The sequence below is a fragment of the Dipodomys spectabilis genome, unplaced genomic scaffold (genome assembly GCF_019054845.1).
Source record: "Dipodomys spectabilis isolate Male_0828 unplaced genomic scaffold, ASM1905484v1 ptg000233l, whole genome shotgun sequence".
Taxonomy (NCBI): domain Eukaryota; kingdom Metazoa; phylum Chordata; class Mammalia; order Rodentia; family Heteromyidae; genus Dipodomys; species Dipodomys spectabilis.
In genome coordinates, this window is record NW_024870910.1 from 72,464 (window position 1) to 213,927 (window position 141,464).

The 141,464-nt window shown below is 46.1% G+C and overlaps 4 protein-coding genes across 8 annotated transcripts; 2 read left to right on the forward strand and 2 right to left on the reverse strand.

Moving 5' to 3' along the window:
• Positions 1 to 3,465: 3,465 nt before the first annotated feature.
• Positions 3,466 to 46,786, forward strand: Mtmr10 (myotubularin related protein 10). Of its 2 annotated transcripts, XM_042698588.1 has the most exons (17): positions 3,466 to 3,599; positions 3,723 to 3,730; positions 4,288 to 4,352; positions 15,071 to 15,207; positions 17,440 to 17,512; positions 18,136 to 18,278; positions 25,142 to 25,232; positions 31,213 to 31,399; positions 32,338 to 32,425; positions 32,518 to 32,606; positions 34,926 to 35,056; positions 36,176 to 36,245; positions 37,099 to 37,169; positions 38,834 to 39,003; positions 40,556 to 40,726; positions 43,164 to 43,346; positions 44,001 to 46,786. In XM_042698588.1, exons 1-17 carry the CDS (start codon positions 3,540 to 3,542, stop codon positions 44,595 to 44,597), a joined length of 2,334 nt encoding a protein of 777 aa, XP_042554522.1. In that variant the 5' UTR covers positions 3,466 to 3,539; the 3' UTR covers positions 44,598 to 46,786. The 2 variants fall into 2 exon arrangements, with proteins under 2 accessions (XP_042554522.1, XP_042554523.1); XM_042698589.1 differs by lacking the exon at positions 3,723 to 3,730 and having other exon boundaries at positions 4,292 to 4,352.
• Positions 46,787 to 48,703: 1,917 nt separating this feature from the next.
• Positions 48,704 to 68,417, reverse strand: Fan1 (FANCD2 and FANCI associated nuclease 1). 2 transcript variants are annotated; one of them, XM_042698586.1, is made up of 14 exons: positions 68,398 to 68,417; positions 66,342 to 67,643; positions 65,129 to 65,269; positions 63,495 to 63,696; positions 62,860 to 63,093; positions 62,402 to 62,533; positions 60,078 to 60,186; positions 58,747 to 58,866; positions 54,927 to 55,091; positions 53,805 to 53,955; positions 52,122 to 52,225; positions 50,935 to 51,129; positions 49,936 to 50,064; positions 48,704 to 48,962 (listed from the first exon to the last, which is right to left on the reverse strand). In XM_042698586.1, the coding sequence occupies exons 2-14, from the start codon at positions 67,510 to 67,512 to the stop codon at positions 48,825 to 48,827; spliced, it is 2,991 nt and encodes a 996-aa protein (XP_042554520.1). In that variant the 5' UTR covers positions 67,513 to 67,643; positions 68,398 to 68,417; the 3' UTR covers positions 48,704 to 48,824. The 2 variants fall into 2 exon arrangements, with proteins under 2 accessions (XP_042554520.1, XP_042554521.1); XM_042698587.1 differs by lacking the exon at positions 68,398 to 68,417 and adding an exon at positions 67,789 to 67,809.
• A 3,119-nt stretch (positions 68,418 to 71,536) lies between these two features.
• Mphosph10 (M-phase phosphoprotein 10) lies at positions 71,537 to 84,765 on the reverse strand. Its single transcript, XM_042698566.1, has 11 exons — positions 84,651 to 84,765; positions 81,399 to 82,089; positions 80,377 to 80,540; positions 78,853 to 79,021; positions 78,040 to 78,181; positions 77,462 to 77,529; positions 76,135 to 76,272; positions 75,912 to 76,022; positions 73,842 to 73,949; positions 72,346 to 72,576; positions 71,537 to 71,727 (listed from the first exon to the last, which is right to left on the reverse strand). Exons 1-11 carry the CDS (start codon positions 84,737 to 84,739, stop codon positions 71,578 to 71,580), a joined length of 2,061 nt encoding a protein of 686 aa, XP_042554500.1. The 5' UTR covers positions 84,740 to 84,765; the 3' UTR covers positions 71,537 to 71,577.
• Positions 84,766 to 85,353: 588 nt separating this feature from the next.
• On the forward strand, positions 85,354 to 101,146 carry Mcee (methylmalonyl-CoA epimerase). Of its 3 annotated transcripts, none has more exons than XM_042698504.1 (3): positions 85,354 to 85,459; positions 91,298 to 91,635; positions 100,859 to 101,146. In XM_042698504.1, the coding sequence occupies exons 1-3, from the start codon at positions 85,411 to 85,413 to the stop codon at positions 101,009 to 101,011; spliced, it is 540 nt and encodes a 179-aa protein (XP_042554438.1). In that variant the 5' UTR covers positions 85,354 to 85,410; the 3' UTR covers positions 101,012 to 101,146. The 3 variants fall into 3 exon arrangements, with proteins under 3 accessions (XP_042554438.1, XP_042554440.1, XP_042554439.1); XM_042698506.1 differs by having other exon boundaries at positions 85,367 to 85,436; positions 91,287 to 91,635; XM_042698505.1 differs by having other exon boundaries at positions 85,385 to 85,445; positions 91,293 to 91,635.
• Positions 101,147 to 141,464: the final 40,318 nt, after the last annotated feature.

Genomic DNA, 141,464 nt, shown 5'->3' on the forward strand with positions numbered 1-141,464 from the left:
CTGGGTATGAGCACTAGCCTTGAACAAAAGAGCTCAGGGACAGTGTCCCAGCCCTGAGTTAAAGCCCAGGACAAAAAAAAAAAAGACATTTGAAACTTGGACTTGAATTTTAATGCATTACACTTAAAGTAATATGTTGTTAGTATACATTAATAAACCAAATTGTTTTTAATCTTTCTTTCTTTCCTTTCTTTTATGCCAGTACTGGGACTTGAAGTCAGGGCCTCATAATTCCCTTGGCTTTTTCACTTGGTGCTGGTACTCTCTCACTTGGGCTACTGTTCTACTTCGACTTTGTGGTTAATTGTAAACAAGAGTCTCAAGGACTATTCTGCTTAGACTGGCAATCCTCAGATCTCAGCCTTCTGAGTAGCTAGGGTTATAGGTATGAGCCACCAGTGTTGGCTTTCTGAGTTGGTCTTAGCTGGAGCAGGAATGAAAGTGAAAATATGCCAAAGGAGGTAAATTGGTTAATTACTATACAGCCTCCGAGTTCCTAATTCATGAGGGCCACCAAATAGCCTACGAAACGTTTTTAGCTCATCATCAAGTGGCTTAAGGATTGAAAGTAACCATGTACGAAAGAGAACTTAAAGACAAAGTAAACGTGAAAGAAAAAGAAAAGGGAAGATGAAGATAAAATTAGGAGGGGCACAAAGTAAGAAATGGAAAGGAGCCATCCATGTAGGTTCTCACGTGGATTTTCTGTTTCTACTTTAAAATTTCACAATGGAGGAAAAGTATGCAATGAAAGCCAAATTACTTTAATAATATAGGTGATGAAGATTTTTCATTAGGTGTAAAAATAAAGTACCAATATGCATTTTCTTTTTGTCCTCTGGCAAATGCACACTGTACCTCTGTCTAGGTGATTGTGCAAAATTATAGCTAAAAACAGAGACTGCCCAAGGGTAAGGATATAAGCTGTGAGGATTCAACTTGAAGTCAAAGCCAAGCAAAAAATATACAGGTAGATCTCCAATATAGAAACTTTTACTGGGGAATAAAGATTGTAATCTGGAACACACAGGCCAGTGTGGCCTCTGTGAACAAAGAAATGAGTCTTATTTGGATAGAGAAGTCTATGTAAGATACTATAAAACACAGTTCCTTGGACACTTGTCAGACTTGCAGGAGCTGGACAGCAAAGATGGCTGAATATAGTCTTAAGCTCAGAACTGGTAGTTTTATCAGTTGTGGAGTAAAATTATTCTTAAAAAATTTTTTTTTGTCAGTCGTGGGGCTTGAACAGGGCCTGGGTGCCATTCTTGAACCTCTTTGTGCTCAAGGTTAGTGCTCTACCTACCACTTGAACCACAGTTCTACCTCTGGGTTTTGAGTAGTTCATTGGAGATAAGAGTCTCATGGGGACTTTTCTGCCTGGGCTGGCTTTGAACCTCAGTTCTCAGATCTCAGCCTTTTGAGTAGCTAGGATTTCAGGTATGAGCCACTGATGCCCAGCTTAAAATTATTCTTAAAACTAGGAGAGTTGATTCCTTGGTTTGGTTCTATATGTCAGCTCTGGGAACCAAGAACTGAGAATCTCACTTGTTTTCTCATGGACAGTTGGTTAATTTTAGTGCTGGTGAGTCCTTTTTTTTTTTTTTAAAGCTGGATGCTGGTAGCTCACACCTATAATTCTAGCTACTTGGGAGACTGAGATCTGAGGATTGAGGTCTGAAGCCAACTCAGGCAGAAAAGTCTGTGAGACTCTCATCTCTAATTAGCCAGCAAAGAGCAGTGCAGAGCAGAGGCTGTCACTCAAGTGGCAGAGCACTTGAGTTAAAAAAAGGCAAGCAAGAGCACAAGGCCCTGAATTCAAGTCCTAGTAACTGATACCCACAAAAAGTGACTCCATTTTATCTAACAAATATTCACAACACAAGCTCCTGTCCTATCACTAGATCTCCTATAGGAATTTGGGGTGGGGCCACTGTCTAGGAAGTCTTGTGGACACCCTACCAACTTTCACCATTGACTATATAATTAGGAGTGGAAAGGAGACTTCTCTGGCTAGAATGGAAGTTAGAGTTAGACCCTGAGCTGGAATATCACTCAAGAGTTGTTTTTTTTTTTTTGGGGGGGGGGGGGTGGCCATGGGGCTTGAACTCAGGGCCGGGTGCTGTCCCTAAGCTTTTTTGCTCAAGACCAGTCCTTTACCACTTTGAACCACAGCACCACTTCCGGTTTTCTGGTGGTTAATTGAAGAGTCTCACGGACTTTCCTGCCTGGGCTGGCCTTGAACCATGATCCTCAGATCTTAGCCTCCTGAGTAGCTAGGATGACAAATGTGAGCCACTGAGTGAGTGGTGATCACAAATGGAAAATGTTCAGAAAGATGATCAATGCTCCTCATCTGAGGCCCAGGAGCTTACACCACCACTGGACTGGCAAGGGAGGAAATAGAGAGAGGGAGACTGGATGGTCCATTAATGCAGGCAGAGATGAAACACGGTAATCCATAAATGTGATTGACTCTCACATCCTAAAATAAGACAGATTTTGATGGTCAGATTGGAATCCCTGAACTGGGCTGAATTTATTTGTTTGTAAAAGGCTGATCTATCATTGCTTGGGGGGGGGGGTCGTCTTTGAAATTAAATAAATTCTAACACTCATTTAGGGGGGAAAGAAAGGCGTATCACTTTTTGTGTCTTGCTTCTTTGAAACGAATCCGTCCTGCTTCCTATCTGATCCAGTATTTGGATCTCATTCCTAAAACCTTCCTTTTGGTAATAAAACAACCACCACCAAACCCTTCCGGCCTCGTGCAGACTTCTCGGGACAGGGGGCCGGGTCGGGTGACCGGTCAACAGGTTTGGAGAAGGCTGAAGCTCCTCTTTGGAATTCTCCCCCTCGGTTCATCACCTTGGAGACCTCAGCTCAAGCTTGGGGCCCCGCATGCCAGACGACAGATGGGGTGGTGAGGGAACACCTTCCCCAGGTGCGGGATCTCGGAAAAGGGTCGATGGCACCAGAGTCCCCTCTCCTCCGACCCCACGCTCCTCCCCAGCGACTTGGACAACAACGCCCGCCCGGGCTGGGTGACCAGCGAGACGGCGGCCCGCGGCCTCCTGACCCCTACGAGCTTCCGTAGCGCCGCGCGCAGGCCGCCGTGAGCCTCGCAGGCCGCCGTAGACGCGTCGGCCCAAGGCCGCGTTTCCAAAATGGCTGTCAGACTCCGCCATCCGCGGTACCCTCGCTGAAGGCCCGGCGGCGGCGTTCCGTGCCCCGAGGCCCTTCGGTTCCGGGCTCTAAAACCCGGCTGAAGAGGAGGGCGGCGCCGTGCGTGCGGTCTCCCGAGGCGGGGCGCGCCGAGCCCCTTCCGGGGATGGGCCCGGCGCCCCCCGGCTCCTCCCCGCCCGGGCGGGCGCTCGGCGGAGTCTCCGCCCGTCAGGCCGCCCGACGGCGCGGGCCGCAGAGCGGGCCCGGGCCGCGGCGCGGGGAGCTCTGAACCCCGCCGGGCATCAGCGCGGCCGCCGGCCCCGCGGCTGGAGGCGGCGGGCGGGGGCCGCTCCGGGCGGGAAGGCGGCGGCGCCATGTTCTCCCTCAAGCCGCCCCGACCCAGCTTCAGGTCCTACCTGCTGCCGCCGCCGCAGGTAAGCGGCTCGCCGCGGGCGCCGCTCGGCTCCGGGGACGCTCGGCGGGTGTGTGCGGGGAGGGGGAGCCCCGGGAGCAGAGACCCCCCTCCGCATGCACACCCCCGGGGCGGCCCGGCGTAGCCGCCGCCGGTCCCTCGGCCCGCGGGCCCAGCTCGGCCCCGTGACCCAGCGATCGGAGCTGGAGGCGCCGGGGCGGCCGCGGGACGACGGTCGGACGTCGCCACGGCGGGAGTTCCGGCTCCCGGACGGTGGCAGCGCCCGCGGCAGCCTGGCCGACGCGGGGTCCGCCGTCTGTCACACCCGGCCGCACGCCGGGAGCTGCCCCCCCTCTCCCCCGGGGGAGGTTGGTTGGGGTGTTTGGACCGTCGATCCGGGCCCCCAAGTTCGGTCATGGGCCGATCTTTAAAAAAAAAAAAAAAAGGTTTTTTGTTTTTTGTTTTTTTTTGTAATTTTAATTTTCTTCTTGTTATCGTCGAGGTGATGCACACAGGGGTCAGGTAACGAGTACCTTCATTATGTTTTTGGACACTGTCACCTCCTTTGCCCTCCCCCAGATGAGCAGATGAAAACCTGCAAGATGCATGTGGGTGGTGATCGGTCGCCCGTGTCATCCTCTTAGAAAACTTTTGCCGCTGTGTCTTAATGGAAAAGGAGTTTGGATTTTGTTTTAATGTGTTCCTGTGTTTCAGACCGATGACAAGATTAGCTCCGAACCAAAGATTAAGAAACTGGAGCCGGTCCTTTTGCCAGGTAACTCACCCCCCCCCCCTCCCCCCCAAGAAGAATTTTTTAAGTCGTTCTGGTAAATAATGTGTTAGGTCTAAGATTGTTCTACTCCGTGGTTTAGCGTGTGGTTTAACTTTTATTTATTTCAATCTGTTCTCCCACTTAAAATAAATCTAATGACTTAAGAGAAGCAGGAAGTTGGTGAGAGATAAATGGTGTTTCTCCTTGAAAGTTTAAAAGCATCATAGAAGACTGTCAAGCTTTAAACATCTTCATTGCCTTCCTGAAATTGTCTTTTGGAAAGGAAGTATTTAATCACTTGTGTAATTTAATTTAATTGCTTGAGTAGTGAAAGTTCTTTTTGTCTTACACATCTGTCTGCAACTTAATGTATTCATGATGAATAGTCTAATCACAATTTTAATGTGTTTGGATGGTCTGGAAATCAACTTTTATTAATCAACAAAGCTTAGTGAACTTTGAGTGACTTAGTTGGCCATTGTTTTTCGAAGCTGTCAGCTGTATTTGCAAGTCTCTGTGTTTCAGTTTAGAATGGGGTTTCTCTGTGGAGGCACTGTGGACAGTTAGTGCTGGATAGTTCTTTGCTGTGGATGACTTGACAATCTCCCTGGCCTGGACCTACTAGATGTCTCTAGTACTCGGGTCCCCTCCTACTAGTTGTGACCTAATTGCCCAACCAAAATGTCTCCAGGCATGCTACATCTGTTTATGTGCATGTTGTACCTATACACAAGCAAGCACCTCCAGGAGACAAAATCTTCAGGTTCAGAGTTGTGTTTAGAAGAACTTAACCTTTAGAAAGACCTTAGAAAGGGGCTGGGAAGGTGGCTTAGTGGTAGAGTGCTTGCCTTGAATGAGACCCTGGGTTCGATTCCTCAGCACCACATAAGCAGAAAAAGCCAGAAGTGGTGCTGCGGCTTAAGTGGTAGTGTGCTAGCCTTGAGCTTAAGAGCTGAGGGACAGCACCCAGGCCCAGAGTTCAGCCTCATGAGGACCAAAAAAAGAAAGACCGTTGAAACAAAGGTGTGTGGAGGGCGAGGTGGGGAGGGAAGATTATTGGTAGTCAAGAGTTTAGTTTTAGAGTGTGCAGAAAACAGAACCCTTAATGGTTGGTATTTTTGAATTATGTAACAATTGTATAATTATTAGGAAATGCCAGTTGTTTAATGAGATTCTTGGGGGAAGTAGCCAGATACTTAGGAAAGCCTATTTGAAACCTGAAATGTCATCAAATACCAGATTGTATGACTACCATCAACACTGAAAAATGTCAGCATTGTTACTTAATACCAACTTTGGTGAAATAATGAGAGGTTTATAGGTAGCAACAGAACACATATGGGACTTTGAGAACTTTAAGTTTTAAGTGGAAAAAAAATTATTGAAAAACATCAACTTCTGGTTCCATATGGTAAATGCCAACTCATAATTTTTTTCAACTTTATTACAGGATTTACTTATAAGTATTTTCCATTGATTTTCTCAGTGCCTTTCACCCAGTGTTTATTAATTAATCCTTGGTACTTTTCCTTGGGAGTGAACAACAGAATTACTTAGTAACTCTTGCTCCCTGTGTGTTAGAATTAGTCACTGGAATTTAGAAGCAATGGGAAATAGTACTCATCTTAAGTGAATGAGTGAGTGCCTGTGAACTGTTGAGCTTGTTTCCTGGGCTGAGTGAACAGACCTGATTTAGGCTCTAATTTCCCTCCTGGTGCTAGGTTTTGACATTGAAAAACAGCATAGTCTTCGTTACAAATGTTACTGCATGATTTTTAAAAAATTAACTTTTAAAGTTAAGATATGCTTATGGAAAAGTATTATTATCAATAAGCTTAAAGAGTTTTTTCCTTGAAGGGTCATTTTTTGTTGTTTTCTTTTTTTTAAATGCCAGTCCTGGGGCTTGAACTTGAGGCCTGGTGCTGTCTTTGAGCTTTTTGGCGCAAGGGTAGTACTTGAGCCACAGTTCTACTTCTGTCTTTTTTCAAAGCTTGGACTGGCTTCAAACCACTTTGCTCAGATCTCAGCCTCCTGAGTAGGTAGGATTACAGGTGTGAGCCACTGGTACCCAACAAGGGTTTTTTGTTCTTTAAAATTACTAAAAGCTTACTCTTTACTGAGAAATCAGTTTTCTGGGGAAGATTTTAAACCCAGTTCCTGACTGGATGTCATTTATTTGTCCTAGAAGTAATAGCAACTTCTTTTTCTTTGTTTGGCCATTCTTTCTTTTTTCTTTTCCTTTTCTTTTCTTTTTTTTTTTTTTTTTGAGGCTAGGTCCTGGTAAATAGCCAGACTGGCCTTGAACTCACAGTCCTCCTGAGTGAATGTTTGGATCAGGGGCAAATGCCATCATACTCTGCTAAACAGTATCTTCCTTCAGTAACTGGCTAAGGAACTCTGTCCTGTGCTAATTTTTCTTGCTTTGACTCTCCAGTCACATCTGTACATGCATACATAGTAGTTCTGTCCCTCATCCTTCTAGGTCATTGAACTAAGCCTGAATTATAGTGTCTTCCTGACTCTTGTTGTTACTTATCTGTCTTCTTCCTTTCCCACACTCTTCCTAGGTGTGTTCTATTTGGCCATCCTTTTGTGTTGTATTCTCTTTCTTTGCTTTACTTCCCATGTCACTTCTTTCCTACTCCCAGAACCTCTGTTGCCCCTTTTACCCTAGACTTGTAGTCTGGAAGACTGGTTGTAGAAAGCAACAGACTTTCTGGCTCTCCAGCCACCTACACTAGTGTGGCTAGAGATGTAACTCGGAGGTGCATCTTGATTGGTAGAGGGCATGTACCTAGCATGTATAGGCTATGCACTTGATCCCCAGCATTGCAAACATAAACTCATAGGCCTAGCCTAAGAGGGATTGATTAATGCAGTTTTGACCTTTACTGTCAGAAATCAAGGGAAAACTTGGCCAAGTCACCTGTGGCTTTACCCAGACACACAGAACAAGAAGTGATTGTTCCAAGATATAGTGTTGCATGCTGTGCTCTGGCAAAATGCCTTGAGGCCAAGGATATCCTACTCTAGTTGCCCCAAGTTTGAACTTTTGATTCAATAAGCAGATGAAAATTAGAACACAAAAATCACTTGTTTATTTGTGTGTAGTCATCATGTGTTCTGATGGGACTTAACAAGATTAAGTTTAAATTAATGATCCTCCTCAAGAAAAATGGAAGAAAATGACCAGTAGTTTAATGTGAATTGTGGTTTGTGTTAATAATTTTCAACAGTTCATGAAATTTAGGGAGATGAAGATTGTACTCAATTCGGCTCTGTGATTCTGACGTCTAGCATAGTGCCTGAATGTGGGCAATATAGAGATACTTATTGAGTGAATGTCTGAACCCTAGATTGCCTGCCTAAACTGTGGTCGTAGCCATGTGCCCACACAGACAGACCAGCTCCAGGGTTTAGACTTACTTCATGCTAAATATCTCAAAAGAATCACTTTTGAGCCTGTATGTAATGTGTCTTCTTCATTGGACAAATAGTTCAGACCCACCTGCACCCATCAGATGTGGTTAGAGGGTTGATAACCTGCCTGCCTACAAGCATGGGTGCAGCTCTGCTTCTGGATATTTTCAGGTTAATACTAAGGAAAGAAACCTTGTTTTGGGCAATGCTTCAGTGGCTACAATTCCCGAAAAACCTGTCCCAGAGTAAAAAATCCCCTGAGGGAGTGGACTCATGGCGTTCAGCTCTGGGAGTTTTATTGTCTGTGAGGTCTAGCAAACACAAAGCCACAGAATTCTCCTTTTCGCTATAACTAGTTCCAGGCAAGTTTCTGACACTCAGACTAAGGTCCTTAACTAATGTAGCTTACACAGATCTTCATAACAGCTGTTTCATGTAAGGTACCAATTTACCTTCATGTAATGGGAGAGCAGGCTGTGATTTGAAAAGGTTAAGTAACCCGCCCAGTGTCACACAACTAGCAAGGGCAGAACCAGACTTGTGCGCCCAGCTCCCAGGCTGGGCCTTTTGCCACTAAGCAACACTGCCTACCTTGCTGCTCTGGTGACAGTGGGTACAGACCTATGCTTCAGAGCAGTGGATTGGATATCACCCTAGAGGAAATTTTCCAGTAAGGTAAAAAGAGCCCTGACCTGACCTTTGCCCTTTTCACAGCAGCGACAGGTTTTGACCCAGCTTGAGGAGGAACTTTCAATTTCAGCTGCCCGCAGATGGAATGCTTTGAGAGGCAGGGGACTTCCTTCTGCTAAAGCAAGAATGCCAGCTGCTTTGTGAGGAGGACATAAGATTCCCAGGGAATGGGGTCTGATGGTTTTTGCTGACTTCTAGCCCTGAAGCATGATCTTTTTACTGACCCACGAGGTGGGAGGGAGGAGAGTTTGAAATGCTGTGACTAATACTGATGAACTGCTTTGTTGTCCAGTGGTTGCTCAGTGTTACTCAGCCAAGTGGTAGAAAGGTAGGGATTCTGCCCTTAGATAATTTTAGCCCAGAAAGAGAATGCTTCCATAAAGGAGAGCAAGGGTTGTAAGGGCTCAGAGGGAGTCATCTAAGTCAAATTTGGGGGCCTCATGGGGCATCTCATTCTCACATTCTCAGGGAATGTGTGCTGAGTCAGAGGGCCTGCTCAGCTGAGCCCCTGTCCTAGAGTCCTGTGTCAGGACAGGTTTTTCTTCTTCCCCTCTGCAATGCCAGTCGCACTTTCCTATGGAGATCAACTGTGAGATGGGTAATGAATGCCCTGATTGTCAAGTCTTTTGTCATCAGAGCAGAGGAGAATGCAACCACGGGCCATCTGGAAAATGAAAACAGCCCTTGTTGAATTGAGGCTTGGTTTATTTTTTACATATTCACTGTTTGGACCATTGATGTACCGTTCTGCCCAACTATAAGTCCTCGTTTCGCTTGTGAATCCCTTACAGGCCACCCCAACAACAAAACAAAAACCCCAACTGCCTTTTGGATGTTGTACTGCCCTTTGAAGATGGCCACACAGATGATTGTAGACTGATTGTGGTTTTACTTCTTAGATAACACTTATCAGACCACTGGACTGGTAACATGCCCTTGGGGCTTTGAACACTATTTCCAACTTTAGTATCTTTAAAAAAAAACAAGTACCTAAGCCCTGTGCTAAAATTTTAGTGATAAAGCCAGGAGCAGCTGTTTGGCAAAACTAGAATGGTTTTCAGTTTTGAGCTCTGTGAATTCAGTTATGGCTGGCACTTTGTATAAACCAGGACTAATACTTTGTCTTTGTCTCTGATTTAACAAAAAACAAATGTGAACTTATCTTCATACATATAAATACCTAAAACAGAGAGGTTTTTGTTTCATTCAGTGTGTATGTGTGTGTTCGTGTCTGTGTCCCTGTGTGTGTCTGTGTCCCAGTCCTACTGCTGGGGCTTGAATTCAGGGTTTGGTGGTTAATTGGAGATAAGAGTCTCACATACTTCACTGCCCAAGCAGGCTTTGAACTTCAGTCATCAGATCGGAGTCCCCTGAGTAGCTAGGATTACAGATGTGTGAGTCACCAGCCCCTGGCTTCTTTAATCTTTAAATAGTTGTACAAAGAGTTTACATCTACACACTAGTTTATGAGTACAGTACATTTTGATCAGTGTCACCCCTTTCATTGGTCACTTCTATCTCAACCCCATCCATATCCTCAAGTCATGTGGTTTCATTTTTCACATATGTACATTGAATATAATGACTGAACCTGCCTACCCTTCCTCTATTTATTTGCCCTCCTCTCAAAAAACCGCCATGTTCCAACTTCTGGCATTCATTGTGTTAAACTGTTGGTTGTTCAGAAGAGTTAGACCAATGTCTTAGCATTAGGTTTATAGTTCATCCATAGAACTGAAAAATGTTTAGAACTGTCCATTCCTTAGGCCACTGGTACAGGACCTCAGGCTCGAATTTTATTCCTAAGTTCTTCATTCTCTGTGTAACTTTCCACTCGTGCTTGGAAACTCTTCCCTAAGCCTCCATAAACAAGTCTTTCTTAAGCTGGATAAACCCCCAAATTGTTTAACTACTATAATTTGCCAACACTGCCTCGCTGGCTTGGTGTCTTACTGTTCCCCAATGCTGTATTTGCTTCAGACAGGCTGTCTCCTACACTTGATTCTTTATATAGACTTTTGTCACTGTTGTCAGGCATTTTCTGATATCTTCACCTTCTCCCTTCAGGACTGCAGCTAAGTCTCCTGTCCAGACTTGTGCTGTGACCCTCATACCATCCCTGTTGCGAAGAACACTTGCTACCTCTGCTGCTTAGTTGTATTGTTTGTAACCTGCAGAATCAGACCCTGCCAGTACCAGTGACAGTGGCTGGCATTTTGTTTACATAGTTTTGACCTTCCTATAATAACTTTTAGGCCACTTTAATTCCTGAATGTGTCTAAAACCAGGGTGACCAACTTGTCACCCTAGCTTGCCCTGGACTGCCGTGACTTTCTGTCAGTCCCATATCCAAACGTGTCACCCAGTTTGCCCTCAACTGCCTTGACTTTCTTTCTGTCAGTCCCACATCCAAGGAACCCCTTCTGTCCCAGGCAAACTAGGACAGTTGGTCACCCTGTTTAAAGCCATGGGTTGAATTTGCTTTTGGCTGAAACATGTGTTAGGTTAATTAGCCAATGTACACGGCAAGACTTTGTCCTAAGCCATTTTCCAAACTAAAATTTATGGGAAAATTTATTTCTATTCCTCAAACATATATTGACCTTTTAACTGCTTAAGGTGTTAAGAAGGATGAATAGAATATGACTTTTTTTTTTTTTTTTGGTCCTGGTTCACTAAAACCCTTCCGTAGCTCTATCATTTGGAGGTTATTTTTGTATTTCCTTTACCGATAGAAGGATCTTGAGAAACAAACATTGACTGTTTCTTGCTTCTTTCCCAGGTCTTGGTAGAAACTCTTGGCCAACATTTTCTAATTTAGAAAGTTTTTCTAGGCTGCTTAATGCTCACTCCATGCTAAAGCTGTTTCCTGTTTGCTTTTTTTTCTCCACAAGGCTCCACAAAAGGCAGGTGTTAGGTCTGAGTGATGTGCAGGGAGCTACAAGGTGAATGGTGTGGGAATAGGAGCCAGTTGTGAACCATGGTTGTGTCCAGCCTTCCACCAGAAGAGGCTCAGGAGTTCAGTGTCCATGCACTAGTGTTTGAAGACTTTTATTAGGAGTTTCCTCCTCAAGGTCACTCGTTTGCTTGTGAACAAGAACAGCTCAGTGCTCTTCATCCAGCCTATCCAGGAGGAGGCGCTTTGTGTCTTATTCTTCTTCCCCGTCTGAAGCTAGTTCGCTAGTCCATTGTATTTATAGGGGTTGGCAATGGCTTGAGACAGCTTTTATCCTTTGTTTTCTTCTTCTGTTTTGTAGTGAAGAGCGGATAACTATTATGTGAAGAAACAGCACTGTGTGCTGGGTGCAGCAGCAGTGAAAATAGTCTTTTCACTGTCTTCTGATGGTCATATTTATGGAGAAAGATTTTCTATCCCCACCCCAGCTCTCAGGAGATTACTACAGCATTGAAGATGCATTGTATTTAAACATTAATACATTGAATTGAAACCCCTTTGTACAACTAAAGTAAAAAAGTTATTTTGTTTTTAAAGTTGGCTGCAGTAGTGTGGATGGGGAGACCACCTGTCCTCCAGTGAGAAGTGTCTGGAAACATCTTCTGAGCCTTGCTTACCATACTTTTAAGAATCGCTAAGTAACCATATCTAACCAAGGAGTTAGAAAACTTTTTTGTTAAAGTGCCAGATAATAAGTATTTCAGGTGTTGTGGGGCAGAAGGCCTGTGTTTTCCTGTGAGGCACCCAAAGGCAGTGCACAAATGAATATGTCTGTGTTTCAGTATAATTTATTTACACAAAACAGGCTCTGTGTTTGGCCTACAGACTGTGGTTTACCACCCCCTGGACCATTAAATGCATTCTTTGGTCTCACCTCATTGCATTCCCAGGCCTGGCATTTTCCTCTTGCATGGCTAAGAAAATCCAGTCTCCAGAACAGGGCTTATCAGCAGTGTGTGCCGTATAAGTAAAATTGGTAGATGGTGCCAGCCAGGCCCCACAAGCCCTCCATCTTTATTTTCCCCCCATTACCTCTGCTCCCCTTCTGGAGAACCTGAAATCCTGTTGTGTATGGTAATTGGTATGTTTTTACATGTATTTTTTATTTGACTATAATATATATAAGACATATGTATGTATCCGAAGTGCTGCACCTAGATGAGTTCACAGCACTGTTTGGTGAGTTGAGGGCAGCACCGTATGAAGGAATGTTGGTGGCTCTTTGTGAGCCCATATGCTAGGAACATGTCCTCTCTCCAAAGTGACAGTGAGGAGTTCTGTTGTATGTTAAAGGTATCTTATAATTGGCAACCTAGATGGGGGAGAGAATTTAGTAGGTATGTTCAGTAGCTGAGATTCAGATAAAGAAAGAGTACAAAAGAGAAACTATAGAAGATATTTAAATTTTATGTAGTTGAATTATTTGATGAGTTTTTATGTATACTTCTGTCATTTTAAATGTTTTTCTTACTACTATTTGGCTAAGACCAATATTTTGAGTCATTGTAAGCTTTTTGTTTGTTTTTTTGGGATGGCATTAGGATTTGAACTGAGGGCTTTGTGCTCACTAGGCAAACACTCCACCAGGTGTTTTGAATCTTTAATTCAGTGTTGGTGCTGGCTCTTTCACTCACTACAGTACACTTACTTGTATGCAAGTATATGGAAACAAGTCCAGATGGCCTCCATGCCTGTAGGTTCTACTTTCGAGAAACAAAATTGTATCTATGCTGAACAAGAACATACTTTTTTCGTGTCATTATTTCCTAAACATACAGTAGAACAACTGTTTACATTGTATTGCATGTTCTGAGCAATCTAAAGATGATTTCAGGAATGTGTATGTTATATGCAGATACCGTTCCATCTTATAGAAGGGACAGATTTCAGTGTCTTTGGGGTCCTGGAGCCAGTCCCCCACAGATACTAGAGGACAGCTGTATCAGATTTGAAGTCAACAGTTTGAAACTAGGTTATAAGTGCCACATTTGCTTCTTACTATTTTTAAGACCTTTGGAAAGTAATTTAACCTCTTTGGGTCCAAGCCCTTGTGTTTGCATTAAAGGAAACATCTGACGTGCTGTTGCCTGAATTAGTTCATGAGAAACCCTCATTGCTAGAAACATTGAGAAACCTCCCATTGCTAGCAGTGGCAGCTCTGTGATTCTCTCCCCTCACCTCCCCATTTCGTACAGATTTACCCAAACAGGCCCTCATGTTCTTATCTGCTTGGCTATGTGGCCATACTGAATTGCTGGGTTTTGCTCTGTTTTGGAACAGTTTCTGTTCCAAACAACTGCTTGGAGTAGGAGTAGTGTTCCAAACAACTGACAGAGTGGGAGCAGTGAGGTAATTTCATTCATTTACTCAGGGACAGTGAGGGGGTCTCATTTATTCAGCACTTAGGAGGTACCTACTATGTGCTTGATACTATTCGAAGCCCCAAGTTTTCTGTATTAAATAAAAACGTCTTTTTTTAAAAGACTTATTTTACTGTTACTGTTAAACTTTTGTTCAGAGGGGCTGTTGTTTCATAAGTCAGGTACTTTTTTTTCTGGACAATGTCACCCCTTCCTTCTCTTTCCCCCAGTTTTCCTCTATAATCTACTTTTTGCCCCCATGGAACATATAATCTTGAGCATAAGATAAGTACTAATTTAGAAATATATATATATGTGAAATTATGAGTGCTCAAATTGCAAGTTTATAATGCTCATGAGGGGATTTAATCTAGCAAGACTTTTTGGCAGTACTGGGATTTGAACTCAGAGCCCTGCATAGCACTCTGCCACTTAAAGCATTTGCTTTTGTGATATTCATCATTTTTTAAAATAGAAGATAACTTTTGTTTCGTTTTGGTTTTGATTGGGGCTGGCCTGCCTACACAGAAATGGGCAGAGCTTCAGGTCAAGAGCGGGAGGCTTGTATTCAGAATGGAAATTCATCCAATGTTTGAACAAGAAATTTGACCTGAGCGTATTTGAATTAAATCTGCAAGTAGATGTTGGGGATCTGTTCTTTAACCAGTGAATCTTGAAAAATTCTGAGTAAAAGTTATTCTTGCAAGAGATAAATTAAAACTTTTTGTTAGAGAGAGGATTATTTTGAGACTGTTTTCATGCTTCATGAATTTATCGGTGTCTGAGGAGTATCAGTGAACAGGTGCTGGGTTCACTATTACTGGGTTTTATAATGATGAAATACAACTTTCCTACCATTGCCGTGTGAAGACGGATGGCTTAAAAATATTCCAGGGTCTAATTGAGTTTTCAGTCTTGAAATTAAGGTTTCATGGTGACTAAGCTTGAGATAAATTATAGTTACTCTTTTCAAAAATAGGTTATAACTTCTTTTTTTCTTACATCTGTTTCTCTAATGTTTCCTTTTAACTCAAATTTTATTGTAGTTTTATGACTTACTAACTTATAATTTGAACACAGAGGCATACTTGATTTGGCTTTCTGGAATATATTCTGGTTTTCCTCTTACAAATAGAGAACTGTTATGTTGTAACAATAAAAAGCACTTAGAGCATTTTAAGCAGTGACTCCTCTTTCTTCCTGTCACTATTATCGCTTTATAGGTCACACAGTGACAGTTGACATTTTATGGCTGAGTTGTAGCTCTGCCAGTGATGTTGGTTTTTTGTTTTTAGGAGAAATTGTTGTGAATGAAGTCAACTTTGTAAGAAAATGCATTGCAACAGACACAAGCCAGTACGATCTGTGGGGGAAACTGATCTGCAGCAATTTCAAAATTTCCTTTATCACAGATGACCCAATGCCATTACAGGTGCGTTATTTGTACACTGTTTAATTGAGGCAAAGCTTTGACTCCAAGCAGTGCATTTTGTTATATAAATCACAGGTATGGAAAAATTATAAAATTTGTCAATCAATGATTAATATATTGGTAGTGTATTTGATTAAACTGAAATTTAATAGAATCTTGAGACTTCCTGAGGAATAGAATTAGTGGGATGCTGTTTTTAATCCTTTGTAGTCATTGGTTATACTATCTTTTTGTCTTTTTCTTGTTTTGCCTATACCAGTTTTGAACTAGGGGCCTCATGGCTTGGCTTTCTTGCTCTGCTGGCACTGTACCACTTAAACCCTACCTCCAGCCCAGCTTTTTACTGGTTGCATTGGAGCTGGAGTCTCAAAGATTTTTCTGCCCAGGCTGGCTTCAAACCATAATCCTCCAGATTATTTACTGAGCATGAGGCACTGGTGCCCAGCTGGTTAGATATTGTTTTCAATAAGGGAACTATCTTTTTTTCTCTAAATCTTACTTATAAAAGCAAGTATTTTCTTTTTCACTAAAAATAAAGAGAAAAATTCAATTATTTAGGAAATTATCTTACAAATGTTGAATTTGTTACTCATTTCATAGATTTTTTTTTTTGAAAAACTAATTCTTTCCCCAGAAGCTTAGTTTCTAGAATTGTTCAACAGTGATGAAATTTTTGTCTGATAACCCTGTTGCTATCTTAAATATTTACTGGAAAGTGGTTCTACTTCCTTTTGGTTAAATTAAAAATTCTAGATTTTTTTTTCACAATTATTTTGTTTATATTTGGAAAATAAAACACTTTTGCTCCTTAGATCTATATTTATAATAGTAACTGTTTTCTAATGAAATTCTTGTATAATTACTATATACTTTTGACTGATCTTTGTGTAAATATATTTATTGTAATAATTCACTAATTTACTGCAATATATTAATCTTTTACACATACACACAAATGCGCTCACATACACACACACACACACACATGCACATGCACACACGCACACACACCATACTCAGGCTTGAACTAAGGTACCTCCAGCTTACTTGGGATAGCTTGAGTCCAGTACCAGTGGTAGAAAAAATAAGCCAGTGCCATAAAAAAACAGGTCAGTAGTGCCAGCTGTGACCTTAGTTTGACAATGTGTATAGAGTGTTCATTAATGTGAAAACATTGAGCTCTAGTTTACTAAAAACTTTTCCTAAAGACTTTTATTTCTATCCCAGTATTTGAGAGGTTGAGGCAGGAAAATCAGAAGTTTGAAACCAGACTAGGCTCATAGCAAGGCTTTCATAATTTTAGTAGACTTTATGCTTTAGAGAGTTATTTCAGCTATAAAATCTCCATTGGTGGCTCATGTCTATAATTTCAGGTACTCAGGAGACTGAGATTTGAGAATCCAGGGTTTAGAGACAACCTGGCCTAACAAATCTAAGCAACTCTAGTCTCCAAAAAATAGCAAAACCTTAGAAGTAGAGGTGTGGCTCAAGTGGTAGCGTGCTAGCCCTGATTAAAAAAGCTAAGTGAGCCAGGTACCAGTGGCTCACGCCTGTAATCCTAGCTACCCAGGAGGCTGAGATATGAGAATTGCCATTCAAAGCCAGCTGGGGCAGGAAAGTCCATGAGACTCTAATTAAACTACCAGAAAACTGGAAGTGGTGCTGTGGCTTAAGTGGCAGAGCACTTGCCTTGAGCTGAAGAGCTGAGGGACAGTGCCCAGGCCCAGAGTTCAAGCCTCATGACCAAAAAAAAAAAGCTAAGTGAGAGTGGAAGGCCTTGAGTTCAAGCTCCTGTACCAGTCCCCTGCAAACAAAACTCCATTGCAAAACAGAATATGATTTTACCGTACGAGCCTAGGATTGATCCTTTTTCTCCTATTTTATGACCATTTTACCCTGAATTGGATTTGCAAGTGTTTGCCAATGAAGTAATTGATTACATTCCATGAAGTGTAATATGAAGTGTATATTATAGTGGTGTTGTAGTATACATTTTTACTTAGTTTCATTCTGTTAGAACAGAAGTAGTCAGGAGCATGCATTTCTTGGTCTCTACCATTGCATTACTACTGAGGTATGTCCTAAGATATGTCCTTCTACTGATCCTCGCAGCTTTTTTTTACTTGTTAGAGACAATAGTCACAGTTTCTTACCACATCTAAAAATAAGGCTAGTATTCCCATCATAAGGCTGTTGAGCAAAGAATTAATGCGAACGTATTTTTTATTTCAGAAATTCCATTATAGAAACCTTCTTCTTGGAGAACATGATGTTCCCTTAACGTGTATTGAACAAATTGTAACAGGTATGTAGTAGTCTAATGTCTTGTCTCTAAAAGTTCAAACTGGGCAGAGTGGATGGTATCCTGTGCCAGTTGCCTCAGCTGAAAAGAGCAAAGATATCTCTTGAGTGTAGAAGTTGACAGTTGGTCTCAAACAGCAACAAAAAAAAAGGAGTAGATCTCTAAAAGTTGATTTCATTCTGGAAATGTTCTTTGACAAGTTATACTTCCCAAATATTTGAGTTGGAAATTTATTTCTGTAGGTTAGTTTTAACTAGACCCAGACTCCTTCCTTTTTTTTATTTGTATTCCAGGAACATTAACCCTAGACAAGTCAAGAAATTACATTTTTTTAAGTGGGAATGTAGAATGTGTATATGGTTTTTTTTAGTTTCTAAATTTTGTGTTCTTTTAAATTACAATATAGTCATTAAGAAGATCTACAAAGTGATGATTTTATTCAAAGAGTAAAACACCTTTAAGAGCAAAGTTTAAACCAACCCCTGAAGTTTTAGGAGTTACAGATCAAGAGAGAATTACAGATACAGAGAAGGGCAACTTTACCGCAACTTTCACTGATAATATAAATTAACTAATTAGTAACAAGAAAATATTTTCACACTTCTTATTTTTTCTTTCTCTTTTAGTGAATGACCATAAGAGGAAGCAGAAAGTCCTAGGTCCCAACCAGAAACTGAAATTTAACCCAACAGAGTTAATCATTTATTGTAAAGATTTCAGAATTGTCAGATTTCGCTTTGATGAATCAGGTCCTGAAAGTGCCAAAAAGGTAATACTATTAACTTTTATCGAGTTCTGGGTTCTTTATTTAATTACCAATTTCACTTCTACATGAAAATTTCATTTCTCAGTTGTGCAGATTCTTTTTAGAGGAAGTTATATAGTATCTCCTTATGTCAAGAAGTCAAACCTGAGAATAGTAATAGAACTATTTATTTCCTTATGTAAGTTTATGGCTACTTGGAAATATTTACATACAAATTTTTATCAGCTCCTAAAATATTAAGAGACTTTTTTTTTTTTTTTTGCAGTACTGGTTTTAACTCAGGACCTCTTTTGAGTATTGGTTTGAAATAAGCAGGTGCTCTACTGCTTGAACCCCTGTCTCCTTTTTTTATGCCTCATAAACAGGACATGGAAAGCTAATGTGCCATTGGTGGTGCAGAGATTTCTTTTTTTTTTTTTTTTGGTTGGTCATGGGGCTTGAACTCTGGGCCTGAGTGCTGTCCCTCTGCTCTACACCTCAAGGCTACTGCTCTACCACTTGAACTACAGCGCCACTTCCGGTTTTCTGGTGGTTTATTGGAGATAAGAGTTTCACGGACTTTCCTGCCCGGGCTGGCTTTGAACTGCAATCCTCAGATGGATTACAGGTGTGAGCCACCAGCGCCTGGCCAGAGACTTCTTTAGTCCTGAAAGAAAGTAGATTTCTAGTGCATAAAGGCACTTTTGCTCTATTCCCCATACACAAGGGCAGGTTTTTTCTGGGAATTTCATTGCTCTTTCCTTTATTTGTCACAATAGACTGGAACAGAGGATATTGAATCTATCAACTATACTCCTCTGACAAGTGAAATCATGCAAAGAGGTGGAGCTTTCTTCCCTTGAATTTAACTCTCATCAGCAGGCATTAAATATTTCCTAGAAGGCAAAGGAGTAACTTCGATTCATCCATAAGTTTGATGTGCACATCTGTCATCCATCATAGTCATGGTGGGAAGCATGAAATAGGATCACAATCCAGTCCAGGATGGCCTGGGAAAAAATGAGGCTGTTTCTCAAAAATAATCAGAAAAAAGGGCTGGAAGCATGGCTCAAGCAATAGACCCACCTACAAGTACAAAGCCCTCAGTTCAAAACCCAGTACTGTCTCCCACTCAAAAAGCTGTGTAAAATTTCAAGAATAGAAGCACCACAGAACTAAAAAGTTAATACAGTTGACCTTTCTTTCAGAAAGTTTAAATCTCTTTCTCCATTTTTCAGATGACACTATTTTAGTAAATGGTAGAAATTCTAATTATTTTAGTTTCTGAGCCATCCAGAATACTTAACTTTTGATGTGTGTTCTGGTTTCATTTCTCAATTTCTCAGATTTTTAGGGGGAATTTTAATTAGATATCTGCCTAGCAATTTTAATTAGATATCTGCCTAGCAGTGGGTTCTGCCAGCTAGAAAGAAGAGGATGATACAGCTTGTTGTGTCTTGTTGAGAAGATGAGGCCGCAACAGATGAACATAAAGTAATAGTACAGCGCAGCAGCATAAAAGATGTCCCCATGCAGATGATTAGTGTTCAGTGATCAGCACGTAATACATGCTCTGGAAATGCAAAGCTTCCCTTGTTTGTGTCTGTCTGCTGGTGAATGAAGGCTTCATTGAACTGTTCACAGAAACAAGCTCACTCTGCTAAGACCACGTGCCTGCCAAAAATCCTTTCCCCAGTGTCTTAAAATATAAAAAGCATACTAGCTCAGAAAGAAATTCTTTATCTTTTGTATGGTCATGGGGGAAAATGTGGGAGAAAGCAGAGGCAGTGGGAATATAACTAGAAAATTTGTTTCTCTGATTTGCATGTTTTTAAACAGAGGGCTAAGTCATGTGTGGCTACCAAAGCTTTGTGACTTTATGAGTTAAAAACAAAACAAAACCACAAACCAAAGCTTTCTGGAATATGCTGTTGTTACAAGTGAACGTTTTCATGTAAAATTAGATAGGAGCTGGGTGTGTGGCAGATGTCATACCCTAGCTATTCAAGAAACTGAGGCAGGAAGATCTTAAGTACTAGGCCAGCTTGGACAACATAACATCCTGTCTCAGAAAAACTAAAATGCGGGCTGGGAAGGTGGCTCAGTGGTAGAGCGCTTGCCTTGCATGCCTGAGGCCCTGGGTTCGATTCCTCAGCACCACATAAGCAAAAAGAAAAAAAAGCCAGAAGTGGCGCTGTGGCTCAAGTGGTAGAGCGCTAGCCTTGAGCTGAAGAGCTGAGGGACAGCGCCCAGGCCCAGAGTTCAGGGCCCACGGCCGGACCCAAAAAAAAAAAAAAAAAGAAAAAATGCCAGGCATTGGTGGCTTACACCTGTAATCTTAGCTACTCATGAGGCTGAGATCTGAGGATCACCGTTTGAAAACAAGCCTGGGCAGAAAAGAATCTGTAAGATCTTTTAGTCAGTTAGTGAAAAGCTGGAAGTGTAGATGTGCCTCAGGTGATAGAGCACTAGCCTTGAGCAGAAAAGTCAGTTGAGAACATGAGGCCCTGAGTTCAATTACTGGCATACACACACACACAAAAAAAACCAAACCCCAAACCACAGAGATTCCTTTTGGCAGGGTGAGGTGGTCCCCACACCTGGAGTTACAGCTACTTGGAAGGCTGAGGCAGGAAGATCACTTGAACCCAGTACAGGAGCTCAAGGTTGACCTGAGCAACATAGTGAGACACTACCTCTAAAATAAGATAAAATTAGCAATTGGGAAATTACAGCTTATTTTTAAAAACCCCATAGAAGCTTTGAATGCTAAGTTTTCTTTGGAAAACATTTTGACTTTATAAATTTTTTTTTAAATGATCAACCACATATTTGGAGTTCTGTAAACCACTATTTGTGAAGTACTGTAGGTTTTTTTGTTTGAAATATAAATTCTCAGACTACCAGATCAATAAACATTTAGGTAAATGTTGCTCTAAAACCATTTAGTGGCGTAATTGGTTTTCTCTCAGTTGTATTATGACTGAGTTGGGTGACTTTGTGCAGCTATACTCTTTTTCTGTTTATCCTCCTCCTACTTGGGCCGTCACAGGAAAATAATAATGTTTGGTAAAGAGCCATACAAAGAAAAGTTTCAGAATACAGAATTGGATACCTTACCTCAGAGCAACTTGGAGCAATTTCCTTGTGAACCTTTGTTCACAACTGAAGTGCAAAAAGGTTTTGTGTGTGTGTGTGTGTGTGTGTGTGTGTGTGTGTTTTAATAAAAATAAAATTTAAGCCAGCTATTGGTGACTTGCCTGTAATCCTAGTCATTCATCAGTCTGAGATCTAAGGATCACAGTTTAAAGCCAGCACAGATAGGAAAGTCTGTGAGATTCTTATCTCCAAACAACAAAAAGCCAGAAGTTGAGCTGTGGCTGAGGTCGCAGAGTGCCAGCCTTGATTGAAAAAGCTAAGGGACAGTACCTAGGCCTTGAGTTGAATCCTCAGTCCAGGCACAAAAAGCAAACAAAAAAAATCTTTTTAAAGGTATTTTTAATGATGTATTTATTTTTTAAATTTATAGACAGGTAAATGGACATAGTAAACTAAATATATGACTCCAAGTTTGTTTTATTAACTTGTTGAGACATGCTTTCTAGAAACGAAATCAGTTCTAACTTAAAGAACAGGTTGGCCTTCACTTGGACTGTCATTTTTGTCTAGAACCTAATAGTTATTGGTGGCTTTTAGACCACAGCACGTAGGAAACTTGGTTTTGTTTGTAAATGTGGCAGAGCTAGAGGTTTGCATGTTTTCTGAGTGTGAGCTTTGCCGTAGTCAGTCTTGGAGGAGAAACATTAACCATGGGTACAAGAGTTTGTTCAATTTTTTTGTTGCCTGAAGAATACTTGGAAAGTAAGAGTGACTCTACATGAAAGTGAGACCCAGAAGTTTAAGTCTTTCAAAACCTAGGAATGGAAGCTAGGAATTTGGACAAAGAGTTTTTAAACAGTTTGTAAGAGAAAGTAAAGATGGGGACCCTGGCTTGCTCTCTCCTCTCACAGTATTATTTCCACCGCAGCAGTGTGCCATTTACATATGCAGTTGTGCATATACCTCTGTCTGTGCCCATACCTTACAGGTTGCATGAAAATAAGTTGGGCCCACCTATTACTTATCTGACTCCCTCTCTCATTGAACTGAGTTTCAGTGTCACAATATTTTTCTAGTCTGCTTTAAATGTAGATGTGATTAGCCATACTTGTGCTTTGTTGGGTTTTGCTGTGCAGATAGGCTTAGATTCTTTTTTGTTTTGTAAAGTCCTATTCCATCATGTTTCCATTTCTTTTGTATAAACAGGGTCTGTGACTCCTTTTAATCATCTTAGAAAAGGGAGAGACTAATATTATTGACTAGGAGTATATTCATGAATTTTTAGTAATGTTCTCTAATAGTGTTAGTGATGCAGTCACTACCTGACACAGTAGCCAACAGAAAGCTTTCAAATGACACTGGCAGAAGTAGACATGTGGGAGTCTTCAGATCTGACCTAGTCCGTGCAGAGGGCTTTTCCTGGTCTCATTCTCTGCTTTTAACCTGCCTCCCTCATTCACTGTAACATCTCACAGTTCCCTTCCTTGCTCTATTTTTTTTTTCTGTTTTCCCACTTATAATTAACTTACTATATCTTCTTGTTTATCGTCTTCAATGTAAAGTATTCTTAATGAAGGCACGGATTTGTGTCTGTTTTATTCACTGCATCATCAGGACTTAAAACATAGTAGGTGTTTAGGGGCTGGGAAGGTAGCTCAGTGGTAGAGTCCTTGCCTTGCATGCATGAGGCCCTGGGTTTGATTCCTCAGCAGAAAAAGCTGTTGCTCAAGTGGTAGAGTGCTAGACTTACGCTGAAAAGCTGAGGGACAGCACCCAGGCCCAGAGTTCAGGTCCCATGACCAACAAAACAACAACAACATAGTAGGTGTTCAGTGAAAATTGGCTCACTGGATGAAAAACATGGCTTGTGCTCTGAATTTAATGATAGACGCAGAAGTCCTGTGTGCTACTTCTCATCTAAGCAGCCGTTCTGTGAATTATTAGCATAATAGCTGTCTGAAGTACAGTTGCTGAAGAGATACTGTAATGGGGCAATCAGATTCTAGAATGAATGACCTGCATTGGCTCCATCTGGGAAGACTTGGGAAGAGAGTAGTATTGAAAGAAAGCTTAGAGAGGTAGAAATATTTCCAGGCAGTGAGAATGGTAGAGGCCATGGCCCTGGGGCCAGGCACTCAAACAGTATGCGAGCATGTTTTCCTCTGGTGACCACAGATGGCTGAGGGAATGGTAGAAAGGTAAGAGACGTCTGGTGATGACAGCCAGTCTTGTAGAAAATCAGCAAGTAGGAGATTTAATTTATTGCAGGTACGCAAGTGCCCGGGAACCACAGCTAAATGCCAAGATAGCAAAATTATTAGCCAAAATTACCTTTAGAAGGTAATGCTTAAGTGCCGTGGATTTCTAGAATGCAGGGAAGCTCATAGAAGTGTCATAGGCGAGAGTGGCTTAAAGATGTAGCTATGGTAATTTAGCCAGGTGGGACAGACATGCATGGAAGTTTCCAGAGAAAAATGCAGCAAAGCTTATAAAGTAAATATGGTGCCCAAAAGACTAGGAAGTGATGGATGGAGACCTAGATACCAAGCATCTCCTAAATTTTCTAAGTGGAATCCTCATAGAAATCTCTGGCAAGCCTTGAGAAATCAAGGTATATAAAATTTAGGAAGCTTTGTTCTCTCCTTTGGTCAAAACCAGTAATAAATTCTGTCTCCTCAATTGTGCATTTTTGATTTAGTGAGATAAGAAATGCTGTTTTGTAGAAGACTTAAAAATATAGTTTAAGCAGCAAGCTGACTTGTACTTACTGATGAATGGAACTCACCGACACAAGCCAGACACCACTAATTTTGATGGGAACTAACAATTAACTTTTCTTGCTTGCTCACTGTCAACAGCGTATCATTCTGTCTTAGTGCTTTACCTTCTACCTGACATATAATCTTTTAAAATAAGGTCATCTGCTATTCTTGACCTGTGTGTCTTAAGTTTCTTCTTTCCCTTTGCTCATTTCAGGACATTCTCGTCCAGTGTAGTCCAAGGTTTTAGGCACAGACAGAGCACCATCATTCATTCTTCGTAGTAGCAGCTGAGAATAATCACAGACATATTTCCATGTATGGGACTTCTCTGAAGGCTAAGATTGTTAATACTTACAGCAGCCTAGTTATGACCTCATTTTATGTTCAAAGAGATGGAAGCTGGAAATGAGGCAGTGGATGTAGGAAGACTCAATAGAGCCTGGTTCAGAATCCTGATCCCTTTGATGTACAGCCAGTTCTTTTCCACAGTCTCAAACCATTTTACTTCAAATGTTTTTTGATGAACTTCTCTGGGTTATCCATGTATTTTGGGGTTTCTTGCTAATTTTAATTTTTTGTGATTGTGACCTCTCCGTTAAATTTAAACTTTTTTAATCCATAATGTGTAAACATTCAATTTTTTATGCCTTACCCTATTTATAGTTAACTAAAATGGAAACTTTTTGCTTTTGGCATGGATATGTGGTCACTGCCTTTTTGGAGAATGCTTCATTAGTTTTCAGGTTTCATTGATTGTAATGAAATTATTTTCCAGTTGAAATTCAGCTCAGCAAATACATACTGAGTACTTCTGGTGTACTCATTAAAAATTAAACTGGATCTGGGACACAACAGTGAATGAGGCCTGTCATCTTGAAGGGCGCAACACATTTCAGGTCACCCAGGAAAACATGAAGGGTATCTGTGACCCCTGCCCCAGAGCACCCCCACTGACCAAGGCCTTAATGTACATTTCATTTAATTAAGTGTGTTAAATTCCAATTCTAAATGTAGAATTTTTCCTAGGTATGCCTTGCAATAGCTCATTATTCCCAGCCAACAGACCTCCAGCTACTCTTTGCATTTGAATATGTTGGGAAAAAATACCACAATTCAGGTAAATATGAAAATATTAAATATTGTGACTAATTTTACATGTGTCAGTTTTATTCTTATGTTTCTCAGAAAGTCTCCAAGTCACGAGCTATATGATTATAGAGTCATTCTCTTCATAACTGTTAAGGAAGTAAACACTATTTTTTTTCTAAAGCCACCTGTCAGATTATCTCTTGGAAAAAAATGACTAGGAAGAACCTATAAGCAGGTATAAATTTTGACTCATAAAAGTTGTCAAGTGGTTTACCTCTAATCACTGGCTTGTTTTTGTGATCAATGTGTCCCCTAACCCTTTTCAATAGGTAATTTGAGTTAATTTCTTTAAGAAAATGAAAAGATAGTTGGAAAGCTTCAACTTCATTGGCAAGGCACAATTTCATGCAGACATTGTTGAAACTTTAGTAGACTTCATTAAGATTGCCAAAATACTCTTTCTGAATAAGACTGACGAGTAGAATTGAGTGTTTACCCAGCGAACAGGTATGTTTTAGGCTCTTTTGTGACAGTCACACATATCTGTGTCAACACCAAGAAAAATTCTAGAGTTGATATAAAATTACGTTTTATATATTTTGTTTATATATATTTAATAAGGCACTTTAAAATTGATAAATAGAGAACAAGAGACTCTCCTGTTAACTCCCTGGTAGGTTAGTGAGTACATATCTGTGACTACCTGCGCCCACAGGTCCTCTCCCAGTCAAGAAAAATAAGTCTGTCAGTAATTATAATGGAACATCTATTCACTGCCGTGTGGCCCAGGGATTATAGATTATTAATTGTATTACAGATTTGTATTTGTTACCTTTAATCAAATGGTATAACTTAAGAATATTCCAGTATTGCTTTATTGTAAATATATTAAAATGCAGTGTCAGTGCTCAGTCTCCACAGAGGCATGAGACATGAATACATTTTCAGTACTTTAGAAGGTCCTTGTCAACACTGTAGAGCTGGTAGATGAAGATAATACTGCAGAACAACTTGTATCTTGTCCTCTACAGAATTTGGGTGGTAGAAAGGATGTAACTCAGTTTTTCTTTCCAAAGTATACATCATCATGGGCTTGAGCAACATAGTTATTCTTTCAAATTGATTCTTTACTATAAAGTAAATTCACTTACTATCTGAAGATAAAGCATTGTAGAAATTCCACTCTGTCCATTAGGTGAATAGCCCTTAGGATTATCATTAGGCATACAACAGATCACAAGTCTGTCTTCAATAAGGTGCATACTCAGAGTCCCAAAACTATTTGAAGAGGTACAGTGTTTGTTTTAGAGTCAGTCTTCCATCCTGCTTCAGTTTGCTTATGCTGCAGACCCAGTCTTCATGCTGCCTTTTGCTGGTAGAGTGATGTGGTCCCATATATAGGTCTGTGGCTTCTGCAAAATCGTAATGGCCTAGGCATAGCAAATATAGTCAGCTTCATTGTCCAGGCAATAACCTGATGCCTGCTTGTGTTACTTTCCTTCTTTTTTTCCATCCATTCCTTGTGGGTGTCTAGTTTGTCGACCCTAAATTTTTCTGCTACTAGGCTTTTCTATCCATTCCTCGTAATCCTTTATATAACTTGGTGATAGAATTTGATGATTAGTACTTAAAGTCATCAGGAACCTTTTTGTACTGTCCATCCTTCCAACTCTCCTTCAGCAAGTATTCCATGAACATATCTCTGGCCAATTTTGTTCAGTTTCTTCAGAGGGTAACATCCTTCAATATCCTTCCATGCTGTTACAGAAGCATAAACTGCATCTTTAAGATCAAAAGAAGCCTGAAATTTCCACACACTGCAGTCAGAATTCATTAATTTGTGAGTGACAGATGCCCAATAATCCACTCTTGAACTTCTGGATGGCACCTTGACTCATTGGCTGGATTAAAGAACTCCTTTTTGCAGGCAGGTAGGTGAACAAAGCCATTTCCACAAATAAGATACAAGGTTGGAGAATGTCCCCTCTACTAGGAAAGACTCTCCTATCTGGCCTTAAGCATCCTGTGTTCCATGAGTAGAGACCATCTCTGACAGGCTCCACAGTTACCCCGGCCTCTGTGAGCATCCTGAGGCGCAGCAGGGAGTGTGGCTCCCACAGGCTATGGAGCACCGTGCACACACACACCACGTCAGGCACCTGCTACAATGGGAACAGTGGTTGTGTTCTCTTTTGACCACAAAGAAACCCTCAGACTTCTGTGTTCATCAGTGAGATTATGGGCAAAGGAAGGAAAAAGTACAGGTACACCTTTGTTAGAAAATTGGTAAGATGTCAGATTATACTTCTGGACTAAGAAACTGAAATTGATGAAGTCATGTGCAGGCTCAATGTCAGCAGCTCCACGTCATGACAGACCATGCTTGCCAATGCTACAGTGCGCTCTGAAGCCATTGTGTTGCTTCCCATTAGAAAATGCGTATTTTTCAGTGAGCATCCTCAGTTTTATCCTTTCTAGTAACATAGGTTTTAGTGTAGGACTTTATTTTAATACTTACTTGAAAAGCCAGGGAGTGTAAGAATTTTTAAAGTTCGTCACCTGTCAGTTCTTAAGATTCTCCTGTAGCTAAACAAGATGGTGATTGATCCTCTCATGTCTTGAATATTGATGGTTTCTAATCCACCACAAGCATCAGAATTACTGGAGGAACCTTTCAAAAGCCGGCCATCTTGGCTGTACGTCCAGACCTCAAAGTCAGAATCTCTCAATAAAGAACTACTTCGTTGACTCACTTGTTAAAATTGCTATTATCACCATTCTTTGTGACTTCTCATTTCTGCCCTTTCATCCCAGCCATGGGTGTTCTCTTCATATACTGACTGCTTTTACTACGTAACTGTTGCTTGAGGCCATCCAGGACACCCGAAAAGATCAGCAAGTGGAAACCAGAATAGCCTTGTAAAGTACACAAAACATGGCCAGGGTAAAAAGCACATGGTGATAGTGTCTGGTTGCACTTAGTCTGAAGCTGAGTTAGTCTGAAAACCTCAGTCCTGTAGATGGCAAGGGGCTAGGTCTCCTGAGATGACTCACTTTTCCAGTTGGTTGCTGAGACTGTGTAGTGGCTCACTTGTAAAGCATGCTACTTCAGACCTCTAGGACGTTCTGGAAATCATTACAATTTCCTACTATAAAGTCACATTGAATATCTGTTTCTTATTCTATAATGAATGTATTGAGAAAGATGTAAGGCATGTGAAAGAATTCGTTCCAGTTGTTAAGACACGTATATGTTTTAAACAAGAGAAACCTCTAAACAAACAACACAGGACTGACCCTAAAGATGCTCTCACTTGATGTTTAGAAAATGTCGTCCTTAGATAAATCTTGAATGTAATTTTGGCCAGAGAAAATATCTCATTCTTAGTAGCACACGTTCAGCCTCCATTATTAAAGTCTACAACTCAAAATACTGAAAAGCATTTCATTTTAGATGTTGAGCTAGGAATCTGCTGCCACATGCCTCTCTTCAAAGTTACAAGTGTGTTCTTTAGGCTTCTGTGTCTGTTGCTTGTCTTTTGCGGTCCAGCCTGCGGCACAGGGCTGCGGTACAGTCCTGGACAACAGCAGTGCTCACAGACATTTGTTTTGTCCTTGGTTTTAATAATGATGCTGTTTGCTGGGTGTTTGTGATAAGCACTCTTCATCACTTTTAAATTCCCTTCTATCCCAAATTTGCTGAAAGCTTTTTGTTTTGTTTCTAATCACAAACAGGTGTTAGGCTCTAGCAAATGTTTTTCTATACTGTCTGAGCTGGTCAGATGGGGCTTTTCCCTTTTTATATAGTCACGTGATGAATGACTTAGATTGTCTAAAATTGAACAGTTTTCTGCATTTAGGTGCAGGTTTTGCACCTCAATGAAGAAGTCACAGCTTCTGAATCACTCTTTCTAGCTGTGTTCTCTAGAGGAAGGTGGGATGTGAAGAGACAGGCCTGGGAGCATGCATATTTTTAACAAATTCTGTTCAATTCATACTCCCTGGGTAATTCAATGGCACATAAATGATACATTTCAGAGTTCCTAATATATACAGAAGACTTTCAGGATCTAGAATAGCACTGTCCAAGAGAGGCGTCCATTTGTGCTCTTAAAGTGTGGTTACTGCAGCTGAGGCATAGAACTTTTATTTTCATGTTCATTTAAGGGGGTACTGTGGCTAGCTAGGACCTCACTCTTGTGCAGCACAGATCTGGAATCACAGGCTCATGGAAATCCTCTTCTACTCTCCCTTCCACCACTTCTTACATCCTGATGCTCCAGCTGTATTCATTTAATTCCTCAATATTTTCCTTTGTCTTCTGCTTTTTTAATGTTCTTTGCTCAAAATACCTTCCTTCTCCTCACCAACCAGCTGAAAACTTTTGACAACTTCCTTAGAGCTCTGTTCAGATGAGGTAAAATCATGGCCTCTCTTCTCTCCCAGCCTCCCTCAGCAAGACCATGGGCTTCTGCTTTTGCGTCTCTGCTACACCCAGTCATGCAGGGGACCTTTCCTCCTGACTGCCTTGTTAGCACTTTCAAAACTAGAAGTAAGAGCTTACTCATCTTTCTACTTTCAGCCTTTAACACACAGAGGTGTTCAGCAAATGTCTGTCCTGTACCAGGAGGTAACTCATACTGCCAATGGGTAATTGAACATTCTGTGTGGCTACAGGGAAGGATGGAAACGTGTTTTGTTTTTGTTTTTGTTTTTTTAAAAAGCCACAGTTAATCTGAGGGTCTTTTAGGCCAAGGGAAACCACGTAGGTTTGTTTGATTCCATTGGAAAGTGCTTATGATTGGAAGTTGGGGTAAAAGCTAGTGTCATGACATCACCTTGGCAAGTAGCATGGCTTTGGAGAGCTGCTAACCGGGTTGAGCATTGCTTAGCATCTCACTGGGGATGTCCATCTGGATTGCCCCACTGGGCCTGGAGGGGCTGTGCCATCTGTCACCCAGGGCAAGTCTGGCTAACAGGACACTGCTTTCTGTCTGGGCATATTACACATCCTCCTGGGCTGCAGGAGGTGAACCTGCATCAGAGCTGGTATGTGATAGGAGGGTGGAAAGAGCAGAGCATGCTCCACAGACAGTACTCAACTGCAGTGCTTCTCTCTTAGAGAAGGCCCCATGCTAGAGATTCAGGCCTGGGCCCATCCTGCAGAAATTCCCATGAGGAGTCAGGATGTTAGCCTCTCCCAGAGCAAAAACAACCGTGTGAACGTCTCAAAGGCAAATGGAATAAATACAGGAAACAAAGAATTTTCTAATCAGCAGATAGATGAGAAGTTGTTGGAAAAATGAGATTTGGAGGGCTTCAGAATTGAGATAATTGTGGATAAACTCATTTTCCTATCAAAATGTGGAGAAAGTAAATAAATGACTTGGATTTATGCCTACAGTTTGGACAGAGAGATGAGCAAGAGCTGGGAATTTCTTCTGTTAATAGTAGGGATAGGAGATAACTTTTCAAATAAGATAATAAATGGAGAGGAATTATGGGTAGCAAACATTTTCATACTATAAAGAAATGGTTAGTAAAAAGAAAAATGTGTAGCACAGTAATCAGAAGGGACTAGAATGACAATCTTTTCAAAATCAAGCTAGACATGGAGGCACATGCTTATAAACCCAGCACTTGGGAGGCTGAGGCAGAAGGATTATACGTTCCAGGGTGGCCTGGACTAACCACGTAGTGAGACCCTGTCTCCAAACAAATGTGGAAACCTACAAAAACAACAACAACAAAATCAAATTGACCTGTATATGTTTGAAGGCAGAGGAGCAACAGCCATAGAAGGTAGGTGGGAGACAGCCGGCTAGGAAGGAGGCTAAATGAGTTAATTTGAGATAGAGAGGGCAAGGCGGCTCCTGGAGGGACGTGACAGGTGAAGCAGGAAGGCGATCCCGTCCCACATAAGAGCTTGTGTGCTTGTGACACAAGCATGGGAAGAGCAGGAAAAGACTGCCCCAAAGCTTCAGTGAAATCATTTGCTTTTCCTGCAGCCAACAAAATTAATGGATTGCCCTCGGGAGGAGGTGGAGGAGGAGGAAGGAGCATTGCTGGCAGTGGCAGCAGCCAGAAAACTCCACTGTTTGAAACATATTCAGACTGGGACAGAGAAATCAAGAGGACTGGCGCTTCAGGGTGGCGTGTATGTTCCATTAACGAGGGTTACATGATATCCACTTGGTAAGTCTCATCTTAGCAGTGATGTACCCACAGGTGACTTGTCTGTGAAGAATAATCACATCTCCTGTCATGGATAGCTTTCAGGTTATGGTTGACAGAATATTTGTTCTCGATGTTATAGTGGATTTTTTTTTTAAATTTCAAAGCTAAGAGATTTAAACATAACAGTTGGCAGTGATTTTTGCTACGATTGTCAATCTAGCTGGTGTTTCTTTGCAGTCTGTGTTGTAATTTTGGCGAGGGGCTGGTACTTGAACTCGGATCTGGCTCTCACTCAGCTTGTTTGCTGGCTCACTTCAGTCCTCAGATCTCAGCCTCCTAAATAGCTAGGATTACAGTCACTGGCAGGCAGCCTAGCCAGAGTTACCCTTTTCTATTATGGTGTAAGCTTCCAAAACTTGTTTTCACTGGTAATAAGGATAATTGTGTTCTTAAGCCAACACAGTCAGAAAAGCCCAAGAGGCTCCTCCAGTTGACCATCACAGTGCCAGATTCGCCCAAGTGGTAGAGCACCAGCCATGAGCCAGAAAGCCAACCAAGAGCAAGGCCCTGAGTTCAAGCCTTCTTACCACCCCCTCCCACAGAAGATGAGGAGATGGGAACTAAAGCTTTTTGGAAATTTGCCTTACTTCTCCTTCTCCTTAGCCCGTCAAGAGAACAGAGGCGAAGGTGTTGTCCAGATAGAGTATCCATGTTGGATTAGTAGTCATTCTGGAAAATAATATAAATATATTTTGTATTTTTCTCACGCTAAATATTTAATTGTATGACGACGGACCCATCACCCATGTAGACAGATACCTAGAATCATCAGTGCTCCTGGGAGCCTTGGGTGTAGCCACTAAATGAAGTGGGGATAAGTGTGTTTAGATGGGTGTATAGAGCACGCTGCTTCTGCCTTGAGCACAGGGCTCACGTGGGATCATTCTTCCTTTCAGCCTTCCAGAATACTTTGTAGTGCCAAGTTCCTTAGCAGACCAAGATCTGAAGATCTTTTCGCATTCTTTTGTTGGAAGGAGGATGCCAGTAAGTGATTTTTTTTCTGTTAGATAATGGTTAGAGCTAGACTTCACTGTGTGTACCCAGTTCAGTAAGCAGAAGTTCTGCCTATCTCCTAGCTCTGGTGCTGGAGTCACCCGAATGGCAGTGCTCTTGTGCGCATGGCCCTGATCAAAGATATGCTCCAGCAGAGGAAAATCGACCAGAGGTAAGCGAGAAATGGTGTTTTTCAGTTGCATTTGCTGTCATAAATAAGTTCAGTACCAATTGGAAATAGCACCTCAGGTTCTATATAAGAATGGCCATTTGATCCTGTTGCAACAATGAGAAGTACAAAATGTCATGTCAAAACCAGCTTTCAATGTCGGAGGGGGGGGGGGAGGGGGGGTATGATTGGGTGGGGGGGAGGGGGGAGGCTGGGAAGGGAGGTGAAGGGTAAACAAAGGAGGAGGCTGCAATGCTTGGTAAGAAATGTATGCATTATCCTGACCATGTAATTGTAACCCCTCTGTACAGTATGTTCTCAAATAAAATAAAATAAAATTTAAAAAAAAAAAAAAAAAGGCCATTTGAAAAGAACACTAATACTCTACTAAAACAATCTTTTTTCTACCCTTGTGGGCCTTCCAGGGCTGATGCCTAACAGTAACGTTGCTTTTCATAGGCTTTCGAAGTGCGCTGGCTTCCAGTGGAGACAGTTCAGGATCAATTAAACTCTCCTTGTAGTTCCACATGGAACTGATTAGGTGTAGAAGTCACAGTTGCTAGGACAGTGGTTTTAATGGACCACGGCAAGGAAGCTTGGCAGCCTTTGCTACCGCCACCAGTCACCGCTGCCACTGAAGGGGGAGGCCTTTCTCAGTTGTCCACATTGCAGCAAGCTCACTGCTGGTTCCTGTCACTGAGTGTCCTTTGTGTCTGCAGCTGCTGCTGCTCCTCTGGCTCTGTACCCTCCACATGCGTATCCGCTCTTCTCTCTGAACATGAAAACTCCAGCGCCTCTTCATCTGCCATACTCCCTTCCTAAAGTTTACTCAGATCTGTGGCTTTAGTGACCAACACATTGATATCGGTGATGTAATCTGACATGCTCCATGTGGCAGTCTCCAAGACCATTAAACTCTAGCTTTTCAAAGTCCCACTAGCCCTTGTTTGTGGTTGGTTGACATGTGGGCTGCATTGGTTCACAGCCTCTCTTCCTCACTTATCTGTCAGCTCCATGAAGTGACAATGACTGTTTTGTGCCCTGCTACATACTTAGCCCCAGGAAGTACTGATCGTTACAAAATATTTCTTGAATAAACGAGGAAAAATGAACCAGTTTTAGAGACTCAGCCCTGTATTACAACAGCTAGATTTTAGGGTTTTCCCCCAATACCATAACTAAGAAAATCCCATTTCCTGAAGCAAGTCACTGCCTAGGGCCCTCCACTTGACCCTTCAGTTCTCTGTGAGAGAGAGCGATTACAATTCCCACAAGGCTGTGTTTTAATTTTCTCATAATCACAGTAGATTGGTTTTAATTTCATCCTAATCATACTAGAATTCACTGTCCTGCATACTGCCAGCTTTGTTTTCATGAACGCTTACCAATTAAGTGCTCAAGAATTTTGCCATTAAAGGGAAGAGTACACTGTGCCTTGTGTTTGGTGGATGTATGCATGCTTGATGTATGTTTGGTTTTTGAGGTGCTGGCTATTAAGCCCATTTAACTCATACATGCTAGGTAAAAGCTCTGTACCTGCCGGGCACCAGTGGCTCACGCTTGTAATCCTAGCTACACAGGAGGCTGAGATCTGAGGGTTACAGTTCAAAGCCAGCCCAGGCAGGAAATGAGATTCTTTATCTCCAATAAACCACCAGAAAACCAGAAGTGGCCCTGTGGCTCAAGTGGTAGAGCACTCACCTTGAGCTGAAGAGTTGAGGGACAGCGCCCTGGGGCCTCATGACCGACAAAAACAAAAATAAAACACCCAAAAAACTAAAAACAAAAAAACAAAAGAGCTCTGCATCTGTGTTCATCCATAGACCTTTGCCCTGGGTGTTTTAGTTGTCCTGTTCTTCAAGATTGCTTTTGTTGTTCAATCTCCTCTTCGCCCCTTTTTCCCTAGGGTGTGTCATCTGACACACAGGATCATGAGGTATCTGCATTGGCCATGCTTGTTTTCACTGTGGTCTTTGTGCTAGCTGTCTCTGCCAGAGCCCTTTTCCCTCTGATCTTTGTGTCAGTCTTGACTGTTAGCTTTATTATTGTCTTTACAGGGGGCTCCTTTCTGACCATGAAACCTAAAGTAGCCTTCTGTACTTTAATGAATCCTCTAGAACATTCCTTACACCCCCTTTCCATTTTCATTATTTATCTCACCCCACTACCCATAAGGTACCCTCCTCGAAGAGTACAATATATCTTGTTCATCTTTCTCTCCCCAGTTTTCAAAATAGTGCTATGATTTTATAGTAAGTGTTCAGTAAATGTATGCTGAAAAAAATGAGTAAATAGTAACTCAAGGATTTTTGTCGTTATCAGGATTTGTAATGCAATCACTAAAAGTCATCCACAGAGAAGTGATGTTTACAAATCAGATTTGGACAAGACTTTGCCCAATATTCAAGAAATACAGGCGGCGTTTGTAAAACTTAAGCAGCTCTGTGTTAATGGTAATCACATCTTTATTTTGCACATAGATACAATGAATGGGTGGTAAGGAACTTGAATGAGAACTATCAGGAAAAGTAATAGTAGATATATTTACAGAGAGACTTACTAAAATACTTGTTCAGTTTACACGTTATTTTATAAGAATGTCAACTGTAGAAAGTTTAAACTGGTTTTTTTTGTTGTTGTTTTGAAGAGGAAAAATAAACTTTCTAAATCTCCAGTTTGTGAAAGGTATTTTAGAGTAATTTTATTAAAGTATTTGGTAACAAGACAAACTTGGTGATGTTAGCACATTCAGTTATGAGATCAGTGACCTCAGGGATCTCAAACAGAGCCATGTGGTATGCGCACCATCACACTTCTAAGCTCTGAGCAAACTCAGATGGCTACCCTCCCCTGGGGAGGATGTCACATGACAATGTGTTTGGCATAAAATGAGCCTGGTCTTGTGACAGTTCTTGAGCACTGGCCCGGAAAGAGCTGTCTAGGGGTGGAGCAGGGTGTTTACAGAACACAGTGCTTGGGTGAGGCAGTGAAGGTGTTTGGCCACTCTTGTTCCTACTGTGGTCAGCCCCCAGGGCTACCTCCACCAGGAGGTGGTGCTGGCAGCAGAGGAAGAGAAGAGGAGCAGGGAGAAGGGTGTAAGAAAGCACTGGGGGCGGGCCTCAGCCCCTGTTGGCACAGATGGGTGGGGTTAGATGGCTAGGCATGGGTTGAGTGAGAAGCCAGGAACTAGGAGCTTTCAGGACTAAGCAGAAGATAGAGAACCAAGGGGATGGTTGGTTTTGCTCTCTTGAGACTTGTAGCCTAGTGCGGTGGTAAATACTTACAATCCTAGCACTTGGGAGGCTGAAACAAGATCACTCAGGGATTTGAACCAGCGTGGGTATAATGGCCAGATTCTGTCTCAAAAGAAAAAAAAAAGAATTATAACATACTTTTTAGTTGTTTGCTATAGTTACAGAAGTAAAGATGTACATCACTTCCTCAAAGCCAACTTTTAAATTAGACAGTATCTTAACTCTGATATTAATCCATATAAAATAAACTTCAAAAGCCTGAAAATGTGTTCATGTGTATGTATACACACATATATTCAATTACCCTATGTATTACAGAGCCTTTTGAAGAAACTGAAGAGAAATGGTTATCTTCACTGGAAAGTACTCGGTGGTTAGAATATGTCAGGTTTGTCATCTTTCCCCCTTTTTTTTCTTTAACTTTTATGTTGAAATAATTATAGGCTCACAGGAAATGCAAAAAATAGTACAGAGAGTCATGGTATCTTCACCCACTGTCCCCCAAGAGAACCAGAGTAGAGCATCACACCTATACACCAACACAGTACAATTGTAGATCTCACTGACTTATATATGCCCTCCTGTGTGTACACATGCACACGTGGCTGATGGTGAGTAGATCTACAGGACTACTACTATAGTACAGATGTATCACTGCGCCACTTCCACCAGGCTGGCTGCCAGCACACCCCACCTCATCCCGTTCTTCTGGCAGCCCTTACTCTGCCACCTCTATAGTTTTATCATTTCATAGGTGTTACATAAGTCCATCACTTCATTTTTGTAAAAGCTGAAGGAATTCCTTGATTCAGAAACTGGGCTATAGGCATGGCTCAAATGGTAGAGCCATACTCCAAGTTCAGATTCCCACACCACAAAAAAACAGTCACAGAATATACTGTGTTTTTTTTTTTGTTTGTTTTGTTTTGTTTGTCGTTCATGGGGCCTGGACTCTGGAACTGGGCGCTGTCCCTCAGCTCTTCAGCTCAAGGCTAGCACTCTACCACTTCAGCCACAACGCCACTTCTGGCTTTTTCTGTTTATATGGTGCTGAGGAATCAAACCCAGGGCCCTCATGCATGTAAGGCAAGCACTCTACCGCTGAGCCACCTTCCCAGCCCCAAAGTATACTGTTTTGAAGAATCATGTAAATAGCAAGGTTGAGAATATAAATGTGTACAGTGAACAATAAGTTTCTCTTAAGGGCAATTTTTAACAGGATTTTCCCCCTCTCTTTCCAGAGCCTTCCTTAAACATTCAGCAGAACTTGTGTACATGCTAGAAAGCAAACATCTCTCCGTAGTCCTACAAGGTAATTAGAATAATTCCTAAAACATGACCACATGCCAGTCAATCTTGGTGACTCTGCATCCTTCTTAGCTATCTTTTACCTACAGTTCTGTCAGATACACTAGCAGTTTTCACATCATCAGAGTAAAACAACCATGCAAGCCAGGCACTGTTGGCTCATGCCTCTAATCCAAGCTACTCAGGAGGCTGAAATTTGAGGATTGAGTTTAGAAGCCAGCCCAGGCTGGCTTCTGAGAGTCTGTTGTTTTCAGTTAACCAGCAAAAAGCTGGAAGTAGAGGTTTGGGTCAAGGGTAGAATGCCAGCTATAACTGGAAAAGCTGAGTGAGAGCAGCATGAAGCTTTGAATTCAAGCCCCAGTACTGTCGTAAAACAAAACAGTGGTGTAAAGACTGTAGGTAGAAGAATAGAAAGGAGTCCCATTTCTACCCTTAATAAATCCTTCCTCTTTCATGGCACAGGGAAGTCCCATCCTTTATTGGATTCATACCTAATACTAATTTTTGCAGGCATCCTCCGTAATCATGCTGTCTTCCTAATTCCTACAGATGTGTTTTAGCTTTAATGCTTTCTGACTGTTGCTGTAGTATACACTTAAAGGAAACAGTATGAGGTCAAGAATTCACCAAACTGAATAGACAATGATATTAATTTGGGCTAATATTTGAAAAGGACAAACTGCAATGTAAAACTCAGTTAAGCAAGGGATAATGATATATTAAATAATTTTAGTGCTGATACAGTTTCTCAGTTTACAGATAAAGTTCAATAGACATCATGCTACCATTTTCCCAGTGCATAGTGTATAAATGCAGAATGAAAATATTTTCACCATCGAACTTTACACACTTTATGAAGCACAAATACTTAAAACACAGGTGAGGGGAAAATAGTAGTATATACACTTAGCTGTTTGCAGTTGGAGTTGTTTAACTCACAATTTCATGTAAAGACTGACAGGCACTTTCTCTTCTTCTCATTAGAAAGTCCTCCTAGCCCCAACTTCTCCATGTATTTGTAATATAAAACATTTCAGAAGAGCTGAGCCAGTTTTGTTGACACATTTCAAGTGTTTTTTTAGTGTGTGCATGTGTGTGTGTGTGTGTGTGTGTGTGTGTGTGCACATGCACGTGCACACTTGTGTTGACAATTTAAGACCTTAAGCTTGCTAGGCAGATGCTCTCCACACAGATTGCACCTCCCACCCTCCCATACCCCCCACCCCCTTTTTGTAGAGGTTATTTTCAAGGTTGGTCTCTCGTCACCAGGCTAGCCTGGCTGCCATTCTCCTACTCACGTTTCCCTGTATCGCTGGGGATGGCAGGCTTATACCACTGCACCCAGCCATCAGTTGAGATAGAGTCTTGAGAACTTTTATGCCTCAGTTGGTTTTGAACCTCAGTTCTCTAAATCTCTCCCTCTCAAGAAGGCTAGTATTCAGTCCTGATCTGCCACAGTTTATTAAGGTATAATTTACATACTATTAAATTCACCCATTTTAAATGTACAGTTTAGTTATTAGTAAATTCATAGCCTAGTAGTAAATATATAACTTAGTTTTAGAAAAAATTTAAGACAGCTTTAGAATAGTGAATTACCTAGTTTACTTCTCCTTTCCTTCACTATTTCCCTTTGTCGTGATTATTTTCTTTCCATTTTATTGACAGAGGAAGAGGGAAGAGACTTGAGCTGTCTGGTAGCTTCTCTGGTTCAAGTGATGATGGATCCATATTTCAGGACAATTACTGGATTTCAGAGTCTGGTACAGAAGGAGTGGGTCATGGCAGGGTACCAGTTCCTAGACAGATGCAACCACTTAAAGAGATCAGAGAAAGAGGTATCCAGTCTTCTTTCCTTATTAGTAGTGCTCAAAATAAAACTTTGTGTTATTATAAAAGTAGCTAACAGGGTTTAAAAAATGCAGCATTTCGTATATATCTTAGCTTCCTTACTCAAACTAGTAGATTAGAATCCACATTGAAGTACTTACAAAGGGTTGTCATAGATGAGCCTAAATACCTGCTCACTGCTAGCATTTCAGGAAGAGCCAGGACAGCTGGCAAGTAGCTACCTTCATGTTGGTTTGCTTTCAGGTTACTGTTGCTAGTTACTGCAGTTAGTTTCCCTCACTCTGAGTGGTGCTGGTGACCAGGCCTGGTACCTTGAGTACATTGAGTGGTGACTTAGCTGCACTGCAGCCCGTTGGTGACTTACTTAGCTACACTGCAGCCCATTGGTGACTTACTTAGCTACACTGCAGCCCGTTGGTGACTTACTTAGCTACACTGCAGCCCATTGGTGACTTACTTAGCTGCACTGCAGCCCATTGGTGACTTACTTAGCTGCACTGCAGCCATTGGTGAAAACCTTTGCCTCAATCCTGCCACCACACCATCCTGTGTGAACCTTGATGGATACTTCAGCTGAGACTAAAAACCTCCAAGCCATAACTTGACTCCTGATTTACCAGCTCAATGCAGAATCAAGAGATGGATGAAAGCACAAGGCAACCTGACCACACCAAAGGTTTACAGTTCTATAGCAGCTGATCTAATGTTAGATAAGTGAATGAAATTCTGGACAAAGATTTGTAAGAATATGGGGCTGGGAAGATGGCTCAGTGGTAGAGTGCTTGCCTTGCATGCATGAGGCTCTGGGTTCGATTCCTCAGCACCACATAAACAGAAAAAGCTGGAAATGGTGCTGTGGCTCAAATGGTAGGGTGCTAGCCTTGAGCTGAAGAGCTGAGGGACAGCACCCCTGCCCAGAGTTCAGGCCCCACGACTGGCAAAAAACAAACAAAAAAAGATTTGTAAGAATAAAGCTAGATGCAGTGCTTCACCTCTGTAATCCTAGCTACGAGATAGAGTTGCCATAACTGTGAATGGAACCTCACATTTTCCTAAAATGGGACATGTGGGGTGAGTGGAGAGGACCACCTTTGTCACAGCTTTAGAGACAGAGGCTGCTGGATCTATCCAGAAGATGCTGGTGTCTTCTAGGACCTTGTGGTAGAGCATGGCAAGAGTTGTCGGCAGCTCCCGCCCCTGGGCTTCCGTCATGTTGGCTGCTTTCTGGGATCACAGGATCTTTGGGGATGCCGAGCCTACGGGATCAGCCAGAAATTACAATTTGGTTGAGCACTGTGTTGTATGTGCTGAGAAACTGTTTTCAGGATATGCTTCAGTACATCTTTGCTCTTCCCTATTTGTATAAGGCAATGTGCTAATCACCTATTTGCTTGACCACTTCTTTTCACTCCTGTTAGGCAAATAAAAGTTGGGTGGGTAGTTCTGATTGCACATGCCTCTTAGCATCAGCAATATATTTGAAACTAAAATGTACACCTGGGACAGCATTAAATAACCCCTGCCTGTCTGTGTTACCAGTCTCCCTTGTTTCTGCTCTTCTTGGATGCCACGTGGCAGCTCTTAGAGCAGCATCCAGCTGCCTTCGAGTTCTCCGAGACCTACTTGGCGGTGCTGTATGACAGCACCTGGATCCCACTGTTCGGCACCTTCCTGTTCAACTGTCCTCACCAGCGGGTGAAGCAGAGCACAGTAAGTGACAGCCTGGAGCTATCATTAATGCATAGTTAATTGCATATAGAAAAGGGCTATCCAAATTATTCAATACTCAGGAGGGCTGAGATCTAAGGATTGTGGTTCAAAGCCAGCCCAGTCATAAAAGCCCATGAGGCTCTCTCTTATCTCCAATAAGCTACTCAAAAAGCCAGAAGTAGTCCTGTGGTTCAAATGGTATAGCCTTGAGCACAGAGACTCGAGGACAGTACCCAGGCCCTGAGTTCAAGCCCCAAGTCCTGCAAAAAATGTTTTTAAAAATGAATATTACTCTAACTACCTTAAGCATTGTGCTTTTGGATTTATATTCATATATTTGAGTTGTTGGTTAATTTTGAAAAATTGAAGATACTTATTTTAGTGGAGTATTACAGTGGATCAGTGGAATAAAGTTGTTCGAAGCAAGTTTATTTTTGTTCAGGAGTTGTGGAGCAGAAGTTTATAGACAAAGACTTAGTATGACACTGAAATTCTCTGCAGATACTCACTGCGTATTCTCAGAGTCGCTTGTGTCACATGGTTTGGATTGTTTCTGATGACAATTCATGGGCCTATAGGTAGAGTCAGGAAGGCGTGGGGAGACTATCAGGCCAGTCTTGGGAGCAGCCTCTCCATGTGTGCCAAGTTTCTACACACCACAAGTTCTGTCTCATTTGAGTGAACTAACTGTGAGAAAGAATGCAGAAGTGTTGCTGAGACTCCAGAGAGAGCCAGAGGCAGCCATGCCAGCCTGATGGAGACTGTCGTAGAAGGCATTATTGCCTTAGCATTGAGACCTAAGCATGGACCCTGAGTTTTAAAAACTGCTAGGCCTTAGTCCTCCCGGGCTAAGCCTGAAGCCCAGGTTCTTCCTCTGTGTGGTGGCCCCACCCATCTCCAGTCTCCCTTTTGGTTTCATTGTGCAAGATGCAGTTGTAGACTATGTGGCAATAAGCATCTTATTCCAGATGTGTTCGGCTACGGCAGCAGGGAGGGGATCCCAAAGAAGGGGCCTGGGTATGGTTACGAGGGCAGAAAACAAGTCACGAGGCAGGCGGGGCAGCCCTTGTCTCAGCGTGGGGGCCAGCCGCAGAAGGCAGAGGGCTGCTTCCCCTGCGTGAGCAGGGGCTCAGAGCACTGCACCTGTCTCTGAGAGCGCTTTAGATTGGATAGCTTGGGAAGGACATCTTTGTACACTTTATTCTAGGCTTCTCTTGCTAAATGCAGAACCGAGTCCCAGAGGTTCCAGAGGCCTTGCTCCTAAAATACTCACTTCCATTCTCACGTACAGTCATTGTTTTTCTGCCCTGCTTCTTTTCCAGCTTACCCTCTCTGGCTCTGCCTCTCCCGGCTCTCTCCACCCTGCCCCTTCAGTGCCCCCGGTCCATGCTGGTCCACCCCTGCACACACACAGTGCGGGGGCCAGGAGGCCAGGCCTGCTACCTCATTAGAACATGTCCCATGAGGGGCCGCAGCCTTGAGTCCTGGTGATGGGGAGAGACAACCCCTGTGTAAGCTTAGCTGTATTCTCCATAGGCCAGGATATGTTAACAAATAGATTTCTACTCAGAAATGGAAAGGCAAAACGTTTAACAAGCGTTTCAGTTGCCTTCCCTGTTTCATGTTCTCGTGTATCTTTTCATATTCAGCTGTTTCAAAAGTTTTTCTGACAAACACTAACATGGGTCCCTCCCGTCCTCCCTCCCTGTGGACCTCCATCCTTAGATCTCAGCCTCCTGAGTAGCCACAGTTACAGGCATGAATCCCTGGCACTGGCAAGTTTTTACTTACTTGGAATAGAAAAATTTGTTAAACCTTTAACGACAGTGCTATTACCTAGTGTACTCATTTCTCAGCGATTCTAAATCATTATGGTTGGAAAGACACGTGGCTGTCACTCAGCCATGATGGCTACTTTACATTTTTTCCTAGAACACATTATTTCTCCAATTTCCAAACAAACTGACTGTTTTAAAATTAGAAAATTTGGAAAAGGTTGAAAAGCACAGAACAGAAAATAAGCCAGTTCCCACCATCTCCAGATTCGGTATTTGGGGATATTTTGTGCAAGGATTTGCACTGTAAACTCGCTGTAGCCTACGTCTGTCACCCAGCTGCGGTGACGCTAGGATCTGTGTCACTAGGGTGACTGCTTAGTTTCGGATGGTCTGGGAGCTGCTCACAGAGGATCGCGTTGTCTGTCCTCTGCCCCAGGGAGGGTGGGCGGTTCGCATGCTGTGATGGGGAGTCAGCTCACCAGGCTGCATCAGCACACAATGGGCGCATTGCTGGTGCCCAGGCACTGGACTACCACCGTGGTGCATTTTCCCTCTCCCCCCCACTGTCGCGCCCTGAGATGGGATGCGGTGTGCTGCATGGTGTCGCGCATGCAGCTTTTGACACCTGTTCAAATGGTTTTTATGTTGTCTTTTTGCAGGAATTTGCTATAAGCAAAAATATCCAACTGGGTGATGAAAAAGGCTTAAAATTCCCCTCAGTGTGGGACTGGTCTCTGCAGTTTTCAGCAAGGGACCGCACCCTTTTCCACAACCCCTTCTACATCGGCAAGAGTGCGCCCTGCGTGCACAACGGCTCGGGGAAAGCTTTCAAGCGGACAAAGGTAAACGGCACGGGAGAGCAGCCGGTGAGGCCTCCTGCCTGCCTGTGTGTCCCGAGATCGTGAAGCTGGGCAGTACCTAAGAGGTGGCAGATTGTGGCTCTGAGCCTGAAAGCCACCTGATCTGCTCATTTCTCTTTCTAGAATGAAGAATCTTGAAAGATGTCTCAATTTTATCTTTCCTAACCCATAAGTCTTTAAAATGTCTATGTGCTGTGCTCCCCTCCTCCTCCATGGGTGTGTGAAGCATCAGCATCAACCCCTGACCAGTGAGCTGAGGGAGGGAGCCCCGCAGGACTCCAGCAGCGCTCACGCCAGTCTTTCCATTGCATTGTTAGCAATTGGGGTTTTGTTGTGGTAACAATGTTTTTAATGTGCTAGTACAGGGCTTGAACCATCCTGGGCACCGTCCCTTAGCCTTTTCACTCAAGGCTGGCGCTCTACCACTTGAGCCACAGCACCATATCCAGTTTTCTTTTTTTTTTTTTTTTTGATGGTTCATTGGCAATGAATCTCAAGACTTCCCTGCCTAAGTTGGCATTAAACTGTGATTCTCAGATCTCAGCCTCGTGAGTAGCTAAGATTGCCGGGTGTGAGCTACTAGCAGCCTAGCTTCCATTTATGTTTTTTAAAAAGGGCTGCTTTCTTCCTGTGCAGAAAAGCTACAGCTCTACGCTGAGAGGAATGCCATCGTCCTTAAAGAACGGCGTCATCAGTGACCAGGAATTACTTCCCAGGAGAAACTCGCTCATACTAAAACTCAAGCCAGACCTGCTCCAGCACACCGACAGCCAGCACAGTGAGATGGAGCAGTATTTCCAAGAGTGGTTTTCCAAACCAGTCGACCTGCATGGCGTTATTCTGCCACGTGTCTCTGGAACCCACATAAAGCTGTGGAAACTGTGCTACTTCCGCTGGGTGCCCGAGGCGCAGATCTCCCTCGGGGGCTCTATCATGGCCTTCCACAAACTCTCCCTCCTAGCCGACGAGGTGGACATGCTCAGCAGGATGCTGCGGCAGCAGCGCAGTGGCCCCCTGGAAGCCTGCTATGCCGAGCTGGACCAGAGCAGGATGTACTTCCGGGCCCGAGGCCCGCACGATGCCTCGGCCACACCCGACTTCCTCTCTTCGTCCTTCCCGTTTTCTCCCGTGGGGAACCTGTGCAGGCGGAGCATCTTAGGAACACCGTTAAGCAAATTTTTAAGTGGGGCCAAAATATGGTTATCTACTGAGACGCTAGCAAACGAAGACTGAATTGTCGAGTTCCTCCTGAACATCGTGAGGGAAGCCTGTCAGTTCTTCCCTCCCGATCAGAATTGCTAACATAGGCATTTAAAACAGGTTATTTTATACCTAAGAATATAGTTGAAATTTGCACTAACCCTGAAAACCATGTTGAGTCATGTTCCCCACAGTTCTTTCCAGAAAAGTAAGTTTTGTTTTTATGTCTTTCTCCTGTCATTACCAGTCTGGCTTATTTTTGGGTGATCTACAAACATTCCCCCTTTCTTGTAACTGTGATCAGATGGATCAGGTGAGTTGTACATGTTTTTCCTACCATCTACTAATCGTTAACCAATACTCAGCCTCATGACCAACTCAAGACAGGAGATGCATTCCTTGCATCTCCAGGGATGTGAGTAGATGCTAGATCATCCTGTGTCCTGCTCACGCTCCGTGATCCCTGCATGAACTCACCTGACCAGGGTCCAGTGTTGGGGAATTTGTTATTTTAGATCTCCCTTTGGGGCCTTACAGCACTGTGATTTGGAGTCAGGAGTTTGCTTCTAGCGCCATAGGACTGCCTTTACAGTGATACGCACTGCAGCGTTAAAACATTCGCTGTAGGTGGTGTGATTGGATTTAAAAGTGCCTTTGATATTAAGCTATGAATCACAGAAAAAGTTTATTTGTTAACATTCATGCATTATTATAATCCCACCACATCTGCAAATAGATTGTTCATACTAAGCTTCCTACCAGTAGCCCTGGGAATCCCCAGAGCCACGTTTCTAAAAGGTGCCAAGGGCCCAGCAGCCTTTGGGGTCCTGCTCCCAAGTTGAGGCAGCTGAGGGAACCCCCTCTCCACGGCAGGACCCCAGGGCAGTAGGGGCTTTCTGGGCCTCCCCCAACAATTCCATTTATTAATACTGCCGTTATCGTAAACCGCAGAAGTGCCACCCCCTTCCTAATTGACAATAGTGCCGAGAGATGTTTGCTCCTTTCTGAGATCCCTTTGGTTTCCCACTATGATAGAAGCCTGGCCAACACTGCAGGGTGAGCGCTTAAGACTAGCCCCATAGTAACAGCACTGCGCACACCCAATCCCCCACTCTCCGCCCCCCCACCAAGTTTAAAGCACAGCCATCTCACATTTGACTGTTTTCCTTTCTTAAATTGCCATCCTTCAATATTTTTTTTAAAAAAAATTTATAGTCAAGTGTCTGCTTAACCTATTCCCTTTTTAAAACAAGATGGTTGCTTTTTCAGACAGTCTGTTTACCTGCCTGTGTACGGACTAGCTGATTCTCCTTTCATCACCTGCCTTTAAAAAACAAGTTGATGTCTCTAACAGAGGTTGCTATACAATGTCTTAGGAGATTCATCTTAGGGATAAACCCAGCGTTTTTGCCAAGTTGTTTCCTAGAAACTAAGGGCTACTTCCAGCTAATACAAATAGCACTTTTGCATGATATATTTTATACCCCGATTAGAGGCCAGCCCTCTCAAGACACCATTCTGGCTGTGCTACTAATTCTTCCTTTCATTAAGCTGCTTTTTTTAAAAAGAAATTACAACTGGTTCTAAATTTATTGTTTGAGCATTTCTTCCCTTACATTTATTTCAACTCTAGCAATTTTTCCTTCTTGTTGGTGTTCGCTTACCAGTTTAAAAAAAGATTAGGTACTATTAATGCTATTTTAAAATAGAAAATGGGTGTATTTTTGTATGGTAAATTCAGTTAAGATTTTTTTTTAATTTTTGCTGGATAATTGTTCTATCATGATTATTGTGCCACACCTCAGCGTGCATAATATGAAAAACAATAACAGCCTTAAGCCTGGGCGGTGGTGATGGTGGTCGGGAGGCGTGGCTGTGTACAGCAAAGAGCTCCGTGCTGGCAGCCGCAGACTCTAGTGCTGAACGGAAAATCATGTGTGTTATTCTTCTATGATGAGAACCAATCTTAAAACCAAAAATGTCTAACTTCTATTTAAGTAAAAGATTTGAGTTTGTACTAACAGAGTGTGAAACCTTTTCAACGCTACCCTTCAACAAAGCCTTGTGGTAGCAGTATCCTTTGTTGTTAATACTTGATTGTATGACAAAACCGTTGTGCCTAGAACTCGTGAGCTGAAGTAGCACGCACAGGAAGGTGAGAGGTCGTGTTCAACAGAGTGGATGTGAAGGGCACTGACTGCTAAATAAAATTTCTAGCGGAACAGTGTGTTGTCATCAGTACGGGTCCATGCACAAGGGTGCAGTGATTAAAGACGGGAAGGCATCTCTTAGCTCACACGCTCATGCTAACCCTGCAGCCTTTTTGCTGGCCCTCCAAAAGGGGTGTAACTCAGTCACATTGGGCACAGTTCAGAATTCGTTGTAGTGGTGCCACATGGGTGTCGGTGGGCCACGTACTGTCTGCATTTCCTCCACTAGACAAAAACTGGGGAGCAAATAGTTTCTCCAGGAGGACCCTTGAATCCCTGAGAGCCTGGAACCCCAGGGGCTGTTGGTAAATGTTTTAAGAATCAGTTGTTGGCAAGGAGGGGGAAACTCCTATTTGGTTTTGTCAATTTGTAGTCCCTGTCATAGCTGATTCCAAATACCACAGTGGCAGTCATTGAACTGGGCGCTAGAAGAGAGCCCATTTTCCTCATGAGCTGGTATGCACTGGTACTAGCCAACACCTTTGATTGGTACCAGGGTTTGAATTCAAGGTCTCTTGCTTGCTAGGCAAGAACTCTTCTATTGTGTCACACCCCTAGCCCTTTTCGCATTAGTTAATTTGATGCAGTGTCTTGCATTTTGCCCAATCCTATGCCTAGACTGTGATCCACCTATTTTATGCTTCCTATTGAGCTGTCTTAATTTTCGGTTGTTTTCTTTTTGCTTATTTAAAATTTTTTTATCGTTATAAAAGGTGATGTACAGAAGGCTTAGTTATGTAAGTCAGGTAAAGAGTACATTTCTTTTGGGTCGATGTCCCAGTTTATCTTGGTCTAATTTTTGAAATAGGTGTGAGCTACAAGCTGAGCTTCTTGGGATGGAATCTTTGGATTTCTGTAACTGTGATCTCCATCTCCCCTGCCAGCTAATCTCAGCCTCCCACACAGCTGGCGTGGTGCTTACCACCATGCCCACAAGGGTCACGTACCCTGCATGGTCTAGAACCGTGATCCTCACAATTGCAGCCTCCCAAGTAACTAGGGTCACAAGTGAGTAGGTGCCAGCACCTGGCTAGATAAAAAGCTCTACAGAGCAAGGGTAATGGGCACAGGCAGAGCTTTTTTTTTCTAGCATCAGGACACAGATTTTTAGCACATGTATACACAATCCAAGAGTCTGACTGGCATAATGCTTCTGTAGTCAGATGCAAATATCTGACTCCTCCTTCCCAGGAAGCAGGTTTTAATTCCCAAAGCAATCAGAAAACAGAAAACAGTATCTAAATGTGTAAAGAAGTATAGAAAAATTTTGAAATTCAAAATGTTGTTTCCCAAATACCAGAATCAGAGTGCTACTTTTATAAAAGACCTAAAGCTGTGAGTGAATTGTGTTTGGTGTAGGCCCCCCACTCCAGCTTTTTATAACTAATAACACAAATCCACCCAATTACTAAAAAACCATTTAATCTCTTTTTTAAGTCCTCACCCACTGGAATTAGTGTTTTTGAGCAGAGGCCAAGTTCTGTGATGCACAGACACTGTACACTGATGAGTCAGAACTGCTGACAATTCAAAGGAGATACAGGGTAACATGCTGTGCGTGTACTATTAGTAGGACCTGGATGCTGTCCCTGAGCCCTTTTGCTCAAGTCTGGCGCTACCGCCTTGAGCTATAGCTCTACTTGTGGTTTTTTGGGGGTTAATTGGAGATGAGCCTCAACCAACTTTCCTGGCTTTGAACCCTGATCCTCAGATCTCAGCCTCCTGAGTGGCGAGGATTACAGACGTGAGCCACCAGTGCCAGACAAAGGCATGCTTTTCTTTTCTTCTTTTTTTTTTTGGTTGGTCATGGGCTTGAACTCTGGGGCTTGGCGCTGTCCCTCAGTTCTTCAGCTCAAGGCTAGCACTCTACCACTTGAGCCACAGCACCACTTCCAGCATTTTTTTTTCTGCTTATGTGGTACTGAGGAATCGAACCCAGGGCCTCATGTGTACGAGGCAAGCGCTCTACCACTGAGCCACCCTCCCAGCCCCAGGCATGCTTTTCTTATTGCACCCATATGTCGGCAAAACATTCCTGGCTCCATGGCCTTTAGGTAAGTCCTTTGCTCTTGGCTCCAACCGCAGCCACGTGGCAGACTTCCACATCAGCCCCGAGCTTCTGCAACTCATCCAGCCAGATCATTTGCTTATGTGAAAGACGATCGTTGGGGCCTTTAACTTCCACCAGCTGGAAGACAGAATTGTAAAAATGATTAGGGCCTTACTGAAAATAGTCACTCAAATAAGCTGTAGCCATTTTCACCACACACATCTCTAGCCAATCCTATGTAGCTGAGAAATTTGTTGAGAACATTGTGACTCCAGATTAGGTTTGTGTGTGTGTATGTGTACTGGTACTAGGGCTTAACTCAGAGCCTGGGTGCTGTTTTCTTTTATTCACTCAAGGCTAGTGCTCTACCATTTGAGCTGCAGCTCCACTTCTAGCCTTTGGATTTTTTCAGTTTTTTTTGCTGGTTAATAAAAGATAAAATAATTGGACCTTCCTGCCTAGGCTGGCTTCAAACCATGATTCTCAGATCTTGGTCTCTTGAGTAGCTGGGATTACAGGTGTGAACCATTCATGCCCAGTGAGGCAAATATTTCTCCATCAGTTAATCAAAGGTACCCATTAAAGAACACTTGAACTTGTCAAAATTTAACATGTCTGCCCATCAAAAGAGACTACTAAGAAAACAGAGATAAGCCACAGACTGGGACTGAGTGTGACTGAGAACTGGACTTGTGTTTAGAATGTGCATGTGTGCACGTGTGTGCATGTACACATACACACATAATAACATGATAGGGCACAGGACTGGGCTGAGGACAAGTGAGTTACCTGGACACCATGGTGTTCCCTCTCAGCAGCTGCCCACTCGCTGTGATTCCCCTGGAGAGTGGGCGGGGCCTGGTGACTGCTCCCACCCTGGCAGACAGGAAGTAACCTGTCTCCTGTCTCCTGTCTCACTGGCAGCCTGGCTCCTCTTGCGAGCACACCAGCTGCTCAGTGGAGAGGTCCAGGGGCCTCCGGTCCTCAGCCCAGGGGCTGTCAAGGAATTCAGTCTTGCCAAAAGCCTCAAAAGAAATGGCACGAGTGTGTGGTCCCTGACTCAACTGACAGCAAAAAAAACACAAAAGACTTTCACTCTGGCTCCACTGACCTTAACAAGACGACTCCCAGAGTTCCACACTACCAGGTCGGGGAGGCCCCCTCGGCAGTGCCGGAAGTCAGAGGCCAGGCGTCTGCACACGCCGCTGAGGATGGGCCCTCCCAGGCAGGAGACAAGATCCTGAACACAAAACACATGGGCCACGTCCGCGGACGGGTTATGAATGATCACATGGGGAGTGGGCCATGTCCGTGGACAGGGCTTATGAATGATCACATGGGGAGTGGGCCATGTCCCCGGACAGGGGTTATGAATGATCACATGGGGAGTGGGCCACGTCCACTGACAGGGGTTATGAATGATCACATGGGGAGTGGGCCACGTCCCTGGACAGGGGTTATGAATGATCACATGGGGAGTGGGCCACATCCATGGACAGGGCTTATGAATGATCACATGGGGAGTGGGCCATGTCCACTGACAGAGGTTATGAATGATCACATGGGGAGTGGGCCACGTCCCTGGACAGAGGTTATGAATGATCACATGGGGAGTGGGCCACATCCACGGACAGAGGTTATGAATGATCACACAGCCCCTGATCAGTTCCCAGGCCTCTGCGCAGGGTGGCCATGATGGGGAACAGCTGTTGGAGAGATTTGAATTCAGCACTCAGGGACAGGACAGCAGGCCTCCTAGAAGCCAGTAGTTACAGGGACATTGAATTCAGGGCTTGGGCACTGTCCCTTAGCTTCTTCCCTCAAGGCTGGAGCTCTACCACTTGAGCCACACATCTCCTCCTCCTTGGTGATTAGCTGGAAATAAAGAATCTCAAGGACTTTGCTGCTCAGGCTGTCTTCACACTGTGATCTCAGCCGCCTGAGGAGCTGGGATTCCAGGTGTGAGCCACTGGCCCCCAGCTATACCTGGGACTTTAAAATAAATGCTTGACTGTGTTCCCATCACCCAGGGCGCAGGAATGGGGTAGGTATTAACACAGGCGCACACAGCGCTGGAGAGGCAGCACGTCCTGACCAAGTGAACTGTTACCTGGGCTTGCTGGAGGGAGCTGAAGCGGTCCCAGCTGACGAGGGAAGCAGCCCTGCCTTCGTGGGCCCGCCACGCAGCCGCCACCCAGGCGCGCAGGCTCTCTCCGGGGGCGCTGTGGATCTGCTGCAGCCTGGCCTCCAGGGCTGGCCCCCGGCTTGTGAAAAAGCTGTCCGTGCACAAATCCAGTGGGGACGCCTGTGTCACAGGGAAAGCACGTTAGAAAGAGGCATGCTGAGCACATTGGACAGTGGCCAACTGGCTGACATGTTGTCTCCCAAGAGATATGGAAAACTGTCACATGCACTTTGATGCTATAGCAATTTAGCATACTGTTTTCTTCGGAGCAACAATGTGCAAACAGAGCTTTTAGATTAAGTCAGTGGAACTCGTAGCTGGCCCGTGTACCAGTGTTTGGGGAGCCCTTGGCAAGGAGGAGGGGCCGTGGCAGAGGCGCAGAATGGACGGAAGCGTAAGGTATACTTGGTTCTAAAAGCTGACAGTGCAGATTGGGCCCTGATGCCTCTTGGCTGTAATCCTAACTAGTCAGGAGGCTGAGATAGGATTGTAATTCGAAGCCAGCCAGAGCCGAAAAGTCCATGACGACTCTTTATCTCCAGTTCATCACCAAAAACCTAGAAGGGAAGGTATAGCTCAAGTGGTAGAATACCAGACTTAAATGAAAAAGCTAAGGGACAGTGCTCAGGAGCTGAGTTAGAGGGTCAAGCTGAGCCAATGTTTACAATATAACATACATTTGAAAGCTTATGATTCTTTTTTTAATCTAAGGTCTGCAAGGCACCCAGGGGCTCATGCCTGTAATCCTACTCAGGAGACTGAGATGGGAGGATTGTGGTACAAAGCCAGCCCAGGCAGGAAAGTCCATGCAACTCTAATTTCTAATGAACCACCAGAAAACCGGAAGTGGTGCTGTGGCTCCAAGTGGTAGGGTGCTAACCCTGAGCCAAAGAGCTTAGGGGCAGCACCCAGGCCATGAGTTCAAGCCCCATGACCGACAGAAAAATAAAAAATTTAAAACTTAAAAAAAATAAGAATACAAGGTATTCATATAATGGCATTCGTTTTGTGATGTGTCTGGGTGACGGGAAGGACTACCAAGGGGCCAGGCTTCTGGGGACAGACACCTGGCATCCAGGTGGCTCGAATCACAGCCCATGAATGCAGCTGACCTGGTAGGCATTTCTGAAGACATCCGGTACCCCGTCCATGAAGATTATGTCCCACAGCAGGAGGCCGCACAGGGTGCTGAAGGTGGAGCCTTCACCGTGGATCCCTACAGCACGACACACACACACACACACACACACACACACACACACACACACACACACACACACACACACACACACACACACACACACACACACACACACACACACACACACACACACACACACACACACACAGAGGAAAAACCAGTTTCAAGAAATACTGCCAATTCTGAAGCAAATGCTGGTTCTATGGCAGCCCTTGCTCGCTTGTTCGTGTTTTCCACTTTGTTCTTTGCATACGGCGTCTTTTAAGGGCAAGAATGTCAGTAACCAAACCCACTTTGCAAAGCCACAAAGTGATAGCTCCCATGCTCAGCGAATAATAAAGGAACATGCTCTAACAAGGCAGGTTCCAGCCCCGGACTCCGGGGCTGTGATGTAGCAGGGTTGGGCACTGGGTGTGGATTTTATAGGTGGCTCTGGTGCAGGAAGCCCCTAGCAAGCCTTGCTGGGAATTCAGAGCCCCGAGCGGCAGTGCACTCCTGTATCCTCAGACTTTCCATTCACCTGATCTGCCCATGTATTACGCTGCTTCGGCCTGAATGAAATACTAGGCAGGCTTTTTTCTTTTTTAAATTATTACTAGGTGATGTACAGAGGGGTTACAGTTGCAAAGTCAGGTAAAGAGTCATTTCTTTTTGGACAGTATCACCTCTTCCCTCGCTCTCTCCCAGTTTTTCCCTCCCATCCCCACCCGCAAGCTGTGGAGTTCATTTCCAGTGTCCAGTGAGTACTGCTGCTGCATCTGCCCACCCTTTCTCCCTCCACTTCGGTGCCCTGCCTTGCCCTCCCAAAGACAGATACATGAACAAAGAAGACAAAAAGAAAACAAAAACTACAAAGAAATAAACCTCTTGTTTCCATTTCCTGGAGTCCATTTCGATAAAGATTATTTTGTATGCACATAGGCACTGCACCTCTGTGTTCCTTTCCTAAGAGTAAAATAGGCAAGGCTTTTACACAAACCTTTGGCCATTCTATGCCATCTAATTCTGAATCTACACACCCACCCACCCACCCACACACACACACACACACAGTATTGACAGAAACAGCCTCAGAAAAGCTGACATGGGGGAGAGGGGCCTTGGAACAACCCCTTCCTTGTTCCCCAGAGAACCCCAAAACTCACCAAGCCCTCTGCAAAGTGGTTGCCCATTTCTCAGAGCAGCAGACCAGGGGAGGTGACTGTGTCCTGACCCCTATATGTGGGCAGACCCGGCAGCAGGACTCATGCCTGGGCCCGGCCTGCGGGCTCCCTGCTCCTATGGCCCGACGAAGAGCTCTGCGGAAAGCAGCAGCAACACAGCAGCAGCAGCAGCAGCAGCAGGTGGCTGCCTTCTCCTGTCTTGCAATCTGAGCTGTGGACTCATGCCTCTACCCCTCTCCGTCCTAACCCCTGTTCCTGAAGCCTGACTCTAGTCCCCGTGTCCTATCTCCGGTCCCCGTGGCATGCCTGGTCTCTGTGGTCTGTCTCCAGTCCCCTCGGCCTGTCTTCGGTCCCCGTGGGCTGTCTCTGGGATGCACGGCTGTCCACCCACACCCTGACTAGCTGGGCAGGGGAAATGTGGCTCCGTTTACCCTGGTCAAAGCCATTCCGTCTGTAATAGTCCAGCGCCAGCTCCTCCACGGAGCACAGGACTGCGGCGGGGGCAGCGCTGTCCCCAGTGTCGACGACGAACACAGATTTGCCCATCCCACGCTGCGGGCACAGCCTGCCCGTGATGGTCACCTGGGAGGGCAGAGGAGCACCGGTCAGTGGGGCCTCCGTGACGCGCCTGGCACCTGCCCGAGGCATCCTGAGGATAAAGACTCCTGTCCTGCTCCCCACCTGGCCCCAAAGCCACGCGCCAGCAGTGGGAGGTGGGGGGGGGGGGGTACGGTGGCCCTTGCTGGTGTCTCGAGGGCCTGCCAGCTCACCGCCTGAGCTCTGCAGAGCATCGACATGGAAGCCGCCCTACAGACCCCCAGGAACAGGGCAAAGAGTCAGCTGCTGCTGTGAATTCCTCCTCTCCTCGGGAGTCCGTCACCACCCGGTGCGCCTCGGGCTTCTCGGGAAGGGGAGTGATTAAGAATGAAAACGGGAGCCTGACCACTGTCCAATGTAAGTTCTAGACTGTTCTGAGGACAACAGAAAAGACACACACTCCCCAGTGCTAGCGGCTCACGCCTGTCAGCTGCTCAGGAGGCTGAGATCTGGGGGACTGAGGTTCAGCGCCAGGCAGGAAATTTTACATACTCTTATCTGCAATAAACCACCAAAAAAGCTAGAAATGGAGCTATGGCTCCAGTGATAAGAGTGCCAGCTTTGAACAAAAAAAAAACCAAAAACCCAAGCAAGAGCATGAGGCCATCAAAATGCACAGTATTCATCAACAGCCTTGTTAAATGGCAACTGCTTGTATAACTACTTAAAGATGATTTAAAAAATTAACTAAGTAAATAAAAATTTGCACCATTAAAAAAAAAGAACATGAAACCAAGTTCAAGCCTCAGTTCCTGCAAAACAACAACAACAAAAAAAGAAATCTAAAACTTCTTCAATTGGTTCTAGCCAGAACCAAAGTATATTTAAATAAGCAAACGTGTTTAAGCCCAAAAGTCCAAAGTCCTAAAGGAGAGCTGCAGAGACACAGCTCCCACGTGAGGCCTGAGATCACTCTAGAACAACAACAAAAAAACAGCCAGGCAAAGCACACTCACGTGTTTGACATCTTGCACCGACATTTCCGGCAGCTGGCGGAAGAGGTGCTGGTACTTTCTACAGCTGGGAGACTCGCGCAGGCGCACAGCTCTCTGATAGAGTGAAAGACGGTGACCTGTCCTTACTTCCGGATCGGCCAGCCCTTCGTGGATGCACCGGATTGCCTAGCACACAGCAGGTCACAGGTCAGGATCCCAACAGAGCCTACCTAGGTGTATAGCCATTCATTCCACAGAGACCCTGGCTACTCATTATTCAGATTTGCTAATTAGCAGACAAGCAAATAGCACTTTCAGAGACTTTGCTATCTCTGGGAGAAGGACCTAAGGGTTGTAGTTTTAATCTCTTGCTAAGGTTATCCAGAGTTGAACAAATCAACAGAAACACCAGAGCCACAAGAAGATACTACTGCACGCCCCTCCTGAGAGAGCCAAAGTCAGAAGCAAAGAATAACAAGTGTCAGAAGGATGTGGAAAAAATGCTCGCAGCCTCCCTGGCTGGAGGGAAAAGCGGTGCCAATGTCAGAGAGGATACTGTGCCATTTGGTCAAAAGTTAGTCAGATTACCACTTCATCCAGCCAAGTCCACCCATGGTAGAGACCAGAAGAAAGGGACTCAAAGAAACACTTATTCCTAATCGCTCATGGGAGCAGTACTCACAGTAGCCAAAAGGTGGTGGTAAATTTAGTGGCCACCTCCGGTGAACTAGGGGAACAAAAGAGGTCTTAGACAGATCATGGATCGGACTCAGCTACAAAAATGGATGGAGCTTGGAAACATTCTGCTAAATTAAATAAACCAAAAAACCAAGGGATAAGCCAGGCACTGGAGGCTCACAGCCCTAGCTATTCAAGAGGCTGAGATCTGAGGATCACGGCTTGAAGCCAGCTTGAGCAGGAAAACCAGTGAGACTCATCTCTCCAATTAATCACCAAAAAAGCTGGAAGCAGAGGTGTGGCTTCAATGGTAGAGCACCAACCTTGAGCGCAAAAGCTCAGGCACAGAGCCCAGGCCCAGGCGTGGCACAAAAAAAATAAATAAAAACAAATGTTTTAATGTTAATACTAAATGTTATATGATTCCAGTTATGTGAGATCTCTGAGTGTAAAAGCACGTTCATGGAGACAGAAGAGAGATTAGAGACCACCAGGGGGTCCTTGCTGGACAGAGTTTCTATTCTGGAGGAATAACTATAGATAGTAAGACAAAACTGTGGTTATCACCCTGGGCCATAGAACAACAACAACAAAGGTGAAAATGATAAATTCTATGTAAACATAAAACAATGAATGAGAAAGTGAGGGTGTCCGGGAGTGAAGACTTGCGAAAGTGCACAGAAGTGTGCTGCCCCCTGGCAGAAGAGGCTGGCAGCGCAGGCCTGGAGAAGAAGGCAGGTGCATATGAATGTACGCATGCGCACACGCGCGCGCACGCACACGCGCGCACACACACACACACACACACACACACACACAGGTGTGCACACTGAAATAATATGCATACTGTTAGCAGCTTGGATCTTGGAAGGTCACCTACCGAAAGCATGTAAGGAATGGTTATTGAATAAAGAGACCTGTGATCTTGGCCAAGGAGAGTGTTAGGGAAAGGCTAAAAAGTTACTACAAGTTTATTCTTTTTGGGGGGGGAGGGGAGAGGTCCTGAGGCTTGAACTCAGAACCTGAGTGCTGTCCCTGAGCCTCTCTGTACCCAAGGCTAGTGCTCTACCACTTGAGCCACAGCAACCACTTCCAGCCTTTTCTAGGTAGTTTTACTGAAGAGTCTTACAGACTTCCTGCCCAGGCTGGCTTTGAAACACAATCCTCAGATCTCAGCCTCCTGAGTAGCTAGAATTACAGGTGTGAGCCACCGGTGCAGAGCTAGAAGTTTCTTCGCATCAAGGGTGTGCGTGCGTGAGAGACATTTCTGAAACTTCACTAGAATGAAGGGGACAATAGATCAGACACACTCTCTCCCTTCAGGGCTTGGCTCTGACCAGACAGACAGACAGACAGACACCTCACCTCCCTTTGCTATTTCTGCCCCAACAAACACTGAGAGGAAAAAGAGAAACCACACCCACTCCTCAAACAGAAAAACATGCCCCCCCCCCACTTTTCCGGGGCCCCTGAAGCAACAGGCACCTTTTCAATGAAGGGAGTACAAACCCTGCTCCACATTCCACATCAGTTCTTTCCAGCCCTACCTCAGCCTGCTTTGCTTACTGCACCTCTGCAAAAACAAGACCACAACCTCCCTGGGGCACAGGCCTCTCCATTCAACTCCCAAGCAGGGTGGGAATGGAGACAGGGTAGGGAACCTCCCCCAACACCACCCCCCCGCAACACACACACACCCAAAGCCACACAAAGAGCCACTGTCCCTGCCTGGCCGCGCAGGAGCAGCCTGGGAAGCCTCACCCTGCCTGGCAACAGAAACTTTGTACTTCAAAGTTCAGTGCTGGCAGGATGGCCTGGCACAAAGACAGAACAGAATACCTCACTGAGCTGGGGCACCTGTGGCTGGTGCCTGTAATCCCAGTTATTCCAGAGGCTAGATCTGAAGGTAGAGGTTTGAAGTTAGCCAGGGCAGACAAACCCACAAACCCAAGACACTCTCATCTCCAATTAATCCACCCCTCAAATAAAGAAAAGACAAGAAAAGAAAAAGAAGTAGAGTTGTGGCTCAGGTAGAGGAGCGCTTATCCATGTGAAAAAGCCAAGGAAGAGAGGACAGGCCCTGAGTCCAAACCCCACACACACAAAACAAAACAAAAATCCTGCCTGACTACAGTCATTCACAAAGCACCAAGATAGGGAAAAGAACGTTTTTCCATCAGTATTTCTAGCTGGAAGCTGGATGGATAAAAAAAAAACCATTTCACCATTTCCAAACCAAAACAAACACCACCTTGGAACTCAGTGGTAAAGCGCATACCTGATGTGCACAAGGTCCTGGGGTTAAGTATCCAGAAGGGCAAAATTAAAACTCTACCTTGAAGGTGCCTGCTGAGGGCTGAGACCTCTGACCCTACTCCCAAGATCCCTAGACCCCAACTCCTGGATCCAAATGGAGCCAATGCCAGCCGATCTCCCTGGTCAGCCACCACAGGGAGAGCTTCTGTTGTTGTTTGTGGTGGTATTTGTTTTTGCTTTGGGGTTTTTCTTCTTAGGCGGGCAAGGAAAGGGAGGGAGGAATGATGAACAAATGCAGTCATGGTATTCAGTCCACACCATGTGGAAAGCGAAGGAAGGGGTGACATAGTGCAAAAAAGAAACGGGCTCCTTACCCGACTTATGAAATGGTAAGCCCTCTGTACAACACCTTGAGAACAATCAAGTCAGATTTTAAAAGACACACATGGTTAAATTACATTTAGTGTCTTCAAGTGTCTGGTAGGCGAGTAATGTAGCTCAGTGGTAAATAGCTTGCTTAAACATGCAAGGCTCTGAGTTACATTCCCAGCACCAAAAGGAATGAATGAATGAATGAATGAATGAATGAATGAGGCACTTAAAGGAACTGCTTCATTGTTCCTGTTTTCAGCAGTCTAGGGTTTGAACTCAAGGCCTTTGCTTGAGCCACACCTCCAGCCCTTGTTGGTGTGTGTGTGTGTGTGTGCATACCTGTGTGCGTTACAGGCCTGTAGTGTGTATGCATGTGTGCCTGTGTGTGTACACACATACCATACTGGGGCTGGGTGTTCTCCCGTATTCGTTCCCACTCCAGGCTGGTGCTCTACCACTTGAGCCACAGCTCCAGTTCCTGCCCTGATTTTTCAAACTCCCTGAAAATTCAACAGCGCTGCAGGGATCTCAGTACCAGTTCCGGGCGCTTGAGGTGCTGCTGCAAGTTCAGGGCCAGGCGATCCCACCATCGGCCTCGGCTGTCGGGGCAGTAAGTGTTCTGAGACAGGAGGCTTCGCAGTTCCTGGACGGCTTCCTAGGGTCATGATAAGAAAGACAGCACGTCAGCCTCCCCCACATCCACTGGGGTGACATGACAGGCCAGCCAGACTGGCCGGCGCTGAGCCCCAGGGCTGACAGGACAGGGATTCTCGGCGCGACAGGAGTTCTACTGAGCACCCCAGGCCCCGGCCTATGGGCACAGAGCTCCAGGGCTTCCGACTTTCACCAAGTCCCAGAGGCACCCAGGATCCAGCTGCAGACATGCTGCTGGGCACTGGTTAAGGGTGGCAAGCCCTTACCCTGCTGGGTGATGGGAGACCACAGGGATGTGGGGCAGGAAAGACAATAATGACATGGGTCGACATCCAAACATTCAGCCTCGACACAGATCTCCACCCTCAGATCTGCAAGCATGGACATAATATTTGCTCACTCTAGTCTGGTTTGTTTTGTTTTGTTTGGGGCTTGAACTCAGGGCCTGGGTGCTGTGCTTTAGCTTTTGCATTCAGGGCGTGGTGCTGCTCTACAACTCGAGCCACGAGTTCTAGCTTTTTTGGATGTTTAATTAAAGAGTCTCATAGACGTTTCTACCCAGAGCTGGATTTGAACCATGATCCTTAGATCTCATCATCCTGAGTAGCTAGGATAACAGGCGTGAGCCACCAGCACCCAGCTCTAGTGTAATCACTTGTGATTCACGATCTCTTGTAAACAAAGAATGATTTTTTTCTAGAAAGTGAAATCCACTGGACCCAGCAGTTTTGGGGTTCACAGATTCAGCCTCTTGAGGGCCAGGATGGTAGCTATGTATTCCCAGGTGCATAGATGACCTTGAGGTTCAATGACCCCAGCATTCAGCCCACTCTCCTGTTAGAACGCCATTCGGCAACAGAGAAATGTCACTTATAATCAAAGGGGGCTTTGGCAATGCTGAGAGTAAGGGATATCACTAAACTTCTGATCTGTCATCAGTGTCTCCACACAACTCGTAACAGTTGATTTGTAAGTGCAGGAGATGTGAGATTTCCACCCCAGAAATCTCTCAAGTCTCACACTGTCATACTCCTGTCTGGGCTTCCTGCTGGGTTCTATTCCTGACCCATAAGCCACCTCCACAGCCAAACCGCCAGGGGAGCCCACATGCATGCACTGCTCTACAGGGTGGGCACTGCTGAGCGCCAGTGGGCAGTCCTTCCTGTCACGTCACAGCACCAGGAGAGACAGGGTAGGCCCGGGTGCTCGAACCTCATACATGTGCAGTCTCTCCAGGATCTCCACAGCCCGTGACAAAATCCTTGTATAAATCCACCCCACGGTAAAACTCCGCAGAAATAGCGGCAGACCCTCGTGGAATCTGAAAAAATAAAATAAAGTGTATGCAGGTTATCTCATCATTTGATTTGTTGGGTGACAATTTTAAGAGGTGACGGCAGGGTAAGGACGGGAGGGACAAACTGGAAGGGAGAAAGGAAAGGGGTGACATTGTCCATACGGATGTACTCATTACCTGACTTACGTAACTGTATGAGGCCCTGAGTTCAAGCCCTGGTATCAGCACCCAATAAGAGAGTGAGCGAGCAAGCGACAGAGAAAGAGAGAGAGACGGGTGGGCGGTGGGAATGAGAGAGAGAACAAACTGAAATTTCTACTTTTCAAAAAGATGGATGAAGCCAGGAGCTGGTAGCTCATGCCTGTAATCCTAGCTACTCAGGAGGCTGAGATCTGAGGATTGTGGTTCAAAGCCAGCTGGGGCAGGAAAAGTCTGTGAGATTCTTTATTTCAAATGAACCACCAGAAAACGGAAGTGGAACAGTGGCTCAAGTGGTAGAGCACTAGCCTTGAGCAAAAGAGCTTAAGGACAGCGCCCAGACCCTGAGTTCAAGCCCCACAACTGACTGACACACACACACACACACACACACACACACACAAAGATGTATGACAAATACACAAATACTTTTGAGTTGTATATAATTTTATACATAAGTCTATACTGTCAGAGCCAGCTGGGGTCACCTAGTAGAGAAAGATAAAAATAGCCAGTAATAGGTACAATCCAAAGTCAAGTCCCTCATTTTCTAAGCCTTACAAACAAAAATGGCTTTTGCTTTTTATATGATCTATTTGAGGGATGGTTTGTTTTTTGTTGGTTTGTTTTTTTTTGCATTTTTACTGTTATTATTAAGTAATAGTACAAAAAGGGTTACAAGGGACTGGGAAGGTGGCTCAGTGGTAGGATGTTTGCCTTGCATGCCTGAGGCCCTGGGTTCGATTCCTCAGCACCACATAAGCAAAAAGAAAAAAGCCAGAAGTGGCGCTGTGGCTCAAGTGGTAGAGTGCTAGCCTTGAGTTGAAGAGCTGAGGGACAGCGCCCAGGCCCAGAGTGCAGGCCCCACGACCGGACCCAAAAAAACAAACAAACAACAACAAAAACAAAAAACAAAAAGGGTTATAATTCCATAAGTCAGATTATGAATACAATACTTCTTGGTTAATGTCACCCTTTCCTTCATTCTGCCTTTTACTTTTTTAAAATATTATTTTAAAACATACTTCACTATTTAATTCTTTAATATTTACTGCTGTTGTTATAATAATATTTATTATTATCATCATCATCATTGCTAGTACTAAGGCTTGAACCTGGCATTGCGCTTTCCCATAGCTTTTTACACTTCAGGCTGATGCTTTACCAGCTTTTATGTTTGATCCACACCTCCTCTTCTGGCTTTTTTTTGCTGGTTAACTGGAGGTACGAGTCTTTCAGACTTTTCTGCCCCAGCCGTCTTTGACCCATGACCCTCAGATCTTAGTCTCCCAATAGCTAGGATTACAAGTATGAGCCCATGGCACCTAGCCAAATCAATATTATTTTTGTTCTAGAATGTGCCTCTTGAATGTTTTCCCATTTTTCTCCCTACTACATTAACAAAGCAACGCATTTCTTTTTTTTTTTTTTTTTCCAGGGCTGAGGACCGAACCCAGGGCCTTGCGCCCGCCGGTAGGGCACGCTTCCAGTTTCTTCATAGGTTCGGAGGATGTTTACTGACATTCAACCAGGATAATGGAGGCTCCTGTGCACTTGGAACTTTGAAGGTCAAGGGTCACCTGAGCCATCTTTTCTGACTAGCATGACAGTGGGTTTCTCTGGGAAGCTCAAACCTCACACTCCAGGGCCTCCCTTGCATTTAAACTTGCCTCACCCGTACTCCAGGGAGCTGGCACCTCAAGAGACTGCAGCTGAAATTGAGTGTACTCCTGTCAATGTGTGCCATACTAGGCTCTGAATCCTAGGGGCTGAAGTATTTCCTTCTATTTCATACAGCACTTCTGATTCTATGCAAAGCGGGGTGGAAAACTTCCATTCTATCACAGGTTAGATCAGCAAAAGGAGTATGCTCTTCATGAATAAAATTATAGTAAGTGCTTAGAACAACAGAATCAGTAAGTCGCTTTTGGCCAGGACCTCCAGCAACCAAGCTCAGCGATAGGGTGCTTACTTAACCTATCCAACCCTCCATGGCAAATCTGCTACCCCCCTACCCCCAAAAAAGTAAGAAAACCCTCACCTCAGGGAGGGGTGACTTTTCAGTTTGTCCCAGTCCCCTTTTGCACGCTGACAGAGTTCCTTAGCTTCTTCCCAGTTCCCAGCGGCCACTGCGGTAGAAATATCACTCAGCATGTGCATGGCGGCTGCGTACCTGGGAAAAACAACATCCAAGAGGCATGAGTGAAGGGCTATCCCCACAATTCTTGCATCCTAGCCACTGCATCCAACTCTCAAGGCAAAAGCATGTCATACTTAATTTACTTGGGTGTTTGTGGTGCTGGTAATGGGGTCAAACTAAGGGCCTGGACACTATCTCTGAGCTTTTTTTTTTTTTTAACATTCAAGTCTAGCACTCTACTTCCAAAAATAGTCAAACACTTTGGACAGTGTCTTGGTTTGTGAATTTAATGTTGACAAGAAAAAACAAATAATGAGATCTCGCTTACAAGGTGTCCCAGTGAGTGAATGGAATCCTACCTGACAAGGTCCTCTCTGTCCTGGAAGATTCGGGTTCTCCGATGGATGCTGTAACGAGGAAACTGCATTCGGCCGAGATTGACCAGCAGAACGGTGGAGAGCTGGCCCTGACCGCCACACGCAGCTTCCTCATCTTCCACAGAGTCTGTCAATGCAAACAGCAGCAACACCCGGGAAAACACGGCCCTCGGGCCCTTACACACTCGGAGTGAGTGGCCAGCCAAGTCTTTAGCTCTAGAACAACAGAGAACACCTTTCTTGTGGCCCTCATTATTCTAAGCCAGAAGCAAATGTCTAACTTTCAGCTCTGTGACCATCAGGGCTACTTAACCTCTCTGAAGCTCAGACCCTACTCGGGGACGCAGAGAAAACCAAGCGTGTTCAGCCATCGTGTGGCTCAATGAAAGTGGTTCCTAGAGCTGGGAGCTTGTGGCTCACACCTGTAACTCTAGCTACTCAGGAGGCTGAGATCTGAGGATCATGGCTGGAAGCCAGCCCAGGCATGAAAGTCCGTAAGCCTCTTATCTCCAGGGCCAGAAGTGGCACTGTGGCTCAAAGTGGTAAAGAAAGAAAAAAAAAAGTATACAGATATCAATGGTAATGTGAAATGTTGTTTTCTTTTATAATAGCCAAACCTTTTTAAAATCACTGCTCCGATGCCAGGCTGACTCTTGCTCCACGTGCAGACCGAGCGCTGTTTGGCCAGTTTGAGCAAGGACTCTAACACCTGCTGTTTCTGTCCATTGGGATTCACTAAGTGGAAGGCCTTGGCCAGTGTTTTCAGTTCAGGAGCAGAAAGGAGTTCAAGTACTTCAGAGAGTTCTTGCAACTCAGACTCTGGAATGGTTAACAATAAGAATAGTTTTAAAAGCTGGACGCTGGTGGCTCACACTTGTCATCCTAACTGCTCAGGAGGCTAAGATCTAAAGATCACAGTTAGACGCCAGCCCCGGCAAGAAAGCCCATGAGAGCTGCATCTCCAATTAAGCACCAAAAAAGTAGGAAGTGGAGCTGTGGCTCAAGTGGTAGAGCACTAGCCTTGAGCAAAAGAAGCTCAGGGAGTGGCTGGGAAGGTTGCTCAGTGGTAGAGCGCTTGCCTTGCATGCCTGAGGCCCTGGGTTCGATTCCTCAGCACCACATAAGCAAAAAGAAAAAAGCCCGAAGTGACCCTGTGGCTCAAGTGGTAGAGCGCTAGCCTTGAGCTGAAGAGCTAAGGGACAGCGCCCAGTCCCAGAGTTCAGGCCCCACGACCGGACCAAGAAAAAAAAAAAAGCTCAGGGACAGCACCGAGGCCAAGTTCAAGCCCCAGGACTTACAACAACAAAAAATTAGTTTAAAAGCCTTTTCTGTTCACTCATGGAAGATAGAAGTTTACTTAGCCAGATGCAAATCAAATGAAAAATTACTGTAAAAATTCTAATTCGTTTGCTCAGAGTCAAAACTAGCTTGCCAAGAATGTATGTCCATGAAAGATGGGAAAGACGTGGCTGTTTTGCTCAAGGCTAATGCTCTACCATTTGAGCTACAGCTCCACTTTCGGATTTCTGCTGGTTAACTGGAGATAAAGAGGCTCACCAACTTTTCTGCCCAGGCTAGCTGTGAACCATGATCCTTTTATCTCAGCCTCCTGAATAGCTAGGATTACAGGCATGAGCCACTAGTGCCTGGTTTGTTGTTTTGTCTTGTTTTTTTGTTTTTTATAAAAGAAACAATTGTTGACAGGCATCAGTGGCTCACACCTGTAATCCTCACTACTCAGGAGGCTCAGAAGGTTCAAAGCCAGCCTGGACAGAAAAGTCCGTGACACTTTTTTTTTTTTGTCAGTCGTGGGGCTTGAACTCTGGGCCTGGGCTGTCCCTGAGCTCTTCAGCTCAAGGCGAGCACTCTACCACTTGAGCACAGCACTACTTCTGGTTTTCTGAGTGGTTTATTGCAGATAAGAGTCTCACGGAGTTTCCTGCCCAGGCTGGCTTTGAACCGTGATCCTCAGATCTCAGCCTCCTGAGTAGCTAGAATTACTGACACCTGGCTCCATGAGACTCTTATCTCAAATAATCACACCAGAAAAGCCAGAAGTAGAGCTGTGGCTCAAGCAGTAGAGCACTAGCTGTGAGCAATAAAAGCTCAGAGACAGCACCCAGGCCCCGAGTTCAAGCCCAGGGATTGGCACCAAAGAAAAAAAAAAAGAGAAGCAATTATTATTTAACTGGGACCAACCAAGGCGATGTGGCATTGCAAGTGAATCATTTCACAAAGCTATGAATCATACCTGTCTGTACAAAGTTTGCTCGCTTTAATTCTTCAATCACAGGAGTTAAATCGGAGGCAATCTCTTCATATTCTAATTTACTCGCCTTAATCCAGGTTAGTTTACGTTGAAAGAGCCTGACGTACAGCTTCTGACCACCAGCTGTAACAAAATTTGCCAACATTAAAATAAATATCATTTTTCTTCTCAAAAACAAATACAGATACTTTTTAAACATGAGCGGAATAAATATACTATGTGAGGAATTCACATATATTTGCCTTATGTGTAATAATGCCATCTTATAGTATAAACCCTTTTAAAAATTCCAAATTGGGCCAGGAGCCAGTGGCTCATGCCTATAATCCTAGCCTCTCAGGAGGCTGAGATCTGAGCATTGCAGTTCAAAGCCAGTCCAGGCAGGAAAGTCTGTGGGACTTTATAGCCAATTAACAATCAAAACAAGCTAGAAGTAGAGCTTAGGAACAGCTCCAAGGCCCTGAGTTCAAGCCCTTGGACTGGTACACACACGTAAAAAATAATTCTACATATGTTAGATCCAACCTATCTAATTAACCTAATTTTGGTGTTTTATTTTCCCCCTTATTTCCAAGAGTACCTTGAAATTTCTGCCACTTCAAAATGGTGCAAATGTAGTTTAAAATTTTTCAATATCTGTTTCTATTTAGTGTGTATGTATGTGTGTACCAATACTGGGTGATTAAACTCAGGGCCTCCAACTTGTACTTGGCCTTTTCTACTCAAGGCTGGTGCTCCTCCACCTGAGCCACACCTCTACTTCTGGCCTTTTGCTGAAAATCATGGATTTTCCTGCCTGGGCTGGCTTTGAATCATGATCCTCTAGATCTCAGCCTCCTGAGGAGCGAGGATTACAGGTGTGAGCAATAGGTTCCTAGTTCAGGCTGTATTTTTTTTTTCTTACAGACACAGTTGTTGGACCACTATCAGATACATGTATAAAGGAAAAAATAACTTCACCCAGTGCCATGAAAGTACGCTTTCAGCACAGACAAAACCAGGTCCCCAAACCCACCTCTACCTGCCTCTCTTTCTAGACACAAACTTTCTAAGAAGCAGATTCCCACAAGGACTTCTCACAAACTACAGCGCCCCCTTGTGGACAAGATGCTGCAGCCCCTCGCTTCGCAACTCAAATCCCCCAGAAAGCCAAGAGGAAGACACAAATTCCCAAGAAAACAATGTCTGAAGATACCTGATAATTGATAAAATCGGGTTATAATCTCCTTCTCCTGGTCATTGAAGAGCATCAGATCATCTTCATTCTCCAGCACAGCTTGGAGGACCATGAGAAAGCTCCGCAGGTAGTAAGGATGGCTGGGTGGGGTCTGAGGGGTCTCGCCAGGATGGCCCTCCTCCGATGATGGAATGCTACAAGTGACATCATTCCTTAAGCCCCTGTCAGCTTCCGGGGGAAGTGTGCAGACGTTACTCCACTTAGAAACATGGTCTGTAGAACTGTGAGAATTTGATTCTGAATTTGACAACTGTGTAGGGAGATTTGAACCCACAGCCACTTCTACCCTTTCATGCTGACATGCTTGGAGCTTTCCAGCAACTAGGTCATTCTCTTGCTCTCCGAGACTGTCTTCTGAACTTAACTTTAAATCATTCCTAAGTGTTAAAACCGGTGAACATAAAACAGAAGTATTATCTGAGCACCCAGGGCTGAAGGCTGACTCCACACATTCCCGGGCTGCCTTCTGGCCTCCATCTTCCATATGTTCCAGAATGTTCTCTCCCTTTGGCAAATCCCATGTAAACATATTTTCCTTTTGAGAACTGTTCTCGATCATTGGATTCTTGTCTTCAGTGTCTGAACAATGACTAGCCAATTCTTCATGCTTATCGAGTGACTTTTTAGCTTTTATGGATTTTCTGGACAATTTCGATGACAGGCTTCCCAACGAAATGATTTGCACACTATTCTTTTCCAAGTTATCTCGGGTTTTGTACACCAAAGCATCTTTATTTTTAAAGTAGGGACTGGTCTGTGGTTTTAGGCCCATTTTGGAAGAACCACTCTGGCCAGGAGTTAAATTTGTCTTTGGTGATGACAATTTCTTTGCTGTTCTTTCTTCTGTGGTAATGTCGGTTAAATCTGAAGTGGACACATCTGAATTTGTTAAGGAAACCTGAACAGGATCAGTGTGAATAGCATGGCCAGTGTCAGTACACAGTTGGTCAAGGTGCTGGTTTAATTCATACCTGGGGACCATCTTCCTACAAACTGGGCAGGCAATTCTGGCAGGTGGGGCATTGTTAAAATAGGAAATAATAGAGTTAGATGGGGATTTTGCTGCTTTGATGGTTGATAAGCGTCTGCAATGTCTCTTTGGGGCAGGAGATTTCCCCTCCGCCATCATAAATGTTAGAAAAAGCGCTACCTTTGGTGACAGGCAAGATTCAACGTTCGCCTTTTATTTTCTTGTCCTGAGTTAATAAAATGCGAGGTGTTGTTTGAACTCATGATTTTGGCTTAGGCAAGGTCTTCTTCCTACAAAATAAAACACATACACCTTAACGATGTGTTTATGGCCCGGATCACCCCCTGACAATCCTAGCTCCTTCAAGGGGAGGCTCGAGATCTGAGGATCTCAAGAAATCAGCCCCAGGCAAATCTGAGAAACTCATCAACTAACCAGAGGAGGCATGGCTCAGCCTGGCAAGGAAAAACCTAAGGGAAATCATAAGGGCCTGAGTTCATGCCTCAGCACTGGCGTCAGTGAGTAAAAGTGTGATGTTCTCTGGGGTGAGGTTGGAGGGGGCACCCCGCTGTGCGGGCATTTCCTTTCTGCCAGGACCCGGGGCCTGGCCCTCTCCTGGGTGATGCTCAGGGGCCACCGCCAGGCCTCTCGCCGGCCTTCGTGTCCGCGGCTAACCGCGAGGCTCTGCACGCGCGGCCTGGCCTCCAGCCGCCGTCCTCGGGTCTCGGCCTCACGTCGAGCCAGGCTCACAGGCCTCGGTGGGCGGGCACTCTGCGCGTCCCTTCCCAGTGTCAGCTTCACATCTGGGGGTCACTCTGTCCTGGAGCCATTGTTTTTCGGGGTGCCCGCACCCCCCCCCCCCGCGCCCCCCCATCCCAGGCCCGCGCGGCCCACGTGGGGGGGGGGGAGTCTGGAAACACGCATGACTACCCCCGCCTCGGCTGCCCCCCGCGGGGCCACGCGACCCCGCCCCCCGCGCCCCGCGCCCCGCGCCCCGCGCCCCGCGCCCCCCGCGCCCCGCGCCCCGCGCCCCGCGCCTCCCACCTGGCTCCCCGCGCCCGCGGCCCAGGCATGTCCAGCCGATCCCCGCAGTCTCGATCTTCACAGGCTCTGCAAGTGGACGCCAGAGCGATCGATCTCTCCAGCTCAGGGAGAAGCTCTCTCGTAGGCTAAGGGCTGAAATCCGGCTCCGTCCTTCCTTTGACCCCTGTGGGGACCGGGCGGGGTGGAGGCTGCCTGCCCAGGGCGCCCCGTCCAGGCCGTATATTATACATTATGTATTAGTTATTCTAAAAATCATTATATAGACTATAGTGTTATATATAAAATATGTATTAAAAAGCATGCATGTTACATAATATGTATTATACCGATATGTTAATATATATTGATATACTGCAATATTATATATTATGTATATATATGTAATGTACATTATATATTACTTATATTCAATACAGTTATATATCAGTAACAAAAAGGATAGGAGAATCAATGTTCAAGAAGTCAATGCTCAGGGATCTTGGGTTTTATATCAAGTATAGCATTTAAGGACTCATTACATTTGTAATTTCTTATACAACTAAGTCTTAAGGCACAGGAGTAGAGTTAATATGCTCATAGAGAAATGAAAATCAAGATCAATGAATTGACTGATTTGGTTAAGAAGGCAGAAAAAAGGAGCAAATACACATGTACTCATTACTTGACTTACCCCTCCTGTACCTCACCTTTATAATAACAATTTAAAACAATAAAACCTTTAAAGAAAACAATAGTAAAACCAAGTATAATCAGGTTAATATATTAAATGTGTACTGACTATTCCAATCATGGAATGATTTTTCTTCATGAAATCTTAATACTAGCAAAATTAATAAACGGTCCATGGGTACTTGTGTATGTAGCAAAACACATACAAATGTTAAGGAAAGGTCAGCACCCAATTGGAGAGGTTAAAAGTGAGCCCTCTCTAGAGATCAGTCTCCCAAATGCTGGGATTACAGGCATATACCATCATGCTAGCACCTTAAAAAATGTTCCATCTTTAGTGTGTGTGTATGTAGGTGTGTACTAGTATGCAGATCCTAAGACTTGAATTCATGCTTTGCATTCTCGCTCAGCTTTCTTGCTTATGGCTACCCCTGGAGCCACTGCCTCTCCAGTCTTGCATGTTGCTGGTTAATTGGAAATGGAGTCCTGCACTTTCCTGTCCAAACTAGCTTTGAACCATGATCCTCTAGATCTCAGCCCTCTGAGGAGTTAGGATTTGGGGTGAGCCATGGTGCCCAGCTTCCACCTTTTCTTTTCACCTGGCAATGGGGATTAAACCGAGTCTCATGTATGCTAGGACAGGTAGGAACCATCTGCTCAATTTATCCCTCCTACCAATAGGGATAAATTGCAAAAATGCTAGGGGCAGAGCAAGAATCTAGAGTATAGAGCAAACAGACTGAGGTATCTCCCACTGATATACATTCCCAAACCCAGATGTGAGCAAATTGTCCTTCATATACATAATGAATCATCACTGATCTATACGAACTCTTATAAAATAATAAGGGAAAAAGAATTACAAGGAGACTGGAAAACACAATTTTAAAAGAATTGCCAAAATAGCAACTCCCAGGGAAATGAAAACTTCGCAGGTTTCGGGAGACCAGGGAATTCTTTCGAAAAAATGATTTTTGCTGAGTAGACTAGTGAAGAGAGAATTCTACTTGGACTAGAAGTTGGGACGTTGCATTTCTGTGTTGATGGGGAGCTAAATGTAAATGTTGGCCCCCAAATGTTCTGGGCCCCAATTTACTGACCAGTGTAATGGAGGGGGCGGTTTAGCCAAGGGTAGAACCCTTGCAGGTATAATTAGTCTTTTGTTTTATTGTGCCCATCCTGGGGCTTGAACTCAGGGCTTGGGCACTATCCCTAAGCTTCTTTATGCCAGGCTAGTGTTCTACCACTTGAGCCACAGCTCCACTTCCTGCTCTTTAGCAGGTTAAATGGAGATTAAAAGGTCTCAGACTTTTCTGCCAGCTGGCTTTGAATCGTGAGCCTCAAATCTCAGCCTCCCAAGCAGCAGGACTTGCCAAAAGATGCAACAGCAGGGTGCCATCTTGAAGTGGAGCCTCAGCCCCACACCAGACACCAAATGTAATAATGCCTTGTCTTAGACTCCCTGGAACCCAATACTGGAAGAAGCAAATTATTGTCCATAAATTGTCCCAATTTGGTGATTTTGTTATAGTAGCCCAAGCAAACTAAGAGAATGGATGTTTCTTCCAGCCCCACACAGCCTGGTTCTATCCTGCCACAACCAGCTTCTGCATTGATAAAGAAACCAACACAGACCTTCTTTCCCCTCTGATTAGTTTCTGCAGATGAAAAACCAGAAGGGAAATCCAGGAGTGGTGACTCACACTAATGTAACTCCAGCTTCTGGATTGGGGGAGATCGGGAGTATCCAGGTTGGAGGACAGCTTGGGCAAAAAAGCTCATGCGACTCCTGTGTTAATAATAGGTAGGGCATGGAGGTGGCCACCAGTAGGCACAACTACAAAGGAGGCTTAGGAAAGTAGTTCAAAGCCAGGTTGTGAAAAACATGACTCTATCCACACAAGTAACTAAAGCAGAGAGGAGCTGGTAAGTGAAAAGGTCGAGTTCAAATCTCAACTCTACCAAATAAAAAAAGTGCAAGGGTTCCGCTGAGTTTTGCTCTCATTCTCTACCCAGCTGGACGTATGGGCTGTATTGCATGTATGCAACTCAGCATCTCACTCTGGACAGTATTTTTTTTCTGTTGGTGGGGCTTGAACTCAGGACCTGAGCGCTGTCCCTGAGCTCTTTTTGTGCAAGGGTGGTGCTCCACCACTTGAGCCACAGTGCTGCTTGCAGTTTTCTGGTGGTTCATTGCAGGTAAGAGCCCCTTGGTGTGCGGAGAGGCTGACTCTGCCCGCTGTGTCCTCCGCCTGCTGGCCAACCCGCATCGCTAGCGTGCCCACAGCGGTCTGGCCTCCGGCCAGGCTGGGACCATGGGGATGTGTGTGAACAGTTCTGCCAGCGCCAGGTCTTCAGCATGCCAGGCACCCAGACAATCTCCCCAAATGCACTGCAGACTCTATCACTGCACACTGTGGAAGTCTGAAAGAGTGGCCATCACGCAAAAAAAGGTCTCAGACAACAGATCATAAGCTTACACATTTATATATACAATATATTTCAAATATATTACAGCTTTAACTTGTGAACAGAAATATCCTGCATTTTCTTCTTTTTCTTTTCTGGTTTCTTTGCATCATTGATCTGCATTTTTACTTGATCTTGTAGTCTAGAGAAGAATGCTTGGGAAGACTTTAAGGCCTTGTCTTTCTGTTCATCCTGCCATAAAAAACAAAAATACACATGAGCTGCAAATATGCTTATGTGTGGGGAAACCTCAAGTATAATATTACAGCACAGTATAGAAGAATAAATGACTAACTACTAGGGTTATAAAGAACTCAAGCAGTTTGCATAAAAGATTCTCGGAGCCAGGTGCCTATGGCTTCCATCTATAATCCTAGCTACTCAGGAGGTTGAGATCTGAGGCTCAAGGTTCAAAGCCAGTGTGGGGAAGAAAGTCCATGAGTCTTTTACGTCCAATTAATCAAAAAAGCCAGAAGTGGCACTGTGGCTCAAGTGGTAAGAGTGCCAGCCTTGAACAAAAAAAGATTAGGGACAGCACCCAAGCCCTGAGTTCAAGCCCCAAGACTGGCACCAGAAAAAAAGAGAGAGAGAAAAAAAAAGGTTTTCTGTACCTTCTGCTACAACATTCTTGTAACTTGTGGGGGAAAGAAGTACAAGGAAACTGCTGTCAGCCCTCTGTGCTTACCCCAGAAGCACACAGCAAGTCACCACGGGGGCCCACAGTGTGCGACCCCAGGCTGTGGCCTGAGAGGAGTCAGTGGACGCTGCACACCCCCAGCCCCCAGAGCCCTCCTCCCTCCCCACCCTTACCTTTAACAAGGCCACTTTGCCGGTCTTGGTCAGATGCTTTAGCTTCTCGGAAGCCGCTGCTCTGCTGAATTTGCCTGCCTGATCTGGGTTGTTCTTCTCCAACAACCTTCGCCGCTTCTCCTTCTCTTTTATTTTCCAACGCTTCTGGAGTTTCTTTCTCCTCCGTTCCCGTTTCTTGTCTGTAGCTGTTTTCTCAGCAGCAGTTTTTAGATCTCCACCTTTATTTTTCTCCTATTAGAAAACCACCACCAACACACCAATTAAACCTAACTTCACATCAACATGGGGATCAGAAGCAAGAAGGGGCCTGGAGGCGAAGAGGGCGGGCGGTGCCAGGCCTGTGCCAGAGCTTTCTGCTTTCTAACTCCAAACTTGAATGTGTTCTTGGGCAGGGCAGACTCAGCAACAGCACAGAGCTGAAGGAAATGGAGAGGCAGCGGGGACAGCTGGGGCAGCGTGCACACGTGAGGTGCACAGCCTCGCTCTGGGCTGCTAATGGGGTCCTAGAGACCATGAGAGAAGCACAGAGAAGGGGGAAGCTTGCTGGCACCCGTGGCTCACGCCTGTCATCCTAGCTATTCAGGAGGCTGAGATCTGAGGACTGCAGTCCAAAGACAGCCTGCAGGTAAGTCCTTGAGTCTCTTACCTCCATTTGACATAGCAAAAAGCTGTGGCTCAAGTGGTAGAGCACTAGGTTTGCACAAAGATCAGGGATAGTGCCCAGAATGAGTTCAAGCTCAGGACACACACACACACACACACACACACACACACACACACACACACACACACACACACACACACACACGTATGGAGAAGTAGTCTGAAGTAAGGGCAGATACCACTTCTGGTTTTCTGCTGGTTCACTGGAGATAAAAGTCTCACGGACTTTCCTGCCCAGACTTGGCTTTGAACCTCAGAACCTCAGATCTCATCCTCCTGAGCAGCTGGGATTACAGGCATGAGCCACCAGCACCTGGCCTAAGGATCTGGCTTCTTTTTACTCAGGCCTGACCTGGACAACAATCCTATTCACACTTCCCACATAGCTGGGATGAGATATGCACTACTGCACTCAAGTTACAACCCCCCTAATCTCAGTGAGCTGAGTAACTGAGATCCAGGGGCATGGCACAGTGCCTGGCTTCGCCTATAATCTACATCATTCTCAAGTTTACTTATAATATAGCTAATGAAATATAAATCCTATGTCCTAGTTGCTATACTCTATTTAGGAATGACAGCAAGAAAAAATTACCTGTGTATATATTCAGTACAGATGTGGATTTTTGTTTTTTGGGTCTATTTTTGATCCACAGCTAGCTGAATCTACAGATGTCACACTCACAGGAATGGAAGGCCAACTGTACCTAAAACCCACTTGAACGAACTAGAATAAAAGCTGCACACTCAAGGGAGATGACAGGACTAGAGATCTGGCTATAACCAACCGACTTCTAAGCAGGGTGAGCTTTCAACACTGGCTAGGTTCTTACCTTGATTTCCTCTGGGGCCAGCAAAGCCGCGTCACTGACGCTCACCGGGGCCACTTCCTCCATGGTTATGGCCGGCAGATTCGACACAACCTTGATCTCAGGGACAGGCTGGAAGACACAGTGCCCATGAGAGGCAGTCAGAGAGCCCTTAGCATAGCAGCTACGAAGTAACTCAGAGACTGGTTTCTGTGAATCTCATCTTGCCTTCATGGGGGAATTGGAGAGGGAATGAGTAAAATGACAGACCACTTGATAAAACAGCATTTTCTCATCTTCCAGCTCCCAGAATATCTTTACACAAAATGGCACTGGACTAACATGAAAAACTGGGAGAATTTCAACATAAATGGGAACAAAGGAAGGAGGAAAGCACGCAACACCAAAAAGGGCTGAGCTATTTGGTGTTCTGCTAGGCTGGTTTCTTCTGTTTGTGAGGAAACTGCCCAGGACACGCAGAAATTAAAAACGTGTCTCATGCTGACCAGGGCAATGGCTTATGTTCCTCATGCTGCATTCTTGCATGTCCCCCTGAGGATGACGGTTGAGCCCATGTGAGGAAGTGGCTGAGAAGCGGAGGGGAAGGCTGAGATCCACGCGCCCACAGAGCCTGTCACCGAGCCTCTGCCCACTCATTTCCTACCAGTGACGTCACCAGGGAGGTATTCGCCTCAGGAAACTTCATAGAGAATAAGAGGGACCCAGAAACACGACAGGATCCCGGATCCCAAGGAGGAGAAAAATGCCAGTGGGAAGAAAAGAATTTCCCCCACAGGACCCTGCTCAATTATTGACTAGGAACACCATGTTCCGTTCTACAGTTTAAAAAGGAAGAGAGAGGGAGTGGAGACGGTCCAAAACACAATGGGAAAGGGTGGCTGGTGGCTGGTACATGCAGTCTGTGGAGACAGCAGGTAAATTGCAGACCTGAGTATGAAAAAGTCAACAGTGGGGACAACCCACTGTGCCAATCATTTTTCTTTCTGAAGACCAGATCGGAACCGCTTTTGAAGTGGGGCAAGTAGACACAAGTGCATTTGTTCCTTTAACCCACAAGATTCTGAAACTCTGACTGAGGGCTTGCTGCTCAGGCTCTGCGCTGGGGCAGGCACAGTTTGTACTCGCTTGGGGAAGAAGAGTAGAGATGATGAACCACCAGCCAACAATGGCAACTGGGCAGGGACAAATGCAGGGGGGGAGGGGACACACTGCTCCAGACAAAGGGCAGGGAAAGTCGGCAAGGAGCAGAGAGGCAAGTGTGCAGCTGAGGGGAGAGAGGAGGGGCCAAGGTGCAGAGAACAGACCAGAGGTAGAGCTCCCTGAGAATGTGCCAGGAGGGGAGGGCCTGAGCCTGCTCAAAATCCAGAAGACCAGGGCATCTGGGTGGCTCACCAGGGCGGCCAGAGGGGAACAAGGAAGCCAGAGGAAGCAGCTGTCAGGCTGGAGGACTCAGGTCATCTCAGAAAAACTCCCTCAGTAAGAAGTGCTGGCCAAGAAGGCTCGAGCAATCCCACTCATCCCTGGACAGTTAATTCCAGGCACCTGGGGCCTCTAAAAATGGTTCCCACAATTGCAAGTTTTTGCAACAGTTTAACAGCTTGAAAAGCAACAGTTTAACAGCATTTTTCTGTGCAACAAGACAATATATTGGTCCAGAAACAAGTACCTAGCCATCAACGAATCAGAACGGATCTTGGAAGGGACCTCTCTGGACAGCGGAAATGATTTGCCTATCACAAAGCCAGTGAGCAGCAGAAACAGTTTCAAGTTTTCGATTCCTAGACTACTACTCAGTTCCTTTCAGACTCCACAAAGGAGAGCAAAAGTCAACAGGCAAGCAAGTACCACCAGGGTGGGATCTAGATCAGGCAGGTGCTGAACCCAGCCTGGGTCAGTCAGGGACAGGGAGAAGGGCTGGGCCAGACAAAGGAGCATCATGCTGTGGACAGCAAGGCCCTGTGTGTGGGACTTGACAAGGCTGAGTGGGCTCTGTGCAAACAGGAGGGATCATTGCACAAAAACTCAGTGAGGGTCATGCCTGCTGTCTGCATCCTGAAGGGTTCACACACATACCGGTTTAGGGATGAAGTGGAAGTTTGACAGAGCATCCAGTTTTAAGAAGAGGGAATCCATCATCTTCTGAATTTCTACATGCTCAGGATTTTCTTCTTCCTCTGTTTTTTGCTTAGGGAAAAAAGTCAATCTCATCAGATGAAGATACTCATGCCCAGACTCTACCACTTAACAGAAAGAATGGAGAATGAACCTACATAATCCTGCCTGGAGGTCTTCTTACCTGGCTGAGTTTGATGTATTCTTGTTCATAAATTTCAGTGAGACTCAACTTGCTCTTCTCGTGGTCTAATGTTAAGCGCTTTTTATATTCATACGCTTCCTCTTTAGGCTTTTCTTTCCTTACAACATCATCCCAAGCCTGAAATATAAAAGGTAGTTGGAATTTAAAATCAACAAAATCAGTCATTTGTTTCTAGGTTCATATGAAAATTATAGCAAACAAATGTATCACTGGTGCCCACTGGATACTACATGGAAAATGAACTGTACAATTTGTGGGTTGGAATGGGAGGGAAAAACTGGGAGAGAGCGAGGGAAGGGGGTGATGTTGTCTAAAAAGAAATGTACTCACTACCTAACTTATGTAACTGTAACCCCTCTGTACATCACCTTTATAATAACAATTAAGAAAAGGAGAAATAAGTAGTTAAGTACACCCTTAAAAGAAAAACAAAAAAGAGTTATAGCAAAAACAAAGTACCTTTTTGTCAGGTGCTGGTAGCTCATGACTGTAATCCTAGGAGGCTGAGATCTGAGGATCACAGTTTGAAGTCAGCCTGGACAGAAAAGTCCATGAGACTTATCTACAAGTAACTACCCAAAAGCTGGAAGAAGAGCTGTGGCTCAAGTGACAGAGCACTAGCCTTGAGCTCAAAAGCTTAGGGTCAGTGGGTGCCCTGAGTTCAAGCCTCAGGACTGGCACCAAAAAAACCAAACAAACAAAAAACCAAAAAAGTACTTTTCAACTTGAGGAATGATTTCTCAAGTCACGAAGAATAAGCATTATGAAAAGGAGAGTGGCATTAAGTCTAACATTCTTTCCTCTTTTTAAAGGAGTCTTTCTTCTGGTTACTAACCTTAGTCCCATACTTCCTCCATACACTACTGAGTGTATCTCATTTGATTTCAACTGTTCAGATCGGGTGCCCTCCCCCTCCTTTACTTCAGACACCAAGCAGCAGCTGAGAAAGTTATAAAGCCATTTCTTCCGCGCATGTTGGCATAAATCTTAGGTTTATTCTAAGTTTACAAAATCGGATCTGTTTTTAGGCAGCAATTCTTTGCTAGGTTATGGACACTGGAGAAAACACACCGGCTATGGTGCCTAGATCAAGGGTCACAATGGGACCACTGCAAGTCAGACATGGCCACCAAGACAGAGAAGGGCAGGCACAGGCCACAGCTTCCGGCTACCTGTCTCCTCACCCATCCGCCTGCCTCTACACAGTCTAAAGGCTTTAAGTAGAAAGAAAGAAAGCATGATTCCTACTCTCCAAATGCTTTCATATCATTTTCTCTAAGTTAAGCTTGATGTCCTGGTCACTAACCTGATCTCGTATCCTCTGCTTGATAAGGTCTTCCAGCTGCAGCGTGGTTTCCTCCGTGATCACAGGTGCTAAGGGAAACACAGCATGCCTTCACTGGAACGTGTACATTAGCACAGTGATTCTCAAACTGCAGTCGGTCCACGGACCCAAAGAATCAGTAAGACCTCAGAACTTGTCGGCCAACCCCTTGCTCCTAAGTCATGGTGTGAAGGGCAATTGCTATCTGCATTTCTTTTTGTGTGTGTGCCAATACTGGGCCTTGAACTCAGGCTCTGGGCGCTGTCCTGAGCTTCTTTTGCTCAGGCCAGCACTCTACCACTTCAGCCACAGCTCCATTTCCCTCATTTTTTGGTAGTTTATTAGAGTTAAGAGTCTCCTAGACTTTCCTGCCCTGGCTGGCTTTGAACCTCAATTCTTAGCCTCAGCCTCCTGAGTAGCTAGGATTATAGGCATAAGCCACTGGTGCCTAGATCAAGTTTTTCTGACTAGAGTTGGGAAGACACAAACAGCATTGGATTCTATCAAGAGAAACCCAAGAAAAAGCATGGCCGCCAAGCCTGCAGGCCAGCAGTGCCTACCCATGCGGACGGCGTGGTCGAAGTGCAGCGTCTCCTCCAAAAGGCTGTTCTCTGGGCGCTTCTGGGCTGTCACTTCCCCCTGGAGTTGCCAAGGCTTCTTTTCCATCAACTCTTTCTCTAAAGAGGCGATTTTTTCATTCATCTATGAAAAAGACAAAATCAGACATTTCTTTAGGGATAAGTACAGACGTAAAGAACGAGTAATATTTTAAAGTGGTATTAAAGTAGTATTCGAGAAAATGGAAAAGCAAGAACTGTTCTGCTCTTGCCAAGATAGAAGAGTGCTAACAAGTTCCTCTTCCTGTTGCTTGAGTGAACTACAGATCTTTTCCCCATGGATTTGAAAAGCCATGGCATACCCAAATTCTACTCATTTCCAACTTCTAAACAATGATTCAAAAGACCTTAGCAACGGTTTTTAAAAAGCACTGACACCCAACCAGGCACCAGTGGCTCAGGCTATTCAGGAGGCTGAAATGTGAGGCTTGAGGCAGAAAAGTCCATGAGACTCCTATCTCCAAAAAAAAAATAACCAAATAAGCCTGAAGTGGAGCTGTGGCCCAAGTGGTAGAACATCAGCCTTGGATGAAGAAGCTAAGAGGACAGACATTCACACCCCGAGTTCAAGCCCCACTTGGGTCACCAAATGAAAGCTATAGGCTAGGAAATGTACACAAGTCATTAGATGCTCTCCTGGTGGGATCTACATACAATACAGAGCAATAATTTGTTTTTTCAGGGCTGGCAAGCAGTTCTAACAGGTAAACCCAGGTATAGATTAGGGAGTTCCAGGGTCGTGGTCCTAGTAGTTACCTTCTCCTGTCTTTTCTCAAAAGAGGATTTAACGTCATCAGCCTCTTCCTTGATACGTGGTACTTCTCCGCCTTCTGTATCGTCATCATCCGGCAAAGCAAAGGTGACTCTTTTCAAGCCCTCTTTCGGTGGCTTGTCATCTTCACTATCAAACTCACTATCTTCATCCCTAGGAAATCAAAATGCTCATCAAAGGAAAACACCCCACGCTCCCTGGAAATACATGAACCAAGTATCTAGTCATGTTCTCTTCTATTCCCAACTGCCACCAGATAGTCAGAACTTCTGAAATCATTAAGGTACTAAAGAATATAGCAGGAATTGTTTAGGCGAGATGCTATGTAAAAACAGAATATATTCAAATACATGATTCATCAATCTGTATCACAAAATTCTTTTTTTGGTGGTACTGGGGAATGAACTCCAGGTTTCACACGTGCCAATAAGCAGGCAATCTATGCCTGGTTATTCTCCAGGTGTCCTGCCTGCACTGTGATCCTCCAGTCTCACTGGAGATAATAGGTACACACAACTGCACTGAGCCAATGGATGAAATGGAGCCTCTTGAACTTTTCTGCTCTGGTCAGTCTTAAAACTGTGATCCCGTGAGCTGGGCCCAAGTGGCTCAAGCCTGTAATCCTAGCTACTCAGGAGGCTGAGATCTGAGGATCGTGGTTCAAAACCAGCCCAGGCAGGAAAGACTATGAGATTCTCATCTCCAATAAACCACCAGAAAACCGGAAGTGGAGCTGTGGCTCAAGTGATAGAGCTCTCGCCTTGAGCTGGAGCTGAGGGATAGCGCTCAAGCCTAGAGTTCAAGCCCCACAACCGAAAAACAAAACTGTGATCCCCTGACCTCTGCCTCTCCAAATAGCTAGGATTACAGGGTGAATTCACTGAGGCTAGCCAAAACTCTTAGCTCACAAAAATACGATGGCTTTACTGGAACAAATCCAAATCCAAGGTCCTTCACTGTAACACAGGTTTGCTACTGCTAGTGCTATTTTTTGTTATGAGATAATCCTCAATGTTCCTTTAAATTCAAAGACTTTCTTCTGGCTATCTTAAGACAGTGTGATGGCAGAAAATCTACTACTTTACTTTAAGGGGGGTTTGGTTGGTTGGTTTTCTGCTTAAACTCAGGGCCTAGAAACTATCCCTTAACTTTTTGGTCAAGGATGGTTTCCCTACCACCTGAACCACAGCTCTCCTTCTGTCTTTTTGGGGGAGTTGGAGATAAGAGTCTCATGGACTTTCCTGCTTAGGCTGGCCTTGAATCATCTTCCTCAGATATCAGTCCCTTGAGTAGCTAGGATTACAGTCGTGAGCCATTAGTATTTGGCTACTATTTAGTTGTAAAGTTTAGGACTCCAACTTGCTATCAGATGTTTTATGTTCATTGGCAGGTGCACTACCACCTGAGCCGAGCCATGCCTCCAACTTAAGGAAAATCCATTACTATTATGCATATACACACATGACTGGCAATTCCATCCAATGCAGAGGACGATTTGCATTACTCACATTTCAGAAATGCTTCCTTCTGCCTCTTCCGCCTCTTCGTCGGCAGTGTCTTCCTCTTCTTTGTTTGAACCCAACTCATCGCTATCAGCACTTGCCATGTCTCCATTACTTCCAACTGGATCAAAGAAATCTTTGTATTTCAAATCACGGGAGCTTTTACCTGCCTAAAAGAATAAAGAACATTTGAAGACATAAAAATATATAAATAAGTTGATGTTAGGCGAGATGAACCCCAAGATAAGGACTCAAATGGTTTTTCTTTCTTGCTATTGTTCCTAACATATTTATAAGATGATTTCTTTGTTGCTTTCTATGTCCCTCCCCCACGGTATAACCTCCGTTTTCACTGTATTTGATGTTGGTATAATTTGGGGAGGGGAAGGGAAAAAACAAATTGTGGCTCAAGCAGTAGAGCGCTTGCCTTGAGCTGAAGAGCTCAGGGAAAGCGCCCAAGCCCAGAGTTCAAGCCCCACGACCACCACCACCAACAAAACAAAAACAGCATATAAAAACAATGCTATGTTTTCTGACTTTAACAATACCAGCCAGAAATAGTCATGAATAATGCTAGCAACTAATAACAGTTCCCTAAAACTGTAAGAATAACTGGAATATAAACTGGAAACATATAATAAAAATACACTATTTCAGAGCTGTAATTACTTCCAAAAATACCCCTGCCTAAATCGGTATTAAATCCCTCCTTTTCACTTGTGTTTTGGAGCCAACATCTCACTGTGTAACCCAGGCTGGCCTCTTATTCATGATCCTCTTGCCCCAGCCTCCCCGTTGCTGAGATTACAGGTGTGTTTACTACCATACCCAGCTTTCAGAATTTTTAGTGTCTGGTGAAAACACATGTTTGAGGGACACGTGTGATCATGGTTCTTGAGCTACATAGTTTAATTTCTTCAGTTAACTTCTAGATCTAGAATTTCACTTGGGCTTTGGTAAATTTGATGGCACTTTCGTAGGGAAGACACCTAATTTGAGGAAGGAAATCTACTTTCGCCAAACTTTACCTTAGGTTTTTTACTTCCAAACAATTCTCCCTCGTCATCAGAATCAATGTCTTCAAAAAGGTCCACATCTTCCTCTTCTACCTCTTCATCTTTTTCCTCTTCCTTTTCCATTTTGTCTAAAAAGGTCTCCATTTCAGAGAGTTTGAAGAATTTGTCATCGACCACAGACTTCTCGCATGGTTTCCCAGGCAGTTTCTTTGGCACCTTGCTCTGCTGTTCCAATTTGCTCTGCTGTTCCAATTTGCTGATATCAAAGTCAAGGTCAGACTCTTCATCACTGAACACGGGGCTTTCCCTGAGTTTATGTTGTCTTGATTTTTTCACCTTGCCATCCAATTTAGGATTGTCATTATCTACCTCTGACAGTTCCTCCTCCTCCAAATCTTGTTCTATGTCCTCCTGGCCATCAGCCTCTGTGTCTGAGCCATCCTCTTCACACTCCTGCTCTCCACTCTCAGGGAGAAGGCTGATGTCCTCATCTTTCACTGTTTCATTGACTGCATTCTGGAAGTACTGTAAAACTGGCTTGTTTTGCAATTCCAATTGCTGCCAAATCTGCTCATCATCAAAATTGTCTATCACAAGTTTCTGTAAAGGACTCCCGGAGATCTCACCATTCTCTAGTACTTTGTTGAAGTCATAAAGAACTTTTGTTAAAGAAGTGAAATTTGTTGCTAATCCATCTTGAATCCTATTGGGGAAAAGGATTAAGTTAGAAATTAACACATAATAATATGACAGCACTCTGAATTAGAAGAAAAGCAAAAACCCCCAACTCTTAAACAAAGTAAAATAGTGAAAAAATTAAATACTATTTTTTGTGTGTGCCGGTACTGGGGCTTGAACTCAGGGCCTCAAGTTCTCACTTGGTTGTTTAGTTCAAAGCTGGCACTGCACTTGAGCCACACTTCCACTTCTGCCATTTTGCTGGTTAATGGCAGATAAGAGTCTCACAACAGACTGTTCTGGCTGGGCTGACCTTGAACCACAATCCTCAGATATAAGCCTCCAGAGAGCTAGGATCACAAGCACGAGCCACCAGCGCCCAGCCAAACTACTGATTTTTAAGTATACGTTATGGCTCCCAACATCATATTTTGCTGATGAGCCAGACTGATATAGGAAATGTCAACCAAGTGTTTGAGTTGACTGTATAGATTTTAGACAGGAAAACCACAAGAGATGTATCTGTATAAAGAACATTCATAAGGAAATGCAAAGACTTGGAAAAAAATTATACTAAGTGAAATAAGCCAGACCCAGAGAAACACAACGTTACATGCTTTCCCTCATTTGTGGCAGATACAAAGTTCCCATAAATCTGTAAGTAAACAACTGGTGGGTATGAAAGTGGTTGCAAATGAGTTAACTGAAGTACAATATATTCTATGGGAAGCTCAGATAGTGTAATTCTTTAGAAAAACTCAAGGCCCAACAAAATAAGTACCTCAAAATGGGTACTTGCAAGAGGGAAACAGGGCCAGGGGAATAGTAGATAAATATAGAATTCATTGTATGTACCACAAAATTAAGAAAAATATGCGGAAAGGATGAGTCAAAGGCGGGTGAAGATGTTCAAGGGATGATACAGATCAAGATGCATGGTAAACATATAAACTCCTTTGTTAAAATGACAAAAAAAAATTCAATACATATCCTAAAAAAATTTAAGAACAGTGAAGGTAGGGATGGGAGGGGGGGAAGGGTGGGTGAGAATATTGAAAGCAGTGACAATGATCAAGATGCCCTGTATTCATAAACTGCTTACATGAATGGCAACTCCTTTGTGCAACTATGTAATAATAATGACCTATAGTAAATTAGACTTACATTTTCAACTCAGCTACATTATATACTACTTCCATTCATTCTGCTAGTGGCCAACATCTGCTTTGGCTAGAAAAATGGGGGAAGGCATCTCTGGGGAATGTGATACCTGACAGATTAAAAAAGGTTACTGTTACGAAGAGTTAGTAACATGTACTCTGGGCAGAATAACCAGCAAGAACAAATTCTCCAAGATAGAATCCAGCCTGAAAAGCTTGAAAAAGAAAACTGCCTCAGCTACACTGTGGTGAAGGAGGTTAGGAGAAACTTAACTAAGCAGGTTTTTGAGGTTAAGAGTCTGCCACTTTAACTGTACCAAGAAAGAATGATGATTTTAGGTCAAAAAATGAAATGAGCTGGGTTGACACTGGCTCATGCTGGTAATCCTAGCTACTCAGGAGGCTGAGATCTGAGGATTGAGGTTCAAAAGCCAACCTAGGTAGCAAAGTCTGTGAGACTTTTAACTCCAATTAACAATCAAAAAGCCAGAAGTGAAGATGTGGCTCTTAATGGTAGAGCATCAGAGATGTGAGCAAAAAATGACAGTTTAAGCCCCAGTACTAGCACACACGTGTATGCCTACACACACACACACACACACACACACACACACACACACACACACACACACACACACACACACACACAAAATGCAATGATGATGACTTATACTCTGGAAAGTCGACCAGCACAAAAAGAATGAAGGTAGGGTGACTGAGAGGTTGAAGTAGCAATCCAAGCAAAGGAGGACAGAGGTTTTTGTTGGGAGTCAGAGCAGTGCATATAGCAACAGAAGAATCGCAGAGCCTACTTTATAAAGGTAATACTGACAGGAAGGACGAACGGGCTTGCCGAAGAATCAGAGGTAGCACAGAGAAAGCGGAAGGCACCACAGAAGCAGTCTAGACTCCGAGTAACTAGAGCGACCGAACTATCACTCTGTTTTCCATCAGATTTGGGTATGTAACGTCTGTCACACAGCATCGACAGTTGGAACTCTAGGAAGAACCTGAGTCGTAATTTTAGGAGATCTTAAACTCCTTGAGCAAAAATTAAGTCCGAAACATTGCAATGGCAAAGTGGGGGTGGAAAAATAGTCGGAATACTCAAGATGCTAGGTCATGCGCGCGAGACTGGGGGAGTTGCACAGAAAGCAGCAAGTTAGTGCGTTCAAGAGATCGGGGTGCGGCGGGCAATTCGAGGGGGGCCTCTGGGCCTTCATGACTGGGCTTGGTTCGCTGTCAACAGCACTAACTGGGAACCTAAGATCTTGAGAGATCACGGAAGCAGAACTGACTGAGATTTGGAGGAACAGGATCTAAACCCCCCTTTCATTTCCCCCCAGTCCGGGTTCGGCCCTAGGATTTGCAACCCATGCCCGGGAAATCCGAGGCCGCCCCCGGGCCCCGGATCCGCGCCACTTACGTGAGGAAGCTCTCGGGCCGGCTGGTGGCTTTCCCGGCCTCCCGCAGACACCGTTCCAGGGTCCGTCGGCGCCAGGCCGGGTGAGCCATGGCAGCCAAAGGCCTCCACGCACCGCGCCGCGTGCGACCGGAAGAGAGCCCACGGGAAGCCGCGCGACGAAGACGCGCCCGGGGAAACCCGAGCTCAGAACCAAGGGTTCCGCCGCACACAGCTTCCGGACCCACAGCTAAGCCGGAGCCAATGGCAACGCGAGAATTTCCATTGGAGGCGGGGACAGGGGCGGAGCAGGAAACGGAAACAGTACTGGATCAACCAGAGCACGCTTGCGCTTCCTCTAAAAAGTGTTTGGGGCTTCCTCCCCACTAATGGTGATGCGAAGTCGCTTTGTGCTTTAGGTACAGTAAGTGGTCTGGCGACATTATAACAGAAGAGCGGGCCGCTTCCTAAATCCTTCGGAACGTAACTACGCTCGCCTTGCCCTCCGCCTCATGCCCCGCCCCCAGCCTCGTGCCCCGCCCTTCTATAGGATGCCCCGCCCTCCGCACCCTGCTCCGCCCTTCTACCTCACGCCACGCCCCCAAGCCAATGCCACGCCCTCTCGATACAATGCCTCGCCCGCCCATCTCATCACACACCACGCCCTCCACCTTACGCCACGCCCCTCTGTCTTACGCCACGCCCACCCCTCTGGCCGCGTCCCGGAGCCGATTTCCTCGCCAGCTCCTCCGGCTCTCGCGCTTTAGCCTGTCTCTTCCCCAAGATGGCGCGCGTGTTGAAGGCCGCGGCGGCCGCGGCCAACACCGCAGCAGGTGAATACGGGGCTCCCTCAGATCCCCGTGGGGCTGGGCGTGTGGGGCGGCAGGCCGGGGCGGAGGAGGCCGCGGCGTGGTCGGGGCATGTGGATGTGACGCGTCCGGGACCCGGCGCTGCAGCGGTTCCCCGCGGCCCTCAGCCCCGGACCCGACCGCGGGATCTCTGCGAGTCTGCCCGGCACCCCGGGAAGTTTTCCAGGGCTTGTGGTCCTTCTTCCCGCGGGCCCGAGAGACGAGGGGAACCTGTCCGGGGACGCACGCACAGGTCGGGGACAGATGTGAGGACAGGCTCTTGCCTGTGATCCAGCTGCTCAAGAGGCTGAGATCGGAGGACTGCAGTTCAAAGCCAGCAACAAACAGCACAAACAAGGGGGAAACGTGGATCAAGTGGTAGAGCACCAGCTGTGATCGAAAAATCCAAGCAAGAGCGCTAAGCCCCGAGTTCAAGCCCCAGTACCAGCACACACAGACAGACACACACACACAGACAGACAGACACACACACACACACACACACACACACACACACACACTCTGAAGGAAAGAGAAGAGACTGTTACTGTCTTGTACACCTTAAGGAGAAAACAAAAGATTTGATGGGTTTAAACTTGCTGGGAACACCTGGCGGTTAGCCCAGTATAAGATATAAGGAAGGAGTGTTTTACTCATATATCCCAATATATGTATCATTTTGTACATAAACAAGAAAAATAAAGGCAGAGGGATTGGATGTACCTTAAGTACTCTTCACCTCGATTTTTTTTTTAATAGTTAGAATCAGCAGTTAATGTTAGTTGTTCAAGTTTTCTAACTCCTGCACTTTCTCCTTTCTGTTTTTTTTGTTTTAATCTGAGCTTTCCTGTTGGGAGAAAGTGCAAAGCCATAAAGCCTCAGCGTTACTCCGGAACATTAGTGACAAAGCCTTCAACTAGTGTGTTTTAAAAACGTTGGAGAGAATGAATAAAGCTTTGTTAATCCCAGACTTTTCTCCTAAAAGGAAAAAAATAAAATAAAAGGGATTAGCATAGGTGGCTCACACATATAATCCCAGTGACTCCAAAGGCTGAGATTTGAGGGTTTAAGCTTGAAACCAGGAAGAGCAGACAAATCTGAGACTCATCACCAATTAAATAATGAAAAGCTGGGTGGAATTGTGGTAGAGCACCAGCCTAGAGCAAGTACTAAGGCCCTCAGTTTAAACCCAAGTACTGGCACAATTTTATTATTTTTTTAAAATGCTCTTATCCCACCTGTTTGACTTATCAGTTCAAGTCATCTTTTGAGACCCATCTCAAATTGAGTTAGTTACTTGATTACTTTAGTATTTTCCAACAATCACAACTTTGCTGAATTATCTAAAAGTTACAGGGGCTAAGTGATGAGCCACACAGAAAGCAAAGTCTCATCCTATTAGGTTTAGCTATCTCCATACTTAATTCAGGTTAAAGGGACAATATATATCATCCGCCTAAATAGAAACAAATATTGTAATGGTCTGAAGCACAGTTGACACAGAATTCCTGAATAACATGATATTCAATATTCAAGTTTTTGATAATACACTTTAGCCTTTGGTAAAAATCTAAGTCAGGATCTTAGTTTAAATACCTTTAGGGAGGGGGTGGAGGAAGTACTAGGGGTTGAACTCAGGGCCTGGACACTTAGTATTTTTGTTTGAGGTTGGCACTGTACCATACCACTTGAGTCGCAGCTCAACTTTTGGGTTTTTTTTGTAATTAATTAGAATTGAATGTCTCCTGGACTTTCCTGCTGGGAAATTGTGAGCCTCAGATCTCAGTCTCTTGAGTAGCTTAGAATTACAGGCCTGAGTCACTGGTACCTGGATTCACATACATTTTGGGGGAAGGAGAAAAAAAAAAAAAGCACCTCATGAAATGAAGTAATCTCTCTTATCAAGCAGTATTGCTCAGAGGACATATACCAGTAAGATTAAAAATTGGGAATTGAAAGAATTGTAAAGGTTAGGAGTATAGATGGAAATAGAGCCTTTCTAGAATGTACAGGGTCTGTATTCAACCTCCAGCCAAAACAAATAGTTCTAAAGGAGTGAGAGTTTAATGATTGACTAAATCAACTGTGGTATTGACACATCTTGGCATTGCTACTTGGTATGGCATTAAGGAAATGACTTAAGGTCTGTCATAGAATTATTGGGGGAATTAGGTGAAATGAAGTGCTCACTGAACTCCTAACCGCTATCTCAATTTTTTTATGGCCTTGAAGACTGGTAGGGCTATATCATTACATGGAGCCTTCCTATGACATAATACTTGGAGTTTGTGACTTCACAGTTAAACATGATTCCAGATTGAAGCAAAGTTACATAGTAGCATCAGCATGTAATTCTAACTGAAGTAAACCCATAGGCATTATGGGAAATGTGAGGTAAAATAAAAGTTTTTGGTTTTTTTTTTAACCCATGAGATTCTGCCCTCTACTGACTATAAATCCTAGCAAGTGACAAAGTTAATATCTAATTTTTACACAATATACTTCAGTACATTTGACGATAGACTCTTGCAGCTAGATCTTTACTTTTATGCTTGGAGAAATTGACCTGAAATGCCAAATCTGAACAGGAAGAACGACGGTACTTTTAAGTGATTAGTAAGAACGTGACTCGTGAGATCCAATACTAAGGGAGAGGTAAGAATTAAGAGTGCATACACACTTTCGCATAACAGATAAGCTACAAAATGTTTGAAATGTTGGCTTCATATTATGTCACAATACGTTCACATATAAAATTGTCCATTGTGTGTTCAATATTTTTTGTCATTACTCAAAATGTTTTTCATGTAATATATAAAAATATAGCACATAATATAAATATAAACATGTTATATAAATATACATTTAGATATGTGTGTATAATTTAAAACACTGTTCTTTACCCAGTTTTTGCTTGATCTATAGGATTCCATCCACAGATCTTTCAATGCCTAGTGTCTCCTCTTCCTACTCCTTTAAAGTTTAAGTAGCATAAAATTAGCCATTAAAATGTATAAGTGAACTAGCATTTATTACATTTGCCATGTTGTGGAGCTATCACCTCTATCTTGTCCCGAGACCTTTTGCATAACCCCAAAAGGAAACCCGTTTGTATTAAGCAATCATTCTGCAACCCTCCCCTCCCCTCCCCTCCCCTCCCCTCCCCTCCCCTCCCCTCCCCTCCCCTCCCCTCCCCTCAGCAGCCACTATTCTGCCTCTGCCTGTGCGTTTCCTATACGTGATATTTGATACTAATGAGATCACATGCTATAGGATCATTTGTGTCTGCCTTCTGTCACTTATCATAATGTTGTAGCACTTCTTAATAGTCCATTGTAAAGGTATGTGTAATGTTTCATTTTTTTGGCTGTTGGGGAATACTGTTGCTATACATATTAGTTTATGAGATTCTAGTTGCAGTTGCTGGGGTACTTGTTGGGTCATATAATGTTCTAATTTTTTTTTTTTGAGAAACTGCATACACCATTGTACATTTTCACCAGCAAGATGCCAGGGTTCCAACACTTGCTATTTGGGAGTTTTCTTCTTGAGTGTAAAATGGTATCTCTGTGGCTTGGATTGCTAATGTTATTGAGTATCTGGTGTGGTTATTGGCTAGTTTTATTTATTATCCCTTTGTTTTAAAGGAACTGAATTGGTGAAATTTCAATGGTGTCATTGTATTTGTCTGTCCTGTTCCTTGAATTTACAGTGTAGGGACCAAATGAAACCAATAAAAGCCATTACCCTTCCCAAACCAGTTACACTTCTAGAGATAACATAACCTTCAAAAACCATAAATCTTACAGTATATGAAGAGGCTGCTGTTTCTGTCTTGATTGCATATAAAGGAGATCTTTTTAGATTAAAGAAAAAGAACTTGTTCTAATAAGCCAGATGTTAAGAAAGAAAAAGTGCAGTGAGTTGCTTGAGCTTCCTGTCCAGGGCAGTTTTAGAAATGTCCCTAAAGCAATCTGGTACCAGGTTTATCCTTTGTTTTTACTTGGGCATCCTGCAGTCTGTCCCTTTGGACTAGGATGTCTGCTCATTGTCCTTAGTAAGACATTTATGGAGTCTTCTGGTTGACTCATCTTATGTAGGCTAAACTCATGCTAAGAGAAAATACTGAGTATTTGGCAGACCCTTAAAATCTTACAGACTCAATAGCTTTTTTTTTTTTTAATGCCTGAACAAGGGCTTGAATGCAGGGCCTCAACATTTTTACTCATGACTGGTGCTGTACCACTTGAGTTATGGCTTCCACTTTCAGCTTTTTCCTAGTTAATTGGAGAAAAGACTCCAATAATGACAGCATTGCATGTCAGTAGTAATTAAGAATGAGGAGATTTATTGTGGCCCTAGTATACATACATGCTTAGGCACCAACTACCTATTCTTCGCAAAAACAGGCAAATTCTTTAATATTTAATGGATAGTGCTAAAGTGTTTTGAAAACATGGGAAATACAAGATTAGAAAATAATCAGGACATATCACTGACAGCAGGGACTAAGTATTCTTTTGTGGGCTTTAGTTTCAGTTGTACATTTATGTCTGTGTGTACTGCATTTTGGCACATTTGGATTTTAGAATACAGTGTGTCCATAAAACCAGACCATATTAATCTATTGAATATGAAAATCTTTGAGTATTTCAGCAATCAATGTAGGAGCAGTTCTGCTCAGATTGTATAATTATGAAAGAAATAACCTTGTCCCAAGCCAGGAACAGGTGGCTGGTGCCTATAATCATAGCTGCTTTGGAGGCTGAGATAGTCAGAGCTTCAATTGAAAGCCAGCCTGAGCAGGAAAGTCCCTGAGACTCTTATCTCAGAGTTAATTACCAGAAAACCAGAAGTGGCACTGTGGCTCAAAGGTAGAGCACTAGCCTTGAGCAAAATTGCTCAGAGATAGTGCCCAGGCCCTAAATTCAAGCCCCAGGACTGGCAAAAAACAAACAAACCAAAAAACCCAATTAAAAAAACACTAAAACAAAAGTAAAAGCCAAACCTTGTCCCAGAGGAAACAAGTACTTCCTCAGACTTTGCTTGTTTCCCCCAATACTTCAAAATTTTCCTTAGCCGTTACTGAAAAAATAACCCATTAAAAATACTATATAGATATGCCTTTCATGAACTTATTACAGGCTAGAAATGGGATATGTGTCTGGTAACAAAGAAGATGGTTTGCCCTTATAACCATATATGTGTGGTATGTGTTCCGTGTTATCTTACTACCATATTCAAATTCACCTCTCCATGAAGTACAGAGATTTATGAACAATTCTCAATATGCACCCATCATTTTAGTATTACCAGGAAATGTATGTTATTATGAAAAGCGTCATTCTTTAGTATAACGTTGTTGAAGCTCAGAATTAGTTTCTTTAATTCTGTGTGTGTGTGTGTGTGTGTGTGTGTGTGTGTGTGTTTTGTGGGTCGTGGGGCCTGAACTCTGGGCCTGGGCGCTGTCCCTCAGCTCAAGGCTAGCACTCTACCACTTGAGCTACAGCACCACTTCTGGCTTTTTCTGCTTATGTAGTGCTGAGGAATCGAACCCAGGGCCTCATGCATGCAACGCAAGCTCTCTACCACTGAGCCACCTTCCCAGCCCAGTTTTTGTGTGTGTGTGTTTTTTTTTTTTTTTAATTCTAGACAGCTTTTTCATCCTTGGCAGAGCAGAGGGAGTAGTTTTGGCATAAACTTTTCCCTGTGTCTCTCCTAACTTAATTTCAAATTATTATTTGAAAAGATTCAAATTATGATTTATTTCTTTAGATTTATAAATTAAAAGTACAGTAATTGTCCCCGGGTTCCATCTTCCAGGGTTTTATTTCAGACTCCAGACTCCAATTCGAGCAGGAAGAGCTTTTTCCACTTGGCAGCCCCTGCGTCAGGCAGCCGCTGATGTGTGGAAACTGGGTCGGCTCAACCATGTAGCCATAGCGGTGCCAGACCTGCCAAAGACCATGGCGTTTTATCGGGATGTTATGGGGGCCAAGGTGAGCGAGGCGGTCCCTCTTCCTGAACACGGAGTCTCCGTTTCTTTTGTCGACCTGGGAAATACCAAGATGGAACTGCTCCATCCGCTGGGAGATGAGAGTCCGATCGAAGGTTTCCTGAAGAAGAATAAGTCTGGAGGAATACATCACATCTGCATTGAGGTACTGGCTCTCTAATGTCTAGTGTTTTAAATCTCTCCTTTACCAAAATCCCTCCTATTTTGGGGGGTGGGGGTCGGGGACAGTACTAGGGCTTGAACTCAGGACCTGGGCTCCATCCCTGAGCTTGTTCTGCTCAACACGAGTACTCTACCACTTGAGCCACAGCTCCATTTCTCCCTTTTTGGTGGTTAGTTAGAGATAAGAGTCTTAGCAGGGCTGGGAAGGTGGCTCAGTGGTAGAGCGCTTGCCTTGCATGCTTGAGGCCCTGGGTTCGATTCCTTAGCACCACATAAGCAAAAAGAAAAAAGCCGGAAGTGGCGCTGTGGCTCAAGTGGTAGAGCGCTAGCCTTGAGCTGAAGAGCTGAGGGACAGTGCCCAGGCCCAGAGTTCAGGCCCCACTACCGGACCCAAAAAAAAAAAAGAGTCTTAGCAGACTTTTTTTCCCAGGCTGGCTTCGAACTACAATCCTCACTGGCCCCTTTTAAGGCAACATATAGTTTTTATCATTAGAAACTTATTATGTGGGCCTGGGAAGGTGACTCAGTGGTAGAGTGTTTGCCTTGCATGCATGAGGCCCTGGGTTCGATTCCTCAGCACCACATAAGTAAAAAGAAAAAAGCCGGAAGTGGCGCTGTGGCTCAAGAGGTAGAGCGCTAGCCTTGAGCTGAAGAGCTGAGGGACAGCGGCCAGGCCCAGAGTTCAGGCCCCACGACCGGACCAAAAAAAAAAAAAGAAAGAAAGAAACTTATTATGTTTCTTAAGGGGACTGATAATAGTCCTTTTCAAAGGTAGATCCATAAGTGTATGTGGATTCATGTATTTTCATATATGAATGCTCTTTCTCTAGAAAGTTATTAAAATAATATTAGTGTATCTTATTAAAAACTTGATTGAATAGACACCGAAAAGGCCAAGTGTAAAATATGGAGTCTTCACTCCAGTCCTTGCTCATGGAGCAGTTAGGAGAAGCAGGTTGAAAGGACTGGACATAAAAGAATTTCCATACTGATATTGAAAGGTTTTCTTGTTATTTGGTTTTTTCTTGGTTCTGGAATTGAACTGTGGACCAAGGTCATACTAAGGCCACACTACACTGAGCTATAAGCCCAGTCCAAAGTATTCTAGTTATTTTCTGTCCTTGAAATTCTAATAACTTGTTCCCCATTATAAAAGCAATACATTTTCAATTACCAACTGTAGTTTTGGTTTTAGTATCTTCTAAATTGAATTTGCTAGCACATTCCAAAAAAAAACATGAAATGTTAAGACAAGAGCATTCTCACTAGAGACCATTTATCTGTAGATGTTTATGTTCAGTTAACTGCCTTTTTGAATACTAGAAATACCAATTAGGCTTCAATTGAAATTAATTTGTTAGGACAGTTGTTTTGCTAGAATTAATGACATACTTAATAGTAAAGTCTCAATCTACTCCAGAAGAAAGGTGGGCTGATTATAGAATGAAGTATTCGGATAGGAGAACCAACAGTGCATGCTCTGAACACTTGAGGTTCAGCGATGAATAAGACCTGGGCCACGTGTATAGTAACCATGGAAAGATATTTAAATAAGCAACTACAGTGAGTGTTCCAAGTAGAGTTACAAGTAGGGACTTCTCCAAAAGAGATAGGGCTTGTTCCTTGTGGCAGGTCACGGAGATGACAGGGTCTGATAGAGTGTGAATCAACAATGGCTGTGAAGGAATTTCCCAGATGAATAATAGGAAACAGATATTCCAGACAGTAGAGAACAGTAGTGGGTAAAAGGCATAGGGTAATCATCAGCAGACTATTAAGTACTACATGTGCATTGTATTTGTTCATTCCCCCAGCTGCCGCACGAGGGTGCTGTGGCCTCTTTTGGGTGGGGTGATCACTGATAGCTTGCACTGATTGCTTCCTTAGTGGCCTTAGGTGTAGCTGGCTAGCAAGCTCAAACCCAGATTCACCCAGGCTTTTGAACTCCATGAATAAAATGAAGGCAATTGACCTGGTAGCTAAGAATGCCCTATCAAATTAAATGTAAATTGAAGCCTAATTGGTATTGTTAGTATTTCAAAAGACAGTTGCCTGAGGGCCTGCCCTCTTAACCTCTTATCGGGAGGCCAACCTTCAGTCTCTTGACCTAGTTTAACATTTTGAGGAGGGTTAGCTTCTGGCGATTAGACCAGGTAAGTGGGGCCTGAACTGTAGCCTGTCTTTCCTTCTTGGGTTACCTTGGGCCTGCAGGCTTTATCAGTGAAAGTTGAAGAGAAGCAGGACCGTGCCCCCCCTTTGAACCCCACTCTGCTTCCTCCCACACTGCACTGTCTGGGTTCCACATCAAGAGAGCCCATGGCTTCAAAGCACACAGGCTGTGAGAAGTTCAGTTCGGTAAAGTAACAGCAAGTTCAAAAGTAGAGCTCAAAGGCAAGTGTCTGAGTGGAAAAATGGAGGTAGGAGGTAGGAGGAGGTGTGGAAAAGTGGGGAGTTGCTACTTGAGCCCCATATCATCATCATCTTGCAATAGTGACTTAAATAGTGTCTTAACCAGAATAGTGACTTAACCAGATAGATTTTTCTTTTCCTCTTGGGAATCTAAAAAGGAAGCTGCAAAGCTGACGGGCCAGCTCGGCAGCCTGTAGCAAGTGGCTCCCAGGGGTTGGTCACACATCCATGTTTACCAGAAGAAGAAGACAGAGAGAAAACAGGGCAAGCGCCTTTAAGAATCTATCCCCTTTTGCTCCTATTCCATTGGCCTGAGCTTCGTCACGTGTTACACGTGGGTGTGAGGGAGACAGACACGGAGGAACACAGCACTGTGTGCCACTAAACCTCGAGGGAATAAAAGAAGGCCTTCAGGCCGTGCTACACTTGGGAATTTTCAAAACCTAATATTGCCAGAAGAGCGGGATATTCTTCCTGAATAGAGAAACGCTGAACGACAGGAACACTCATTGCTCTTTCTTCCCTGCTGTAGCCGTCCACAGCAGCACCCAGTGAAAGGGGCCACTTGCTTCCCTGACCCAGCGGGTGGAACAAAATGTCTTGCCTTTCCTTGATCAGAAAATGCATTCTTGTTGACCGATCCTGTGTAGCTTGGTCTGTTCTTCCTTCATACAACTTGAGTCTGGCCTTGTCTCCCATTGTTCACAAAGGGATTGTATCCAGCAGAAACTCTTTCTGTAGCCATTGTTCTATTTACCACATTACCACGAGATAGACTATCAGCAACCGGCATCCACTCCGGATTTTGGGGACCAGAAAGCTCAGGAGAGCTCTGCTTTTGCTTTGGATCTCTTGTGAGGGGACAGCTGTTGGTGGCCACAGTGGTGGCCCAGGTGCCCTATTCCTGGTGGCTGGCAGCTGACATGGAGGCTCACAGCTGAGGTCGGCAAGCTGGAAAGCAGAGACACACCTTCAGAGGGTCCCTCTGCTGTCTGAGTTAAGCAGAGGTCTGACACTAGGTGGTGGACCTCTTACTCAGCAGCTGGCCACCCCAGAGCCAGTGTCCCGAGGAGACCAAGCAAGGACGGTGGTGACCTCTTCTGGCCAAGCCTCCAAAGTCCACCACAGGACCTGTGCCGTGGTCTCTTGGGCAAAGGCAGGTTCAAGGCAGGTGACACACAAGGGTGAGTCCCCACAAGGATGTGTGGCCATGCTTTAGAAGCACTTTTACAGTACATCAGTGGCAAAAGGAAAGCATCTGAGACTCAATGCTCCCAGTACTCGACATAATAGAAGGACAATAAATGTTACATCTGCAAGAGAGTTCTTTAGTCCTTTTTTTTTTGTTTGTTTTTTGTCGGTTGTGGGTCTTGAACTCTGGGCCTGGGCGCTGTTCCTCAGCTCTTCAGCTCAAGGCGAGCGCTCTACCACTTGGGCCACAGTACCACTTCCGGTTTTTTGGTGGTTAATGGGAGATAAGAGTCTCACGGACTTTCTTCCCCGGGCTGGCTTTGAACCACCATCCTCAGATCTCAGCCTCCTGGGTAGCTAGGACTACAGGCATGAGCCACCAGCACCTGGTTTAGTCTTTTCTTAGATGTAGCTCATAGGCACTATTCAGAAACATATCTTTTTGCATATGACAAAAGATAGAAGATAGAGATTTTTCTCAGAAATGAGCCGGTGCCAGCAACCCAAAGAATGAGATTTAATGGGGGTTACTCAGTAACACCAAACCATGGGGATATAAGAAGGGCTACATTTACTCAGAATCTCCAAAGTGCCAATCCCTAAAGCCACAGCAGTTGATGGAAACTGAACTAGAGCGCCACCAGGTGTCAAAGGGGCGGAGTAACCACAGGTTCAGATGATACATGAAACAGCTAAATGGTGGCCAGCTGCAATATGCAGTTGCCCTGGTTTACCATTCAGTAAACTAATCTGCCTACTCTACCATACCCCTGAAAATGCTCACATTTCTATAGTGTTATGGTTTATTGCCAGATATTTCTTAATGCCAGCTGTTTTGTTTTTTTTTTTTTTTTTGGGTCCGGTCATGGGGCCTGAACTCTGGGCCTGGGCGCTGTCCCTCAGCTCTTCAGCTCAAGGCGAGCGTTCTACCACTTGAGCCACAGCGCCACTTCCGGCTTTTTTCTTTTTTCTTATGTGGTGCTGAGGAATCGAACCCAGGGCCTCAGGCATGCAAGGCAAGCACTCTACCACTGAGCCACCTTCCCAGCCCAATGCCAGCTGTTTTTATATTATGTTAAATTCACCTGTGGCAGAATTTTCTTTCCTCTGTAATATTTCTAGGGTCTTTGTTCTTTCTCACAGAGATCTGCTTTCACGGTTTCTGTTTGGGCATGTTTCACACCTTTGGGCTATTTTTTTCTCATCTTAAATGTCCTTTTTCTCATGAGTGCTTAAATTTTGTTCTGACATTTTTTTCTGTCATTCATTGTTTTTTGTTTTGTTTTTGTTTTTCCTTTGGTCGGTTGTGGGGCTGGGCACTGTCCCCTGAGCACTTGTGCTCAAGACTAGTGCTGTACCACTTTGGATCCCCAGCGCCACTTCGTTTTCTGGTGGTTAATTGGTAATAAGAGTCTCATGGTCTTTCCTGCTGGGGCTGGCTTTGCACTGTGATCCTCAGATCTCAGCCTCCTGAGTAGCTAGGATGAGCCACCACCTCCTGGCTGAGTCTAGTTGTTATTTTTGTTGTTTGTTTTTTTAGTGTTTTGCTATCAGATGAACATTTCAGAGGAGACAGCGCTTGGGGAGTATTGTATGTGACTACTGCAGCAAATAGGGAAGCTTTAGAAACAAGCACCCTGTGAAGCCATTCCAAAGAGCACACTGGAAGCCACCAACCCCCAGGCATGATGAAAGTACTGCTGTGTTCCTGCAGTTCACTTAGTTTTAGCTGTAGGGGGAGAGACAATAGAAACATAAATATTTAATCCTGACTTTTTGTTTTAAGTGTTAGAGATTTAAATCAAATTTAGGATTGAATTATTCATTATTGGCATCAGTTAACACCAGAATAATTTTATGTAAAATAAAAGCCTGTTTTGTTAAGTCGATTGACATATCCTGTGGCACACTGTGACTTGTTCATCAAATTTTACTTGCTCATAAAAGTAGAAGCCACCTATATACCTTCAGGTTTAAAGCTGCTATTTACCCCACAGCTTGCCTTCCACCAAACAAAACGTAATGGGCGTAGTCAGATCAGGCAGCTGAGCACTAAAGAAGATAGAAAATTTACCTGCAGATAATGAATTGTGATGGGGACGGTCCACATGCTTTTTATTTGAATTTATTGCCACTTTCAATTTACAATGACAGGAAAATCAACAAGAACTTTCAGTCACACATTCATACACCCGAAAGCTGGCAGGAAATTGAAGTGGAAATCATATAGCTCAGAGTTTCACAAACATACTCAAGACCCTACAGGAGCTATCTATGCACAAGTGTAATTGTTTGAAGAACCATAAAAGCTGTTTTAAAAGACTATAAAAACCTATTTTTAAAGATGGGTTATTATTGACCATATTACTTTCATTACTTAGGGGGATAGATTTAATTTCTCAAAACAAATCGACTTGCATTTCTTATATAACTATTTTGGATGGCCTTTCAATTCAGAAAATTAAGACATTTTTATTTCATTCTTTTTATTACTTCCAAACAAACCATTCAGAGTACTCCTAAAGAATTACAAATTTTACATAGCAACATTAACAGAAGAGTAGATCTTTAAAACCAAAGTTAGCAAAAGAAATAGCAACAAAAAGAAATTGATGCCCGTCCAATATCAATTAGTCATTTTACAAAAATAAATCATCACTCACTACATCTTGGATGTTTTTCTTGTTTTTTGAATTATTTCTTGGATTAGCGGATATTGAATAAGCAAAAATTGGGGTGCAATATTAGAATTGTAAGTTTGTACTTGGGTAGAATACTCTATAAAACATTCATGATCTGATGTAAAATAGAAGTTATCCAGAGGGCTTATAAATTTAAGTAAATGTGTTGGGTGGTATGCAGGTGTATACAAATGCATTAACTAAATAAATACAGTAGATTTAAGGGAGAACTCAGAATGTAATTCCTTAAAAAGGCAGTCAAAGTTCAGCAAAAGAAAACATCAGGGATTCAAAAGGTATGGGGTGGAGCCCAGGGGAAAGCAGGTAGGCAAATGAAGAGAAAGAGGGAAAACGCAATCAAGAGGGAAGGGTAGGTAGCTAGGGGAAGGATGGGTAAGGCCCTGATCAAGAGGCACTGTATTCTTAAACTGCTTTGTTAAATTGCACCTCCTTTGTACAACTACTTAAAGATAATTTTAAAAGAAGAAACAAAACATATTCCCTACTCAAAATGTTGGGAGTTCAGTCTACTCCCAGATGCCTTCACTCAGAGCCATACCTACCTCATCTGTCTTTTCTCATTTATTGAGCCATTTTAAAGTAATTTCGGCATGTTATTCTGCCCTATTCAACTCGTGTGCCTAACAAAGAACCTCATGACATATCAGTCAAAAGTAAAGGTAAATCTTTGCAGGCACCAGGTCTATACAGTCCATAAATCATATTTACAAGATTGAGTTACCATTATCTTTTTACAGCTGACTTATTCTAATTAAGATTCTAACAAGGCCCAGTGATTAATCTCTTCAAGCACTACCCCCCCCCCCTCCAGTTACTAACATTTTAACATTAGTAGGATACATTTGTCCCAATTAATGAACCAATGCTGATCCATTATTACTGAAGCCAGCATTTTATTCAGATTTCCTTAGATTTGACACAGTGTCCTTTCAAATTCCATCCAATATTCCAGAGCCTGTTTAGATGTCTCATGTCCTTGCATTTTTTTTCTTGCCTGGTTGTTTGATGACCTCATCAAGTTGAAGATTTCTTGTCAATTACTTTGTAAATATAAATCTCGTTTGAGATTGGTCTGATGGTTTTCTCCTGACTGTACTGTGATTGCTGGCCTGGGGAGGAAGAATACAGTGGTCAGCTGCATTCTCTTCAGAGAAACTTCAACATGACCTATCATGGTTCATATTAACCTTGACCCCAAGGAGGTGCTGTCAAGTTTCTATACTGCTCAATGCTATATATCTTTGGGAGATAGGCATTTTGTGATGTGTACTCTGAGGAAATGGAGAGTTATGTGTTGTGACTATCATTTTGTGTGTATATGTGTGTGTGCACACATGCGGGTCCCAGGGCTTGAACTCAGGGCCTGTGGGCTGTCCTTGAGCGTTTTTACTCAAGGCTAGCCTTCTACCACTTGAGCCACAGCTCCCCTTTAATCTTTTTTGATAGTTAATTGGAGAAAAGGATTTCTCAGCCTTATTGACTTTTTTCTGCCCAGGCTGGCTTTGAACCACACTCCGATCTCAGCTTCCTGAGTAGCTGGGATTACAGGTGTGAGGCACCAGGACCTGGCCTCTCCAGCTGTTACCACATGGAACACTCTAGTTTTTTCCCTTGAGAGAAACTTAGCTCTCTCCGTCAATGCTCTTAATCGTTCAATTTTTCCAGTATGCATGCATAGTAGTTATATGTGTGCCCTAGAGCTTCAGTAAAGAAGTACAAAGCAGGCACAGTGGCTCATCCCAGCACTTGAGAGCTTGTGCAGGAAGACTGGCGAAGTGGGCATTCGTGTCTCCTGATCCGTGGCTGGATTCACTATCCAATGACTGATTTCCAAGATGGAGGAGGGGCATTTCTTCATCAAGTACATAAACCACAAATAAGAGACTTGTGAAATCATAACGTTGAGATTTTTATGATGGACAATAACATTTTGATAGTTTAAAAATGACTTTCATGTGTTGGACGAATATCTCAACGATTATAACCACTTGGTTTGAGAGGGGAGAGACAAGGGTACTCACATTTGCTGTGTGCAGACTGGACTGAGCTTATCTGTGGCCATTTTGATTTGTAGTTTCTACGAGAGGCCTCTGTGTTGACTGGCTTCCCATCACTCTAACATATATCTGCAGTGATCAGAGGTTATTTCTGGTTCACCATTTTGGTGATTTCAGTCCAGGATTGGTCAGCTTGGAGGCATCATGGGAAGAGTGCATGGCAGAAAAAACTGCTCACCAGGGAGGAAGAAAGAGAGAGGGAGGAAGGGAGAAGATGAGGGGGCGTGGGTCTCTCTATTCCCTTCAAGGATGCACACCCCATAACCTGAAGATCTCCCTCTAGACCTCCTAAAAGCCTCCCTCCTATATCCCTTCCCTGGAGAGCAGCATTTACCACAGGGACTTCAGGGACACTTACGACCCAAATGACAGTAGCTTCCATTTCTTGCTATAGCTGAGGAACCCAAGTCTCTGGGGGGGCGGGGAGGGAAACAGCAAAAAAATCACTTTTCCCAGTATCATCAAAAGGAACTAAGTGCCAGCTAGGTGATTTGAGTTAGAAATGGAAACCTTTACTGGTGATGAGAATTCGTGGGCATCGCAGTTGCTCACCTAGAGATGTTTAGACAACTTACTTTTCTGAAACAGTTAGGCCTTGTTTGTGTGTACATGTGTTTACATGTGTGTGTGTGTGCATTTGCAGTGCTGGGGATCAAACACGGGGCCTTCCTCCCTTGCTAGGCAAGTGCTGGACCACTGGACTGTACCCCCAGCCCAGTGATGGCTTATAAATGGCCCTGTCCAAAGACAGAGGACATTGCAGAAGCTCTCAGTGTCTCTTGTACATCTTACAGTAATGCAACTTGGCATTTTTATGATCTCATGTGTTCTTGTTTCGTCTCTCAAGGTGGATAATATAAAGGCAGCCGTGATCGAATTAAAAAAAAAGAAGATCCGAAGCCTGACCGAGGATACCAAAATAGGAGCACATGGAAAACCAGTAATTTTTCTCCATCCCAAAGACTGTGGCGGGGTCCTTGTAGAACTGGAGCAAGTGTGACTTCGATGTGCAAGAAACATAATCGACCTGAAAAACTTTTCTCTTACCAAACACTGTCAAATGTATTATGGTACTGATTCCACCTCTTTGAAAGTTTCACAGTGAAAAATTAAATCACAGAAAGACTAAAATGTATGTAACACATGCATACATATTCGTTCATTTGAAGTAGGAGGAAACTGATTACTGGATACTTAGAGAGCACTATGGAACACTTACTCCTAGAAATGAATTATTTCTCTTCTAAAATGGGGTGATTGAGGAGAGTGTGGGAGTGGAGTGGGGGGAGCAACCTGGCAGTCATATGATAACTACATACTAGGTGTTTTCTTTTTGCTTATGTGGTGCTGAGGAATCGAACCCAGGGTCTCAGGCATGCAAGGCAAGTGCTCTACCACTGAGCCAACTTCCCAGCCCATACTAGGTGTTTTCAAAGTTGTTTAGGGCTGTGTTTTCACTACAGTTTCTTCAAAGTCCACAGTTTTATTTATTTTATCCTCAGGCATTCACTGGGCATGTTATATGAATGGGTCTCAGTATAAGGTCTCCATAGATGAGTAGAAGAAGGTACCACTAGCAAGTCCAGCCTCCCATCTTGTACCCTAATAATATTCTACTCTTTTTTTTTTTTTGGTCAGTTATGGGGCCTGAACTCTGGGCCTGGACACTGTCCCTCAGCTCTTCAGCTCAAGGCTAGTGCTCTACCACTGAGCCACCTTCCCAGCCCCACAGTATTCTACTCTTAACATAAGAGAATATATACCCCAGCTTTTTCACTTTGGGGTAAATACTCAAAGGCAATGAAGTCAGCACTCCTCAGACTAGCTATGATAGGGAGTCTGCTTAGCTGCCCAGCAGCACATGATTGAGTAAATAAAATGTAGCGGGTGTACAACAACAGAGTATTATTCAGCAATAAAGAAGAAGGAAATTCTGTCACTGTGGCAAACTGGAGGACATTATGTTAAGAAATAAGCCACACACCAAAAGGCAAGTACTGCATCTCCTATATATGTAAACAAAAAGATCTGGAAGGGCTAAGGGTTTTTTTCTGGTTTGTTTGTTTTCTTTAGAGCATATCACTGAGGTTTAAGATTCTTGCCTCAAAATATTGCCACAGGTTCCTTTGGGACACGGTGGTGGAATGCTTGCATTAGGTATTGAAACTTTGGGGGAAGATGACAGGTGATCTGCAGGTGACAGGCAGTGAAGTGCTATTTTGAGTAGTAATGTGTAGTTGCTGTCACCTGCTAGAAGGGCTCAAACTGGTCCTGGGGGAGTATTTACAATGACTAGAGAGCCACTGGTGAGAAGCCTGTGGAACAGTCAGGGAAAAGTGCTATATATGAAATAAATATACATGGTTACAAAATAAAAGATGGATTAATTGAAAAGGAAAAGTTTTTGGTGGTGGTGGTGGTGGTGGTGGTGGTGGTTTGCCTTTGTTTTGTCAGTTGGTTTTGGTGTTCTTATATGCATGAGCTTGTAAAAAAAAAAAAAAAAAAAAAAGACCTTTCCGTCCTTCCCTTCCTCCCTCCCTCTTCTCCTTCTCTCCCTTTTCTCTTCCTTTTCTGTATAATTTTAATTTTCTTGTCTTCCAGGATGATCCAAATGAGAAGTGGGAAGGACAAATTTGCCTTATTTCCTGATAATTAACAGAAAACCTACTTTTTTCATCTTGACTATGGTGTGAGCACCATAGGGCTATTGTAAATATTCTTTACCAAGTTGAAGAAGTTCTTCTAGTTTGTTGAAAGTTTCTTTAATTTTCATAAAAGGGTATTGGTTTTTGCTAAATAGATTTTTTCTTGTGTATTGATAGGATGGTATAATTTTTCTTATTTTCTTCCTTGATTTTTGGATGTTGAACCAGACCAGGGATACCTTAAGTAAATCCCACTTGGCTATGATATATAATTCTTTATATATACTATTCAATTTGCTGGTATTTTCTTGCAGATTTTTCATGAGCTATCTGAATCCATACTTCTTTTCGTAATGTCTTTCGTGGCTTTGATTTTAAGGTAATGCTGGCCTCATAGGATGAGTTAGAAGATTCTCTCTCCACTTGTATCTTCTGGAAGAAATTATAGAAAATTGATATACTTTATTCCTTAAATGTTCAGTAGAATTCACCAGTGAACCCTGGGCCTGGTACTTTCTGACAGATTGCTTCCTTCCTTCAGCTGTAAGTTTTAGCAGATTTTTTTTTCTTTCAAATCATTTAGCAGAGCACAGTGACTCATACCTTGTAATCCCTGGGATCTAAGGATCATAGTTCAAACCTAGCCTAGGTGGGAAAGTCTGTGAGACTCATTTCCAACTAACCACCAAAAAGCCAACAGTAGAGCTGTAGTTCAGGTGGTAGACTGCTAGTCTTGAATAAAAAAAAAGCTAAACTAAGGGACAGCATCTAGGCCTTGAAGTCCAGCCCCAGTATCAGCACCAAGAAAAAAAATTGGCTCATGTCATCTAGGTTCTCAAATTCTGGGTGTAGAGTTATTCATATTCTTCTTTTACAATCATTTTAATGCTCAAAAATATCTGTAAGGATATGCTCTCTTCATTTCTGATATTAATAAATTCTATCATTTCTTAATTAGCCTGTGTAAGGGCTAATGGATTTGATTTGTTTTTCAAAGACTTTAAGTTTTAGTTAAACTAGTTCGTTTTTCTCTATTGCTTTCCTGTTTCCAGAGTCATTCACTTCTGATTTTTGTTTCGTTGTTTTTTTTTTTTTTTTGGGTCCGGTCGTGGGGCCTCAACTCTGGGCCTGGGCACTGTCCCTCAGCTCTTCAGCTCAAGGCTAGTGCTCTACCACTTGAGCCATAGCGCCACTTCCGGCTTTTTTTTCCTGCTTATGTGGTGCTGAGAAATCGAACCCAGGGCCTCAGGCATGCAAGGCAAGCGCTCTACCACTGAGCCACCTTCTCAGCCCCTCACTTCTGATTTTTTTTTCCTTTTGCTTACTTGGTTTTAATTTACTCTTCTAAGTGTTTTTAGACTGTTGATTTTAGATTTTTTTCCTAATACTGCATTCAGTGCTGTCAATTTCTGTGTAATTGCTGCTTTTGCTGTAACCCACAAGATTGTGTAAGTTAGGTTTCATTTTCGTTCAGTTCAGAGTGATTTTTTTTTTTTTGGAACTTCCACTTGAGATTTCTCACTGGCTTCTCCGGCATTATTTAGAAATGTCTTTTTAAGCTCTATTGTGCTTCGCAGCCGTCTTTCTCATACTGATGTCCATTGTGACCCGGGCATGCACTGTGTGACTTGGATATCTCCCAACTTGTTAAGGTGGGTTTTACAACCCAGAATGTGGGTCTGTTTGGTGTCTTCCATGTGAGCTCAAGAAGAGTATGCATTGTGCTGCTGTTGGATGATATAGCTGCTAGGTATCAGGCCCATCCAGTTGATGGATGGGGCTGTTGACTGATTTTCTGCCTGCTGGGATTTTCTGTTTGTGCCACAGTTGAGTTCTCTTAACTATAATAGTGTGTTCATCTCTTTCTCTTTGAAGATTTATCCATTGTTTTTGCCTCATGTGTTTTGATTCTCTGTTGTTTCTTAGGTACCCATTAAGGATTGTGTGCCTTTGGAGAATTGCCCCTCTGCAACCTTGATCATTTTTACTGAGCCAAATTTATGAATTAAGCTTTAATCATAGGTATACCTGTGTATCAATAGGAGGCTATAAATTCAGTCTGAAGTTTCAGGCATCCACTGGTGGATCTTAAAATATAATCTCATGTGGATAAAAGGCTCTTCCATCCTATAACTCCCATTGATGACTGACTGATGGACTTTGGCAGTGCTGGTGTTTGAATTCAGGGCCTCCCATTGGCTAGGCAAACCCTCCGCCACTTGAGCCCATGTTCCCAGCCCTTTATTAGCTTTATTTGTTTGATAGAGTCTCGTGTTTTGCTGAGACTAGTCTCTACCATAGTCAGCCCAGCCATGGCCTCCCCGGGTAGCTGGGATCACAGGCCCAGCCCACATCCAGCTGACTGGTTAAAATGGGGTCTTGCTAATGTTCTGCCCAGGCTGGCCTGGTACTGGGATCCTCCTTATCTCTGTCTTTCGGGAAGCTACTGCACCCAGCCCATAGTTTCTATTTCTATTCCCAATTAATATCTTCTCCTGGCACTTTTTATTTTTCTTTCTGTTTTGAGGCTTGAACTCTGGGCCTGGCTGCTATCCCTGAGCTTTTGTGCTCATGGTTAGAGCTCTACCACTTGAGCCACAACTCCACTTCTGAATTTTTGTGGTTACTTGGAGATAAGAGACTTTCCTGCCCCAGCTGGCTTCCAACCATGATCTTCAGATCTCAGCCTCCTGAGTAGCTAGGATTACAGGTGTGAGCCACTGGCATCTGGCTATACTTCCCTTAAAAAAAAAAAAAAAAGAGTACATAGTAATATAAGTTTGAAGAATGTTCGTATGTTTATCCACAAGGGCATGTAATGCACACAGTCTGAGGACCAATCCATTTCTTCCTTCCTGTTGAAGACAAGGAAGGAAGAGGGCTTATGTGGAATTGGCCCCGCTCACTGTCAGCACAGGAAGGAGATCCCCTCGGAGCAGCAGGGCATCCAAGCAGCTCTGAGCCACTGCACGTAGTGAGAAGCAGAAACTCATCCACCCAGAACTCACAGAGGCTGCGTGGGTTCTGCTCATCATCCTGGCTTGCCCGGGCGCCTTCTGCACCCTGCTTAGTGCAGCCTACGCTGCCCGCCCCTCACTCGAGGGCCTCCCTGTCTTCAGGGCTGCTACCTCCCCTCTCTCCCTTCTAATTTCCCACCCAGGTGGATAGAGGGAAATCTAAGTGGCTGATGCTAAGCATTTCTAAACTCAGCTCTGGTATCCATCTCCCTAGAAAAATTCCATTTTACAAAGAAGGAAGCAGTTGTGGGGTGGGGGACCCATGTTTGCTGCTCTCCCCCCAAACTGTCTCTGCCTCCAAGAGAGGTCTCTGCCTACTCAGAGACCAGAGGCCTTAGATTCTCTAGATCTTCTAGGGTTATGCCCAAATTGGTAAATGCTGGTATGGTAGGCTCGGGGGTACAAACCAAAGGAAGTGGCATGTCCAAGGAAGTGGCCTGCACAGTCGACATGTGCTGTGGGCTACGTTTGGCATGAGCCCTAGTGGAAGACCATGAAAATGAGGTCAGCGCTGCACTGGCTTTGCCAACCTTGTGGGCAACACTACTTTGTGTGCCACAAAGATACACCATGTGCTGGTAGCTCACGCCTGCAATCCTAGCTGCTCAGGAGGCTGAGACTTGAAGATCGAAGCCAGCCCAGGCAGGAAAGTCTAGAGATTCTTGTCTCCAATTAACTACCAAAAACAAACAAAAATCTGGAAGTAGAGCTGTGGTTCAATTTAGTAGAGCACCGACCTTGTGGGGAAAGGTTAAGGGGCAGTGCCCAGACCCTGTATTCAAGCCCCAGTACCAGCACACACACACACACACACACACACACACACACACACACACACACACACACACACACATCAAGAAGTTACAGTAAATGGAAACTTCAGGGTAGGAAATGCAACACATTTCCCAGTGCCTGTGCGATTTCACTTCACACATGTCACTGATCCTCTTGGAAGCCAAAAGACACAAGAACACTATCCATTACAAATGTCACAGCCTCCCCAAGATCAAAGCAAGCTTGTAGTCTGTGACCTGCCAGCTTTACCTCGTGGTGAAACCTGAAAGGCATTTTTTCCTTAGCTTCCCTAAAGAAGGCTCCTGGTGCTTAGAGAGAACGTCCTCACCAGTATTCCCACAATAAATAAGGAACATGTTCCCAGCAATTCTTCCTTGTAATGTCTCTCTTGGCACAGACTAATGGCAGAACACCAGAATGCAGCCCAGGAAAAAGCAATTACAGGAGGCACCATGCATCCTCCATCCACAGGAAATAAAAGGAGAATTGGCACACTCGTGGACTCGGGGGGGTTACTCCGTGGGAAAGAGGAGCTGGCACTGTGGCCGGGATGGGGGAGTCAGCTCAGCTCTTGGGCACTGAAGTCAGATATGTCGAGAGGGAACCCTGCAGTATGTGGAAGAGAGGAGAGAGGGTCCCTGTACAGAGGGGCACAGCGAGGAACCCCAAAGATAGAACATGGCGGGGGGTAAGTGCTTGGCAGACATTGACGAGGACCTTGCAGAGTAGACTCAATATAGACTTAGAACGGATCAAGAAAATATAGTATATACACACAATGGATTTTTACTCAGCCACTAAAAAGAATGATGAGAATGGTACCGTTCATAAGGAAGTGAAAAGACTCAAAAAAAAAAAATACTAAGTGAAGCAAGCCAGACCCAGAGAAACACAGGTTACAAGGTTTCCTTCATTTGTGGTAGATAGAATATGCCTATAAATCTATAAACGTTGGGTGAAATGCTAATGATTACAAATGAATTAACAAGTATAATAGACTCTATGAAGAACTCAAATAGTATAATATTTTTTGGTACCAGTCCTAGGGCTTGAACTCACAACGTGGGCACTGTCCCTGAGCTTTTGTTGTCCTTCAGGGTTAGCACACTACCACTTGAGCCACAGCTCCGCTTCTAGCTTTTTTTTTTTTTTTTTTTTTTTGAGATTTTTATTGGCAATGAGTCTCACATACTCCCCTGTCCAGGCTGACTTTTAAGCTTTGATCCTTAAATCTCAGCCTCCTGAGTAGCTAGGATTACAGATGTGAGCCACTAGTGCCTAGCTAGTATAACCATTTAGAAAGACTAGATCAAAGCCCAACAAAATCAACACCAGGAAAATGGGGGTACATCCAAGAGGGGAGGTCAAGGGGAGAGGGGTAGATGAATGAAGGGAAGAAGGTAGGGAGAGCACCGTCAAGAATTCATTGTATATACCACAAAATTATGGAAAAGTAAGGGAAGGGGGGGTTGAAGGCAAGAATGTTGGAGTATGACAGATTAAGATGTATGTATATATAAACAGTTATAGGGCACTGCTTTGTTACTTCAAGATAATTTTTTTTTTTGATCGGTTATGGGGTCTGAACTCTGAGCCTGGGTGCTGTCCCTCAGCTCTTCAGCTCAGGGCTAGCACCCTACCACTTGAGCCACAGCGCCACTTGCGGCCTTTTCTGCTTAAGTGGTGCTGAGGATTGAACCCAGGGCCTCATGCCTGCAAGGCAAGCATTCTACCACTGAGCCACCTTCCCAGCCCCACTTCAAGATAATTTAAAGATTTTAAAAAAGCCAGAAGTGGAGCTGTGGCTCAAACTTTGAGAAAAATAATCCCAGCTCAGGGACCAGGATTTACACACACACACACACACACACACACACACACACAAAGTCAACCACAAAACACTACAGAGAGATTAAAGATCTAAACAAGGAAGTGATAGACTGTGTTTATGGGCCAGAAGCTTCAAGGTTGTTAAAATGTCAGTGCTCCCTAAATTGATGTACAGATTCAACATAAACCTAACCAGAATCCTAACAGTTTTATGTTGAGATTCGTAAAAAGATTCTAAAATGTTATGAGAAGGAACTACAGTCACCAAAACAGCTTTGAGACCCAAGGACAAAGTTGACCCTTTTTAGGAAAAAAAAGCTTCCTGCAAAAATAGCAGCCATTAAGACAGCTGTATGGAGGTAAAGTTAGAGAAATAGATGAACTGAATAGTCATAAATAAACCCAGATATTTACAGACAGCTGATTCTTAACAAATGTGCAAAGAGAATCCATCAAGATGCCAAAAGATGAAATTCAAACCATACCTTGCACCATCTAATCACAGACCTTGGCAAAAACCTGAAAAACCGCAAAACTTACATAAGAAAAATCGTGACCTTGGACTAGGCAGCAATATCTGATAATAGAAATAATTGATAAAATTGACCACATGAGTCCGGTGCTGGTGGCTCACATCTGTCATTCCTAGTTACTCAGAGGCCTGAGATCTGGAGAATCTCAGTTCAAAAGTAATCATGAGCAAAAAAGTCTGCAACTCATCTCCAAAATAGAAAAGAGAAAAAAAAGGCATTGGCTTTAAATAAGAAAGACTGGGTATATAGCTCAAGTGGTAAAACACCTGCCTGACAAGTGCAAGGAAAATCGTGAGTTAAAACCCCAGTCCTGGGGCTGGGAAGGTGGCTCAGTGGTAGAGCGCTTGCCTTGCATGCCTGAGGCCCTGGGTTCAATTCCTCAGCACCACATAAGCAAAAAGAAAAAAGCCAGAAGTGGTGCTATGGCTCAAATGGTAGAGTGCTAGCCTTGAGCTGAAGAGCTGAGGGACAGCGCCCAGGCCCAGAGTTCAGGGCCCATGACCGGACCCCCCTCCCCCCAAAAAAAAAACCCAGTCCTGCCAAAAAAATAATAAAAGAATCTGAGGAAGAGCTCAGGTCCTGAGTTCAAGCCGCAGCATAACCAAATATAATAATCATATTTTTGCTTATAGCTTAAATAATGATAATTATATATTAATATGTATGGTATTTAGTGTATTTTATATATTTAATTTTACTATTATCATTAAGCAGTTGCACAATGGAATTACAGTTGTGTAAGTCAGGTTATGAGTACAATGCTCCTCCATTAATGTCACCCCTTCCTTCATTCTCCATTTTCCCTTCCTGTCCCTACTCTCAGATTACATAGATCATTTTTTAAATAATGCACATTGAATATATGACTATTTGCTCACCCTTCTCTCCTTTATATTATTTACCTATTTACATATCATTTATGTTATATTATTATATTGTTTATAGTGTAATATTATTAAGTGCTGCTTAAGGCAACACACTTTTTTTGTTTGTTTATTCCAGTACCAAGGCTTGAATTCACGACCATAGGTGCTCTTCTTCAGCTCTTTCTGCTCAAGAAAGCTGATCTACCATTTAAGCCACAGCTCTACTGCTGGTTTTTAGGTAGTTAATTGGAGATCAGAGTCTCACAAAACTCCTGCCTGGGCTGGCTTCAAACCTCAACCCTCAGATCTCAGCCTTCTGAGTAGCTATGATTACAAGCATGAGCCGCCAAGACCTGGCTTGCAGTGTTGTATTTTTCTTTTCTTTTTTCTTGTGCCAGTCCTGGGGCTTGAACTCAGGGCCTGGGCTCTGTCCCTGAGCTTCTTTTTTGCTCAATGCTAGCACTGTACCACTTGAACCACAGCGCCACTTCCAGCTTTTTCCGTGTATGTGGTACTGAGGAATCGAACCCAGGGCTTTGTGCATGCTAGGCAAACACTCGACCACTAAGCCACCTTCCCAGCCCTTTTCCCTTTCCTTTTTTTTTTTTTAGCTAAAGAATTTATACTCTTTTCTCCCTGACAGACTGCTCTTAATCTCTGATGTCCTGAACTTTCACTGCATTTGGGGGGTGGGGGGTAGAGAAGAGAGGGTACAGGGGGAGACGTAACTGCACAGGAGAACAAAACAAGACTATTTGCAAGTTCTGTTCAGAACTGTGTACGTTCATCCAGTGTATTGAACTGTTCATTCCAGTATAAGTTCTTTTTGTTGTTGTCATTATTGTTCTCCATGATCCCAAATGGTTTGGGTTTCTATTTTAAAGTCCTTACCTGCTGTTCTCCTATGAGGATGCCCTTGGCTCTTCTACTGATTGTGTCGTGTTGCATTTATGGGTCATGGCTTCCTCTAGTATTGTTCATTTCTGGTTCTCTCCTTGTCCTCTCGTGGGGAAATTCTCCAGCTGAGTTGTGAGCCCTGTGCTGCTCCTGCCCATAGCCACCCCGCCCAGCGGCCTCCCTCACCCGATCTCAGCCCAGGGCGCCCCCCCACACCCCCACAGCTGCCTCTGCTGCCACTTCTGTTTTCAGAGCTGCTGCCTTATCTCTTTCAAAGGAAAAAAATTACCATTTCAAAACCACATAGGGCTTTCCCTTTTGACTCCAGTCTCAGCTAGGAATTTATGAGTTTGCTTTCATGTTTCCTAAGCATGATGTGGAGATGATGTTAGTAGGTGGTCCTGATATTGAGTTGATTGTTGCAGGTGTATGCCTGTTTATGCCATGAAATAGTAATTCTTCCCAGGTGAGGGGCTAAATCCAGCTTCACACCAGAGTGGGGTGCCCTGCAGAGCACTGGGCCTTCTCATGCTCGAAGCAAGGTGAGTGTCTTGTCTCCCATACACTCCAGGCTCCATGCTAGTGTCTTCTGCGGTGTCACGTCTTCCTCTGGGCCTGCACTTTTGTTGTGGTTGTGGTTGTGGCCCCAACAACTGTCCCTGAGCTTGTTTGCTTAAGGCTAGTGCCCATCCACTTGGAGCCACAGCACTACTTCCAGTTTTCTAGTGGTTCATTGGAGATAAGAGTCTCATGGACTTTCCTGCCTGAGCTGGCTTTGAATCCTGATCATCAGATCTCAGCCTCCTGAGTAGTTAGGATGACAGGCATGAGCTACCAGGCCCAACTGGGCCTGTTCTTTGTGTCTCTTTGTGTCCTAGGCCTTAGCTGTATCCATCAAGCTTCCAGACTTGAAGGCAAATATTAAGTCCATGCTGGGACCCATAGTTCCTAGGGTTTGGATGTTCTTTGTTTGGATGTTCTTTTGTGCTGGACATTCGATCAGTAATGTGACAGTACTGAACCGTGTTCCACCTTTACGCCATGAAGCCTGGTGGGAAGCAACAGTCATAAGCACCCTGGTGAGGGTACTAGTGCTAGCTCTCACAGCGCTGGATATTCTCCACCAGAGTTGGCTGTTGGGGGATTGAGCCTGTAACAGCCTACCTGCCCCGGCTGGCTTTGAACTGTGATCCTCAGATCTCAGTCTCCGATGTAGCTAGGATGACAGCTGTACTCCATCTGAACTGGTGTTTTTGAGGTAATGTTTTGTTTTTTTCTCCAAAAAGACATGTGTCCAGGTAATTTTTGAATTTGATTTTCTTCCTCCTGTCTCTGGGAATCACAGACTGGGAACTGGTTGGGATCCAGTGCAGACCCCAGAACGACATCAACCTCATGCCCCCTACTGCAGGGGTGGGGGAGGGGGGGTTAGAAGTGGAGATGTAAACTCCTGCTGTCTCCTGTGACTCCCCAGAGGGCAGACCAGCCCTTCCAGGCAGCCCTGTCCATCTGTCTGTTCAGTGTGTCCATCTGTACAGACAGGCCACGCCACCGCCTCCGGGGCCTGAGCCCTCTACAGGTGGCCCTGCTCTCCCGCTCCTGCTCATAAAAGCAGCTCCTCCCACGTCCTGGCAGATCAAAGAGATAATGAACAGGAGAGAGGGCCTGGCATTTTCTTTTGTGTCTGTGCCTTCCTGATTTGATATTTTAAAGATGGTTAAATCTAAGGAACGAGCAAACGTAAGACGCCACTCAGATGGAGGAGGAAGGCACAGCTTAGAGTAATTGCCAAGTTCAGAGTTCTCACAGCAACTGTGGAAAACATATTTGAGCCTCTCCTCTTCCTCCCCCTCCTTTGCCCTCCCCCCCCCGCACTTCTCTGCCACAAACCTACCCTGTCTGTCTTAGACAAGGGCATCTCCATCCTTCACAATGCACCAAGCCAGAGCTGAAAGATGAAGGCTCACATGGCCGGGAATGCGCATGCGTGGACACACACACACACACACACACACACACACACACACACACACACACACACACACACACACACACACAGAGCTTACAAAGGCCTCTTTCTTCCGCCTTTCAAATAGTTCTCCATTCCATCTGCTAATCCCTCTCCCTCTCATCCCCCCCCCCATCCAATCTGTTCTACATTTGGCAGGAGGAATGTTGTGTATGTATGTAGTTATTGTTTTCTTCATGGCATACCTGTATTTACCAGGAGCACAGCAAAAAGACTTTACCTCATTGGGAAAGATGGGCTAACTCAGGGCTCCCCGAGGTGCCATTTCTCACCGGCCAGATGGGTGAAGAATGAAAACAGTTTGATGGCATTGTTAAGGACTATAGAGCAAGCCGACTCTTATCCGTTGCCCATGGCCATGTAAATGAAGCCCGCTCTAGCCAACAGTCCCATTGCCATAGTGATTGGCAAGATTAAGAAACATTATACATTCTCAGACAGTTTGACCCGCCTGTCGACATGTATCTTCCAGTGCAAAATGTTAGATGCTGATGATTATTCATTGTATCGTCATTTATCACAGCAGCTGGTTGGAAATACCACAAATGTCTTATCAGGAGAGGCTGGGCTCAAAAGGATGAGGGTACATTCCCATGATGCAATTCTGTATGCTCAGGAAGAACATTAAAGACATCCTTAGAATATTCCCTAAGAGCAATGCATATGCAAGGCATATGTGTGTGTGGGGGGGGGGGGCCGGGGGGAGGGCATTTCAGAATGGTGTGCCAAAGTGTGTGTGTGTGTGTTTGTGTGTGTGTGTGTGTGCACGCGCGCGTGCACACCAATACTGGAGTTTGAACTCATGGCCTGTTCTTTAGCTTTTTTTTTTTTTTTTTTTCCATTCAAGGCTGCTGCTCTTAGACTACTTGAGCCACAGCTCTACTTCCAGCTTTTTGGTAGCTAGCAGACTTTCCTGTCCTGGGTTGGCTTTGAACTGAAGATCTCAGCCTCCTGAGTAGCTAAGATTACAGGCATGAGCCACTGGTGCCTGGCTGACAAACCTAGATATTTGCTAAATAAATAAATAACTAAGAAACTTATTTGCTTGCATATACATAAAATCTTTGTGGAAGGGTATACTTTAATCCAAATAAGAAATTTAAATCCTTTCAGGGAGATCCCCCCCCCCCCCCGCCATGTTCTCTGTTGTTACTTCTGAGTTTCCCACCACGTTCCTGTCTTACCCATTTTAAACCTAACTACATAAGAATTTTAAGTGGGTAGCTATAAGCACCGACTATGAATCTGGCATTTAGTAGCACCGTGGTATTTGCTGAATAAATGAAATATTCAGCAGCATCATGAAATATGATATATATTAGCGCTGTGATACTGGGGTTTGAGCTCAGGGCCTCACGCTTACTCAGCGAGCACTCTACCACTGGAGCCATTTCTCCAGCCTTTTTTTCCTTTGGTTGTTTTTGAGGCAGGGTCTCACTGGACACCCAAACTGGCCTGGACTGCCACCTTCCTATTTGTTCTTTCATTCCCTATGACAGGGCTAATGCTGTGCAGCAATTGGTCAAGTTTTATGTCGGGCCTGACCTTGGACTGCGGTCCTTCACTTCTGAAACTCAAAAATAGCTAGGATTACAGGCTTGGGCGATGGTACTTGGATTTTGAACATGTCCCCACAAAAATTACGTGTTCAAAACTTGGCTCTGGCTAGGCACTAGTGGTGATCATCTGTATTCTAGCTATTCAAGAGGCTGAGATCTGAGGATCACAGTTCAAGGCCAACCCGGGCAGGAAAGTCTGTGAGACTCTTATCTCCAATGAACCATCAGAAACCCAGAAGTGGAGCTGTGGCTCAAAGTGGTAGGGTGCTAATCCTGAGCAAGCAAAAGTAGCTCAGGGACCACGCCCAGGCCCCTAGTTCAAGCCCCACGAGTGACAAAACACAAATCCAAAACCAAAAATCTTGGCTCTGGGTGAGTGACACTATGGAAGGAGGAGACTGAGAGTTCCAGAGAAACCACTAATAATCCTGCCCTCACTTTCTCCATTCCTCCTCCCTCCTGTCCTAGAGATTAAGGAGAAGCTCACAGATGCATTGGACAGAGGTCAGCTTCCCAGACACAGAGCCAGGTGAGGATTGGTTAATGAAGGCCACATGTTCTAACACCATTGTGTAGATTCAGTCATTTCTCCCAGGAGGAGGGGGCAGGGTGGCGGGTGGCGGTGGTGGTGGAGAAACAATTCGTTAACACATAGCATGCCAGGGACCAGGGACCAGGTTGATTTGTAGCAATCCGGACCCACATCTGCAAGGTTCTGGAACTCCAGCTGTGGCTGCAGCTGGACCCACATGGGTGACACTCCGTTGCCATTTTCCATACTTCGTATCCATCTATATGAGAGCAAGAGAGAAATCAAACAGGGCTGTGACCCACCTTCTACCTTGCCCTGTTCCTCTTAGCTTAGTGACAGTGCTCTCGGCTGGCTCCCTGAGTTTACTAGTCCCACAGGGAGGAAGGGAAGGAGGGGGAGGAAAGAAGGGAAGGGGGAGGGAAGGAAGCAGGGAGGGAGGGAGGAAGGGAAGGAGGAAGGGAAACAAGGATGGAGGCAATCAGGGAGGGAGGGAGGGAAGGAAGGAGGGAGGGCTACTCATGCCGTGGATGAGAGGAGTCCCTGGAGACAGAAAAGCCATGCAGGTCTGCTCTGATGACACATTTCAGACGCTCCCCCCCACCCCCCCTCCCACCACCGCCCTGAATGACAAGGGAATTCTGCTGAGCCAGCTTTGAGCCCTGATTCCATCTATCCCCCGACTACCATAAACCTCACTCTGTGACAGAGCTCACTGACATGTGGCTCTCCAAATAATGTTAAAAATGTTCTCCGATTGGATTTCATCTCAGAGCTCCTGTCTGGAAATCTCTAGAAGGTCTTGCCGCTTCTCTTTTCCCCATACACGTGTGGGGCTAGCAAATGACCTCTGTGGGGAAGAATGGAAGCAGGGCGATGTACAAACTGTCATTGGGACAGTGTCACAGCACCAATGTGTGTGTGTGTGTGTGTGTGTGTGTGTGTGACATTCCCATGGTACCTTCATCAGAGGACTTCGGGGTTTGGTCTGGACATTTGTTTGCTCCATGTCTCCTCTTGGGAATATAAGACAATCTCATTTAGGACCAACGGGGGTATTTTTCAGGACAGAAATTGTTTCGTGTCCTTGGCCTACGGGCGTGGCTGGACTCTGGTCTGAATGCTTTTGTCCCTGAAAAATTCATCGGTTGAAACCCATCACCAACGTGATGGCATTTGGGAGGTGCTTGGGGCTCCCAAGAATGATATCAGTGCCCTTATGGAACAAGCCAGAGTTCGGTGCTCCTTCTTTATCCTCAAGTGAAAATGGCAAGAAGGTAGCACGGTTCCTCACCAGGTATGGCTCCATACCTGGTAATGGCTCCTTGATCTTGGCTTCCTAGCCTCTAAAACTATAAGAAATAAATGTTTTGACCAGGCACCAGGGGCTCATGCTGGTAATCCTAGCTACTCAGGAGGCTAAGATCCAAGGATCGTGGTTCGAAGCAAGCCCAGGCAGAAAGTCCGTGAGACTCATTACCTAATAAACTACTCAGAAAAAACCAGAAGTGGAGTTGTGTCTCCATGGTTAGAGCACTCGCCTTGAGCAAAAAGAAGCTCAGGGACAGTGCCCAGGTCCTGAGTTCAAACTCCAGGACTGGCACAAAAAGTGATAGATAGATAGATAGATAGATAGATAGATAGATAGATAGATAGATAGATAGATAGATAGATAGACAGACAGACAGTTTTTGTTATTTACAAACTACTTTGCTTATGGTATTTTGTTATAGCATACATCAGGGGCTGAGACAGGCTTGTGGTTCTCTGAGGGCTGACAGTATAATCGGCAACTTAAAAGATGCCTTTGTTAGGTCTTGTGAATTAACTCAGATTCCTTGAGTGTGTGTCCACGCCCTGTAACCTGAGTTCTTCTCTGCTGAAATCAACTTTGTATCACCATGGGCTGCAGGAAAGACCAGATTCACACATACACCAATCTCGTGTGTAAGGCAGAGGTCCTTCACACAAGCAATGTCTTATCATGGTTTATTGTTGTTGTGGTGGTGGTTATTGGTGGTGGTGGTGGTCATGGGGGCTTAAACTCAGGACTTGAGTGCTGTCCCTGAGCATTTCTGCTCAAGGCTAATTAGTGCTCTACCACTTTGGGTTACAGCTCCACTTCTGGTTTCCTGGTGGTGGGGATAAAGAGTCTTATGGACTTTCCTGCCCGGGCTGGCTTTGAACCACGATCTTCAGATCTCAGTCTCCTGAGAAGCTAGGATTACAGGCATGAGTCACCAGCACTCAACTCCTTTTCATCTTAAAGTAATAACCTCTTCAAAACTCCTCCTGGGACAAAGATAGAGCAAAGAGTCAACCAGGCCACAGCTGCAATCTGACTTGGTTGTTTCTTTTTGTAACTTATTGTTATTATCAAGATGATGACAAGTCAGGTAATGAGTACATTTCATTTTGGACAGTGTCACCCCTTCCTTCACTCTTTCCCAGTTTTTCCCTCCCATCCCCACCCACAAGTTGTAGAGTTCATTTTCCACCTACTCAACCTGGACTGTTTCAACCATGTATTGCTGCCCACAATTCTCCCTATTTAACTTGAATCCAATGTCTGAACCCACAAAGATGGCAGAAGATGTCCTGAAGTGCTGTCTTCCCATGGCTGCCTTGAATAAACCTCCTTTCTCTGCCTTTTACCATGTCTCTCTATTTGGCCTGTGGAGGTGAGTGGCAAGACCTAACTTGGGACTCCTGGACTTTGGGCCTGAGATCTGAAACCCTGATTTCAATGGCATGTCAGGGGCTCAGCTTGGCTGGAGTCTGTGCCTGACAGCTCTCCTTTAGTGAGAGGAAACCCAGACTCCTGAGGCACCCCAAGCCTCCTCACCCCCCATCATGGCTACTCTTTACCAACCCCCTGTGACCCCGGCAAGTAACTCAGGGGGAGTCCTGCCCATCCTGTTAGCCTGGCCCCTGCTCCATCCTGGGGCGCCCTCTGGTGGCCGCCAGTGTACACAGCAAAATCCTCCCGGTGATGGTCTGGCCTGCAAGCCAAGCAAGACATTTGTTACTGTCCATAGAGAAATCGACTCCCTTTCCTTTTCTAGAGGGCCCTGACTCTGGCCCAGAAATGAAGCTGTGAACCCCTCATCTCTTCTCTGGCTTTGAGAGATGCAGATAAAAGAAGGAAAGAGGAGGAGGGCAGACAGAAGGAAAGAGAGAGAGAAGAAAAAAGAGCAAATGAAGGGAGAGGAAGAAAAAGAGAGGGGAGGAGAGGGGAGGAGAAGGGGGGAGGGGGAAAAGCAGAGAAGAGCGAGGGCAAATGAAAGGAGAGGAACGGTGAGGGGAGAGCAGGGGAGGAGCAAAAGGAAAGAAAGGAGAAAGGAAGGTAGGGGAGGAGAGGAGAGAAGAAGAGAGAGGAGAGGGAGAGGAGAGGAGTGGAGAGAAGAGCAGAGAAAGAAGAGGAGAGAGGAGCCAGGCACCGAGGCTCACGCCTGTCATCCTAGCTAGGCAAGTGGCCGAGATCTGAGGATGAAGGTTCAAAGCCAGCCTGGGCAGGAGTCTGTGAGACTCTTATCTCCAATGAACCACCAGAAAACCGGAAGTGGCGCTGTGGCTCAAAGTGGTAGAGCTCAGGGACAGTGTCCAGGCCCTGAGTTTAAATCCCATAACCACCACCACCAACAACAAAAAGAAATGGGGGGAGGGTAAAGGATGGGGGGGGGAGGATCTTGGATCAGCAAAGGCCCAGGCAGGACTGAGGCTATGGTTCCCATGGTTCCCCAGACCCGGCTGCAGAGGAGCTGGCACAGTGGGGAGGGAAGGATCTAGAAGGCCAGGCTTTGAGGGGAGGGGCTAGAGAGAGAGCAGCCTTGCCAGAGCAGAGCCATCTCTCCAAGTCCTTTGTCTGGAGGCCACAAAGCGGCTTGGTGAACTGTGGGAGGATTTCCCGCTGCTCTAAGATGAGCAGTAGCAGAACCCAGAGCAGCAGCATCTTCCCCCCACTCCCCTGTGCAGGGTGGAGGTGGGAGCTGGGAGGGGCGGGGGGGGGGGGGGGTGGCGGGCTGGGAAGGTGATGGAAGCAGCCAACCTGGGGAATAGCTAGGTAGAGTATGTGCGCAATTCCTGCTGGCTGCTTCCAGACACCCACCCAGCCATGCTGTCCTGCAGCTGTGACACACAATGTCACCTCTCTTCCATGCCCGTGTCAGAGCGGTTGTGTCTCCGTGGCAATTGAACTTGGCTCTCCTCTGTGTGCTGGCAGCATTTGCTGTGTGTGTGCATGTGTCTCTGTGTGTCTGTGTGTGCGTGCCAGTCCCAGAGCTTGAATTCAAGGCCCGGGTGCTATCGCTGAGCATTTTCACCCAAGGCTAGTGCTCTACCCCTTGAGTCACAACTCCACTTCCGGCTTTTCTGGTGGTTCACTGGAGATCAGCGTCTCATGGCCTCTCCTGCCTGGGCTGGCTACTAACTGCAATCCTCAGATCTCAGCCTCCTGAGTAGCTAGGATGACAGGTATGAGCCACCAGCTCCTGGGAGCATTTACTGTGGAATTCAGGATGGTGTTTCCAAGACCTGGCTTCTGGGGATGGACAGGGAGCAGGGCTGGCATGGGTGTGACTGGCATTATTTTTAAATGTCATTCCTCTGCTCAGAATTAGCTGGGCAGGATGACTGGGCAGGCTGGCTGGAGACCCCATGTCTCCCTGTGTTAGATCTTTGGGGACTCAGGCTGGGCCCACTAGGCTCTGGTCACAGCCTTGTCAGTCCCTAGGTCTCTGTCATGCCGTGGGAATAATAGCAATTTTTTTCTTTGTTCTGAGACGCTCCCTGCTTGTGAGTCACATTAACATATAAGATTGTTCTATGTATATTAGTGAACACACTACCGGCCTCCTGGCTTCAATCACACAGTTGCCTCCATGGTCCCTGATCTAGTGTCTCATGCCTGTAATCCTAGCTACTCTGAGGATCGTGGTTCAAATCCAGCTTGGACAGGAAAGTGTGACAATCTTATCTCCAATGAACCAGCAAAAAGCCACCAGTGGAGCTGTGGCACAAGTGGTAGAATGCCAACCTTGAATGGAAAAAACAGCTCAGAGACAGCACTAAGGCTGTGAGTTCAAGTCCTGGGACCAGCACATGTGCACATGCAGATACACGCTCATACACACACACACACACACACACACACACACACACACACACGACATTGATTTCTGCACTGGACATCGTGATATTAGCAGCAAGCCTGCAATTTGCATATCCTGCCACCAGGTGGCAGAAGGCAGTGCAGTGGTGTGGTCCAAAGACCATCTTAGGGCTGCCTCCTTAGGTTTCTGGATGGTGGTGGTGGTGGGGAGCAGGGGAAGAGGTCTTATCCTCCTTCCTCAGGGAAAAAGAGGCTGGAGATATCATGTGTCTCCCAAACGGCCTTGCTCCCCAGATTGGCGCAACTGAGAGTCAGTAGAAATTTAGTGGGGGCCTAAAGTTAGGTCTTCGGTCACAGGACCCTGATCTTCCTTCTCTCTCACTTCTGGGTTGGGAGGAGGTGAGCAGATTTCTTGTGGCTGCTATGAAGCCCTGTCTCACCGGAGGGCAGGGACACTGCCAAGTGGCCATGGACGAAAACTCCCCAAACGGTGCTAAAATAAACTCACGGCTCACACCTGCAATCCTAGCTACTCAGCAGGCTGAGATTCAAAGCCAGAACCACCAGAAAACCAGAAATGGCACTGTGGCTCAAAGTGGTAGTATGCTAGCCTCGTGCAAAAAACCTCAGGGACAGCACCCAGGCCCTGCGTTCAAGCCCCACGATTGAAAACAAAACAACCACAAAAACCCACCTCATCTCCTTTCCTAGGCTGTCACTTAGCCAACACTGTGACCAAAAGTGACAGCCTATGCCCCCAAAGGACCACAGATCCAACCCCCCACCCCATAGCAACCCTGGCTCAGGGCAGACTCTCCCCACTTCCGGTCGGTCCCCCTCCACTTCCCTATAGTCTAGGTGGTCTGCACCCTAGTTCCTAGCTAGAGATCCCAAGAGTTGGGTCTCTTGTTGGGTTTTTGTTGTTGTTGGCCATGGGGCTTGAACTCAGGGTCTGGGTGCTGTCTCTGAACTCTTTGGTGCTCAGCGCTGGTGCTCTACCACTTGAGCCCCAGCTCCACTTCAGGTTTTCTGGTGGTTCATTGGAGATGAGAGTCTCATGGGCTTTCCTGCCCTGGCTGGCCTTGAACTGTGATCCTCAGGTCTCAGTGCCCAGCTATTCTCGTTTTTATATGTTCTTTTTGCGCCTTTCTGTGTCTGATATCTTCCCCTCAGGGCATGAGGAAGAGGGGTTCCCCTTGCTCCTCCCATAACCCCGCTTCCTTCTCTGACAAGGCATGTCAGAACTTTCCTCATGTCAGCCTGATCCTCCAAGGGAAGCAAGAGAAAAGAAAACAGAGGCTGGGGGGGGGGGCTCATGGGGGCTCAGGGAGTGGGGTGGGGGCTCAGGGGGATGGGGGGCTCATGGAGGCTCAGGGGGGCTCAGGGAGTGGGGTGGGGGCTCAGGGGGATGGGGGGCTCAGGGGGGCTCAGGGGGGTGGGGGGGGCCCAGGGGGGCTCAGGGGGATGGGGGGGCTCAGGGGGGCTCAGGGGGGTGGGGTGGGGGCTCAGGGGGGCTCAGGGGGATGGGGGCTCAGGGGGGCTCAGGGGGATGGGGGGCTCAGGGGGGCTCAGGGGGGCTCAGGGGCATGGGGGGCTCAGGGGGGCTCAGGGGTATGGGGGGCTCAGGGGGGCTCAGGGGGGCTCAGGGGCATGGGGGCTCAGGGGGGCTCAGGGGGGCTCAGGGGGATGGGGGCTCAGGGGGGCTCAGGGGGATGCGGGGCTCAGGGGGGCTGAGGGGAATGGGGGCTCAGGGGGGCTCAGGGGGGCTCAGGGGCATGGGGGCTCAGGGGGGCTCAGGGGCATGGGGGCTCAGGGGGGCTCAGGGGGGCTCAGGGGGATGCGGGGCTCAGGGGGGCTGAGGGGAATGGGGGCTCAGGGGGGCTCAGGGGGGCTCAGGGGGAGTCAAGGGGGCTCAGGGGCATGGGGGCTCAGGGGGGCTCAGGGGGCCCCGCCCCAACGACCCCGGCACCTTGGACATTTCTCCCGGTGGATCACCAGTGGTTGCACCCCTGGGGGGCGAAGGCGACACAGCCTGGCTTCCGGAGGGGGCAGGCTCTGTTTGAGGGGCCGGGGGTGATTCGGGGTCTCTCCACTGGGGACAGACAGGAGGTGGGGAGCCAGGCCCGGGCCAGCGCGGGGTCGTGGGGGCCCAGCGCAGACTCGGGGCGTCCGCGGTGAATTGGGGCTCTCTGAGCTCACGATCCTCGTGGGGGTCGTGTCCGGTGTCCCCCCGCCCCCCCCCCTGACCCCGCGTGGCACTGGGCCGGCCCGGCTGGCGTGGGACCCCGGACGGGCTGCGGACACCGCCAGACCCCGCTTGCTGGGCTCAGATGCGGGCCTGGAGGGTGTGGGGGCTGCGGGGCAGGGCGGGTCCCCACTGGTGGGTGCAGGCGGGACAGGGTGGATGCGGGGTGGGCAGCGGGCCAGGGGCGGGGCAGGGGGGGCTGATGCGGGGAGGGGGCGGGCAGGGCCGTTGTGGGGGGGCAGGTGCGGGGCGGGGGGGAGGAGTATGGGGCAGGACAGGCGGGGTGCGGGGTGGGTGTGAGGGGGTGCGGGAGGATGGGGGTGGGACAGGGCGGGGCAGGGCGGATGTGGGGTGGGGGCGGGGAATGGGGGGACAGGGCAGGGTGGATGCGGGGAGGGCGGGGCGGGGCGGGTGCGGGCTGGGCGCGGGGAGGGCGGGGCGGCCGGGCGGCCGGGTGCGGGGAGCGCCGCCCGCCCTGCGTGCCCGCCCGCCCGCCGTACGCGCGTCCCGGGCGCCCGCCGCCATCCAGCTTCCCGGGCTCATTTGCAGTCTCGGTGCGCGGCTCGGCGCGGGCTCACAAAGAGCTGCGGCGGCGGCGCCCCGCGATCGGCCTCGCGGGCCCGGCGGCGGCGGGGCGGTGCGGGGCAGGGCGGGGCGGGGGGCGCCCGGAGCAGCCGCGCACGGGAACCAGGTGAGCGGGGGCCGGGGGGGGGGGCGCCCCGGACGCGGATGGGGGGCGGGGGGGGGACCGGGGCGCGGAGACGCGGGTGGCGCGGCCGGAGCGCGCCCGCCGGACCCCAGCAGGAGCTCCGGGGCGGCCACCCGCGCCCCGCCACGCGGGGCTGCGGGGGCCGCAGACTCGGGGACCCCGATCTCGCCGGCCCCCCGCCCCGCGAGCCCCGGCGGGGACCGGCGGCGGCGGCGGCGGCTCGCGCGTCAGGGCCGGGGAGGCCCGCGGCGCTGCTGGGGCTGGTGACGGCGGCGGACGCCAGCTCGGGGCCCCGGGCCCCCACCCCGCCCGGGCCCCCCACCCCGCCCGGGACCCCCACCCCGCCCGGGCCCCCCACCCCGCCCGGGCCCCCCACCCCGCCCGGGACCCCCACCCCGCCCGGGCCCCCACCCCGCCCGGGACCCCAAGTCCCGCATCTCGCTCGGGTCCCCCACCCCACCCGGGGCCCCACATGCCTCTCACCCCGCCCGGACGCCCCCATGTCCCCCACCCCGCCCGGAACCCCCCCCCAGGTCTCCCACCCCACGCGGACCCCCCATGTCCTCCTCCCCGGCCTCCAGGCCCCTCCAGGCGGAGGTACTAAGTCCTCACGCCGGTGATGGTCTCCTCACCCCCGCTTCCCCTAAGAACGAGGCCCGTGGGGGACTCCCCAGGTCTCAAGTGCACCCCGTTTCCCCTGGGCGGGGTTGCGAGGGAGGGGTGGGGTACTGAGGGGGGTCCCAGACTCCCCGGGTGCTGCAGGCCGCGGGGCTTCTGTGCCCAAGCTGGGGTGAGCTTTCCCTGGGGCGCAGAAGGCCGTGCCCCGAGCCTCTGGAGCCAGGGATGGAGCTGCTGGTCCTGACTTAGTATTTCTGTGCCAGGAGGACTTTGAATTGTTTCAGATCTGGGATGTGCGGGTCACTGTGGTCAGCTGGGGGGGGGGGGCGTGTGGAGAGGGTCGAGGACCCTCTGGCAGCGCCAGTGTGTGCTTGGGTTCCATTTTCCCCCCCCATGCACACCCCCATTGAGAAAGGACAGGGTTGGAAGGTAGCCATGGGACAACTTTTCCTGAGGTCTGTCCCCCAGCAAAGGCCAGGAGCCCGTGGGTGGCCTTTGTTTGGGGCGGGAGATCTCTTCTGTGGGGAACAGCAGCCACCAAGTGTGTGTGTGTGTGTGTGTGTGTGTGTGTGTGTGTGTGTGTGTGTGTGTGTGTGTGTGAGGGGGTCACAGCCCCGACCTTTGGCCACATTGCCGTGGATGGGGGGGGTCTGCTGGGGGCCGTGGGAATGACACAGGTTCTCATCCTGTGGGGACTCAGGCGTGGCTCCGTGCGTGTCCTGGCCCTGGGCTGGTGTCCCCAGACCCTGCAGGGCTGTCTGGAGCTGGGCTGGGTCTAGATGGTGGCCCTGGTGATGGGTCAGCCTGGGCTGACCCTGGTGTCTCCCCCTCCCTCTCCCCTGGTCCACAGCCTGCCATTCCAGCTCGGGGGCACTGGACAGAGCTGGGCCAGTGCAGCCTGATCGCCACAGTCTCCTTGAATGTGAGAGGTCAGGCGGTGGGTGCCGCAAGGGGCCGAGGCCTACCTGTGACCCCTCCTGTCTTCCACCTCCACTGTTTTCTGGGGTTTTCTGGGGGTATTTGGTGAGTGTGTGTGTGTCCGTCCGCGAGCATGCATACCAGTACTGGGGTTTGAACTCAGGGCCTGGGTATTAGCTCTTAGCTTTTTTGCTCAAGGCTGGCACTCTACTATTTGAACCACAACTCCACTCCTGTTTTGTTTTGTTTTTTGCTGGTTAATTGGAAAGAAGAGACTCTTGGATTTGTCCATCTGGGCTGCCTTTGAACCTTGGACCCTTCGATCTCAGCTTCCTGAGAAGTAAGAACGACAGGCATAAAGCCACCAGCGCCTGGCTAAAGTTCTTTCCGTTTTTCTTTTTAATATTAGTTTCACAGGAATAATTGGTGGGGATGGATTGTAAATGGAGGCACATAAATATCCAGTTTGCCAAGTGAGCTAAGAAATAACTAGATAAAAATAAAAGATAATTGTCAAAGACGCTGATCGCACCCTGGAAAGCTGAGATGGAGCGCTAAGACACCTTGAGCTTTTCCTAGACAAAACTGAGGAACTCAGAGGAACAACATGTTTGGACTGTGGCCTTGCTTTAGGCGGGGCCTGCTTGGCTGGGGCGGTGGTCACTATGGGAGGTGGAGAATATGGACGGAGGAGGCTGTCTCCCCCGTTTTTCCTTTCTGTTGCCTTCCTGTCCCCCAATATCTCCTCCCAGAACGCAACAAATGAGACATCCCCTTCCCTCAAAGGTTGTATAGACTGAACTCTTGTAGTCAGTGAGAGCCCTCAGGGTTTATTAATTTGTGGGTCATGGGACTTGAACTCAGGGCCTAGGCGCTGGCCCTGAGTTCTTTTTTTTTGCTCAAGGGTAGCCCTTTGCCACTTTGAGCCACAGCACCACTTCCTGGGTTTCTGGTGGCTCATTGGTGATAAGGGTCTCACGGACTTTCCTTGCCCAGGGCTGGTTTCCAACTGTGATCCTCCGATCTCAGCCTCCTGAGTAGCTAGGATGACAGGTGTGAGCCACCGGTGTCCCAGCCGAGTCTTAAGGGTTTAAATGCAGCCCTGGTTGCCCTGGAGAAAGCCAGTCTCTCAAAGATCTAGAAGGAGGTGTCCTGGCCTGGGCTCTTCCCCTGGCTGCTGGCTGTGGGAAAGTGGTCTGCTCTGTAGGATTGCACAGCAGGGGGCAGCCTGACAGGGGGTTGCCAGCATGCTGGTGGGGGAGGGGGGCCCACCCGGCTGGGATGGGGGTTGGTCCAAAAGTCTCCAGGGAAGATTCTGTGTGCTGTGGCTCCTTCTCCCTCCCGCCCACCCCGAGTCAGGGCCAGCTGGAGTCTCCCAGCATCCCTTTGGCACAGACCCGGTCAGCTGTCATGGCCACCGGCTTTGCTGGCCTCTTCCCCAGCCGTCCGTTCTCGCCATTGTCCCCATCTGCAGATTCAAGGGAACCCGCGGAAGACGGTGCCCCGCAAGGTCGCGCTGCCCGGCTCTCTCTCTGGTGGGGCCTTGCCTGGGGTGGCGGTGCATTATATTCTAGCGCAGGCTTTGAGGCTCCCTGGGGTTGGACTGTGAGAAACCTCCAATGACTCCCCATTCCTCAGCCCAGATTTTCTTTGTTCCTTGTCACACCCCCCCCCCCTCCCTCCACCCCCAGTCCTGCTCCCTTCGAAGCTACCCAGACTCCAGGCAGACAATCTCACTGCTCAGGTTTGTTGCTGCCTCCATCCTTGATGATCGCCGTGGAATGCAGAGCTCTTTCCTCCTTCCCCCTTTACCTTGCTTTTTTTTTTTTCTTTTGCCTCAGGACCTTTGTACCTGCTGTACCTTCTAGGCCCTTGGCCTATGCCTCCTCCACATGACCACCTGGCTTTTCCCCCTTCCTCATTTCGGTTCTCTGTTTCTATGCCAGCTCCCTGAATACCCTGCTTGTGAATCTTGGCTTTGTGTCTCTCCTTCGCACTTAACATTCAATGTCTTTATGTATCTACAGTGCTTCCTTGTTTATTGTTTGTCTTTTACCTCTGTTAGAGCAGTGGCTGGCACGGAGTAAAACCTTAGTATTATTGTCACATCCATCTTTTAGATCACACTCGCCTCTCTGCCCCTCTGCTCCTCCCCCACCCCCTCCCGCTGCCCCTGAGTTCATTTTGCTCAAGGCTGTATCACTTTGATCCACAGCTCCACTTCCGATTTCCCGGGAAGTTCATGGGAGAGAAGAGTCTCATGGACTTTCCTGCCCGGATTGGCTTTGAACCTCACTCCTCAATCCTCAGATCTCATCCTCCTGAGTAGCTAGGATTATAAGCTTGGGTGTCTGGCACCCAGCTCACCTGGGTATTTCTAAACCTGTTCTGTACCTCATGTCACACTGAGTGTCTCTGGGCTCCTGCCTCATCCCTGTCTGCTAGCAATTCCTTCCAGAAGTCTGTCTGGCGCTCTCCTGGCTGGTCTGATTTGGCTCAATGGGGCACTGTGGTTCTAGGAGGTAGAGGAAGAGTCTAGGACTTGGGCAAAAGAGGCCCTGGTTGTGTCCTTGTCACTGGGACCTCGTGTCAACATGCCACACTGGTCCTGGGCTCCTTCCTCACGGTCTCTAATGCGTGTATTCTACCACGTGTCCCAAATTGTTTTGAGACATGAATATAATCCGAAATAGAAGGGTGTCATTAGGACTGACAGCCCTTTTATGGGAGGGAGGGTGTGGAATCCTCTGGCCTGGTGTGGCTTTTTCCCTTTTTGCTAAGCGGTATAAGGGACAAGTTTGTGTGAGTTGCAAGTACAGCCCCGGAAGAGAATGTGGGTACGGGCATTTTAAAATCCCTGAAGTGCCATTCCAGTATAATGTATTGAATTGAGTGTGAAGGCTTTGAAACTAAGAGAGAAACGTAAACAATTGAGAGTCCTGTATTATTTCCTCCATAAACCTCCGCCACTGGGCCTCACCCTCTCAGGGAAGGTGGAGAACTGGGTAACTATGACGAAGAGCTTGAGCTGGAGAGTTTAAGGGGGCCCCTTTTGTGTGTGTTTATTAAAAAAAAAAAAAAACCCGGGCTGGGAAGGTGGCTCAGTGGTAGAGCGCTTGCCTTGCATGCCTGAGGCCCTGGGTTCGATTCCTCAGCACCACATAAGCAAAAAAAAAAGAAAAAAGCCAGAAGTGGCGCTGTGGCTCGAGTGGTAGAGCGCTAGCCTTGAGCTGAAGAGCGGAGGGACAGCGCCCAGGCCCAGAGTTCAGGCCCCACGACCAGACCCTCCCCCCAAAAAAACAAAAAACAAAAAAACCCAAGCTGGGTGCTGGTGGTTCACACCTGTCATTTCTAGCTACTCAGGAGGCTGAGATCTGAGGATCACGGTTCGAAGCTAATCTGGGTGGGAAAGTCCATGAGACTCTTATCTCCACCAGGAAACCAGAAGTGGCGCTGTGGCTCAAAGTGGTACAGCACTTAGCCTTGAATGAAAGAGCTCAGGGACAGTGCTCAGGCCCCAAGTTCAAGCCACATGACTGACAAAACAAAAGTAGCTGGATGGACTTTACTAGGACTTTGGATCAATCAGGTGGCAGGTACACATGCCTGTAGATTCTAGAGCCCGGTGATGGGTGAGTCGGGGTGGAGCCCCTTCACGGAGGTGCCCGGTGAGTGCTGGAAAGCACACCATCTAGGAGGAAAGCCACCATTGGTGGGTTCCTATGTTAAAGTGAATCCGAGTTATTTGCATTGCTGACCTCTAGAATCTGTTGTATAGAGCGACGTTTCTAACCACTCAGCCACATATCCTGAGCAAACTCAAAGTTAACAGATAGGAAGAGAACAATATTAGTGTTCAGAATTTTTCCATTGGGGTGTGTGTGTGTTCCACGTGATTGGTTTTATAGTCTTGGAAGTTCATTACCCAGCAAAGCAGCTCTAAAGAGCAGCATCTCTGAACTATTCTGTGCGTCGTTGATTAAAAAATATAGAGAGTTCGTGGTGGTGGTGGTGATGGTGGTTGTTTTCTTTCCCCAGTGGGTTTGATTATGAATTTTCTTGGAGAAGCCATTGTTTTGGGAAAGGAAAAAAAAAATACAACAATGAGAAAATTAATTGAGTCAACGCACGCACTTAGGGGGATGATGGATTTCTCAGGTCTCTGACAGGGAGCCCGTGCGTTGTTCAAATAAAACACGGTTTATGTTTCCCCATCTTTCGGTGTGCTAAGCGAACCATGTGCTCCAGCATCTGCCCCTATTTTCCAGCGCTGGTGACAGCTGTCACGGGTGGAGGGGAGCGGAGGAGCCTGCCGCTTGGGAAAGCCGGGTTCTACCTCCGTCCGCCGGCCAGCCGCAGCGGGGCCCCTGTGGCGATGCCAACAGAGGCATGCACGTAAGCGTGTGCTGGGCCGGTGCGGTCACTGCGTGCACACGCATTCCGACCAACTTGACCGCCACGTCTCTACCTCGAGATCATTGCGGCTCTGGCAGGGAAAAACGACGTGAAAGCTTGTCATCGGACTTGCTGGGTGGGTTGATTCTGGCCAGGGGGCCCCAGGGGGCCTGCTGGGATTGACTGCAGGGTGCCATGCCCCAGGGCGGGCACGGAAGGCAGTCATCTTGGCAGCTGCTTCTCCAGGGAAAGGCAGGGGGTGACGTTGAAGCTGTCCTGACCTGCAGCCCTTCTCAGGGTGACTCGTGTGTGCTTCTGTGCTGGGAAGATTCTGCCCTTTTCTCTGCCCATCCGGTGCCAGGCTCTGGGCATATGGAGAGAAGTGTGTCAGGAGATTGCAGGTTGCGTGTGGGCTGCCTGAAATGTTTGGGGATGTGTCTTTGGACTGTCTTGGATTGGAAACTTCTGATCTGGACTTCCTCTTTTAGCTTCCCTTTTTGTTTTTTTTTAAAGCTTCTAAGTGAATTGCATTGTGTGTGTGTGTGTGTGTGTGTGTGTGTGTGTGTGTGTGTGTGTGTATGTGCATGTGCACGCGCGTGCACCAATACTGGGCTTGAACTTGGGGTTTGGGCACTGTCCGTTTGCTTTCATGCTCAAAGCTGGAGCTCTACTGCTTGAACCACCACTCCCCTTCTGACTTTTTGGTAGTAAATGGGAGATTAAAAACAGGGATTTGTCTGCCCAGGATGAGCTTTTTTTTTTTTTTTGGTCAGTAGTGAGTCTTGAACTCTGGGCCTGGGCGCTGTCTCTCAGCTCTTCAGCTCAAGGCAAGCACTCTACCACTTGAGCCGCAGTGCCACTTCCGGTTTTCTGAGTGGTTTATTGGAGATAAGAGTCTCACAGACTTTCCTGCCAAGGCTGGCTTTGAACCTGCATCCTCAAGGATTTCAGCTTCCTGAGTAGCTTGGATGACAGGCGTGAGCCACTGGTGCTTGGCTTAGGATAGTGTTTTCTATAATCACGCTTCATGACCCAAGAGCTTAGCAAATGGGCAAGAAGCAGCATGAAATGAGATGGGGGAGGATATGCAGTGGGGATTGCAGGGAAGAACATTGGGGGGGGGGTGGAGGTGAATCAAAGTTCTCAGGAAGGGAGGGCATGGAGAGGGGGGAGGAGTGGGTTCCAGGAGTCTCTCCCTCCCTCCGGGCTGTGTCGGAGCCTCATGAGCATCGGATGTTTCCTTTCATCCTTTAGAAATGTACAGGCTTTCTAGATTAAATTGCTCCCGTTCTTCTCCGGGCATGACACAATCCACAGCCAGCCGTACATCACATTATTAATTTGCTCACGCCGAGTTAACCTGTGTGGCTCTGCTGATTTCCCCCAGACACACGGGAAGCCTGCTTCCAGTTGTCTGTAGAGAATAACTTGTCTACGCCTTGGGGCGGGGTTGCTGAGGAAGCTGTACACTTCTTTGCCCACCTGTGTGGCTGCTGACCCATAAGCTACTAGTTAGCTTTCTGGCCCTCTGTTGGGAGAGAGGGGTGCACCCCCCCCCCATCCCAGGCACAAGGGTTATAGGGAAGGGCTGGCAGAGCATCTGTGGTTGGACATACTAAGTCCCTCTCTACCCTGGGAGTTGGATTTCAGGGCCTCTGTTGTGTGTCCAATATGGACGGTGTCTGTCCTCTATTCTCCTTGGCCCCAGGCAGCACTAGGTAGTTGTTTGTTCTTGGGGGCCAGAAGGAGGCTGGGCGATGGGTTTGAAAATATCCTTAGCAGGGTGCTGGTGACTCATGCCTGTCATCCTAGCTACTCAGGAGGCTGAGATCTGAGGGTCACAGTTCAAAGCCAGCCCGGGCAGAAAAGTCTATGAGACTCTTATCTTCCAATTAACTACGGGAAAACTGGAAGTGGAGATCAGAAAACCGGAAGTGGAGCTGTGACTCAAAGTGGTAGAGCACTAGCCTTGAGCAAAAGAGCTCAGGGACAATATCCAGGCCCTGAGTTCAAGCCCCATGACTGACGAAAGAAAGAAAGAAGGAAGGAAAGAAAGAAAGAGAGAGAGAGAGAGAGAGAGAGAGAAAGAAAAAAAAGAAAGACAAAAAGAAGATATCTCATTCTTGATCATACCAGCTGAGAGCTAAGGAGATAGAGCTAGCCCCATGGGAAGCTGAGACCCTTTTCTTTCCATCCTTCTGCCAGTGTCTCTGGGACTGGACAGGGGACCTGGTTAATACTGCCTCTGTGAACCCACTCACCTGTCAGAGCTGGGCATGGCTTGCTACTTTCTGGTCTACTTAAAGATCCAGACTTTGAAGAGAAGGAAGCGATTCCCATGAGCAGAAATCCCAGCCCAGCTTCTCCCTGGGCCATGATTCAGACACCAGAGTCTTCAGCTCAGGGATGGCTGGACATGACAAGATGACTCTGCCACCTTGCTACACTGGCATGAGGTAACCACAGCAAGGAGCCCAGGCCATTTCTGGAGACGGGCTACCTGGTCAGCCGTGGCTGAGCCTGGAAATGCCAACAGTAAGGAAGAAGATGCTCTTAAAAAACAAACAACAGCCCATGTCTGTAGAATTCCAATTAGAGTTCACTGTCCCACTGGCCAATCTCAGGTTTCCAGGAAGTACATAGAGACACGGGCATCCATTTGGGACCTGATTTTTCTCCTCACCCTTCCAGAGGGCAAGTGTATGGGCCAAGCTCACACAGATTTCTCATTTGAAACTGTCCAAGATGAACAAGATCTTGAGTCCATGAAAGATGTCCCGTGTCTAGAATTCACGCCCATTGCTTGTCTGGATACCACTGCGTTGCTACATTCTAGGCCTTGACCTCCATCTTTAGTGGAATGTAGATTAAGAAGTACTCATTGGAAGTGTATCAATGAGCTACACATCCAGCAGGAAGTCCAAACAGGGAAAGGAGGCACACACGCATGCGCTCACACACGCATGCGCTCACACACGCATGCGCTCACACACGCACGCACAGCCTATCACCAAAGAAGTGGAGTGAAATATGCAAATAAGCCACAACTTTGGGGCTGGGTGTTCGTGTTTGTGCGTACGTCTGTCTACAGTGCCATCTATGGACTATTGGAGAGCCTGGAGTCTGGGCTTGACCCTGTCCCTGTCTCTAGGACCCTTCTCTGGGACATTCCCAGACTGGCCCAGTAGTGGGCAGCGTGGCTCTGAGAGGGCCCACTGCTGGTCTCCTCCCTCCACATGGCAAATGCTGGTGCTGGGCCTGGTGTGTCACCTCTGGCAAGGGCAGCAAGGAACAGATGTTGAGGAATTATCCCCTGTGCCCTCTCAGGGGACACTGCTGGAGGGTCTCAGGTGTCAGAGGTCAGCACCCACTGCTCTGACCTGCGTGCTTCAGGCGGGTGTATGCTTGGGAAGCGGTCACACTGCAACTTGAAGCTTGAAGGTGACCTCCTCATCTGTGTAGCTACAGGACTGTCCTGGTGGCCTGTCCCTGCCACCCTGGCCTTGTCCGCTGGGGCGCTGCGTGACCTTTGTCAGTGGAGCATTTGCCGTGCTCAGCATTTTGGAGGTGTTTGTGCAGACGCTCAGCACTGGCATTTCAGGCCTGTTAGTGGGTGTGGCTTATTAGTGCACCCCGTTTTCCTGTCCGGTCTGTCTCTGCCTGCCCCATTCTGCATGTCTGGTCACCCCCTTCTGCATGTCTGACTCTGTCCTAATAAATAGCCATCTGCTGGAGAAGTAGGCTCTTGTTTCTTTGCCTGCTTTCCCCTAAGTCACGGATACATCCTTGGAGAGGGTGTTGTTGATTGTGTTTGTAAATGTTTCCCTCCTCTGCACACGTGCCATCCACTGCTCAGACTTATGTCTGGGACAATCACCAGGCCCTCGCACCCAGCACCATGCCTGGAACTTAGTAGCTGCCCAATAAAAATGGTGGAATGATGTTTTAACACCTACCATTCATGTTCTAGCTTACAGAGACAGAAGGAAGGAAGGAAGGAAGGAAGGAAGGATGGAAGGAAGGAAGGAGGGAAGGAAGGAAGGAAGGAAGGAAGGAGGGAAGGAAGGAAGGAAGGAGGGAAGGAAGGAAGGAGGGAAGGAAGGAAGGAAGGAAGGAAGGAGGGAAGGAAGGAAGGAAGGAGGGAAGGAAGGAAGGAGGGAAGGAAGGAAGGAAGCCCATTGGGCTCAGCTCTGCTTCAGGGGTTTTGTGTCTCACAGAAGACATGAATGATGGGTTGGGGTATGGGGGAACCATGCCAGGAGCCACTCTGTACCGTCGACAGCAGGGCATGGCTGAGGCTGGAAGGACATGCCCCCGGGCCAGATTTCTTCGCCTGAAGACAAATTCCAGCTGGACAACTTTCCACAGTACATCTCCCCACGGCCTTCAAAAATGTCAAGGTCATTGCGAAGCTGGGAAGGCTAAGGAATTGCCAGGGCTGGTGGTTGGGGAGAAGGGGAGCAGGTGGCACTAGAGAGACATGGTGTTTGCCCGGGATACGGCCTCCTGGACTCTGGAACAGATCAGGGACATTAGGGCTGGGGTTGGGGAACCCCAAGGAAATGGGGACCCAATATGGACTTGAGAGTGGATCCGTCACACGTCATTAATTGTGATGACCACATTGTCGTTTTTCTGCAAAACTGAAAATTGGCTGAGATTGAGCTCCATTCCCTCTGTGTCCCTCCGTGCAGACCTTTGGCTGTGTCATCCCTTTGGACCTTCTTTACTGTCCTCATGAAAGTTGGGAGGCAGATTCAGTTTAGGATTCACGTTATATTTGTTGGCTGTGGGGCTTGAACTCAGGGCCTGGACACTGTTCCTGAGCTGTTTTCACTCTAGGCCAGCGCTCTAACACGTTGAGCCACAGTGCCGTTTCTGTTTTTTTGTTTTTTTTTTTTTTGTGGTTCATTGGTAGTAGGAGTCTCATGGACTTAACTGCCTGGGCTGGCTTTGAACCTTGATCCTCAGATCTCAGCCTCCTGGATAGCTAGGACTGCAAGTGTGAGCCACCAGCTCCAGGTTGCATGCGATGATCACTTTACACAGAGGAAAGGTTTTTTTTGGGGGGGTTACCGTTTGGGGGCTTGGGTCCGTGGTCCCTTGACAGGGTAGCACGTGGCAGAACAGAGCTGCCCTCCTCCTGGAGGCTGGGAAACAAAAGAATGAACTTGCATTTATAACCCAGCCAGTCCCCTGGAAGCCATTAAGCTGTGGATCCATAAATGGATGAATCCATTCCTGAGGTCAGAATCTTCATTACCCAATCACTTCCCAGAGGTTCCTCCCTGGACACCGCTGCCCTGGGACCAAGCCTTCAATGTCTGGACTGTGGGAGCATACTTGAGATCTGAACAATGAGCCAGGTGCGGGGGTGGGGGTGGGGGTGGCGTAGCTCAGGCCTGGAATCCTAGCTGCCAGATTGGGCAGCAAGCTCCATGAGACTCTTATCTCTAATTAGCTACCAAAAATCCAGAAGAAGAGCTGTGATTCAAGTGGTAGAGCGCTGGCCTTGAGCAAAAAAGCTTAGGGACAGTGCCCAAGCCCTGGTTCAGGCCCCAATATCGGCACACATGTGAGCTTGTGTGTGCATATGAGCACGCATACAATCAAACCACATCTGGTATTAGTGGTCCAGAGAATCATTCAGCCACCCGCACCCAGTCCACGCAGGCCATCTCTCACTGTACTGATGACTCCAGATAGCAGTGGTCTCACTCTGATTCTTTCTTATGATCAGTCCCCAGCTCCCACAGATTGTGGTCTGTGGACATTTTATTTCATTCTATTTTGTGCCAGTTCCGGGCTTGAACTCAGGGCCTGCACATTGTCCCTGAGCTGCTTCACTCCAGGTTAACACTTGACCCCTTGAGCCACAGATCCACTTCCAGCCTTTTCTGGTGGTCATTGGAGCTAAGAGTCTCAAGGTCTGCCTGTCCTGCTCAGCCTGACCTTGAACGGTGATCCTCGGATTTCAGCCTCCCGAGTAGCTAGGATTCCAGGCGTGAGCCACCAGTGGCCCAGCACTAGATGGGGTTACACTGATCACAGTGAACAAGGTTAATGGAGTGTGTGGTGGATGGCTGAGCAAGGGAAGCTAAGAGGGTGTCTCTGTGCCGGACAGCCGTTACAGGTTCACAGCCAAGGCCACAGCTGGTCCATTCACTTTTAAAACCCACAGTAAGGGTGACCCCAGTGTCTGAAGCTCTGGGTGGCAGAGAATTTCAGCTGTAATGCCCGTGAGTGTCACCTCCTGTGTCTCTGGCAGAAGTCCAGGGTGGAAGAGGAGACCGAGGTTCTGCAGACAGACGCAGGCCTATTGTATAGCCCGGAAGGATAGTGCAGGTCCCCGGGAAGGTCAGTGAGTCCTAGGGACCCCATGTGCTGCCCACAGCCTGGCTGTGTGGCATTGGGTACGTCACCAGCTCCTTCATTGCAATAGGACGGGAGAGGGAGCTGAAGTGGAACCTGTATGGAAGATCTGCGCTGTCTGAGGCAGCGAGGGTTTGGCTATGTGTCTCTCCCACCAGACTTGTGGTGATGCTGTGGTCCTTTTAAGAGTCTAGGCCTATTTGGAGGTCAGTGGGTCAACAGGGTCATACCTCCCCTAGGGCATTGTGGGTCCTACCTTGCTCATTTTTATTTTCCTTTAATCATCATGATCATTTTCTTCTTCTGCTCCTCCTCCTCCTCCTCTTCTTCCTCCTCCCCTTTCTCTTCCTCATTCTCTTCTTCCTCCTGCTTTTCCTCCTCCTCCTCTTTTTCTGTCACTGGGCGCTGTCCCTGAGCTTTTCTGCTCAAGGTGAGCACTCTACCACTTTGAGTCACAGCACTACTTCTGGTTTTCTGGTGATTCATTGGAGATAAGAGTCTCACAGACTTTCCTGCCCAGGCTGGCTTTGAACTGTGGTCCTCAGATCTCAGCCTCCTGAGTAGCTAGATGACAGGTGTGAGCCACCAGCGTCCACCTATCTTTTTCTTCTTTCCTATGGACTGCCTTTTGCCATATATGTTCCCACCCCCCACCCAAATCCTCCCAGGTCCAGAGCAGTGGTGTGCTGATCTTGGACAGGAACCTGCAACATTATGCGTTCAAAAATAAGCCTTTTCTCTGTATAAGTTAACCAGCTAAGGCCTTACCACATCTGGTGTGTGTGTGCATGTGTGTGTGTGTGCGCGCGCGCACGCGCGTGCGTGTGTTTATGCCTATGCACATACTGGATGTGTGTGTGTGCGTGCGCATGTGTGTGCGTGCGTGTGTGCGTGTGTGTGCGTGCGTGCGTGTGTGTGCGCGTGCGCGTGTGTGTTTATGCCTATGCACATACTGGATGTGTGTGTGTGCGTGCGTGCGTGTGTGTGCGTGCGTGTGTGTGTGTTTATGCCTATGCACATACTGGATGTGTGTGTGTGCGTGCGTGCGTGTGTGTGCGTGCGTGCATGCGTGCATGTGTGTGCGTGCACGTGCGTGCATGCGTGTGTGTGCGCGTGCGTGCGTGTGTTTATGCCTATGCACATACTGGATGTGTGTGTGCGTGCGTGCGTGTGTGCGTGCGCGTGTGTGTGCGTGCATGCATGCACGTGCGTGCGTGCGTGTGTGTGCGCGTGCATGCGTGTGTGTTTATGCCTATGCACATACTGGGGCTGGAACTCAGGGACTCATGTTTTAGCTTGTCTCTTTCATTCAATACTGGTGCTCTACCACTTGAACCATGTCTCTACTTCCTGCTCTTTGCTGGTTCGTTGGAGCTGAGTCTCTTGGATTTGTCTGCTTAGGCTACCTTCAAACCACGATCCTCAGACCTCAGCCCCCGAGTAGTAGTAGTTAGGATGACAGGCATGAGCCACCAGTGCCCGTTGCTTTTTCCCTTTCCCTCCCTTCTTCCTTCCCCCTCCATTCTTCTCTCCTCCTCTCTTCCCTTCCTCCCTTTTTTCTCCTGTCCCTCCCTCTTTGCATTTCCTCCCTCCTCTCTCCCTCTTCCCTCCTCCATCCCTCCTCCCCTCTCCCTGGCTCCCTTTCTTTCTTTGGGTTGCCTCTGGAGTCTAGCAGGGTGCAGACTCCTGGAGGGGCGACCACCATCCCATGTTGGTGGCTTCCTTCCCAGTGACACTGAACTTGTCAGAAACCCACAGACTTCCCCTGACCCAGCCCGACCCAGGTGCTAGCATTCGTTCTTGGAGACCTTCCTTTTCTAGGACCCCCCTTCCCTTCCATACACACACATACCCTGAGGAGCTGGGCCAGCACCTGACACTCTTCATGCAATTATTGTATTATCTTGGCCTGGTCATTTGGCCAATGGCTTGAGCTCTTTCCCCCAGCCTCTGGGGGGGTGGGGGCGGCGTTGGTGCACACCTGAGTCGGGGCCTGGCCTGCCCTGTGTCCTGGCAGCTTGGAGCAAGCAGGGAGACGCGGGTGGGTTCTGTGGCTCCAGTGGGGAGGGGCGGGGAGAGAGGGGGCTGTCTTTGCCCTCCTTCTGCCCAAGCCGTCGATTCCTGGATTCGCTCTGTTGATCTGGAAAGAAAAGAAGAATTTTTAGATTTCCTCTGGCTGAAGGACCAAAAATGGGGCAATCTACATCAATTTCCCTTAAATTGGGCTTTGAAAGTTCCTGGAAGAATGGACTCGATTATTCTCAGTGCGTGGAGCTGCATTCAGGGGAACCGCGGGTAATAATGAATTTTGAAGTACCTCTTCGCCTGGTCTGTCTCCTCGCACGCTGAGAGGACTCAAGAACCCCAGGGCTGGGGTGGGAGGTGGGGTTGGGGTGGGCCGGGTCTGGGGTGGGGGCAGCTTTCCTCCCTGCAGGAGTGGGAGGTGCGGGGAAGGTCCCCCCCCCATCCCTGGCCCCTGTAGTTCTTGCATTGTCTCCAATTAGAAAAATCATGGTTTTCACCTCTCCTGGCAGACTCAGCCCACGAGAGAAGGGAGGGACACAGGAGCCATTCTCACCTGCTTGGCAAACTTGTTCTATGGGGATGTGGAGATTCTAGCAAACCCAGGGCCCTGAGTTCAAATCCACCACCTCCCCCAAAAGATGACATACAACTGCAAGCTTACTGACTAATATTATCTTTTGGCTATGTGTACAAGATGTAGGTGAGTCAAATGGATTTTTTTATTTAGACTGAAGTCCCTTCTGCCAGATAGATAGCTTATGTATGTATTGGACAGTCTTCCAAAATCTGGAAGAAGAAGGAATAAAATCAACTCTGAAAGACGCAGTACTTTTAGCCCCAAGCATTTGGATAAAGAAATCTGCACCTGGTATAAATATTGTAATTAAGATTCCTCCCCCGCCCTCAGCGGTCTATCTTAAATGTCGCCCTTGCCAGTTGTTCATAGTAGCAACATGATTCTCTGTAACATTTGCGTCATAGATGAGTGTTTACTTCTTGAACTTTCCAGTAGCTCCTATTTTTCACACTTTAGGGGCAGTGGTGGAATGCATCAAAGTCTTTGCATATTCCTGGGGTCCTGGGGATGGTTTTTTGGAGCCTGCATTTCTAGAAGGAGACTGGGACCGTAGAGACTAGATACTGCTTTCTGGAGAGAAGCAATCATGATAAATGGTGGTCCATCCTCTAAACACAGTGTGGGGGGGAGGAGGACAGTGTGGTGGGGGGGGGGGAGGGAGAGACAGCATTTCCCACGGCCTGGCCCGAAGAAGTGCTTTGCAGATTCACTAAGCCAAGTAAGACTTTCAGCTGAGCCAGAAACCGACTTCTCCTCCCCCTCCTCTTCCTCCCTCTCCCCTTCCCTGCCCCCCCCCCACCTTGCCTAGACACTGTCCCTCAGCTTTTATGCTCAAGAGAAGATCCCCACATTCTGGCTAGGCCAAGCCATGCTGCTTGTGCTACTAAATTTCCGCTAAGGACCCTGCAATTGATTGGCTGTGGAATCCAGGAGGCTGATTACGTCACCTCCCCCTCCCCTCATCCCCCAACTATGGTTTTCCCTCTCACTTTGGAATTGGCCTTAGAGCCTCTGCCCTTCAGAGGCTGTCAGTCACTGGGATGACAGGAGTGAGCCCCCGTTCCCCAGTGCATCATGGGCATTTTGTGGGTGGTTCCTCCCCCCTTCCCCCCAACCCCCGCCCATTGCCTATTTCACATAGAATCTTTGGATGTTATCACTGTCCATTCTGGGTCCCCACATGTTAGCAATGAAGATGATGATTTGAGATAAACCAGCCAACCTGCTGTCTTTAGGATGATCATACCTGTGCTGGGTCCTTGGGGTGTGGGGTGGCTTTGCTCTACACCGCCCTCTGCTGGTGGACTGGTGATGGAGTTGGCCTTCCTAGGAGGTGAGCAGGCCCAAGTGGTCAGTCTGATGGAAAAGAGAAGGGGACTCAGCCTGGCCATGTGGGTTCAGGCCTAGAGTTTTGTTTGTCTGATGTTTGTAGCCTTTATTATTCAGGCCACAGGTTCCTCGGCTCGGGGGGAGAGGTGTTGGATGGGAAGAAGCTTGAGTGTCTGCTCCCTTGGAGGCAGGGTGGGGCCAGGTGTGCAGAAGAGCAGCTAGCAGGAGAATCATTCCCTCCCGTGCTTCCTGGCGGCTTTTGTATCAGAGCTGGTTCTGTGGACGTGAGAGGTCTGGGACAAAGACCTGTCTGCAGGTGCTGGGGTGCAGATGTTGCAGCCTCTCTCCAGGCAGTGGGAGTCTACCTCCATTGAGTGACAGGACCTCCCTCACCCCCCAAGCAGGACATCAATTGCAGGCTTTTAAGTGGATGCTGGGATGAGTCGATACGCCAGCCTTCGAGAATGAGTCCTAAGGAGGAAATTTACCATGGGATTCCAGACGTCCTTACCAGATCAATTTGGCGATCTCTTAATGCGCTACTCAGAACGGCCTATTTTTCAAATTAAGTGGGAATTATTTTATACCCAAGGTTAATCCCGTGTAGATAAAACTCCACTAGAAGAGGGAAGGAGAAGAAATCACAGAAGACTTGTTCAGGTAGTGAGGCAGGGCTCTCATGCCCTCCAAGCTAAGTCTGGGGCTGTGAGCTGTCATTAGGTCAGGGGCCTGCAGCCCCTGCCACCGGTGCCAGCTACTCAGGAGGCTGAGATCTGAGAATCATGGTTTGAAGCCAGCTGGGGCAGGAAAGGTTGTGAGATACTTGTCTTTAAATAACCCACAAAAAGCTAGAAGTATGACTCAAGTGGTTAGAGTAGTCATGGGTCTTGAACTCTGGGCCTGGGTGCTGTCCCTCAGCTGTTCAGCTCAAGGCGAGCACTCTACCATTTGAGCCACAGCACTACTTCCGGTTTTCTAATGGCTAATTGGAGATAAGAGTCTCAAGGCCTTTCCTGCCTGGGCTGGCTTTGAGTGATCCTCAGATCTCAGCCTCCTGTGAATAGTAGGATTATAGGTGTGAGCCACTGGTGCCCTGCTAGAGTTCCAGTCTTGAGTGAAAAAGCTGAGGGAGAAAGTCTAGGCCCTGAATTAAAGCCTTAGTATCCACACACACACACACACACACACACACACACACACACACACACTGTGAGGCTGGTTCAAAGTATTTGTGGCACGAATGAGCAAGTGTGTGAGCAACTTAGGCCCAGGAGAGACAGCAAGTTATTTCAGCCATGAAGTGTGCAATTCCCCAGAGGAGCAAATGTGCATGGCGTGGTTTCTATCTGAACCAACCCAAAAAGGTTAGTTAGATCAAGAGTCAAAGATTTTTTTTGTTTTGTCAATCACAGGGCATGAACTCAGGGCCTGGGTGCTGTCCCTGAGTTCTTTTTGCTCAGGACTAGGGCTAGCGCTCTACCACTTCGAGCCACAGTGCCACTTCTGGTTTTCTGGTGGTTAATTGGAGATAAGAGTCTCATGGGGACTTTTCTGCCAGGGCTGGCTTGGAACCATGAATCTCAGATCTCAGCCTCCTTAGTAGCTAGGATTACAGGCGTGAGCCACTGGCACCCAGCTTCTTGACAGTGCAAACTTTCCAAGTCCTCTAGCTTTTTTGAGATGCATTAGTGTCATCTGTGTGTGCTAGCACACCAGAACTCCTTTCTTCTATCTTTCCATCAATGGATAATATTCCATGGCATGTAGGTACTAGATTTGTTGACCCATTCACGTGTTGGACACAGAGTATCTCATAGTGTAGAAAGAAGCAAGGGAAGAGCTAGTCATGGCTGCTGGTGCAGGTAAGGTGGTGGCCTCTGTGGGGCTGTCACGCGTGTCCAGGTCTGTGATGAGTGCCGAATGCAAATGGCAACCAGAGCTGGCTTTCGTCCTCAGAAAGCAGCCGTGACATGCCAGTTCGTTCTAGGTTCATCTGGGTTCCACAGGGTTAAAAGACAAGCTGTTATGCTTGGAACAAAATGCTGGTCTTCTCCCAGTTGGCCACAAGGTCTCAGTTCTTCCTGAGGGTGCTTGTGTGTCCTCAGGACTGGCTGGCAGCTCGTGGGAGGGTCTCTTCCCTCCTGGCACCCTCCATGGAGACAGAAGGCTTCTTGCTGTGTTGGTGGGAGTGGATATGATCCCAGCTTGGAGCTTTGTGAGGTCCCCACCTTTGAAGCTCTCCCCAGATGGAGAAGATACCCCTTAAAAACTCTCCGAAGCCGACAGACCTAGAAATAGAGTTAAAAGAAATATTTGGAGGGTTGGAAATAGCCAGACAGAGGAATTAAATTCTGAAATGATCAAAAGGATGGCTAATGGAGTGGGGAAATCCAGATGGGGGGGCAATGGTACCTTTTCAGTAGAAGGCCTTTCGGCATTTGATTATTTGAGTCTG

What these genes read in the sequence shown, in the direction of transcription:
- Mtmr10 (XM_042698588.1), top strand. Translation starts at nt 3,540, where the DNA reads ATGTTCTCCCTCAAGCCGCCCCGACCCAGCTTCAGGTCCTACCTGCTG. An exon ending in TATTGAACAAATTGTAACAG is followed by an intron (nt 17,513 to 18,135) that starts GTATGTAGTAGT and finishes TTTCTCTTTTAG; the next exon opens with TGAATGACCATAAGAGGAAG. An exon ending in GGTTACATGATATCCACTTG is followed by an intron (nt 31,400 to 32,337) that starts GTAAGTCTCATC and finishes TCTTCCTTTCAG; the next exon opens with CCTTCCAGAATACTTTGTAG.
- Fan1 (XM_042698586.1), bottom strand. Translation starts at nt 67,512, where the DNA reads ATGATGGCGGAGGGGAAATCTCCTGCCCCAAAGAGACATTGCAGACGC. An exon ending in GGAGCAGTGATTTTAAAAAG is followed by an intron (nt 63,094 to 63,494) that starts GTTTGGCTATTA and finishes CTGTTGTTCTAG; the next exon opens with AGCTAAAGACTTGGCTGGCC. An exon ending in ACGGAATGGCTTTGACCAGG is followed by an intron (nt 52,226 to 53,804) that starts GTAAACGGAGCC and finishes GTCGTGCTGTAG; the next exon opens with GGATCCACGGTGAAGGCTCC.
- Mphosph10 (XM_042698566.1), bottom strand. Translation starts at nt 84,739, where the DNA reads ATGGCTCACCCGGCCTGGCGCCGACGGACCCTGGAACGGTGTCTGCGG. An exon ending in CGGCCCGAGAGCTTCCTCAC is followed by an intron (nt 82,090 to 84,650) that starts GTAAGTGGCGCG and finishes TTTCCCCAATAG; the next exon opens with GATTCAAGATGGATTAGCAA. An exon ending in AATACATCAAACTCAGCCAG is followed by an intron (nt 76,023 to 76,134) that starts GTAAGAAGACCT and finishes TTTTTCCCTAAG; the next exon opens with CAAAAAACAGAGGAAGAAGA.
- Mcee (XM_042698504.1), top strand. Translation starts at nt 85,411, where the DNA reads ATGGCGCGCGTGTTGAAGGCCGCGGCGGCCGCGGCCAACACCGCAGCA. An exon ending in CGCGGCCAACACCGCAGCAG is followed by an intron (nt 85,460 to 91,297) that starts GTGAATACGGGG and finishes TCCATCTTCCAG; the next exon opens with GGTTTTATTTCAGACTCCAG. An exon ending in TACATCACATCTGCATTGAG is followed by an intron (nt 91,636 to 100,858) that starts GTACTGGCTCTC and finishes TCGTCTCTCAAG; the next exon opens with GTGGATAATATAAAGGCAGC.